Here is a 144,179-nt window from a genome sequence, read left to right on the forward strand (position 1 = left end):
TGTTTACTTAAGTTGCAATAGAAAAAGTCATATTGCAAGGACTAAGGAAAAGTAGTTAAGAATCTCATGGTTAATCATAAGCAAGGCCTCCTTGAAGTATCAAAGCACGTTTGTGATGCTTTCCAACTTAAAACATGGTAAAGGGCATGCAAAAAGCTATTGGCATAAATGTAGCTAAGAATATACGACAGTGAGGCTAAACAAACATTTCTAGAGTTAACTAGCTTTATCATTGGTGTTATGTGGCTGTAATAGTTATGTGAATTTTATGGTTCCTACTATAGAACATGATTAAATGCATTTACTCCTAATTATTAAAAAATTAAAAGCTCAAATATAATTCTTATTTTGACATTCATCTCTTAAACATTGACAATTTATATTCAATCTAAGTGAGCTTACAGTAGCATGGTACTTCTACTGAATATTGACTAGTGTGCAAAGTACAGATCTTGACCAACAAGTGTAGCTTATAAGATCTTAGCACTTACAGAACTTGAACAATAATTGTAATTTACTAGATCTTAGCACTTCTGACAATAAATTATTTTCGGAAATATTTTCTCTAATCACAAGCTGTAAATGTAGGTTTTGTGGCAATAAAGGATCAAGTCCTAACTAATATGTATAACTTCTTAATGTTTTTAAAGTTTTTATCAGGCAAATTTTTGTCCAAAACCTTCTTAATCTGACAATAAATTATTTTCGGAAATATTTTCTCTAATCACAAGCTGTAAATGTAGGTTTTGTGGCAATAAAGGATCAAGTCCTAACTAATATGTATAACTTCTTAATGTTTTTGAAGTTTTTATCAGGCAAATTTTTGTCCAAAACCTTCTTAAACTTCTGCACTCCACACAAATGTCTGGACAAACAAAGTTTCAAACGTTAAATTTAAATCTACAGGCATAGTTCACTTCTACGAAACTCTGTTCTATAAGTTCCAAGAAGGCCTTTCTATAGCAGACTCAAGCTTTTGTGAAGCATGCCTGGTTTTTCAAATCCATGTTTACTAAAGTACTCTAATGGCCATGACAGAACTCAAGTTAATTAACACTCATTACCACAATAAATAAATAAATATACGCCTCACAAATTCACCTAGGATGGTCAAACCCCTACTCTTAAACCTCTCTCTAGCCTTACTCATGCCTGCCACACCCTGAGTGTATTCCACTGGCCTTACTTAACTATTGTGTCTGAACTTTGTGAACATCAAATTTTGTCTTTAAATTGGATGCTAAGCAAAACATTATTAGTTCTATTCCTGCCAAAAAGACCACTGGTAGATGTAACCAATTCGGCCCACAGCTACTTTACATCTTGAATGTTTTTACGGTAATATTGTCTTAAGAGTATTCAGAATATATGACTGAATTTTTGTATAGCTCTCATTCCAATTCAGTACTCTTCTCTTTAATGATTTTACAGGAATACTTCTTGCAGGATTCCTTCAACTCATTGATATGACTTCAAACAAGAATAGTCACGTTCATGAAATGACTTCCTTTGCCCAGACCAGCCCTTCCATTTTTAACGGTCAACATTTTTCAATAGATGCCTCTGGGTCAAATGTAAAGGACAACCTCAACATGGCAGTTTGACCATTATTAATGTTAAGCATTTTCATTTGATCAACATCTTGACAGGATGAATGATTCAACATGGAAATACCCACAAAGATTGCAACTAGAACCTTCATTGGCAGGTCCTGAACCTTAAATTATATATATTACTGGGGCTTATTTGGATGGTACAGAAACTCATCTAACTTTTTTAATTTGCTAAACGGATTCAGAATTGAAGATCTGTATATATTTTTTTATATACAATGTCCTTCAGCATCTGTTTACACTCAAAGTTTAATGAGGCCACACGAAAATCTTTATCATTTGCAGAACATATCTAGGATTCAAATGAAACAAAATGAAGCCAACAAGGCATAACCTAAAGGAACAACACCAATGCAACACAATAACAGGGCATATTTGGCATCTTTCCCCTTTCTTAAAAAAAAAAATCTGGCAATAAAATGTTTTTTTTTTAACTATTTTCCAGTGAACAATGTTACAATACAATTGACCAGTCTTTAAAATGTAAGGAATTTCAAATTATTTTGAAGTGAGAACTCATCCACAGTCATAAATTTTGCTTATTTTTTCTTGGATCCTGATATAGAGATTGAATATTTATGAAGTTATTGATTGGAAATTTCATAAATGTAAAATCCAGTGCACCAAACAAAACTGTGTCCTTAAGATCATTCTGAGTAGGTTTTCATACATAAATGATTAACATTATGACCTTAATAGGAGCTTTCTTATTCTTTTTCTTTGTAATCCAACCAGGCATCAAACTTATCAACTTTGTCGCATTCATATATTTCAAGTAACATCAAACTAATAAACATGCAAAGCAATTTTACTGTGATGTTTATTAAACTGCAATTCCAAGTGGACTTTATTCAATCCACAACTCTAATGACAGCATTCGAATCTGAAAAGAATTTTACAAGACAGACTGAATGTTTTGCCCAGATTTAACATAAATAATAGCACAATCATCTAATTGTACTTCTCCAGGCCATGGTCAAATACAATTTCCACCTGCACAGCATTGGAAAACCACTATGATGATTAGAGATATTTTTATTCAAACCATCAAATCTTCCAAGATACATAAACAGGGAAAGTAAGAAGAAAAAGGTCAGGATACATATACAATTCTTAATTCAAAAAACTGTTATATATGGGAAATATCCTATTATTACGTTTAACATGTCATGCTTGCTGTGTGCCTGTTAATTAAAATAAGCAATGAAGAATTAAATAATTATGTTCCACAATTCTGTTACAGTTTTCACTCATCCATTGTCTTCATTTATAATATTCATGAACGCTCTCTATTGCCACCTTATGCTCGTGCATTGCTATTAATTTGAACATGCAACAATGATTTTTGTATTCTATGGGTATGATGTATCTCCTCAGACAGATATTTTTGACCCCTGATAAAACCTTTGCTACTATTCTCTATTAGTAGGAAATTATCTATATGAACAACATGGCTAATGATCTAGAACGCCATTGCAGGGTATCTTTTAATTGTTGGTACAAGCCTTCAAGACACTCCCCAAACTAGTTATCAACTTATCACCAAAGATGAATACCAAGAACAAAAGAATCATATACTGAACAAAAATCAGAGTAGATCTCATTAACAATGTTTACATAACCAACACGACCCTGGTAAAACCAATACCTGTTTTAGCTTGGAAACATTTGTCACTTTGGTTGTGCTGGGGTCTGTGTTACAGAAGAATGGGGAACCATTTGCATCCCACCAACAAATTTCAACAAATACAAGAAAGTAGAGTCCTACAACAGGAGCTAACACCAATAAAATAACTTTATTACAACAAAAGGTTGAGGTATGCCAAATGGCATTCTAGGTGTCTGTGTGTGTGCACGCACGTGCAGGTGTGTGTGAGACAAAAATAGTGATACTCATAATTGCCAATAAACAAAACATTTAATGCCTCGTAACTTACAAACAAGAAAATACTCATAAATTCATAATTTAATGACTCGTCAAATGTAAGTACACAATGAAAATTGCAATCAACATTCAGTTATCTCCATATTGCTCTTCATAGAGAGCATCAAAATCAACATCTGGGTCAATTTCATTTGAACCACAATCAGCTGCAACGCCACTTCCACTAGTCATATCATATGTAGAAGTTGCCTCATCTATAGAGATCCTGGCAAGTGGTGCAACAAAAGTGTCTAAGTCAGCACCTCAAGAGTTAGACCTCAATCCCTCATCACCCCCTCATAATCAAGTTTGCTACATGACAAGAGATGCAAGTTGGAGTGCACAAAGACCAAATCCTCAACTTCTTTCGCACCTAATCAGCTGTACTTAATTGTGTGGATAAATGAGCGTGTTCCAATTCCTCTCAATTGAAGAACTCAAAACTTATAGACATGTTTAACTTTGGGAAAAATAAGCTATATTCCACTAAGTCTCAAGACAAGGGGATAAGGGAATTGGGGGACGTATCTCAAGGATGGGAAGACCAAGAGTCTAAATTTGGGAATAGCAACTAGTGGGAGTCTATGAGTGGAGACCTCAGTGGGGTTAAGAGGTGCACGCCAATTTTAATAATTTTATCACTAAAGGGCAAAATTTAGTATTTTGGGATAAGGGGATGGGGGGACGTATCTCGAGGATGGGAGGACCAGGGGTCTAAATTTGGGAATAGCAACTAGTGGAAGTATAAGAGTGGAGACCTCAGTGGGGTGAAGAGTGTTGAGACATGGACCAGCTAGGACTCGAACCTAGGACCTTCCATAATGCTACTGGAGTGCTCTACCACTGAGCTACTGGCCCCTCTTGGACCAGTCCATCGTCGGTCCGGGTGTGGCTTATTTCCAACACCAATACCCCCCCTTAAGCCACACCTCTCGTGTGCTTGGGGCTCCTAGCCTGGACCTGGCTCTGATACCATGTTGAGACGTGGACCAGCTAGGACTCGAACCTAGGACCTTCCATAACGCTACTGGAGTGCTCTACCACTGAGCTACTGGCCCCTCTTGGACCAGTCCATCGTCGGTCCGGGTGTGGCTTATTTCCAACACCAACAAAGAGATGCATGCCATTTTCACAATTTTATCACTAAAGGGCAAAATTTGGTATTTTGGCAATTTTTTGTTTATAAAATACTAGAAATATTATACTTTTTATTTGGACAATGCTTGCATCCACTCGGGTTTGCTGGGATACACCCCAGGTTCACCTAGGCTGCACCCTAGGCGCTCTAGGTTCCTTGTGGGCATTTTGTGACGGATCCAAGGGAATCCAAGATGTCTCAGGTAGACCCTAGGTGAACCCCAAGCCATCTGGTCCTACACCAAGCCTCAAATAGGACCCATATGTGTATGGGAGGGTTTTGTAAAACACTACAACATAGCTTTCTTTTAATATCCACGACTTGCATTGCATGCCTTTGCAGAACAAATTAAAACTTACACACTCCTAAGCTCTCCAAACTTGTGGGGAAAAATTGTTTATTAAACTTCCTTGAATGTCTTTAAAACAATAATTTTTAAGTTGAAAACTTTCAAGAAATTGTCACCACTCAATACTCCAAAAGGCTTTTTTGTTGTAACAGTGAATTCATGTCCATTCAGCTCTGTCTGAGTTTTCGAGAGATGATTCACCATACAAAAGATCCAATTTCAAATGGCAGAAGACATAGATATTATAGCTATACCTCCTTGTAGTTTAGTCAGCCCACTGAGCACGAAACCCCATGTTGTTGTGCCCCCAAGAAATATCCATCATCATTGAACAACAATGAGGGAGGCCAGGTGAAAGTCACAGGTAATTGTTAAAAAAAAAATCCCTCTACAAGTACCTTTCAATAGTCACATCCAGTTAAAGGTGTTTCATATCCTCTAAGGAAAAGTGCTAGGCAGAGCAAGAGGGCAACGAGAACAAATACCTTAACACTGACATCATTGAAAAAAAATCCCCAAAAGAAGAAATGTCACATTCAAAACTTGATACAAGTTAACGAATGATTCTTCGGGTTTACCAGAAAAGTAAAACCAAGGGGAAAAGATTTGAAACCTTGTCATCCTCCCAAATCATCATGCAACTAAGGACAAACTTCAAATTTGGCGCCTATGAGGATACTGGCAGAATAAATACTTCTCAAATGGAGCATTTAGCCAAAATGGCATGTGGTGAATCTCTTTCTAGTTAAACGTTCTTTTAAAGCTAAACAAAACAAAATAAAAAGTTAAAACTACAGCAACAAGAATATACCTTAGTAAGATATTGTAAAAAGATAATGACTGCTAGAATTCTACTTTTATAATCAGCTCATGAATTAATTTGCAAGAACCACAATTTTCAAATTTTCATAAGAGAGAGCATCCAGGGACATCAATATAAGTGAAATCCTATGTAAAATGGGACTTTTAGCTCTTTAAAACAACATAATGTATATTATGGTTGGAAAAATGTGCTCATGTTGGGTTACTATTGTGTAAGTTGGGCCATCCATATACATCATGTAAACCTAATAGTTTGCTCCATTTTTGTCGAGTGGTCTTGTTTGAAGAAAAATTGACACTCCAGACAATAAAGGACCAGTAGCTCAGTAATAGAGTAGTCCAGTAGGAAATGGAAGGTCATGGGTTTGAGTCCTTCATGATCCATGGAATTTAACTTAGTATCAAAGTTAGACTAGGAATCCCAAGCACCAAACAGTAGCTTAAACAAAGATACTCAAAAAGCAATCCTCTCTCAACTACAAAGGGCTAGTAGCTCAGTGGTAGAGCAGCCCAGCAACAAATTGGAGGTCCTACATCCAAGCCCTAGCCAAACCATGACATATTTATAGATTGGTCTAAATGTCTAATTTTGACATATTCGTAAACCTGGCAACTTAACATCAAGATATTTTCACACAGTTAACAGCAATGTAGGCATATTGTGTATCACTAGAAAGCTCTTGTAACGCACTTGCAAATGACCCAGTCCCCGATCATAACAGTAAATGTAGTTCCGTTCTTGTATTTCCATAGTGGTCTTAGGGCCACCATTTGGCTTCAATAGGTGTTAATTATATCTCTCCAATAACTAGTCTTGTGGTTGGAAATCTTTTAGAATATTGCAAGTATAAATTTTGTGCTGAGAGGGAGATTTTACATTCCACATTAGCTTGACTTTCAACACATGTTGGTAGGCGGCTGGCTGATATATGTGAGAGGAACACTCATGAAATTGTTATGGAAATGTAACTATTAATTATATATATGTAGCTTACTAAAAAAACAAATAAGAAACAAATATAATACATCCAAATTGATGTTATAAATCAAACATTTTGGGAAGGTAGCAGATTAAAAAATTAGGTACAGTATTAACAGATAGAAACTAATTGGAAGCCTTTCTTAGAAGCACCTATAGTGATTTATTCATGTGCCCAAAGTCTTCTTGTGACCATTTGTGATTCATTAGAGGATAGAAGCAAGATATTAAAGAAAGGCCCTTGGTCTTGAGATATGGTGACTCTATTTCTGAAAAGATGGTATCTAGTGTTTAATTTGTTTATGGAAAATTTCAAGATGTCTCCTATTTTTAAGGATGACTAGTTTCTCTCCAATTTTGGCTTCCTTTGAATTTGAAAAGTCTTAGAGATACTCAAGGGAAATTTATTTCAGTCTCTCCTAATATGCAAAGGCATACTCTTTCCTCGACAAGTCAAGATTAACTTTTCTCATGGCCTTTCTTCTGATATAGGCATAAACATTGGAAAGGAGACATGGAGAGCTGTTAGCCTGTTAGACTATGAAATAAAAGCCTATTGCTATCTTAAGGGAAATTTATTTCAGTCTCTCCTAATATGCAAAGGCATAATCTTTTCTTGACAATAAGAATCTTAGTCAAGATTAACTTTTCTCATGGCCTTCCTTCTGATATAGGCCTAACATTGGAAAGGAGACATGGAGAGCTGTTAGACTATGAAAAAAAGCCTATTGCTATTGGAATTGTTTTAACATAGCTCTTTTAGCTGAGGAATGCATGAACACTAAAAGATTTCCTCGTAGAACAACTTGGTGAAAGAATGATTTTCCCCAACATCAGCTAGTGGATAGCCAATGTTGAATAGTTCTCCTGTTTCTAAACCTAAGAGCCTAGAGGAGTAGCATAGGGATAAAAATATTTGTTTTTCTAACATAGTCGAGAAGCTTACTACGAACAGAGGCAATATTGTGTTGAAATGCAAGGCAAATGAGACAATGGGAACAATATAGAGGTTATCCCAATTATGATGTGATTAAGCCAATCAATTTATAACAATGAAATAATTGGGAAAGAATACGAAAATCAACGAACTCATAGAATGCAAACCATTATAATAGATATATGTGGAGAGATCCTTATGGGAAACAAGTCCACCAAAAAGAGACTCAAATGTGTATTATTCTCAAAACATAAAGTACAATAATACAATCAAATTATCCCTCTGACAGTAAACTGGTTGCATAAGAGTACTTGCAAACTAAGTCACAAGGTTCGAATTCGAATTCAAATGCGACAACCATGAAATTAGGATGAAATTCAACAAGGGACAAATTCGAAAAAAAAAATTCGGATAAAATTCGCCTTATATAATTTTGTTTATTTTTAAATATATGTATACTTCTAATAAATTATCAAAATAGCTTAACATTGCTAAATAGATTTGAAGTCATTATAAAAAGATGGCACATTTGTAAAATATAAACCATAAGAAACATAGGAATTTCAGTAATGCTGGTGATCATATATGATATGCCTAATACAATGTACAGCGGAATCCCTTTTGAACCTGCAGAAGGAAGTGCACTTGACACCTGCATTTCTCTAAGAAAATTTTTACTAGGTGATAGTTCAATGTAGGTTTGCAAGTTATCATTTTCTGTCTGGCCTTTATATAGCCACAGCCAGGGACCATGTTGAATTAAATCTTAGCGTGCAAGAAACCACCCTCTTATTTTAGGAACTTGCCATTTCTTTTATATACAAAAGTGTCATTGTATTGGATTACTTTATTCACATTTGTAGTTTTTGTAAAAGTTATTCTGCCGTCTGCCTACTTTTTAGCAGAATTTTTTTATGGCTGAATTTGAACGATTTTTTTATAATAGTTTGAAATTTGATTAAATTCGAACCCCATCCATGAAAATCGCTGTATTCTGTGACTTAGCTTGCAAACAACCATACAATCCACTATTTCATACCTCCAAAATATAGGAAAACTGAAAAGAAGAAACTATCATGTAGTGTCCAAATTCATGAGCCATGGCAAAAACCCAACGTTCTTATAGTCATGCTCAATAATTTTTAAATACTATGTAACTCCACTTACACCTCTTAAATATCCCTTACGATCACAAATGTCATAGATTTAGTCATAATGGTTAATTTGACTAAGATCCCAATGCTAGGCATTCCATGAGGTCATTGATTGCCCCACCATAGTACCAATATGAAAGATCTTACAACTTGCAAACTTAACCGATTCTTTGTAACCTCCCTATTAAATGCCTTTTACACAATATCCCAAGTATCCACAAGAATAGATAAATTCCCTCCATCACATGGGCATCCAACTTGGCTCCACTAGACATTATTTATCATCTACATAATTAAATTATAATTACATAACTTAGAACTTGCAATGTGAATGGCACACTTAATCCTAACATTCTCCCACTTGACATTTACATTGCAAGACATAACAGGAAATTGAAAAGTAATCAAGTTGTAGAAGAGGCAAGGCCCATGGCCTCTCTATGCCAGCTAACCTTCTGTGTGCCCACAAACTTAGTAAGAGCATCTACAACATTGAAGAAAATATCAACCTTATCTACCATGAATCTTAACACCCTTATCCATCTCGCAAACAAAGTGATACTGAATATCAAAGTACTTCATATAAGCTTGCTACATTGGTTCTTTGCCAAACAAGTGGCTCCCTGACTATTATAATTGATTGTCCAATCCTAAACTGTTTGCATTCAATGCCAATACCTATACACAATCTCTATAACCACACTGCCTATTTACAAGCATGTGCCACAACCATGTACTCAACTACTATAGTAGACAACACAATGATAAGCTTTCACTTGCTCATCCAATTTATCGCTCCTCCAAACATATTGAACACATGGCCACTAGTGGACCTCCTTATTGTCCAAATCACAATTCCAATCTGAATCAACAAATCCCTACAAGCATCTTAACCACGTCATTAGTCCCATGTAAACAAATACAATAATCAAAAATCCCTCACAAAAATCTGAAAACCTTTTTCACATAAATCTAATGTTCTCTACTAGGGTTAGACAAACCTACGAAAAAATCACACTGCTCATCTTAACCACGTCATTAGTCCCATGATAACAAATACAATAATCAAAAATCCCTCGCAAATATCTGAAAACCCTTTTCACATAAGTCCAATGTTCTTTGCTAGGGTTAGACAAACCTACAAAAATCTCCCACTGCTCAAGCAATGTATGGAAATGTACATACCATAGCATACTTTAGGCTTCCTACAACATTAGCATTAGGAACATTCAAAATATCCTCCAAATCACTAGCTAACTTAATAAATTGTTCCAATGATTATTTATTACCAAAAAGTAAATGAATATTAACTAGCTTACAATCATGCATTTGGAACCTCTACAAAAATGGTCTAAACATACAGAAGCATTGCGACCCTCTACAACATAGTTTGAACATACTACTTTAACTAAGCCTAAGCTTTTTACCAACCCAATCCCTACTAATCTCCATAACTAGAATGTACTTGACAACCCCTAAATCCTTAATGTCAAAGGCATCAAACAACTAAGCTTTAAGGTCTTAAATCATCTCCTTGTTGTTTCAAACAAACAAGTCATCAATGTTTAAGACAATGATTAGCAAATGATCAATTAATTTAAAATAAAGACAATGATCACATTCACTAATAACCAAGGGTACAAGGGGATGCATCCCCAGCATTTTTTCCCACATACCCACACTATGAATGTTTTGACTACAAGGGGATGACTCAAGTACATTTCCCAGCCATCCCCAAAAAATTGAAAATTTGCCAAAAATGTTTTTGAGATGGCATGGAGACGGCCAGTCGTCCCCACGCCTTCAATGACGATTTTAAAAAAAAAGGGCCCATATTTTAAAAAATACGACATTCCTTTTATAAGTCACTCATAAGAAATTTGAGTGCTTTCCATTTTCTTTTCAGTGGATGTTTACCATGCTTTCTTTGATTATCTTTATTTTCACTTCTAGAGGCAACTCAAATCTTCCACGATATGAAATAGATATTTTTATAGGGAGGACTTCTTTTGCTCATAGCCTTATCATTTTATGGCAATAGATCTTAATCTGTTATGAATCTAATGATAGTTTTCTATAGTTCCTTTTAGAAAAAAATATACATTTTGAATTTATACCTTCATTTTGAGTTACATATAATTATGTTTTTATCTTTTAATTTTTAGTTTTAAATATTTTATTTTATTTTTTCTAGGTGAGTGAATTTTTCCTCGTGTGAAAAATTGTCTTGAAAAGAAAAATGTTTAGACATTTCAAAATGCATTGGGTTGTACTCAATCAAATTTTTACAAGTAAATTTGGTTTACCCTATGATCATTTTCTTAATTGTAATCATATGCACATTGACAATGAATTATGGAAGCAATTAAATATTAATTTGTTCAACTTTCATGTGAACTGTATTGTTGTGTTTTAAGGATTCTATAATGTATATCAGTATATGTGAATATGATAAATGCCTTATTGATGTTATCATATGAATATTTGAAATTTCCATATATTTTCAAAATTCTTATATAGCCGTCCCCAAAAATAGACTTAAAAAATTCGTCCCCAAAACACTTCCTCCTATCCCGACATCCCCCCATTCCGGAAACTTGATGGAACATAGTTACTAACAAACCCAAGGTCCAATGCAAAAGCATTGAACACTAATACCACATCTATCTTGATTGCTTCAGACCATACAATGACCATTTCAACTTGCAAGCAAAGCTCCCTTTTCCTTTTACCATAAAACTTTTAGGTTGTTTCATTCTAATTTTTTCTTTTAGATTATAGGTAATAGCAAAAGAAAGCAAGAATCTAAGGGAAGTTAGTCTTGCAATGGGAGAGTAATTTCACCTAAGTCCACTCCCTCTACTTGATTTACCCTTTTGCCATCAATCTTGCCTTGTATCTTTCCAATTATCCATTTGCTCCACGTTTTTTCTTTAAAACCAATTGTACATACCATAGCATACATTAGGCTTCCTACAGCATTAGCATAAGGAACATTCAACATATCCTCCAAATCACTAGCTAACTTAGGACATTAAATACAACTGGATCCCATGTCTCACATTTGTCCAAGGCCATCATCTCATCCTACATGCCCTCCATCCAAGACAAGCTCCTTTGAATAAAGAGCTTCCTTCACTAATTTAGGTTCATCATGAGAACAAGATAAAGAAAATACACAACAAAATCTTGGTGAGCTATATCTACCTACTAGGTTCATTGCCCTGTGTGTAGTACCCCTACCCTAGTCTATTTCTAACCTTGGTTTAATCTGGATTAGTTATCGTAATATTATGATTAATGTCAGATGTTGAGTTTATGCATAGCTATTGATGTGGTTTTCTCACTAGTTTTATGCTAGTTGTTTAGTGTTCTTATTTCATGGTATTCATCGAGCTAACGCATTCATTAAGTTATTATATATGTATGCATGTATGATCGTTGGTTGCAGGAGATTTCAGGTACGAAGTCGCATGAGTGCGAGGTTCGTCGTCACCTGGTTTTGCAGGTTTGAGCATACCTTTTTAAGCCTTAGAGTTGGTTTAGGTGGTCGTCAGACCCTAGTCGACCTTAGTCGTGCTCTAGTGAGCATCGTCAGTCGTCGTCGGTAATCCCTTCTTGCTTGGGTTTGCGAGTCGTCTGTTTGGTTGACTTCCTCGGTTTGCGTGTCTGGTGTGTTTGGTTAAATGGATTAAATTTGTTGAGAATTTATGCGTTAGTGCATTGATGATTAATGGATTAATTAATCTGGTTTCCATTAGGCGATTTTCATTGATATTGATTGCTCGTTTTTAAATTGAAAGTAAATCCGATTAAATGTCTGTTTTCGAATATTTAATGCATTTTATATATGCTGTTGAAAAAGGAAAGCTGTGTATTTAATCGCAATGGATTAATTGTATTCTGTGGCTTCTGTTATTGAAAGGATAAATTTAATTGATTGAAGAAATCGATTTTTGAATTAAAGAGCAAGTTAAATTGTTGATTATAATTAAAAAAATATTAAATTTTGTGAATTATTTTGTAAATAAAAGATTTTATTCCAAAAAATGGAATTTTTGGGTCAACTCCTCCATATTACCAAATTTGGGAAATTGGAAGGAGGAACAATTTTGGAGAAGATTTTTGGGGAATGAAAATTGGAGGATTTTGGGAGCTGAAGATTTGGGCTCTCCTTCAGCCATGCCAGGATCGCGAGATCAGGTAGGATTTATCTCTCAATTTTAGTTATTGTGTTTAAATGGATCCTGTTGGCTCAATATGAGTCTGTGTTGAAAGATTGGGTGGGGTTGGGAGAACTTACCATGCTGGAAACCATATTGTAAATCTCTTTATTGGACTGTGTTTTATCATGATGGGGTTTGCTGTGTTAAAAGAGAATTTATATGTTTTTTTTTAATGAACTGTGCGTTCATTTTAGTTCGGACTGTGTTTTTTTATGCAAAATGAAATCATTTATTTATTTTATTAATCGAACTGTGTGTTCGAAGAGGATTTTATGCTTGAAATCGAGCTGGGCGAAAAATTCATTAAACCCGAACTGGGCGTTTGTGTTGGTTTCCGAACTGTGCGTTCAAATGGAATTTAAAACGTTTTTTTTTGTTTTGGGCGGTGCGTGTTTGTTTAAACCCTGTGTTTTGGGGTTGGAGGGCGGGGAGCGGAGCTCCACCCGCTCCTCCCCTCTCCCCCTACGCGTTCCCCCCCTTCTCCACCTTCACCGTCCCCCGGTGGCTCGCGCGTGAGCGTTGCCTGCGGCTCACGGCGGTGGCCGCAGGGGCCGCGGTGGCCACAGGGCGCCGCGGGCCTGCGGGCACCACCGTGAGCGCCGCCGCGTGCTTCCTCTGCGGCTAGGGTTAGGGCACGGCCCGCCCTAGCCTCCAGAATTTAAATGCATTTTTTTTTTTTGTTGTTTAAACGTAATTTATAATCGTTTTGTTATAATGTATTTTGGGTTAGTATTAAAAAAAAAAAGAAAGCATATGATATTTATATCATTTTAATGAGAAGTTGTTTTTTTATGTTAAGTTTAATTAGTTCTTGATTAAGATTAAGGTGGCATTAATCGTGATTGATGTAAACTTGATATTGATTAATTATATAATGGAGTTTATAGGTGAATTAAACATTCAATTTCATTTCATGATTTGTGCACCTCGTCTAATTAAGTTCTACAACTGTTTTTCGCAATTAAATATTGTTGTTTATAATCTTATTGATCTTGGAGTTGTAAATCTAGATCTTACTTTCTAGCTGATTAGGGAAGTTGGCTAATCGAGGTAGTATTGTTTAAAAACGAATGGAATAATATGTTATTGGGATTGAAATACGAAATTGAAGAGGTCGGTTTTAGACCAGTATGTAATGACGTTTTGATTGAGAGATTAAGTACCTTATTTGAGTTGATTAACGGTGGTCTGAGATTTAATAATATGAATTGGTTAAAAACTCTATATGGCTTAAATTGCCTGTTCAATGCTTGAACCTTAGGAGTTAGAAAACCAAGAACAAATTGTCCCTTGATGAGGTAGATAACTGTAAGCTGATTTAGATCTTGTAGAAAACTTGATCGCCTTGTAATGTTTAAATCAATTTGAGAGATATTGTCCTTTCTGATTATTGCTTTGCGAGTTTAATTTTCTGTATTCGCCTATAATTATGAAATGGCATGTTTTATTTGTTTAAATAGGACCCTGTCGTATGAATTGACTTGGTGTACCTGTTTCAGTCCTCGAATGTTGAGTTGACTATGGATTGTGATGTTGATTTAGTTGGTTATATCCTCTTTGTGTGAGTCGAATGATGATTCATGGTTGACCTTAGTTGTCAGGTCTCTAGATTGAGTACCGTCAGTAAGTGATTACCCTTGAGTCGTGTTTGACCAGATGATTGTTCTCCTTCTTGAACTCCGTTCGTCTTACCATGTGTATTCCGTGGTTTGAGTCCGTCTGAGTTAGTCTAGTGTCGTATGGGAAAGTGGCTTTCGATTGGGGGCCGCGCCCAAAGTGGCTGCTGGGTAACCCGTCGAAAGTGAGTCTAATAAGTGATAACCTAAGTAGATTAGAAAATAATCTCTAAATAAGATAATGTGCCTCACACATGGGACGAATGCTATCATAGATTCGGCATGCTGTGAGAAGGCCTGAAATGGCAAACTACCTTCCTTGTCATCACGAGAGGATGTGTGGGTCCACATGAGGCTTGGATGGGCCGGAAGTTCGGATTAGGTTGCCAGGGTTACCAGTGTATGGGCCGGGACCTATGAAGACTTGCCGTGGTATCCATACCAGGTCGTGTGATGACACTTGTCCCTACGTTCGCTAGTGTGTTGTCGTTTTGTCCTGTTTTGAGTACCCTTGTGAGTCGTCCTTTGTCTCTGCCCTTGTGAGAGTCGGTTCCATGTTAGACCTTGGGTGGTGATGGCTCAGTTTATGGATGCTCTTCTGGACCTCTTGTTTTAGCTTTGATTATGTTCAGCTGGATCCTGTTCTCTGTAAGGATCGTTTATGCATTATGGACCGATGTGGTCATCTGTATATTATTTATGTATCGCCTTGATGGCTGGATTGTATGGTGTAACCTTTTGTACTCTTAACCTTATTATTTATCCGAGGGGGTCTTGCAGTTGAGCAGACCCGGAGATGTAGCCCTTTAGGGGTGAACTCCGAGATCATTATGGTGTCATGTGATGTATTCTCTTATGGTTCCTTTATTCAGCTTTTCATGTATGATTAACTTATGTTAGAATGGTTAAGTGGATAAATCGAAATTAACTAGTAATGCTTATTTTCAGTCTATCTTGAATGCCATGTGGATCGAATGCATAATTGCTTGAGATGCGGTTTATCGTAATGCATGTGTGAAATCGTCCTTTTAATGCAATGAATTGGATTATGGAATAATGTAACTTAGAGTAACGAATATTACTCAGTTGTTGTTAGGAATTTAAATATGCTTGGAAAGATATCTTATGTTATGATGAAATCCTAGTGTATTAGATTGTAGATGTATGGTTTGTAATTTTAAATTGAAAAGATTGAATGAAGTTTATGAATGGATCTTAAATGATGAATCTTGCTTGTGATTTATATTTCCATCCTTTGAAAGAAATTATCCTGATTGTGAATTATCTCGTTATTAAGATATTCAGCTTTTGGATTAATTGTGTGTGTAAAGTGTATTGTGAAAATTTAAGTAATCTCGTTGGGAAACTCTTTAGGAGATTGTCGTTAATGTCTTCCGCTATGTTATCTGAATCTTTGGTATCTTGTTGCATCTTATGCGTTGTAACTTTAAAAAAAAAAAGTTTGCACTCTATTCTTGTGTTATGGCTTAATCCCTTCGGGGTTTCCTGGCGGGGCATTACACTGTGGACATGTGCAAGGATGTAGTACAAGGTTTTTCTTATTGTCCCTTTGAATTCTCAAAAACTAAACTTTCTTCTTCCTCTACATCCTCTTATTTAACTCATCGTTCTTCTACCTATGCATCTTACTGCTTCTCAATATTGGTTTAAAAATGGAAGGTTGTCTTTTCACCATCCATTTAGCCTATGAAAAATATATGGACATGTGAGAAGAGAACCTTACAAGAAGAGCAAGCAACAATGGTTTTCTTTTTGCACCCCCATGATATCAAACCAAATCCTTAAAAAACAAGGTCTGAAGTAGACTTATTGTCATCCAAAGAACCTACATAGTTTGGACCTATGTATCCTTGAAAAGAATAAGTTCAAGCTATTTGTAGTCCAAGCCATACTCCACTATGCCACAGATTTATCTAAAAATATATCATGAAACATAAGGTTCCCACACAAGCCTCATAAGATAACTAACAACATAGCTAATATTTTGCCTAGTTCAAGTACCCCAATCAGTTGATAATAAACTGTGCATTCACCTAAAGCAATAGATCATGTTAGGAAATTTGCAATCTTATTTCCATGTGTCAACAAGGGGTTGAAATCTTCTACCCTAAATTTCTTGAGCAATGTCTTAGAATACTTCAAGTCAGAAAGAATAATACAAGAGCCTATGATCTATCATGTTGAACAATCATTTGACATCAATCTTTGTTGCTACAATTATCTACAAAGAACTCCCTATCATGACCAAATGTTGGACATTAAAAGTTAAAATCACAATCTCCCCCCTTGCTATTATGTAAAGATTCGAATCACACAAACTCCTAGTAAATCAATGTCAAAGAAGATGCTCATTCATCTTGATGTACTAGGCTCAAGGAGCTTGCCATAGACCTATTGTGACCTTTTCACACATCGCCCCATTGCTAACGGGGACCCCCTCTTTGCCGGCTTTCTGCGTTGTTAGGTTAGGGTTTTGGCTGCTTAGTGGGCAATTTTGCATTTCCCGTGCCCGAGTCTCGGAGTTTTGATCATGCCTAGTGTCGTCTAGGGTTTTTGAAGTTCTAGGATCAAGTTGCGAAAGTTGATATTTTAATGATCCTAAGTTTTGCTAAGTGTAAACCTTTTTTGAATGTTAACGTGTTTTTAAACGCGCGCATCAGTGATTTTAAAGTGCCAAGGTATTCGCAAACCTTTTGGAGTTGTTTTCTCGCTCCTAAGGTAATATTTAAGTTGGTTTCGCACTTTATCCCAATATTTTCCTAGCGTTTCGTTCATATTTTTGAAAATTAGTCTAAGTCCAGTTAAATTTAAAGTCGTTGAGTGATTTTGAGTGGTTAAAATGATAAAATCCTAAGGGAAATTCATATTCCAAGGGTTAAAGGGTCAAAATCCATGCTAGAGGTGTTTTTCCCCTCACATTCCAGACTACCCAACCCATTCCTCCACTCAAAATCCATACTACACATGGGTTTCCCCTGGAATCCATACTGGCCACTGATTTCCCCCACTGTTTATCCAGACTACCATCGAATTTCCCCTGGGAGTGCTAAAATTTGGCTAAGTGTCAGGATTTATCCAGACTGCCATCGATTTTCCACCAGGAGTGCGGACTGGAGTGCGGACTAAAATGCGAGGATAATTCCATGCCTGGGTCGATTTTCCACCAGGATTTTTGTGACAACTAAGTGAGGATTTTTGTCCGGATTTTTATCCAAACAGGGATCAAATTTCCCCTGAGAGCGTTTGTAAGGATTTTTGCTCGGATTTTCATCCAGACAGGGATCGATTATCCACTGGGAACATTATGTAGAGTTTTTTGTCCGGATTTTTATCCAGACTGAGGTCGAATTTCCACCAAGGAGGTATTTTTCCAAGTTAAGTGAGTTTTGAGTGTGGATTTTTGTCCAGACACATATCGAATTTCCCCTGCGGGATGATTTTTTTTGCAAATTGAGTGCATTTTTGTGTGGATTTTTGTCCAAACTCGCATCGAATTTCCCCTAGGAGGGTTTTTGTGTGCATTTTGATGAAATTGAGCATGGATTTTTGTCCAAGCATGGGTTGAATTTCCCTTATGAAGGTAAATTTTGACACTTAGGTGATTTTTAAAGTGATTTTTCAATCCCAACTTATAGCGATTTTCCCCTGGAGGCTTTATTTTGGATTTAAATTATAATATTTTAATAGATAAGCCCCATTTTAATTTCTTTTAAATAATTATTAATGATTATTTAAAATTTAAAAGCAAATTTAATAACTTGCAATAATCATTAAATGTTTGAACCTTCTAGAAGCAAGTTAGGGTTTCACCAAGCAAGTATTTATACAAGTGTTTTATCCCACATTGCTTGTGTGGTGAAAGTGAAAGATGAAAGCAAGTATATGAGAGGAACTTCAGCATTATTTTATTATTATTTCTGCCAGGTGTCTCCATGAAAGCGATTTTTCTCCAAGATTGGGTGAATTTTTAGCAAGGCGTTTTTGTGAAGTGTGGGATTGAGGATTTATTTTCCTCCATTTTTTCCAGTTTGTTGATCTATTCCTCTTGGCTGCCATTAAAGACCAGTTTCAGATTTTCGATTTTTGCTAAGTTTGGCAATTTTTTCCAAATTTAGCATTTTTTGGTGCAAGTTGGCAATTTCATGATTGGTGACTTGGGCGATTTTTCCTCCACCATTTTTGCTTGCTATTCAAACCTTCATTGCTGCAAATTGCTGCCATTAACAACATTTTTCATAATTTTGAAAATTTTGATTTTTTGCTAAGGCAATTTTTTGTGTTTGGAGTATCCAACCCCAACTTGGGCGATTTTTTCCAGATTGTTGCCATCCTTCATTACTGCAGATCAAGGCTGCCATTGACATCAATTTTTCAGATTTTAAGTTCAGTGCTAGACTTGGGAAAAATTCGATTTTGCTTGGGAGGTGATTTGGTGCCATATTTTGATGATTTTCATGCATGTTTGGTGGCTGCCATCATTTCCAGCCTGCTGATTCGCTTCAGATCTGAGGTTTGCTTCAAATTTTGACCTCCATTAATGACTGCCATTAATTTTCAGACTTAAGTTTTTATTGCCCAGCCAATTTCAACTTAAACATTTAGCATTTGGAGGTGTTTTATAGAGTTTTCTGTGCACTTTTTAGACCATTTTATCGTTGTTGCAGGTCTGAAACTCCATTGTTAGGCGGTTGTCCTCAAAAATTTTCATTTCCAGCCACCTAACCAATTTTGGCGAATTTGCTTGGGGCTGTTTCCTTAGCCATTTTTCATCATTTTCAGGGATTTAAACCACTTTGCAAGGTGCTGGTAAGTCTGAAGCATTCGATTTTCAGACTTGTCCTCAGAAAACTAATTTTTACCAACCATACTTGCATTCCAGAAAATGATTGTTTTCATCAATAAAACTGATTTTTATTGATTTTATGCACATTTTGAAGATTACAACATGTTTTTAAAAAAGTTTGATTTTCAGGTTGTCTTCAGAAATTTCCACCTCCATTGTTGACTGTGGAAGGTGTCTTCAGACATTCATTGTGTGAAAACACAACCTTTCACACCTCTCCTTAGTCATCACTCATCCGGTATACTCCTTTGCATTTTTGCTTGCATATTTTCTAAGCATAAGGAGGTATTCAACGAACTTTATGAAAGGCTTCCATGCCTTAGTGTTGTCACACTTTGAACATAATTGCTAAAATTTACCAAGTGTATGGATTATTTTCCTGACTCCATGCTTTAAATTAACTAAATCTTTAGAGAGTCAGGAATTTTATTACAAGTATTATTTATTTTCCTAAGTCTAACTTCGAGCTTCGTACAGGTGCGATGTCAAAGTCAAGATATAAGGAAAGAAAAGAGTTGCTGAAGACGCTAGAGACTGAATTTTATCCAGAGTTTAAAATTTCATCCAGATGGAAGGAGATCACAGATACAAACATGCATTTCCTGGACTTCGACCAGATGCAGCGTCGGATGTTCGGAGTCAGAGATCAGGTTCCTTCCCCAGCATATGCGAATATTATGAAGAGTGGCATTTTCCATGCCGCTGGGTTTCCACAATCCATACAGTGCAGTGAGTTGATCCTGGAGTGTGCACGATGTTACGATCCGCTCACAAGAATGATTAAGAGTCCCAAGGGCGTTGTCATCGCCTACCTTGCTGAGGATGCCATTGCTGAGGTGTTCGGAATTCCACGCGGAACAGACATGAAGGATGTGACCAAGGAGGATTATGCAGACAAATACACGAAGACGATGGGTGTATGCAAGAGTTTAATTAATAAAGAGTGGATGATTGAGCCTAGGTCTCATCATTCCAAGGCTCCCAAGACACTTATATGCATAGATTTTAAGGAGGAATATAGTGATTTGATATTCCTACTCAATAGAGTGATGGGAATGCCGCAGGGAGCAATATTTGATGGATGGATGTTCTACTTCATTCAGGATTGTCTGAAAGGAACACTAGTGAATTGGTCCAAGATTATAAGTGACAATCTGGATTTCCAGCTGAGGAATGTAGAGCAGTCCAAGTCATTCGCCATGACTTCTTACCTGGTATACCTACTTGCACGATTTGTTTCATACAGAGGATTAATATGCAAAGGTGAAGTCGAGAATGGGCAAGGACAGTTTAAGAGTTATGAATGCTACCCCCAGCTAAGCATGCACAGAATTGAAGACAAGAGAGTGAATGATGCATTCACTATGTACATCACACGGATGTTGCAGGGCGAAATCCACAGAAGATTGTCCAAGGAGGCAATAGAGTTAATAGAGAAATATGGATCGTGGTATATACAATTCCCCACTTTCACATACCTCAGGATTCATGGGTTTCAATTTGAACCCTACAGACTTCCTAGGTATCCTACTGACAGAATGATATTGTTGGAAGTGGTGAGACAGCTTCTAGAGTTTGATGTTATCCAGAGAGAGAAGCACAGGACAGGAATGACATTCCCTATTTCAGTTGGGAAGACGTCAGAGGTTTGCCAATCTGCCATAGTTGCCAGCACTGCAGGTGAGGAGCTTGCATTCTACAAATTTGCTACATACAAGAAAAGAGAAAGATTTGATCTAGACAAGAAGGTCGGAAGGATCAGAGGAGAGCAATTCACTCATAAGATTGACATAGAAGATTATTGGGCTAACCTGATGGACGAACAAGCAGTGAAGAGAAGAATGTGGTCCAGAATGTTAGTGGATTTCATGAGGAAGTGTGGACTTTTTCTCATTCCTGATCAGGTATTAGATGATAGAGATCATACACATCCACAATATGAGAATGAAATGAGGAAGGCAATCCTATTGCCAAATTGGTCAGAGTCAAAAGAGATTGACCTGAATATATTGATGAGAGAGGTCTTGAATTTCTCCCACCTATGGGTGGATATACAGATGAATAAGTTAGTTGACATGGGTGTTCCCTTCACTTATGAAAGGATGAAGCCGGAAGAGTCTACTTCCGAGGATGATCAGAGGACTGTTAGTGATGTCAGGATTCATGCAGACGAGGAGAGTCAAGCTCCCAAGAGAAGGAAGAACACGCCAGGAGAAGTCAAGGCCAGAGAGAAGAAGATTGAGAAGGTGAAGAAGAAACAGAAGACTATCACTCCACTTATCATTCCTTCACCCCCTCCCAGTGTCTCATCAATCGAAGTGATTGAAGTAACAGAACAGAATAAGGAGACTCAGCAGTGTTCCAACACAGTGATACTACCAGAGAATACTCAAGAATTTCATGCCACAGCAACATCTGCACTTCCTGAGGAGAATGATGACCAACCGGGATCCCCTACTGTCCTTTTGGAAGTTAGTTTGGGAAATGATGTATATGATTGGACCAGGAATAATCCTGATGATAATGATGAAGTTATCTCGGCACTGAAAGGACTTGATCGAGAAATATGTCTCGATGATGGTATGGAGATGACCGCTATTCCTGAATGGTTGAAGAAGAGTATGGAGAAAAGTAAACAGATGATAGGGGTACAACCTATTCATGATATTGATGACTACCTAGCTAGGAGTGCTAAGGAGAAGGAGCCCAACAAAGTGGAGATTTTGTCGCACATAGCTAGAGATGAGACAGGATTGCAGATTGCGCAGATTGTTGTTCTTATTGCAGGCGTGACAGCGGACATTGCTACTCCTATGGATTTCCAGATCACTTCAGTCGCCCTTGGCTGTACATCGACAGGGCAGGAATTTCAGGAGATTGGTGACACCTCCAAGCAATCAATGCGAGGTTAAACAGAGCGGTTGCGGAGAATGAAAGATAAAGAGAAGAAAATATTAGACTCGGAGAGTATATTGCAGGGAAAAGGCATGAGAATCCCACCCTTATTTCCCCTATTGCAGTTGACCATGGAGTACATTCACACTGCGAGGTAGCGAGAGGTACACACTCGGAGGTGGAAAAGTGGATTGAAAGTACAAGAAAGCAAGCAAATGATTTCCTTACTCAATTTGTTCATGCATATGATAAGACAACATCACTCGTATTCAGAATCCAGTATTTGGAGGGAGTTTGGAAAGAATTCCGGCCTATTCAAGACAAGACTATTCCATGCCTCCTGGCATTGAAGAAGGTTCCTAATTCCACCTTGGTCAGCGAGAACATTGTGCACAGTGGAGACAAATACGATTTCCATGGCTGGTATTGTGCATTAGCCTTGAAGAAATCAGCTTATGAGAATGCCCAATCCAGTTGTTTGGAGATGGAAGGATTAATTCAAGACATTCAAATGAAGATCCTTGCCTCGATTGAGGAATTATTGGGTGTTGATGTTAGTGATGCTAGTGCTTTACACTTAGCCGAATTAAGAGACGAGATGAAGTTTATGTATTTTTACCAGTTAGACTCTTTGCAAAAGAGTCAGATTGATGACTTGGTCTCTTTGTTGATTCATGTTCATAATTCGCAGAACCTTATGCCAGAATGGGATAACACTTTGAATGCTTGCTCGGATTCACTGGACGTGATTGACTTACAGTAGGATACCTTGCCTAGCATTTCCATGGAGGAGTTAGATTCAGTATTGGCTAGATTCTTGGAGTATGCTAAGAGAGAGAGAGAGATGCAGGGAGGAATCTTCTAGAAGATTCCCTATATGATGACTAGGTATCTTTTCATTGGGCCATATGTTGGCGGCGCCATTTTTGATGTAACCCTAATTAGGGCAATTCTAGGGTTTTGTTGGCATTATCTCAACCGTTGATCTTAGATCAATCTGGGCCATCCATTTTGTAAGAGACTATATATGCCTCCTTGTCTCTCATTTGTAAGGGAGAGTTTTTGTAGAATTGTTGGTATATGCTACAGCTATTTGAATCCTAATCATTGTTTAATTGTTGGTGATTTTGCTCTTCAAATGTTGTATTTGCATTCATGGTTCTCAATTCGTCCAAGTTAGATTAGAATTTAGATTAGAATTTATTTTCATGTATGTTAGATTGAGTGAAAGATTTGTTGAATTCATTTGTGTGGAATCCTTAATCCATACCACTAGCCTCTTGCCGCTGGTAAGTGCGCCTTGTGTGGTCAACTGGAATTTTAAGTAAGCTTAACTTCAACTATTACGCGTCCGTTGACAAGCATCAACTTGGATGTTGTCAACGTTTAATGGTGATAGCCTGAAAATCTTTAAGTATACCTTAGACGATTGCACTAAGCTTGTGTCAATACCTGATTGTGAGACCTTGCCTAGTTTGATTCCATTGAATCCATTCATCATTTCCTACATTCCTAGGTTTCCTAAACCCTATTCTTTTTCCCCTTTTTTTAGTAAGAAGTAAATCCAGAGCCATATTGATAAATCTTAAGTTGTCAGCACACCTATTCCGCATCATTCATGATAATCCAAACATTTTTGTAAGTCCCCAAGTGAAACACAGCAATTCACATCAACCACTGAACTTACCCACTCGTCAAGACCTGACATGTAGAAACCTTTGAATCATTTTAGTTGATCTCATTCTTAGCATCTGAGGTGATTTTGTTCAAGAGAGGGTAAATTACTTTGGTAATTTATTCTGTATTGTTATGTGCATAAAAAACACATCAACAAGACCATAGAGGGATTTCACAAATTTGCACACTTTTTGTTGCTATCTAAGTTCAACATACCACTTGAGTCATATAGCCTTCTTCTTCAAGATCTCCATTGAGAAAGCTACTCTTGATATCCCTCTAATGAACTTGACAACGAAATTGTGTTGCTATTGTCAAATCCATTAGGATAGTATAGATCATTGCGATGGGGGCAAAAGTTTCTTCATAGTCAATGCCTTCTTTCTAAGCATACCCTTACCCACAAATCAAGTTGTGCACTTGTCAAATATTACATCTACTTGTATTTAAACTTGAGGACCCATTTGCATCCTATAGCTTTGTTCCCTAGTGGAAAATCAAGAAGTTCCCAAGAGTTGTTCCTCAGGAGTGCCTAATATTCTACATATGTGGCATCTTTTCAAGGTGGCAACTCAAGAGCTTGCTTCATTGTTTTTGGTTTGGAATTTAAATAATTGTGCACATAAGAGCCAAATTTACTTCCCCATGAGGCTTGCTGTAAGTCTTTGGCCCAAAATCATATTTATTTGCAAATGCATTTGCCTTTACATCCCTCATTGTGGTATTAAACCACTTTGAAATATTTTTGTGCACAACAAATGAAGACAAAGGTGGAGATGGAGGTGGAAACTGATCCATTGGAAACAAAGCTTCTCCTTGTGCTTTTTCACCTAATTCAGCTCCATAGTGAGGATCATCACATTCCTCATGTTCAAGCTCAATAATTCTAGGTGTTTGGTAAATAACAAGTGATGGTGAGGAAGAGGTGATGCATCATTTTTCCTCATCAAAAACATCCTCATTGATGTACTTCTTTGTAGCCAAATCCATAAGCCAATATCCTTTTGGCTCTGAACCATACCCAAGAAAAATGCATTTCAAAGACTTCATCCAGCTTTGATCTTTCCACCTTGGGGATGTGCAGGAAGGTTGTACATCCAAGCACTCTCCGATACAAAATAAATAGCTTCTTACCAACATATGCTTCTTCGAGTGATATTATCAATCACTATCACTTCAACCTAAAATATAGGGACCAGATTTGCATCCTTTAATATGTATCGCACCATTTTCACAATGGTACAATTACACATTTTGGCAACAGCAATTTGTTGGGAGATGTATGCAATAATCAAATATTCTTTGATCTCATTTTGTTGAAGGTAGTTTGGAAACTCCTTACTAGTGAATTCCTGCTCTTGATCTAAGCAAATGGCCTTGAGAAAGTGATCAAATGATTGTTCTGCAAGGATTTGAAATGCTTTGAATTTGTTTTAGAATTGATTTTTGTGAATCAAGCAATAGACCAGCAATTTTTTGAAATAATCATCCATAAAAAGTAGAATGTTAGTGCATGATTATGAATAAGTGTCATGGATTCACACAAATTAGTTGTGATAACCCCTACGGTATCACAAGATGTAAAATCACTTGCGGGAATAAGGATATTGTAAAAGAATAAATTAAAATAAATAATCTAAAGGAAATATATTTAATTTATTTTAAAAAAGGGAATGTTATTTCAATAATTAATATTTCAATGGAAAAGTATTTAAATATATTTTTGATACGTAATATCGAATATATTTAAAAAAGAAATGTATATATTTAAAAGGGAAATTATATATAGTATTTTATATATTTAAAATGAAATGTAATTAATATTTAATATATTAAAAAGAAATAATATATTGTATGAAATGTAATTAACATTAAATATATTAAAAAGAAATAATTGTATTTTATATATTATTATTTAATAACTTAAAAAGGGGAAACAAGGTATGATAAAGGCAATCCCAAACGGGCTGGGTTACCTCCGCACCCCTTCATGCGGAAGGGGCCCGTGGAGGGGCACAACCCCTCATGGGTTATAAAGGGAGGCAGCGGTCAAGGCTTAAAGGAGGAGAAGGTAGGGAGCGGACTGCAAGGAAAAGGAAGAAGGTAATCAGACTTCAAGGTAAGAACTCCTCCCTATATTAAATAATAGGTATAGTATATGAAAGGTTCTTATTACTAGTATTAATAGGTGGTATTAAGGGTAAAGGCTCATTAATATTAGTTAATATTAGTTAATGAACAATGGGTAATGGGTAAGGTCCATTGATAGGTAATGTTAATGGTGGTCTAGTGAATATTTATACACATCTTAATGTATAGTATTCACTAGTCATAAAAATAGGGATAAGATATAATCTTGTAAATTTTGTATACATAAGTTTGCATATTAAGAAGGATTATGAATACAAGGTATTTTAAGAAATATATTGCATATGTAAAGGATGGAAAATCATATTGATATATATATATATATATATTAATTAAAGAATACATTAAGAATTCATGTTAACACAAAGGATAGTTTATGAACTGAAAATGTTATGCAAATATATGGCTTGGTTGACTAAAACTCAACCAAGAAGAGAAGGATCGGGTCAATCCCCTTTGAGGACTTGGATGATGGAGGCATCACCCAAGACAAGGAAAGGCAAGGGTCTTCCTTGGCTGGCTTGGGTGTAAGAGGTTATACCCAAGACAGGACTCAAAGGTCGGGCCGATCCCCTCTGAGGACTTGGATGATGAAGGCATCACCCAAGGCAAGGAAAGGCAAGGGTCTTCCTTGGAGGGCTTGGGTGTAAGAGGTTACACCCAAGACAGGATTCGAATTCATCTTCGATTTCCTGGAGGGCTTGGGACCAAGGGGTTCCAAGAAGGTGAGCCTCACGGCCGCCTAAGGACATACTTACATATGGCATTGTATCCTTTTTTTAGATGAAAATTATGATTATGTTAATTGAGCATTGAAGTTAGATTGCAATTTGGATTACTTATATATGTATATATATGTTTGTTATGTTCTAACAATCTGTTTTGCAGGTTAATGATCTCTAACTAGTAGGGACATTACATTAGTGTATAACAAATCCAAAAGGCCAACAGCTCATCTTTCTACAAGTAAAAGAGTCTATTGTTGCTTCACAAGTTAGTTGAAGCAAAGAACTTTTGTTTTCCTCATGGGGGTACTCCTCACACTATCTCTCCTTTACTCAATGCAAGAAAGCAGCCCAAATTGAGATGACCAAATCTTCTATGCCAAAGAGTAGTGGATGAATTGGTTTTTACTACAAAGGCATTGTCTCCATGAGTGACATCAACCAACTGAAACATTTTTCCAACCCTTGAGGCACGAGCAACATCACCATTGCAAATCTTGCCTCAAATGAGAAAGTTTCACACCATTATGTCAATAACTCAACCTTCAAGTTATGCTCTAGCAATTGACTTATTCATAACAGATTCTTCATGAACCCTAGAACAAATATGCCTTTGTAAGTTGACACTTAAGTCTTGAGTTGTAAAGATATATCCCCCAATACCCTATATTGTCACCAAGTGAAACTTGCCCATATGAAGCTAATGTGCCAAAATCAACATACCAAACAAAACTGTCAAAAGTGGAAGCTTGAGTCTCTACAAAATACAAAAGATTATCTTTATTAGAATCATATGGAAACAACATTCCCATGTCGATTATTGTCCTTTTTCTGCAATCGACTTATTATTGTCCCCTTAAGAATTCTTTTGTGGCTCTTGTTGGATAGATTCACTATTCACAAATGACTCCAATTTTCTCCATTTTGCATTTGCAAACAATGTAATTGACATTACAAATGGAGAATTTGATTTTGATTTTTGGATTCATATCCTCTCTTGAGAGAATCCCGAGCTTCTTTGGAATCTAAAGTTGAGACTCGTTGGAAATACCAAACAAGATTATCAGTTTTACATTATCATTGGATTTATCATAACCATTTTTGCTCGTCTCAAGCTTGTATGAGTCTAGTGATTCGTATTAAAAACACATCCCACAAATCTTCATACTCAAGTTGAGTTTGGACCCTGGTTTTCTTCGTCAAATACTTATCAATTCTCAATAGCGGAATCAAGAAGAATTATTTTCAAAGCATAGGAAGCCATTTTAGAGATGTGAAGGGTCCTTATATCTCTAAATAAAGTTCTCTTATCTCTCCCCAACGATTTACAAGGCTTCTTGCCACACACATTGTTGCAACTATTTTAGATGTTAAATGCAATAATTTGACACAATAGCACTAACCATAAAGTGCAAATTGAAGGCACCATTTATAGCACTGTGATTGTTTCTAAGAAATATAACAAAGAAAAGGCTTGTAATTTTTGAACTTTTTTTAGACACAAAATATTCTCTTATTGACATATTGTATTTTGCTTAAAAATAATATATTTTCATTCAAAAAATAAATAATATAGTGTTGCCTTAATTTTTAACTCTTAACTATTATATACAACAAAATTTATAAGAACATGATCTATTTTTTAAAAGGGCATCTTTCTCTATTCATGAAACATACATCTCTTCACACTTTGTGGTATGTAAAGGCCCACCAATCTACAAATTGTCTAAACAACATCAATGGCAAAAATTTTAGACTATCATATTTCTTTGGTAGACTTGCTCACAATTTTCTCTTTTTTCATTGGCTGCTCTAATACTATATCTGTTGCTTCAATTGTTGTGCAAGGTTTTTTCTTAAATACAGATGCCAACATTGCAATCAACAATTATCCATCTTTTTTCAAAAAAGCAACAAACAAAGAAACTAAATGCCTATGACAATTTTTTATCTTCTTATGAGCAATAGAAAGATATATATCTGGCAAGAGATGGCACAATCTTCTCTGTATTGACACCAACAGTCTCCTCTTTGAAAGATTTTTATCTCCCTAAGCTGTGTTATCTTTCTTTGCTGGAGCCCTAATCTTTCTTTTACAAAACTTCTCTTCTCAACAAGAACTAGTAGTGGGGTTATAAAATCACAAGTGCGAAATTAATGGTTGCTATAATACCATATTCAAAATGAGAAGTAATGAGCAATTTTAATAAGGAGAGACAAACAATATAAATACATATCCACCACTCAACTAATCTATAGTTTATACAATAATAATATTAATATTATTATTGTTTATACTATAAGTTGTTTTATTTCAAAATGACAGTTGTTAATATTCCAACCAAGCCATGCATCATTGCTCACAATTCTAGCAGAAATAATCAAATCGGCAATTTCATAATTGAAGGATTTAACATTAGAGGAATCTTCATAAGGCTTCTTGTTTCTATATTCCTTCTTTACAAGTTCCTATTTACTATAGTTCCATTATTTTATTGTACTCTTACCAAGGGTTTTATATCATCCTTATGACATAAACCTCTCCTTGTCCTCCTTTTCCTTGCCATCTTTTCCACTGGCTCTACACCACACATGTAGTGCCTCCTTGGGACCCTCATCCATAGATTTTCACCTCATTTCTTCATTGATAAAAGTAGCAACAAGAGCATACATATTAGGCTCTGCAATATCACTGCTATTGCATCTATTTGACTCTCCTAGGATTTAGGTAAAAAACATACTTAACATCAATGCTTTCTAGCTAACTCAAAATAAAATTAAATATATTTAAATGCTGAACTACAATGACCTTCCTTCATTTTCAGGAAATACAATTTTCTTTTTAAATAAAGCTTTTTTATCAAACTCTTGTTTAAAAAATCTCACCAATCCTTCTCCATAAGTTGTGAGTTGCATTACATGGGGGCTATGTTGCTATGTTGGACCTTGGTTTGTTTTATTTATGTGGCTATGTTGAGAGATACATTGGCAATTGGACCCTCTTATGATCCCTCTGGGGAACATAGATTGTGTACCTCCCTCCTCGACAAACAATATTCAAAAGTGAACATGTTGACAGAGGAGAAGAGACAAACATGGATTAGGACTGCTATTCAATATTAGCCACTCATTAGTATTATCGTTACATGCCCCATTGGTTCATACTTTCTTAGAGCTATTTATTAGTCTGGGAAACATAAGAATGATGATTTCTAGTTTGTCATTTTGAAGCAGGCCATAGAAGAGGTTGGGTCTTCTAATGTTGTGCAGGTTGTGACAGATTCAGCTTGTGTTTCTAAGTTAGCTGGTTTGATGGTTGTGACATATTTTTTGGACACCATGTTGTGTACATGCTTTGAATAATGCTTTGAAAGACATTGGCAAAATAGATTGGGTGAAGGTAGCAATGGCAGAGACTAGAGACATACAAATGTTTGTATGTAACCATCACATTTCACTTGCACTATTTCAGTCTAATTCAAATAAAAAAATCCTCAAAGCAGTTGAGACTGGATATGCTAGCTATTTTATTTTGTTGGAGAGGATGTTGGAGTTGCAAGATGCTCTACAATCCACGGTGGTTTGTGGAAAGTGGGAAATGTAGGCACAATCAAAGACAAAAAAAGGGAAGGTGGTGAGAGAAAGAGTGCTTAATGACACTTGATGGTCCAATATCAAGTAAGAAAAATTGTTTGAGTTTGTACTTTGTTTTACTTTTTATTTTAAAATTTTAATTTCCATTATTAATAGTGTTAATGTCATAATTTTAATTTTAAAAATTTTAAATGTTGCTTGCTAGTATTTTTCTCTATCATATCACTTATTGTTGGGGCAATCAGGTATGCGGATATCGAACCTCCTAGCCTTGGGGAGATTTTTGAGATTTTTGAAAGCATGCTTGATCAAATGAACCAAGCAATTCATGACAAGGATCGTGGATTGCAATTCTATGAGGAACATAGTAGGCCTATTGTCACAAAGAGGTGGAACACAGTGAACACGGCTGCATATGCTCTTACTCTGAAGTTGTGTGCACCTAGACCTAGCCGAATGCTTTCTTCTAAGGATGATAAGGTGATGGAGGGGCTTATGGCAGCCCTTCGTAAAATGTATAGCATCAAGGAGGCAACCATACTTCGAGATGGGTGACTTCAATTTTCCGATCATCAAGGTCCTACATTAAACAAACCAAAGGCTAGGATGGGCAGGGCCACTATTGCACAAAAAAACCCATTGGATGGTGGAAATTTCGTGGGAAGGACACACCTGAGTTGAAACAACTCACTATTCGTTTACTCTCACGGATTGCTAATTCCTCTGCTACAAAGAGGAATTGGTCCATCTATGGCTTCTTCCACTCTTTTAAGAAAAATAGGCTTACCATAAACGAGCAGAAAAACTAGTTGCATTCTATAGCGCAGACTAATTAGTATCAACAGACTCTAGCAGTACGTTGGGATGTTGATCTTGAAGATGTTAGGCAAATTTATGAGGAGGTGCAGCCAATAATGGTCAGGCTACCATTGGATGATTCACTTCCGGCAGAGAGTGATAGTGACACAGATGGTTCTAAATCTTCAGATGTTGATAGCCCAAATGAGGCTTAGTCTCATAGATTGTTGTATTTTGAAGTTTGAGACTGAGTTACATTAATAGTTAACTTTAATTTTAAAATTTGAATTTGAACAACAAAATGTTTTAATAATTAATAGTTAATATTGATGTTATGAATCTCCTGACTAATTTTATTGTTGTTTATAGTTTATACTACTGTAATACTACTTTATTGAAGTTTATACTGCTGTTGTCGTGATTTATTTACATATTGATATTGTTGTTATCAGTTATTGACATCCCTCTCTCTCTTTTACTCCTAAAAATAACACACCCCCATACCCAAAACACCAGAAAACAAAGGGTGTGTGCAATAGTTTCCTAAAAATAACTGTATCGAAGAGATAGTTGTATTCCACCTTGAGACTTTCTCCATCTTTGTCCAATCTACATCAAACATATCCACAACCTTGTCCTTTTATGTCATAGCTCTCCATTAATCTCTCTCCTCCAAAAGATCATTTTAAGAGATTCTTCACTTTTAGTTTCCACAACTCCTATATAGAACCATTGAACTTTTCAAACTCTGATTGTGATGTGCTTGCCAAGCCTTCCCTAAACACACTCAGATCTACAAAACCACTAAAACAATACTCCCATTACAACCACAAAAAGCCCAACGCTAAAATAAAAATGTCACCATCTACAATCTAGCTGAAGCTCTAATACCAAACGTTGAAATAAAAGATAAATGACAATGTAAATAATGAACAATATTGAGTTTAATCGAATTAAGATGTGATAAAATCAACAAATTTATATCAATGAAATAATAGATAAACAATATAACTAATCAGCAAACTCATTAAATGCAAACCATTACACCAAATATATGTGGAGAAACCCTTGTCAGAAAAAATTTCACCCCAACAAGACCCAAGCTTGTATCATTCTCAAAAGAATAAGAACAATGATACAATCCACTTATCCCTCTAACAATAGACGAGTTGCATAAGAGTACCTACAAAGAACCATACAAGTCACTATCCTATGCCTTTGAAATATGTGAAAATCAGAAACAAGAAACCATCAAATGGTATCCAAAACCATGAGCCTTGGCAAATATCTAGTGCCCCTATAATCATGGTCAAGTATCTTAGAATAGTATGTAACTACTCTTACACACCGTTACTTTTAATAGATTTGGTTATAATAATCAATTTGACAAGGATCCAAATTTTAGGTGCTCCATGGGGGCATTGATGGCTTTGTCATAGCATCAAATATGAAAAAACTTCTTACAACTTACAAATATGCCAAGTATATTGAAGAATAAATAAATCTCCTCCCTCACATAGACGTCCAATTTTGCCCCATTCCACGATGTTTGAAAACTAGACATTAGTTATCGTTTACATATTTATATTACAATTACAAGACTTAGGACTTGCAAGGAGTAAGACACAAGTAGTCCTAACATTAGTGGATGGTAGTTTTAAGGAGAAACAAATGATTCAATCGAATGCTTGTATGAGAAAGGATGGGGTGAATTGAAAAGGCACTACATGGTAAAGGCAAATTGAAGACTAGATGTTCCAACCTCAATCAAGAGGAGATGCACAATTTATTTGCTATGACACTAGCAAATAATGTTGTATGCTTAGAGTTTAAGGAAATGTTTAAGGTGTAACCTTTCTCTTCAAAGGAGGATTTCCCTTTGGATGCAAGAATAGATTTCTATGAAGGAGTTGGTGCCAAAAGTTGCATTGCCAAAAAACGATGGTTGGACCATAGTGGCTATTGAAAAAAAGAATGATATATATGTAAGCTACTTGGATCACAAATGATTTTCTTTGTAAGGAATCTCAAAGGCAATAGAACCCCCACTAAATTAACTTAAGATACAACATGAAAGAGGCATGAAAAGATTTAGAAGTCAAATAAAAATAAATTGGCAAAGAAAATCACTCACACATAACCCACCAATTGCAAAGCTGTGTTTCTATGCATTTGTTTTCTCTCTAAAAATGTTATGTTTTCACTTTAATACAGAAATGGAAGTTTAAAAAGCATTTCTTGATAGGTGAGTATTTTATAATGTAGGATAAATATAACATGGGACAATTGATGTTCAAAACGTTATTTATATTTGTTAAGTTTTTTATACTCACCTTCATAGCAATACAATCAATACTAGCACAGATCTATTTTAATATGGATCAGGTATGTGTCAAGAGGTATCCAAAAGGCTCAAGGATCCAGCCTCACCATCCTTGCACTTTGGTGGCGATACACACCCCATTTTATAGATACCTCTCAGCAAATATCAGATCCATAATAAAATGGATTTGATATAGTAATTCGATGAATTCAAGAACATAAAACTCTACCACAATTATTGTTTGTAACTAGGAAAGGGGGTTCGGATTGCCTAAGGCAACATCCGAACCCCTAAAGGGCTGGCCCCCCCCTTTCCCAAAGTTTAACGTGTAGGGCTGGACCCTTCATGCCAAAGAGGATAGCGTGCCCCTAAACAGGGCCAGCCCTATAATGACACGCCACACTAAAACCTATATTGGCGCCAAACATATTTATCTAATTAAGGCCGACTTGAAGGTTATATGCTCATATAAATAAAGACCATTTGCCAAGATCAATTCACTCGATCATTCATGCAATCAGCGAAATCCATCTGCTCCTTGGTGTGCGAAATTAAGAGGTGAACTAGGTGAACTTATTCAAGGAAGACAAAGCTATTTTGGTGTTCCTAATTTCAGTTAGATGGTGCATTAAAGAGCAGACTTGGTGTGAATTTAGAAGTGCAGACCTGATATGATAAAAGGGCAGATCTGATAAGAGGTTGAAGATCCCAGTTTTGAGTCACATGACTGGAGCTAAGTATTGTATTGTTACAATTCAAGATTGAATACATAATCTGACCTGTGGGTCTTTAGTGCTGGGTTTTTCCTCCTTGGAGGTTTTCCCGGGGTAATTGTGTTGGTCTCTTGTGCACTTGTTTTCTCTCTTTCATTTACTTGCTTATAATTTACTTAATGTTAATCTGAAATTAAATACTGAAAGTCTGATTGCTGGTCTGAGTCACAAAACTAACATGGTATCAGAGCTAAGGTTTTACTAACTTCATATTTCAGTAAGTTATTTGTCGCATCTAGTTGCTATTTGTTTTCAGATTAAAATGTCAGGTATGAGGGCTGAAGATAGATTTGATGGAGCCCTTGACTTTGCTGCTTGGAAAGTCCGTATTCTATTGATTCTTGAAGAGAATGAACTGCTTAAATTTGTAGAAGAAGAAAGGCTGTCCCCTCTCGAAGATGCTGAAGCAGTTCAAGAAAGACTCTCTCAAGGCTAGGAAGATCATAATTGAATCAGTCAAGAATCATCTTGTCACCGTCATATCAAAATTTGCTTCTGCCAGGGAAATGATCAAACACTTGGAAGGGATGTATGAAATCAACAATCTCAGCAGAGCTCTTGCTCTAAGGCAGCAGCTACTTCACATCAAAATGAAAGAAGAAGACTCAATCATGGCCTACTTCATGAAGATCAATGAACTAAAGGATAAGCTAAGTACTCTTGATTGCCAAATTTCAGATAAAGATCTTGTTATGATTGCATTAAATGGTCTACTTGATGAATGGGAACCATTCATTCGTAGCATTGGTGGAAGAGCTGAACGACCCAACTTTGAGCGTCTTCAATTTGATTGCATTGAAGAGGAATCTCGAATTGAGGTAAGAGGAAAACTCAAGAGCTCTCACAAAGATGATAATCATGTTCTCGGAACTAAGTCTAGGAAAGGTGGGCATTGAAAGAAAGAAAAGAGAAGCTAAGATTTTAGATCCTCTTCCTACGATCCAAAGAAGAAGTCAAGAGATTCCTCCCATATTCGTTGTTTCAGATGTGATAAGTATGGTCACTATGCTAGAAATTGTCAGAATGATCCCAAGGAAAGGGAAGCCAATTTAAATGAAGTCCCTGAACAAAATGAGGACTATCTTCTTATCTCTGTTCTATCGAGCAACGTTCCTACGGACAGTGATACTTGGATAATTGACAGTGGAGCCTCCAGACACATCTTAGGTTACCGTGAGCATCTTTTAGATCTAATAGAAAAGGATACCAACCTTCATGTGGTAATCGGTGATGATGCTCGATATTCGGTAAAAGGTTCTGGTACTACTTCCTTAAAACTAGATTCTGGTATTTCCTTACAACTCAGTGATATTCTTTTTGTACCTGGAATTAAAAGAAATCTTATTTCCATTTCTGCTTTAGAAGATAAGGGTTTGCAAATAGCATTTTCTGAAGGGAAAGTACTTGCTTGGTCTAAGAAATCTAGTTTCAAATCTGCTCGTGTTACTGGAAATAGATGTGATAGTTTGTATAAGCTTGTAGCTAACCCAATTCAAACTCTCATTCATGAGGCTCCTGAATCATGCGAGCTATGGCATAGAAGACTTGGACATCTACACTTTCAAGCTCTTCCCACTCTTGGTAAAATGGTTAAAGGTATGCCTAAACTTAGTTTATCTCATTATGATGCTTGTAAAGGTTGTGCCATGGGTAAGAATGTGAAGAGCACATTTCATAAAAGTGATAGTAGGGCTAAAGAAAAGTTAGAGCTTATTCATTCAGATTTATGTGGTCCTATGTCTGTAGCATCTCCTAGCGATTTCCTTATCTTCATAGATGATTTTTCTAGGAAAACATGGATTTACTTTCTTAAGTCTAAAGCGTCTGAAGAAGTCTTAAATAGATTTAAAGAATTCAAAGCCTTGGTTGAAAATACTTCTGGAAAACGAATTAAATGTTTAAGGTCTGACAATGGAGGTTTTTCATGATTTTTGTATTGAGACAAGAATTAAGAGGGAGTTTTGTGTTCCCTACAATCCTCAGCAAAATGGAGTTGTTGAAAGAAAGAACAAGACCATTGTTGAAGCTGCAAGAGCCATGATTCATGATCAAGACCTGCAACCCTTCCTATGGGCGGAGGCATCCAAAACAGCAGTTTACATTCAGAATAGATGTCCTCATCGTGCTCTAAAGAATGTAACCGCTGAAGAAGCCTTTACAGGAATCAAACCTGACATCAGCCACTTAAGGATCTTCGGGAGCCCTATGTATGTTCATGTGCCTAAGGAAAAACGAACCAAATTGGATCCCTCTGGAAAGAAAGGCATCTTAGTAGGATACAGTGAATCTTCCAAAGCCTTCAGGATCTACATTTCAGGTCAAAGGTATGTTGAGGTAAGTAGAGATGTAACTTTTGAAGAAGATATTGCATTCAAAAGATCTAAAGGTTCATTATCTGATAATGATGATATTGTGATTGAAAATCAAGAATCAAATGTTGATACTAACCCTGAGATACAGAAGGAGTTCATTGATCTCCCGGATCAGGAAGTTCGGGATGATTCAGTAGAACCCATGGACTCTACAGATATACCTAAGGATATTGTGGTCAGCAAGAAGAGGCCACTTTGGGTTAGAAACACCATTCAAGATGTTGAAGGATTTGCTGCTCCCAAAGGAACCTTCAAAGATAGCAAGAGACCTCAAAATCATGCCAACTACATTTCTGTAATGTGCAACATCATTGAGTCTCAACCTCACGATGTCGAAGAAGCTATGACTCATCATGCTTGGAAATTAGCCATGGATGAAGAGTATGAGTCTATCATCAAGAATGATGTTTGGGACATTGTACCCAAACCCAAAGGTAAGTATGTTGTTTCCTCTAAATGGTTATTTAAAATTAAACATAATGCTGATGGTAGTATTGAGAAATATAAAGCTAGATTTGTAGCTCGTGGTTTTTCTCAGAAGGAAGGAATAGATTATGAGGAAACATTCGCTCCTATTGCTAGATACACTTCTATTAGATCTATAATAGCTATTGTTGCAGCTAAAGGTTGGGAGTTGCATCAAATGGATGTTAAGACAGCTTTCCTCAATGGTGTTATTGAAGAAGAAGTCTATATCGAGCAACCAGAAGGTTATGTAATCCATAAAAGAGATTCTCATGTTTGCAGGTTGAAGAAAACCTTATATGGGCTCAAACAGGCTCCTCGTGCTTGGTATGAAAGAATTGATAAGTACTTACTAAGCTTAGGATTTCGTAAGAATGATGCTGATGCTAACCTTTACTTGAAAATATGTAATGATGATATGCTAATTCTGGTTTTATATGTGGATGATTTATTTCTCACTAGTGAAAATAAACTGATCATGAGATATAAGAAAGAATTAGCCTCAGAATTTGAAATGAAGGATTTAGGTCTAATGCATTACTTCCTAGGGTTAGAAGTATGGCAAAAACCAAATGAAAAAATTTCTAAGTCAAGGAAAGTACACTATTGATTTTCTGAAAAGATTTAGAATGATGGACTGTAAACCTATGTCTACTCCTATGGAATCTAACTTAAAGAAGTTGAGTGTTTCTGCAGCTAACTCTGATTTTGCAGATCCATCTGAGTACAGGCAGTTGATTGGATCCTTGATGTATCTAGTCAATACTAGACCAGATATCTGTTATGCTGTCAATGCCCTCAGTCAGTTCATGAACTTGCCTAAACTTGTTCACCTGGTTGCAGCCAAGCACATTCTGAGATACTTGCGAGGCACTATTGGTTATGGGCTGAAGTATTCACTTAATACCTCAATCTTCTTGGAAGGCTATTCAGATTCAGATTGGGCAAGAAGTGTCAAGGACAGGAAAAGTACTTTGGGTATCTGCTTCAGCTTGGGTTCTGCAGTAATCTCTTGGGCATGTAGAAAGCAATCTTCGGTAGCATTGAGTACTGTAGAAGCTGAGTACATTGCAGCATCTATTGCATCTAGAGAAGCAGTGTGGCTTCGCAAACTTCTTGTTGGATTATTTGGTCAACCTAGTGGTCCTACCACTATTCATTGTGATAATCAAAGCTATATAAAGATGTCGGTAGATCCTGTGTTCCATGACACGTCCAAGCATGTGGAAACTCATTATCACTTCATTCGGGATATGGTGCAAAGAGGCACCATTCAACTGAAGTATATTAGCACAAATGAACAGGTTGCAGATATTCTTACCAAACCCTTATCCAGAGTGAAGTTTGAATACTTCAGAGACAAAATTGGTATTGTGGAAAATGAAACCCTGGTTGAGAGGGAGTTTCAATCTCAGTGATTCTCTACTGCACAGTTTTGTCCATTCTTCGAATGTGTGCAAGAATGGAAGGTTCCATTCTATGCTTGTGTGCTAGATGGAAAATTGTAATTATGTAAAGACCCACTTGTGTATTACACTTTCTATGCTTGTGTGCTAGAACCATCCTATGCTCGTGTGCTAGGTGGAAGATGTAATTCTATGCTTGTGTGCTAGATCCATTCTATGCTTGTGTGCTAGATGGAACTCTAAAGGTTCAGTTTATGTATTCTCTTCTTCCCTAGTTAAGAGGGAGTATTGTTTGTAACTAGGAAAGGGGGTTCGGATTGCCTAAGGCAACATCCGAACCCCTAAAGGGCTGGGCCCCCCCTTTCCCAAAGTTTAACATGTAGGGTTGGACCCTTCACGCCAGAGGGTAGCGTGCCCCTAAACAGGGCCAGCCCTATAATGACACGCCACACTAAAACCTATATTGGCGCCAAACATATTTATCTAATTAAGGCCGACTTGAAGGTTATATGCTCATATAAATAAAGACCATTTGCCAAGATCAATTCACTCGATCATTCATGCAATCAGCGAAATCCATCTGCTCCTTGGTGTGCGAAATTAAGAGGTGAACTGGGCGAACTTATTCAAGGAAGGCAAAGCTATTTTGGTGTTCCTAATTTCAGTTAGATGGTGCATTAAAGAGCAGACTTGGTGAATTTAGAAGTGCAGACCTGATATGATAAAAAGGGCAGATCCGATAAGAGGTTGAAGATCCCAGATCTGAGTCACATGACTGGAGCTAAGTATTGTATTGTTACAACTCAAGATTAAATACATAATCTGACCTGTGGGTCTTTAGTGCTGGGTTTTTCCTCCTTGGAGGCTTTCCCAGGGTAATTGTGTTGGTCTCTTGTGCACTTGTTTTCTCTCTTTCATTTACTTGCTTATAATTTACTTAATGTTAATCTGAAGTTAAATACTGAAAGTCTGATTGCTGGTCTGAGTCACAAAACTAACAACAATAACAATAGTTACATACCTGCATATGTGTACAAACACATTCACGCACACACACACAGATAGTTAACCTTCAAATTTGAACACAAAATGATAAAAGATGAACACAGAAAATATAATTGTTCAACATTATATAGAATACATGCCTCGAAACATACACAATAAATGTAATAGCAGTTGCATTCAAAAATAATAATATTAGAAATTCGGCTCTGAGCATTTGCATTATTTTTCATAAATATTTGCAATACTCACCAATGCTGACTTCATTCATTATTAGTAATACATTTCAATTTATGAAAGCTCTTCTTAAATAAAGTAAAATAATACAGATTGACAACTTGGGGGCAAAAAAATAAGTATAAAAAATATCACCTCGGGAACGGGCGGATTGCGAGCAAATTTTGAACCTTTAGGAGCCCAGGGAACTGCTCAAAAGACAAGGCTAATAGTCATGGCCTATATTGATATTATATTTTATGAATGTAAAAAAATATGATGAAAGGAACATGTATTCAAAATATACAGAAGTTTAAAGAAATATTTCCATAGAATGAAAAAAAGATATTATGACATTAAAATTGCAAAATGCAAGAATAAGTTTTCCATGAAATAAAGGTGTTTTTATATGTGAAATGTTTTTAGGCAAAATATACAACTTCTGAAGTAGAAATAAATCTTTTTTGAGAGCATATAGAAAGCAGCTGCAAATAAGTTTTGACAAAAGTAATTCTTGAAGCATATCTTATGGGTCAGCCAAAAGACAACCAAGCACGGTACTATAAATACTGGGACAAGGAATCTTCACATGTATTCATTTTTGGTCATCTTCATTAATTCTTTATACTAACACCAAACTTAAATAATGGCGTACTATATTTCTGGGCAGAATTGAAATTAGTAAATACTATTTACATTTACATTATCTATTCTACGTTCTATTTACATTATCTGTTCTATGTACTATGTTTCTATTATTCCACAGTTTCTAAGTCCACTCCAAACAACACTCAACAGTCGACATCATTGAGAATTAGTCCATCCAGGTGAAATCTTGGTGCCATTCTACATATCCACCCAATAGTGCTGTATGCGTGGGAAAATCAAGAGCATACATAAATCATCTCAACCCTCATTAGTTACAGAAAACTGCAGTCTCACATATCAAGTTCTCTATTTTATCAACACCATGTCAATCTTCTCCAGCACTTAATTAATTCATTATTCCAATAATCAACATTCTCTGCTATGTCAACATCATTTTCATTCTTCTCAGGCACTTGTAAGATCCATCAGTCCAAAAGTAATATACCAAGTAGTTTAAATTCTCATATCATAGAAACAGTAAACAGCCTTAACACTTCTAACTCTATGTTTATATAGTCAGCCCTCTGCAGGTAACCCAATCACCTAGCTTTTCATGTGCAGGCTTCCCAATAGTCATGGTCATTTCATATTATGTGGGTCTGCAGTCCAGAAAATAAATTGTGAATTAATTAAGTGCCAAATCAATATTAGATCACCTTTATTTCAGATATACTAATAACTACTTAATGTCACTGTTTGTGATGGTGCAAAATAGGGTCCCACAAAAAATTAGCCTTGAATCTTAGAAGTGCATCTTCTTCTCTAACAACCTTTGACTGGTCTGGTAAGACAAATACTGGTGAGGCATGAAGATGCTCTTGTTCATAAATTAAAATAAGTAATAACTAAGCCAGCGATGCTGTGTTTAAATATAACTTTGTATTTAGTATTTACTTTTAGCCTTGAAACCATTGCTTTTGCATTTAGGTTCAAGATATCTCAGGCACTTAGTTGATATTCTTTACAAATCATATTTAGTTGTCCCCTTGTACTACTTGTCTAAACCAAACACTGGTGCTTTCAGCAAATACAAAATTAAAAGGGCATAAAAGTCCCTCCATTTTAAGTATAGACTTCACTGCAGAAAATTACTTCTACCATGCTGCTTACCTGTTACCTACACCAAATAGTAACCTAAATATCATATTCTACCTTAATTACCCATAACACAGTTTATTCAAATTCTAAAAAAATTAACTTCCAGAAGGCTTGAGTAACATTCAACCAAACAATGAGAGTAAAATGTTGAATAAACCAGAATAATCGTAATGACCACATTTATGCTCACGTCCAAATCTATGGTCATGCATACAAGCATAGGACACAGGAAGAAGAAGCATTGTTCCAAAAGATATGTATGGAAAGACTTAAGGTTTCAACTGTAGGATCCACAAAAGAGTTTCCAAATCTAGTCCTGGCACAGCCACCTCAATGTTATTGTTCATTCTAGCTGATTCTTGGAAACAGTAGCTTCCATAGGGCCTCTTTCCAGCATGCAAGATATGGCTCATTTCTCTGTATATATTTTATTTTGAATAAATACATCACTCACATTACATCTGCAAAGACTAGATTTCTCACTAGTTGTGAACATGCTATCCACCCTAGCCCTTTATTGAAGAAATTTAAAGTCGATTTTTCCTTCCAAACACCACATAATCCAAGTTATTTTGAGAGTACATTTTTACTTTAGTAGAACTAAAGTCAATTTACACAGAGTATATGTAGCATACTAGAAAAGGCAATTTGAAATAGTGCTAAACAGTCATTTTCAAGTCCTAAATCATACACATAAAGCTTTTAACTCAGTTACTAACTTTAGAAAGCCTTCTTGAGCTGTACTGCAGTTATGTTCCAGTAAGCCTAACATCCCCAACCCATGTCACTTGCAATAGTGTGTTAATTTTAGCAATCAGATATAACAGACTGAAAGTAAACTGAAAGTGCAATGAAAAACACAAGACCACAACACACCAATACCCTGGGAAAACCTCCCTCTTGGAGGTGAAAAGCCCAGCCTCAAATCCAAAATGTATAATCTCAAATGTAGGCAATTACAAGGCAATAAAACTTATCTCAGTTTGCTGTTCAGACAGCAAGATAGCTAAATCAGATTTGAAAGGATGCTTCCTTCACCCTTGAATACATAGACAATGTCGTTCGCTGAAATGGAAAAGGTATTTGCAGCCTTGAAGTAACAGACAGCAGATGACACCTTCAATGCCTTCAAGTGATTCGCATGGAGAGAGACTTCAATAAATTCGCATGGATCTTGAACAAATTCACCCCACTATCAGCCTTAATAAATTCGCACAATTGACTTGAACAAGTTCGCACAAGTGAAGGAGAAATCGCTGATTTGGAGAGCAGATTACATTCGCATAAGATGGTGGTGATGAATGACTTGAATGATGTTTGTTATACATCCAACTTTGGGCGCTATCTTGCAAGGTCGGCCTTGCTATGATATTTTATTTATTTACATTTTATTGAGCCACCTTAAATAGGACAGGACTCATAATGATAATTTTGCCTTTATCAAATCATATTGGCTTTATTAAATTACATTGCCCTTTTGGGCCCAGCCCCATAATAGTTTGATTTAACATAGATAAATACATATTGAATTTTAATTGTCCATGACAACATTAAAATTCAAACAATCAGGTATCCGAAATAGCTATTATTTTCAGCATAGTGAGCCTACAATGTATGAGTAAGAAGAAAATGTAATCCTCAGTCATATTATCAGCCATCCTCTAGATTTGATTAAGCAAGCAATACAATACGGAAAATGAACAAAAACAACAAGAAGAAAAGGATGAAAATAGTCAACCTTTGACTACTGCTGCAACATATGATTTGAAACTTTCAGCAATTAGAATACGAAGAAAATGAAATTGATATGGCAAGAAAACATGGTTTGAAAACTTCCAAAAAAATCTGCACAAATAATGATCAAAATATAATTAAGAATGCCTGAAACAGTTTGGCATATATAGATACTAGCAAAATTACCAATATAAGGATCTGGATGGCTCCATCTTATCAATTTTGCTTCTGCAGCCCCAATCATCCTATCAATTGTGTCAATGTCATCCTGCAGAATTTCAAAAAGTTTTTAAGTATTCTGTAGAGTAAATATGCAAGAGCACATCATAGTAAATGGATGAACAATAGTTTTGATCCAGCACAGACCGTCTGAGGTAAAGATATCCACTAAAATCTGTGACATACCCAAGCACAAAGAAATGTTCCAAGATGTTTTTTAAGTCAGAAAACCTAAGCATTTAAAAACCCAGTTCTATAACAAAATGTTCAGTTGATATAATAGTGACTCTCCTATCACTGACAATGGGATTCCACTAACAAGTCAATGCTTTCATTCTTTATTACAAAGTAATGAATAGAATTTGGATAGACCAACTTATTAAACTGTCTTTCAAATGCTTTTTTCAAACGGATTGGTGCATAAAGAGCTATTACATTTTAAATTAATTGAAATCTATTCTGTAACTATAAGATTCTTAACTGTAGTTCACACTGAGAGTTGGTTCCCAAGTGATTCAAAATTTTAGATACAAATATCAAGGGTATTTATTCACAATACTTTTCTGCATAGATAAACAATAATAATATAATTTAATTTGACATTTATCTACATACCTAGATGTTTTAACGTTTAATTTGTCATGCAACAATATTACCAGAAATTTCAACTTCATCAACAACAGCCTTTATGTCCTTCGGCTTGTACCAACTGCCCTCAAGCTCTGGTTCTGTGGATTTGGTTTTTACTGTCTTTCAGGTTTTTGGTGGGGACACCTAGAGTTCATTTTGATGTCATTTTTTGGATTTTTCATAATCACTCTTGAAAATATCTTCTTGTTCTCCTTTTACAATATCCAACGAGGGTGATATGGCCTCACAGTTCTCACAGCAGGACACTGAGAAAGAGCGCACAAACAACATAGAAAACAAATAGATAGCCACCAAACTTAATTTCTTTACATTCCTCATTAGTGAGGATTAAACAGATGTACAAGGATAAGAGTGCTGGTTAGATAGGCCAAACACAAGCAAAATGCACCTTTTTGGTTTATCTTTATGTGAAGATATAAAAAAGGCTCCAGTGAATTAGGTCATGTAGAACTGTAAATGCACCTCAATTGTACAGTTTGCAAACATCTTCACAATAGCTCTTCCTAAAGATATATTCCTTAAGCAAAGTTGCACATGAATACAGATACAAATACAGATACCATTACAGCCATTTTTTAAGATCCCTAATATAAATACAGCTGGATGCGACATTCATAAAAACACACACACATATATTCAACACAATTTTTAAGTTATTAGAGGAGATTTTCATTACTTCAAAAGCAATATAGACATATAATTGCTATATACATAATTATAAGTTGATTTAATAATTTACAATATGCAAAAAACTAGTAGAGTTGCATTGGAAAATAACCTAAAAAAATGGGCCGTGGAAATAGAAAAACATTTCATTTGTCTTCCTCATTTAGTGTAGGTTTTGTTTATACTATAAAAAAAAAAAATTAAAAATTGCATGATTGAAATTTTTTAAAATTAAATTTAGGAAGATTTACATCAAATTTTAAAAAAATCAAATCACATAGTATCTGGCACAGTTGGAAAATCAAGATTTTTTGGGCACGCGTGTTTAGGGTATTCAACATGTATCTACACCATATCAACTACGAGGATATGTGCACCCAAGGAGGAAGAGGCGTATCCAGCTACTTTGTCCTTAAGATTTGTGCTCACATTGGACTCCAAGAGCCTCCATCAATGTGGAGTCAATGCTAAGTAAGGTAACAGCAGCATACTAACAGCCAACCTTCAACGAGGGATGTTAGCATTTGGCCTCTTCTAAGGGGAAGCTATCTCTATGTTCTTATTTGGGTCCAAGTAACCCTACATACTTTGTGCATTGTGTAATCTATATTGGATCTTGTTGGCTCCTTTTATATTCAAAATATAAAGACACCTTTCAACTTTCGGAAAACAGATTACATAATCTTCGTATCTTTTAGAATGTTAATAACATCTTTGCAAATGTTTAACTTAATTTTGAGCTAACAAAAGACTGATAGCTCAGTCAGTAGAGCTTCATCTATATTGTTTACCTCACCAAAACTTTAGCTTCAAGTATTGAAATAACAAAGGAATGGTAGCTCAGTAGAGAAACCAGACTGGAATTTAATAAGTCGTGTTCAAGTCCAAGCCAATTCATTTTGGCAGGACATCAAACACAACTATTCTGAAGCTCATATATAAACTAGCATACCTATCTTTAGAGGAATATAGGTAAAGTACACCGAAAAATATCATATTTGTTCAATATTCCACTTAAAAATTTATTATATTATTAAAATATATTCAATATTAAATTATTATTAAGATATGATTATATTATTATGTTTTAATATATCCTTATTTTTATACTTTTATATTTCCATTGAACTCTTTAAAAAAGTAATAAAACTTTTAGTACCAAATTATTTTTATATATGATTATATTTCTATTAAACTCTTGACCAAAGCAAAAAAAACCTATTAAGACTACATCATCATCATCATTATTATTATTATTTTATTTACATTCGTTTTTATCCTTATCCTTGAAAAAAAAGTGGATTTTATGTAGGGACACTTTCAATCCCCCATAATTAATAATATTAAATTAAGATAATTGCGAAGTTAACTATAGACAGAATTGATTGATAGTCAGAGTGAGTGGTAATTGAAAGGTGGGTGTGAAGATATAATTAGCAAAATTATTTAGTTGAGTAGAGAAAATAAATTAAATTAAATTAAAAATAATAATAAAATGTTTTTTGCTTTTCATGCATTTAAGTGTAACACATCAAATGAAATGCTTCTAGTTTCTATTGACGGATGTTGTTGCATCCATATGTGAGTGATGACAAAAGATATCAAATTTGTTCATTATTCCACTTCAAAAATTTATTATATCATTTTAATGAAATTAATATTAAATTATTATTATATTATAATATTGTAATTAATATTAAATTATTATTAAAAAATGATTATATTATTATGTTTTCATATATTATTAATTTTATATTTCTATTAAACCCTTTATAAAAGTAAAAAAAACTATTATTATTATATTTTTATTTTATATTCCTTTTTATCCTTGATAAAAAAGTGGATTTTATATAGGGACACTTTCAAGCCCCCAAAATGTGTAATATCAGATTGAGATCATTACAAATTAACTAATTGCATGATGGAGATAGACAGAATAGAATTGACTAATTAGTTAAACTCAGTGTGAGTGGCAGTTGAAAGGTGAAATTGAAGATATAATTGGCATTAGATAATTAAAAATTAGTTGATTGAGTGCATGAGAGGAGAAAATAAATAAAATGAAATTAAAAAATAAAATAAAAATGTTTTTTGTTTTTCATGCATTTAATTGTCACCAGCACATCAGATTAAATGCTTCTAGTTTTTATTGATGGACGTTGTTGAGTCCATATTGTTAATGTTAAGAACCAGAAACATAGGACACAGAAATCTGAAACTTAGAAAATCTCACAAGAACAAGATACACAAAATTTATCCTTGGAAAACCCTCCATCTCAGGGTGAAAAACCCAGCCACACAAAAAAAAACTATTTTATTGAATGCACAAATTGTGTACAAAACTTAAGAGATCAAATCCTCACACACAGATGATCTCAGCTGAACATAATAATTATATTAGAAGACTGAAGATGATGCAAGGTCACAGCAGCAAAGCCCTGAGCTTTTCATTGATAATCATCAAATACATCAGAATATCGATCACATTGAACTTCACATCCCTTGGCATATATAACACATAACACGACCCAATATAGCTCACGAAGAAGAAAGATGGAAAGCCAAACACCAAAAGAAGATGTCAGTTACACAATCGACATACACAAAGAGCCAAAGAACTTCAACGGATGAAATCCACAATGGAATTAACGCTGCCAGCACATACACAATACGGAGACGAAATACTTCCAGCTAATTGCCAAACAAGAAATAAGGAACAGCAAAACAGAAAGACAACCATCGGAGAAATAAATAAAATCTCATGAAGCGTACGCAAACATTAACACTCCCTCTTAGCAAAGGAGATATTATTTTCTGATTTTCAAGTCATGGAGTCTCTCAACATGACAAACACAATGGCTACACCCATATGTGTAAAAAGCAATATTGTATCATGAATTCTCTTAACGTGATAGCATCATGGATTCACTCAACATGATGTTCACCATGGCTACTCCCATGAGTGAAATAAAAACAAGCTCTCATCACGGAGTCACTCAACGTGATGTTGTCATGGAGTCTCTCAACATGACATCCACCATGGCTACTCCCAGAGGGTGGAACAAGGGATTTCACCTCAATCTTCTCTAGCAGAAAAGAATGCATTAACAAGGGCTTGCACCTCAAATTTCTCCATCACAAAGAACAATGCATTAACAAAATCTTCATGATGATGTGGCTCCCTGATATCAACCTTCTGACCTCCTCATCCAAGGTTGCCTCTAATGAAATGATAGGCTTCTTCTGAAGTTGGATTTCAGGCTCCCTCTGAAGCTGAAATGTCAAGCTCCCTCTGAAGCTGAAAGGACCACGATCCTGGGACCTAGAACATGTGAAGCCTTCACCTCTTTATTGTCGGTTTCCATTGAGTTAGTCTTGTAGCTAAGTCTTATCTTCTCATAAGACTCCTTCAGCACTATACTTTATATCAGGAATCTTTTGGTATTCATTAAGATCTGCTCAAATACACCACATACTAAGTGTTCTCTCCTTTGAACAAGACAAAGATTGCAGACAATAGCAATGACAACAATGTGATAAGTGATCACAACAAATACAAGCTGATAGCATGCAGACGCCAGATAAGAGCAACGACACACAAAAGCCGTGATTTTGTCCTTCCAAAACAATAAAGTGGACCTCACACGATGCGATACCCTCAGATCAGTCGCATTACAGAGATTTCGTCGTGTTTTACAGGGCTGCTCAAGAAATACGAAATAGGCAGAAATGAAGTAGCAGCTTAGAGAATGGCGTTGTCTTCAGAAAACATAGTCGAATAACACCAAACAATAAACAAGCAACCCTCCCAGAATCCTGAGGCCTCCTGTGAGGGAGACGGCCTTAGACTCGCTCTGATACCATGTTAAAGTTAGAACCAGAAACATAAGACACAGAAATCTGAAACTTAGAAAATCTCACGAGAACAAGATACACAGAATTTATCCTCGGAAAACCCTCGATCTAAGGATGAAAAACCCAGCCACACAAAAAAAATATTTTATTGAATGCACAAATTGTGTACAAAACTTAAGAGATCAAATCCTCACACACAGATGATCTCAGCTTAACATAATAATTATATTAGAGGACTGAAGATGATGCAAGGTCACAACAGCAAAGTCCTGAGCTTTTCATCGATAATCATCAAATACATCAGAATATCGATCACATTGAACTTCACATCCCTTGGCATATATATAACACATAACACGACCCAATATAGCTCACGAAGAAGAAAGACAGAAGGCCAAACACCAAAAGAAGACGTCAGTTACACAACCGACATACACAAAGAGCCAAAGAACTTCAACGGATGAAATCCACGATGGAATAAACGCTGCCAGCACATACACAATACAGAGACGAAATACTTCCAGCTAATTGCCAAACAAGAAATAAGGAACAGAAAAACGGAAAGACAACCATCGGAAAAATAAATAAAATCTCTTGAAGCGTATGCAAACATTAACACATATGTGAGTGTATTACACTTTCAGCGTAATTAATTTGGTTGTATAAAGCTTACAAATAAAAAATTTATCCTTGTGGAAACTTTAACTTGCGTTATTGGAGTAGCAAACAACTAATAGCTCAGGAACTTTTTTTATATTCAAAATATAAAGACACCTTTCAACTTTGGGAATATAGATCACTTTTAGAATGTTAATAACCTCTTTGAAAAGGTTAATTTTGAACTAACAAAGTACTGATAGCTCAGTCAGTAGAGCTTCCCCTTAAATTGTTAACCTTACAAAAACTTTAGCTTCAAATCTCGAAATAACACAGGACAGGTAGCTCAGTAGAGAACCCAGACTAGAATTTCAAAAGTCATGTTTTCAAGTCCAAGCCAATCCATTTTGGCTGGACATCAAACACAACTATTCTGATGCTCATATATAAATTAATTTGGTTGTATAGAGCTTGAGAATACAAATGTTAACCTTGTGGAAAATTTTGCATTATTGGAGCAGCAAAGGACTAATAGCTCGGAAGCTCCTGGATCTAAGTCCTGGCCAGTCAATTTTGGGTAGTTATTAAACACAACTACTTGGAAGCTTGTATAAATTCATGTGGTTGTGCGAAGTGTACAAATTTAAAATGCTGACCTTTATGAAAATTTTAACTTGAAATCTTGAACCAACTAAGGACTAATAATTTAGTTGGTCGCCCACCCAGACAAGTAATTGGGAGTTCCAGGATTCAATACCTAGACACTACATTTTGGCTAGCATTTAAGATAAAAATCAGTAAGCTCAAATATAAAATATTAGCAAGGGATCGAAACAAATTATACAGCTGATCAAAAGTTTGATAAGTGAAAGAGGTAGGAAAGAGTTAAGATGACATTGAATGTTGTGTTTCATTAGCTTCCAGCAGGTTGCCATAAATGCAATATTGATATATTAAGTTCAACAGCCCAAAAGTTACATAATGAACCATTTCACAAGCTTTCCCAGCCATTCATTAGATAGTTTAATGCTTAACATGCATCAGTGATCATCATAAGAGTATTTTCTTGAGAAAGTCAGTATACTAAATTTCAAAAGGAAGAAACAAAATCTCATCAACCATCAAGCTAACATATAATAAACAGAAACAATATAAAGGATATCTTACCACATGCCTGTAAGCCTCAAACTCATCCCTAATCCTTGATGCCTGTATGGGTTAACAGAGGCAAGGTAAACACATCAGAAGAACTGCAAATCAATATCTAGGAACATCATAGTATAACATATATATAAAGTTTTTGTGCTAAAGAAAAAATCAATAAGTTAAATGTAGTAACTGAATTAATCAATTCAACTTAAAAATTTCTTCAGCAACAGCTAACAAGATTATGAAATTAAAATTAGAAAATGAGAACTTGCAAAATAACCTACATCCAATTCCAAATCTTAATGCAAAATATTGGAAAAAACTGAGTGTAAGAGCCCCCAAAATGCAAGATGTCATGAAATATAATTGCGATGAAGAACCTGACAAGAAAACATTTAAGTTGGAACTGGAATCCTAAATGTTAAAATTTAAAACCCATAACCAAAGAGAACTCTTGTCTGGAAAACAGCAAAAACCTATTTGAGAATTAACATACTCTAGACTGAACACATGTTATATTTTGTGTTTATCAAAACCATGTATTAACATTACATGGATGGAAGCATACAGTAGGGACCAAAATTTCCAGTCAGCCATACTAAGAGACTGTTTATTGTCATTGAGTTCAACCGAGTCGAAGGCATTCTTGGCCTTTATTTTACGTTGGATTTCATGTTACAAGCTATACTTCATGATTTTATTTAATATGCTGAAAGCAGATTGGTAAGAAAATCCAGATGTAGAATGTACATCAGATTTACCATCAAATCAATTAGAATGTCTTCTTAAATAATACCTGGCTTTTCTTGTTAAAGCCAAGTTTGATCGGTTCCATAAGCTAGAGATATTCACCCCTTTGCCCATTGAAACACAGGCTCAAATGCTTTTCTTGCTTTAATAAGATGAGTTTTCCTTGTAATTATGTTGTACAGCTGATGTATCGCCATTGCCTCATGGAGTAACATCCCCTAACATTTGATCTATGTCTCCTACTGCCAAAGAACAAAAAACGAAAAGGAGCACAAACTCAAAAAAGAATTGATGGAAAAACATTAACATTGGGAATAGGAATTCCATGATGTAAGCAAAGGATCCTTTTGCATGAACTCTCTGGCACTTGAAAGTAGCCTTAGGAAAATGCTCAGCTAGGGTTTAAACTTATGACAATACACATGCAGTTTATGTAACCAAAATATAGTCCCCAGCCCAACTCCATAATGTCTTTGACATCTATCCTAAGGTTCACCTACAACTTTTGAGTCCATTGAGGCATGGACTATTAACAAGTTGGTGTTGATTGTTTTTGTCATTGATGTCAACGTTTGGCTGTGTATATTTTTTGGTCTCCTTATTGGATCGAAAATGTTTCTAAACTACCAGGTGTACATTTTGGCATTCTTATGAATTTTGGCCTTGTTCTTTCTCTGATGTCAGCAGAAGGTTTTTGAGTTTTTTGTGCGCCATACATTTCCAGTGATACACGTACTAAAATCCATTTCATATATTTGTATGTTTTGGTGAAAATAAAAACGGCAACTCTGTAGTTCTTACGCTTTTTTTTTTAGATTCGCAGAGTCGTTTTCTAATGAATGGTATTTGCTGGATAGAACAAGAATATCAACTGCTTATTGGTCACATGGTGACAAGTGCGTGTAATTTGTTTCCTTCTGAGTGACCATGATGTAAGAAGGGTCGTTTTTATAGCCGCAGGTTTGCAGAGCAGATTTTTTTGTGTGGCAGCTTTATTCATCTATCTCAGTGTATAGTGTTTGTGATGTGGTGCAAGGTTCATTTTTAAAATGGATGTTTTTTTAAAAAGACATAGTAACATATCTTCAGCTAACAAAAAAAAGGCTTTCGATTAACTCTGTGCGTGGCCGCTATTGCCTGTTTTTTTTTGTAACAAAAAAAAACCGTTTTTGTTTGTAACAAAAAAAAACCGTTTTTGAATAATCAAAGAGGATGTAATATGTGGCAGCGTTTTTTTTGGTTCATAGTTTTGGATGTTCAGCACTTTTTTGGAAGTGTAGTGCTAATACCTTTTAGCAGAGCTGAATTTTGATAGAGTTAAAAACGGTTTTCATATCTTGGGTGAGCAGCATTCTGAAGATATAACGGAAAGAAATGGAAACGTATTATGCACTGAAAAAGTCTTTGTTGTATGTTGGAATTGTTCGCCGTTGCGTCAAAAGCTTGAACTATCAACGCTTGATACAAATGTCAGATTTAACCCGATCCACGGGAGGCAGTTAAGCCATATCACCAGTCTCCAAGGAGGTGCTGACCACCAAGTCAACAATCTCCCCCTCAGCACCCACTGAGCCTTCCGCACCCACTGAAGGGAGACTCAAACCCGTGACCCAAGGCTCTAATACCAATTGTTGGAATCGTGCACCGTTGCGTCAAAAGCTCGAACTATCAACGCTCGATACAAACGCCAAATTTAACCCGATCCACGGGAGGCGGTTAAGCCATGTCACGAGTCTCCAAGGAGGTGCTGACCACCAAGTCAACATTGTACATGTCAGTGCTAAAAAGAAAGTCGAAGATATGTATTATGATGTGAAAAAAAAATATGATGAAAGGTGTGGAAGTTTTTTTGAAGTTAGTAATGTATATGCAGCTGTATATTTTTACGAGATTGGTATTCAGGTTGAAAGGATGTTAACCGTCACAAAAGAATGATATAGAGGGTAGCTGGACTGTGATATTATGTTCTGATAGGAATGTATTTGAAGAAATCAGTTTAAAATCTCTAAATACTGTGAGAATTCAAAATGTGTATGAAATTTTTCAGAACTTGGGAGTCTATGATGTAACTGAGGTCGGTGCCTCTGTATTTGGGAGTTAAAGCTTTAAGTTTCTCGAAGTTGGTGCTTTGAGTAGGGATGGTGCCCTTATTTGTAATTCTAAGTTGGTGCTCATTGGGTTGGTGCCCTTCTGTTTTAATGAAAGCTTTTAATGCCATGGTTTTTTACCCGAGAGGGTTTTCCACAAGATGATCTTTGTGCCTTCTTGTTTAAGTTTCAATCTGCTTACTTTATGTGACTTCTTCCATAATTTTGAAATACTGATTCACGCCCTCCCCCCTTCCCCCTGTCAGTTTTTCTAAATAATTTTTCAGTTGGGGCACTTGTCACTTATGACCTTGGTTCAAAACAAGACAATCGTATCCCTCTTGCTAATGTTGCTTTGTGCGAAATAGGGAGAATTTAACTTATCATGATTCAGCTATTTGACGGAGGTATGAAGAGTTGATTAGCTTGTCAAAACAAAAGAATTATTGGATTCTAAAGCAAAAGCCCACCCGCCAATAATTAAAAAGCTTTATGTCAATCCTAGGAAAGGACCTACAGGATGAAAATCCCACCCAAACCATTCCTTGGTTGCTCAAACAAAGAAAAGATCAAGATATTAAGAAAGCATAGTCTCAATAGCAAATCAAGAAAAAATAGTTAAATAAAATTTTGAAAAATGCAAGTTTGGGTAGCATAGTGTTAGGGAAATTTTAACAAATTTGAGGATAGCTAAAAGTAATAACTTGTTTTATTTATGATTCTTCATTTGCATGGCTCCATTCATTGAACTTTTTTATTATTTTGGACTTAAGTTGCCGAATCGAAATTGGAATCAGTATCAAGTAAGTGGGTATGATACGGCGGTATGGCAAAAAATTTAGGGGGTTGGGTACATCAATACAAAAAACATGTAAAAACCATAAATATACATTAAAAAATAAATATATTAATTATAAATTAATATATATACATATTACAAATTAAACATATACACTATAAATTAAAAATAAATATATTGAAAAGTGTTTAATATATAATTTTTTAATTTTGTGTTATTTTTAAATTATAATTTTATTATATAAATATTAATATATAGTCTAATAGACAATATACTAAAATACTATATAATAATCTAAATTTATAACTTATTTATAATATTAATTATTAAATTGTTTTCTCCATGTGGTACGGGAGGTCATGTCGCGTTAGCGTCACCACTTATTTGAAAAAAGTTTACAAGGCACACTATAGTTTGTTGGGGGCCTACTTGATCCCTACTATCTAAAAAAATTATTAAATTATTTTAAATTATATATTAAATATATAATAAATATAAATGAAAATGTATACGGTGAAAAGTGGATAGTGAAAACAACAATATTGAAAGACCAACAAGGATCCAACCACAAAACCCTAGCCTAACAATGAAAGCAATCCACCATACACAAATGAAGATACCTAGGACCATGCAAATAAACAAAATAAAACAAGATATACCATTCACATGTCTAGTAGGGTTTCAATCTCCATTTTTTCCTATCTCCATTGATCTTGTTTGATGTATTTGCTCTCAGATTTTATGTGTGCACAAGAGATCAACAAAGAACGGAAATGTGGTTGATAGCTTGATTGCAAGAAAACTTGATTGCATAAGATCGATTAGGTGATTAGACGATTGGACAATTAGACGATTAAGGTTAATAATGAAGGAGAGTATCCTCTTATATAGAAGACACTTTAGGAAATGGAGGGATAAGATTAAAAGATGAAGAGGATAAATGGACAGCTAGGATTAAAGGGTAGGTAGAGGATATAATTAAATGATAAAGGGGGTAGGTAAGAGAAGAATTAAGAGATGAGTGACATGTGTCATGGGTAGAAAAGGCTAATGAATTAATTAAATAAATAAAGATTTATTTAATTAATAGAGGAAGTGGGATCAATTGAATAAATAAAATATTTATTTAATTTAGGAAAAAGACAATTTAAATAAATAAAAATATTTATTTAAATGAGGAAAGGCTTAGAAGAGGATTAATGAATTAATTAAATAAATAAGAATTTATTTAATTAATAGAAGACTTAGGATAAAATAATTAAATAAAAAAATATATTTATTTAATTAGACAAGACAAATTTAGGTGTCTACAGAAAGTACTCCCTGGATAAAAAAAAAAAAAAAAAAAGATTTCCCTCCTATATTGAGATATTTTATATTATACTAAATTGGAAAAGACCTAAAGATTCATTGATAGGAGTTGCGCTACCGAGAACCATGAAAATGAGAGTGTAGTCCTGAACGAATGAATGAACCACAAGCAAGGCAATACCATGCATCAGAGGGTCGATTGCAAGAGCTAGTTTGAGTGGGTGCCTCCTTTCTATTGTCAAAGAGGGTTGAGTGGATTGAATGAGTTTCCATGAATTCATTGGGTGAGCAACTCTAGCATTGCTTACTGATTTATATGCGATTCCGTTGTTGTTGATTTATAAGCGATATGGCATTGCTTATTCTGAGATAATTAAAATATTATTTAATTCATAGTTTTCATCTAAAGCCCTAACCAATCCACACCGATTCTATATCGACTCTGATTCTGAGATGTTTTGTATCAAAAATCGACCTAATTTTCCAATGTTTTGGTAACACAGATTTTCGAAAGTCACAAATATGTGTGACTGTGTGTGTGCCTGTGTGGCCATGCATGTATGCAATATATCTTGTGTACACAAATACCCATACTCTTTTTCTTGGAAAAAATCCAAGTCCCCATACCCTACCAAGTCTTATGGTACATACGGTACCAACAGATGGAGTACCTAATACATTACTTCATTCTTTTACCATCACATTTACCTTATACCTTAAGATCTAATTGAGGAATAATTAAGCAAACCCATGTTATCTGGAACATCCCCTTGGCCATTGTTAGTGTAAGTATTTAGTACACTTTAGAATATTAAACTCAGTCAGATAGAATACTGATTTATTTTCTACATAAATATCTTTGGCTGTTTCATGCTGGATCTCTTTTCTATTTCTGCAGAATTAGGTGTCATCCTTATCTCCTCTTTTTATTTTCTATTCAATACAACTACAGCACATTCTATTGTTACTACCTGCTGAATGGCATAACTGAAATATGTTCACCGCATATGGACTCTGTCACTTCTTTTATGTGACTATATTTTAAGTTATTAGTTTTTGGCATCAAAGAAATGCCCATTTTTTTCCTAAATTGACTCCCCTGGATGACTCTTCCAAATAGGCCATTTTACACATACCACCAACAAAGTATTCAATCAAATACATTTTAACTTATTTACACATATCAGCAATACAGAATTATACACATAAATGAAAACTATCAAAAAGAAGACAACATACAAGTGAAAGTATGCATACTGAAAGAAAGCCTCTCACTGTAGACAGAAAAATAAATTGTTACTATAAAATCATTGAAATGTAATACAAATCAATAAAGCTTTTGTCTTATTTTATAGCTGGATTAGTAGTGTACTTAAATTAACTTGTGTTCGAGTCACCTGGATGAGGCACTTATGGTCTAAATGACCTACCCATAGCCCAACACTACTATATGTACATAAATGTTGGTTACGGAAAGGGAGCTCTCCAAGATTGTCATATCTCTCAGCAGTGTAGCTTGTGCATTATTTTGATAGGTGAATAGAAAAGCAGGTCTATCTATTTTTAAAAATATGTGAGAGCCATCTTGATAAGTTGAATAGTGTTACCGATTCTAGTGGTAAAACTTTTGGCTATGTTCATTTTATTTAGTTCACAGGTACCTTATGGAGCCTGCATGTATCAGTGAGAATATAAATAGAGAGCAGCACATCTCATCATGTCATATAATTCATTCTAATTCCATTTTGTATATTATTAAGTTGTTTCTTCTCTTTGGTGTGGTGTGTTTTGACGCTACAAAACTGTTTAAATGCTATGACATGATATCATAGCATAGGGTTTAAAATTCCCTAGGTTCTAGTCCCTTGGTAATATGAAATTGGCAGGAATACTGTTGTTACCACATCATATATCGACACACAATTTTTTTCTACAAAGGCTCCTTTTTTATGAAAAAATAAAAAATAAAAATAGAAAGAATCAGCATTTTTCATAAGCAAAGAACACATTATAATTTCTAAATGCAATTCTACCAAAAAAATGAGCAAAGAAGAATTTGTAAAGAATAAATCTATATAGCTCCTCTGGTTTGAATTTTTGTCCATATCGGAGATCTAGGGTTTCTCTAGAGTGTCCTATTCAGGTGCTGTGTGTGTCAGATCCAAATACATTATTGGATTCCTAGCAAAAAAATTCCAAGTCCACATGTATTTATCAAAAAGAATTCATTTAGGCCCTCAAATATGCCACCTCAGTCTTTCCAATATTAGCCCCCTAGAGCTAGCAAGTAGTTGTGGTATGTGACCGAGAAATAGAGGTGCAAGCACTAATAGTCACTGAGGAACAGATTTGACAGTGGAAGGGTTAAGGCCACAGCACAGAAAATATTGAGAATGCCAGTGGTACCTACGGGTGCTAGAACATCACCTGCATTTGAAGGGAATTTCAATCCCAGTGATATCCAATTAGTTTTGCTCAGAATTTCTTGATGAAGTCAGAAATACCAAACCATCAATCAAATCAACAATCTCAGAAAGGTAGTGATTTGGTATACAATGAGTGCCACATGATATATTCTAATTGGGTTATCCTGTCATGGTGGAGAAATTCGAAAAGCTCCTAAAAAAGAGTAAATATGGTTATGTCTGAATATCACTGGCCACATTGTTTGCTGTTTATGCATGTTCAACGAGTCATCAATCCAGTAAACTAAAGCAGTCCAAGTTAGTACATTGTCAGTGAGAGCAGTCCATTCAACATATAGTCAACATCCAGCGAATAAGATTTATGCATGCCAGATGTTGTAATAATGAAGACGAGTTGTGAGCCTGAAAATAGGCAACCAGTCCAAGCAGCTCCACAAAAATTATCAATAACAGCAACAAAGTATTACAGTAGCTCAGAGATAACAATATCAACTAATAACATCTAATGCAAAACCTCTACTGTCCTCGTACAGGCACTCAACCTAAGGAACAAACATTACAAAATATTCACAAGGTTCAATCTCAGAAATTTTAATTACAATCAGGGAAGTAGCCCAGCAACATTAATTCACAGGCATTGTATCCGGCAAACAGCACTTAGAAAATCCAAAAATCAACACACATTCAGCTACAAGCATACAGCCTACCTTGCGAGTCATCCCAAGTCAATCGACCAACACCAATGGTATCTGATTACCTGCCGCTAGAAATGATCAATAGACAACTCACTCCCTAAATCCATCTAGCACAGGGGTGCTGTCAGGAGCACCCTGAAGAGGAGTTAATACCACTGTAACTGCAAACAGAAGATCACACAATCTAAATTTACATTTAGGTCACTGCAAGGAGTAACTCCATGAACTGGGACAAGCGCATGTAGGAGGTATGGTCTGAGAGAGGCTGCTGTTGTTTATTTTGTAACTTAGCTCGAAAAAAATAATGAGCTAAAATAATATAGGGCTGGGCACTTTTCTCCTTTGATAGCGCACCTTACCTTAGCCTTTTTCAAGGCTTAGTTATATGATGGAAAAGGTTCTTTACTAAGCCGACTTTATAATGGAAAATCAAATTTGTTATTGGCGCCAAAAGGTGCCTTATTGGGCCGACCCAATAAGGCACCAACCTCCTATAAATACAACGCACCTGATGTCATTTGATATACACTCCAACCACAAGGCGAAAATACCTCTGCAATACTAGTCTGAATTCTGCCCTCTGCTACTTGCGAATTAAAAGGAGGACAGACCTGGTGCAGATCTGAGCAAGGCTGATTCAATCAGACTTACATGCATTTCCAGATTGATGACTGGTGCGAATACATGTCAGACTAATGAGAACCTATAAAAGACTCATTGATGTTGAAAGGCATGAATGCAGATGGGCTGCAAGCACGAAACCCTTCATCCTTGACGAATCAAATGCTTCAGATTGCTGGCTGATCTAGGCAAGTTGGTGTACAGACCTAGACATCATCATCAAGCTCTAAAAGCTAAGTTTTGTACAGTTACAATTTGAATACAATACATAATCAGATCGGATGATCGTTCTTGCTGGGTTTTTCCTCCAGATGTGGAGGTTTTCCCAGAGTAATTCGTGTTGAGTCTTCTTGTGCATTTACTTTATTGATTTCTTGGTTTAAGTCATCAAATCTAATAATCTGATTTAACAAAATCAACACCTTAATTCTGTTTTCTGTTTTACTGTTAATCTGAGATATTAAAACTCAGCAGCTGCCACTAGCTATTAAGGTAACTACTGGGTAGTAAATACCCATGCTATTCCCAGGATATGCACTAAGGGCACTCATGCCAGCAGTGAACCACTGGAATGCATCTGCCCCCTGTTGTGACCTTTTCACACATCGCCCCATTGCAAATGGGGACCCCCTGTTTTTTTAGGGTTTTGCCTTAGTGTCGCAACTGCTAAGTCCAGCCTTTTTGCAATGAGGAGTTAGAGTTTTTGAGAAGTCATCTAGGTCAAATAGGGAAATCATGCTTGTTGTGACCTAATCACACATCACCCCATCCCAAATAGGGACCCCCTACCTTTTAGGCCCTTTTGGTCATTTGGTTTTGGTTTTTTGTGGGTTTTGGTGGCAGTCTCGTCAGTCTCTCGGCTTTGCGAGTGTTCGAGGGTCGTGTTGGTTTAGACTGCTTTTCGTTTGAGTGATTTTGGTGAAGTCTAGGGCTTGTTTCATCCATTTTAGGGTTTCAGCCTTTAGTCGTAGATTTTAGGGGTTTCAGATTGGGTTTTGGAAAACTAAACATACAACTAGAATCAAGACCCTTCTAGAAACCTCCCAGTAAAATTTGAGCCAAAACGGAGCAACTTTCTATTTTTAGAAAGTTCCTATTTTTTAGGGATTTTACTAAGTCCCGGAATGTCGTCATTTTGCCAAAAATCAAACTTACTATTTTTAGTAATTTCTAATTTTAGTAAGTTTCCATTTATAGTAAGTCATTCATGTTACCTGTTCTAGGGATCCAACACTGATGTTCTGAAAGTTTCTATTTTTGGAAGTTCATTTTTGGCAGGACAATTCAGGCGAAGTGATGAAGGCCAAGCATTCACGACTACTTCTAATTCCGGAAAGTCAGAAAGCAGATAGAGAGAGTCAAAACTGGCTAAGTGTTGAAAGCCCATTCCTGAAAGGGAAAGCCAAAAAATTCATCTAAGTCCATGAGGAATCCAGGACAAGTGAAATTCCTTCACCCATGCCAAATAACGCCCATGAAGAATCCAAGGCGCCAAACTCAGGTGGAGATGGAAGGAGGACAAAATGATGAATTCCTTCCTCAGTGAAGAATAGCGCCCAAAAGTGAAGGAGGGCGCCAAAATGGTATGCTCATGGAGAAGGGATATAAATGTTAAATTCCTCCTTCATGGTGAAAATCCACCCAAAGACAGGTGAGGGCACCAAAATGAAGTCTTCACGAATAGCACGGAAATTGCCAAATTCCTCCTTACCACCAAAAATCCGCCCAAGGTCAAATGGCGCCAATACTCAATTGTCATGGAAGGAGGAAAAAAATTGTGAATTCCTTGGCCATGGTGAAAATCCACCCCACCACTCAGGAGGGCGCCAAATTTGAGGGGTCAAGGAAGGATGCACAACATAGTGGAATTCCTTCTCCAGGTGAAATTACTGCCCTAGTATGATGGTAGGCGCCAAAATGGAGTCTTCAAGGAGAATCAAGGAAGTGATGGATTCCACCATGAATTCCATGCCCAAGCCGGAAAATTGAAGAAATTTGTCTAAGGCATGAAAATCCAAGGGTCAAGAAGGAATGAAAAGCAAAAAAAATCCCCTCGGGAAAATTTAAAATTTTCCATTTTTAGGCCCTAAATCTTATCAGAATCTAGAATTTTTTATGGATTTGGAATCATGAGAAATCTCTTTATCTAATGGACCCGGCTCCTCAATTTTAGGAGGATCCCTAAAAAATAGGGGACGTTGAAGAAGCATGGAAAATTCCCTCCGAAGCAAGAAAAATCAAGCTAGGATGGAGAATCAAGCGAATCTTGAAGAATCTTTCAATTTCCCTCCGAAATTTGAAAGAATGGAAAGTTAATGAGTTGGCAAAGGGAATATTCTAAGTATGACGCATAATTTAATGCATTAAGTGAAACTTCCAAATTCTAACTCACAAGGGAAGTTTCTTTCGCATGGTGCAGTGATTGGGAAAGTATGACGCATAATAAATTCGGTTTCCAAATTAATGCCTCCTAACTTAGCAGTACGATTTGAAGAATTCTATATAAGCATGGAGAGGCATTTCATTTCTCACGTGCAGGATTTGAGAAAGAAAAATTGGAGTGAAGAGACGTCATACTTAGTCGATTTTTTCATCATTTCCAAGGTGCTTTTCGGGATGGAAGAATCAAGCAAGACGGCTACCCTCACCAGGCAAGCATTGATCAAGGCAGAGATGAAAGGCTTCCTTCCTAGTTCCCAGATGAATTCCAAATGGAAGGAAAACAGCGATACAAATTTGGGCACATTCAATCTGGCTGCCTTCAAGATCAGAATGTTCGAGACGGCAGGACATAGTTCATCACCAACAGCTGACAAATTTGTCAAGAGTGAAATTGTTGCGGCAGCTGATTTTCCTCCTGCTATTCAGTGTCCAGATCTGATTCTGGAGTGTGCAAAGCATTATAATCTGAAGCGGAACACAATTTCAACATCAAATGGCAGGCTGTTGGTGACATTGACTCCGGAGTCAATTTGTGAAGCTTTCGGAATTCCTTCACACCATTCCATGACGTACAGGACTAGCAGCGGGGCTAAAGCAATATATGATGCAGGTCCCGCCAGGTGTGCTGACTTGATCAATAAACTGTGGTTGCTGAAGCCTAGGCCACATGTCTCCAAAATGCCAAAGACTCTCACTATCTTTGAGTTCAAACAGGAATATGTGGACCTGATAAAGATGCTGAGCAGAGTAATGGGATGTTCACATTCCATGAACTTTGAAACGTGGGTGTTCTTCTATATAGGCGAGACCATGAATGCAAACGAGCTAGTTGACTAGGCCAGATTGATTAGTCATTACTTGCACGAACAGCTGAAGAACTAAAAAGAAAGAAAGTCCCAGTCCTTCTCCATGAGCTCCTACGTAATCTATATGCTTGCGCGAAGGGGAGGATTTGATGGTCTGCCAGCAAGCGGAATCATGGGTTACGGACCAGCACATGTGAAAGTGCATGAGTGTTATCCCCAGCTGCATCTTCACAATGTTAGTTCTTACAGGCTGGCAAATGATACCTTCACTATGTACTTGACGCAGCTTATGCAAAAACAATTGCACATAAGGGTGTCGCCGCAAGCGAGGGCCCTGGTCCAGAAGTATGGAGCCACATTCTTATAGTTTCCTAAATTCACCTACATCAGGACGCAGGTATTTTCATTCCAGTCATACAAGTTGCCCAGGTATCCATCAAACAAGCTCATACTACTAGAACTCATGAGGCAGTTAACAACCTATGATCAATTACAGCAGAAGAAGAAGAAGAAGAAGCAGTCTATTGAATTCCTAGTTGTCCTAGGTGACTTCGTGGAAATGTGCCCAATTTTGGAAGCAGTTGAGAGTGCAGCGGAGGAGTTGGCATTCTATCGCCTGCCATTTTATACATCCAGGGCTCAGTACGATCCTTACCGCCAAATCAGTTGCTGGCGTGAAATTCATACACAAATTTCACTTAGAAGATTATTGGGCAGGTGTCGAGGATGACCTTGAAGTCTGGAGGAAAATGTATTCCAGACTGCCCCTTGACACCATCAGAATAAGTGAAATTTACCAGGTGCTGGATCAGGTGAAAAAGGATTCGGATTTAATGCAACCTGAGTTTGAGAAAGTGAAAGATCAGCCCATTCAGTTGCCAGACTGGTCGGAGCCCAAAATTGATGATTTGAATGTCCTGGCTAGACCGGTGCTGAAATTCACTAGGCACTGGGTTGATCGGCAAATAAGGAAGTTGGCGGAAGGAAATGTTCATTTGACATCAACTAATGGGAAGTCTAGATTCCCCTAGTGAAACAACAGAAGGATCTTCACTGGCCTAGGCAGAAGGAGAAGTCCGGATTGATAAAGGGAAAAGTGCCCCAAAGAGACCAAGAATGGTAAGGAAGAAAGATATCCAGCAGGAAGTTCCATAGGAAGTTCAACAAGAGGTGCGATAGGAAGAACCTCCGCAAAAGAGAGCAAGGGTAGAAAGGGTGCAGTCATCAGCAAGTTCTTCTAGTGTACATGAGGTAGAGATGTTTGCACATCCAGCAGATCCACCTCCAAGTAATACTCCAGCACCAGATATATTCAGCTTTAGTGCTTCACACAGACCCACTCAGCCAAGAAGTCAAAGACAAGAAAGTTCTCCACACCAAGAAGAGACTCGTCAGGATAGCTTCGTGGAGGCCATCCTTGGCGAAATGGAAGAAGAATCACAGGAGCAAGAGCACATGGAAATCCATAGTCGCTCTATTCCCGCTCCAGATTGGTTGATAGGAAGCCTGAGGAAGGAACCAAAAAAGGAAATTGATCCAGCTCGGGAATTAGAAGAGTTGTTAAAGAGGATGGATCAGCCAGCAGAAAGGAAGGCTCCCCGAAAATTTTCTAAAGTTGTGAGGGATGAGTCTGGATCCCGAACCCTGCACATTGTTGAGCCTGCAATGGATAAGGACGGGAATGAAATCGAGCAGGAAGATTATGTTATCAAACAGGTTCATCTTGGTCCTGCTTCCACAGGACAAGTAATTGGAGACTTCGAAGAATCTTCCTTAGCCATGAAGGAAAAGATACTGAAGTCAAAAGCGAAGTGTAAGAGGCTGAGGGAAGAAAATAGAGCTCTATGCGAGTACATCGGAAGTTTTAAAAGGCCACTCAGGGAGGCAAGTCCTTCATTCATTCCTCCTTCTTCCCTTCCTAAGGAAGTTGTTGATGATGCGGAGGTAATTAAAGCAATGGCACAGAATTCCAGGGAATGGATAGAAGATGCTTACACTAAAGCAAGAAAATTCATCGAGGACTTGGCTCAGCTTCATTCAAAGTTCGTAGCCCTCCTAAACAGATTGGAGACAGCAGAAGGATTGTGGGAAGATGTTCACATATACCAAGACTTAACCATTCCGCGGCTCGGGGCTCTGACAAAGATTCCAAGGCAAATTCTAATTGATGGGAAAGTAATTCAAGAGAACGAGGTTTATGACTTTCCCCAGTGGTTTTGCGTCGTTTGCTCAGGAAAGAACACCTTTGATAAATTCAGCGTGGAGTCTTTAACTTTGAAGGACTCGATCAAAAAGGTGCAGAAGGAAATCATCAATGCAATTGAAGCACTATTCGCAAGGAAGCTCAATGATAGTGGAGTAACAGTGAACTCCCTGAAATCTCAATTACGTGAGTTCTTCGTAGGTTCATTCCCTAAGGAACATTTTGCAAATGTTTCTTCATTTTCCAGTATAATGAAGAAGAGACGGGAAATCATGATGGGATGGGAAAGCTTCTTTTCCAAGAGCGAGGAAGAAATTGCCTTGATGGAATTCGATATTGAAAATGTGCCAAGTGTCTCCATCGGAGAGCTGGAAGCCATCATCAGTAAATTCATTGCATATGCAATAAATGAACGGGATAATGGTCGTCCATTCTTGGACGAGAATCTTTTGGCTGAATAGTGGCGGCATATTTACTGCTGGAATATTTTTGACTTAGTGGTGGTCCGGTCAATGCATGTTGAATGCATGAGGAATCTTCTTGCATGCAGCCGCCTTATTAATGATTCTATGACAGATTCTCTACGCATGTAGCTATCGCATGGGGAATGATGGGCATTTATTTCTTGCATGGGAATGTTTATTGTATTTTGGGCATGTTTGATGTAATGGGGTGCATTTAATGCATTGATGGATGCCATTTTGGGGCTTTTAGAATAATTGTACATGGGCTTAGTGGGCATTAATGGCTGATTCCCACCTTGCTGCATCTTGAGTGGGGAATCTTTAGGGTTTGCATGTAGTCAATGCCAGGAGCCTATATAAAGGGGTGACCCCCCTCATTTGAAAAGGAGAGATTATTGTCTGAGATTGTTGCTAAGGATTGTTGAAGTAGCCAACTTAATACATTGTTCAATTTTGATGGTTTATTCTTGTTCTATTTTAGCAATCTTGTAATGTCCTCACTCTGAAACAAAATTAATGAACAAATAAATTATAATATAATTTATTATTAAATTGAACTTAGTATTAATATAATAATGGAATAGCATAATTATAATATATAAATGAATGATATAATCAAATCTTATATAATAATAATATAATAAACAAGATACATATTAGTGATGATCAATAATAAATCTTATTAATGACTAATAAGATTTATATTTCATATTTATTAAGTATTAATATTATTAATGTATTTCATATCTTAAATATTAATATTTCATATTTTAAATATTTATATTATTTATTAATATCTCATATTTCATTTATTATTAAAGTGAATAACTATAAAAGGCAGCGCTTGGTATAAAAGGCAGCGCTTAGTATCAAGACTTAATGATAGATGCATATAGAATGAATAGAATACTGATCAAACATTAAACAATATTTGATTAACAAACCGAAAATATAAATCAGTATTTTAACAGCCACAAGTTGACTATTCAACAGCCACAATTTGCTATATAAACAAATCAGTTAATTGTGAAGTGGCACGAGTTTAGGAAGAAACTAGTCTCTTGGAAAATCACGTACTAAGTCATGCACAGCAAGGTAATAAAATACGATTAGTCAGTAGCAAATCTGATATTAAAGGTTGTGGTTATAGTTAGTAATGACTTTCTAAATAAGTGCGATTAAGAATAAACGGAGAGTTGCATTTGTATGAAGAGATACATTCCTTCAAAGGATTCTTGCTGTTTGAATAAGTATAAGATATCATCTGTGATAAAGGAGGAAGGGGGGGAATTGTTTTCAGGCACAGCACCATTATTTACATACCACCAAGGAACGAAAAGACACGGTAGTTAATTACCATCACTATAGGTGACAAGAAGAAGACCAACAGCATAAGTATATAGTTATATTAGACACAGAAGCAAGATATTTCATAGGTTACAGACATATCAGAAACAGCAGGAAGGTATTACACAGTATACGGTCATTGCATAACTCCTACCCTAATATCAATACATAGAAAAGATACTACACCATATCAATTTGGTAAGGATTATAGATATTACAAATTTTGAACATCATATCCACTGTACCGAATAAAGTTGCAGAGTATATATATTTTGTTCCAAATGTCAATTACGTCAAGTTAAGAAATAGATATATTCATATAGCGGATTGTGACTTATAATTCTTATTATAAGTGGTATTTACTATTATCTATTTCAAGGTTGGTATCAATTACTAAAAAAAAGTAATCACGTGTGAATAAAGTGTTAGTTAATTGCCTCCACTCCCTAAGAAATTAAATAGGGGACATTACAAATCTGCATGGTCTTGCTCTCTTCAGTTTGAATAGATTTTGCTTTATGTTATTAGACGGACTGGATTTGATAGGGTTGCTTGTTGCAAAATTCGTGCTCATACTTTTGGTGTGCAGCTGATTGTTGCATAATGTGCAAAGTTAGCCTGAGCCCCCCATTATTCGTGTATGTTTCACTTTGATTATCATTAGAGATTGTTCGATTTGATGGTTTCTATTGATGATTTGAAAATCTTTAACACACCCTTTGAAGATTGCACCGCCTTTGTGTAGTTGTGCATTGCTGGCGAAGCGAAGCATGGTTGGATTTTGCATAAGTAATCTCGTCTCCCTGTTCATAGGATTAGATTAGCTTTAGCTTAGTTCTCTCTACCCTATTCTCATTTACTTTCAGCATATTTTGAAAATCCAAAAATCCAAAAAAATAGGGCTTTCATTGCAAATCATTCACATAGAAATCCTTGAACTTGCATGAGTTTGTTATTCTCTTCAAGTGAATACGTAAGCCCCCTTGGGTTAACAGCAAACCCATCAATCAATTGAGTCACGTCCACGCATTGAAGGAACCTTGGAGTTAGCCATTTGAACTTTTTGTGCAATCTTAGCCTACGGACTAATTTTGATCAAGAGAGAGTAAGGTGACCGTTGGTAACTTTATTCTGTGTTCGACGTTGTCATAAAAAACACGTCAACAATGCTCAGAATTGTGTCTGGACATTGTCAAGGTGCTCAGAAGGCCCGAAGGATGAAGATCGCAATTGCTTAGGGTCAATTCTGACACCTTCCTATTTTTAAGGAATTCTGCATTTTTGCTTTTTTTTTACTTTTTCTGCTTTTTTTATTTTTTGGCACTTTGGGACCAATCCGAGAAGTAGCTTTTTGGCCTATTTTTTGCTTTTTTGCTTTTTTTTTTCTGCTTTTTGAAAGTAGACCTAGGATTGGGTCCCACAAGTCATGGGGATAGTGTTCATGTCTTCAGAATCAAAAATTTGTATCTCCAAGTCTAAAAAGCAGGGTAAAATCTCCAGGCTAGGGTTTTGTTCCAGATATTTCAGATAGGCAACATGGCAGATCAAACATGAAGATGGCGATGGGAGCAAGTTTGGAGGATGGCAGATCAACTGCCAAGTCCGCCCAAGGGGAGATGGCAAATCAATTGCCAAGTCCGCCCAAGGGGACTGTCCGATCAACTGCCAAGTCCGCCTTGGACTGTCCGATCAACTCCAAAGTCCACCCAAGGGGAGATGTCCAATCAACTGCCAAGTCTGCCTTGGACTATCCGATCAACTGCCAAGTCCGCCTTGGCCTGTCTAATCAACTACCAAGTCCGCCTTGGACTATCCAAAGAGCCTGCCAAAATTCTCGCTCAAGGTTTGGACATGTCCAATCAACTGTGAAGTCTGCCCAGCCAAGTTGCACAACGTCCGACACAAGTTCAAGTCTGCCAAAGAAAAAATAATTCAGAAAATTGGCTAAGTGTTGATACCTTAGGGAGAAAAAATTCAGAAAATTGGCTAGGTGTTGATACCTTGGAGAATAAAATTTCAAAATTTGGTTAAGTGTCAAGGAAATTCCCTAAGCAAGAAGCAAATCCGCCCAAGGAAGATGAAGGAAAATTTGGCTAAAGTGTTGGTGGATTGAGAGAAAAGTTGAAAATGTCCAATCTATGATGAATTTCGCTCAAGAAATGGCCAATCCAAAGTCTGCCCAGCTATGTAAGAAAGTGGCAAGGCATCTGCAAAGTCCGCCCCAAGCTTGGCAAAGCTATGATAAAGTAGAAAGATGTCCAAACACTTGTCAAGTCCGCCCTACCCAAGGAGAAAGAGTAAGGTTGGATGGCGAGACAAGCCTAGAGTCCCCCCAGCTAAGGAAGGTATCCAAATATTCATGAGGTTCGCCTATGGTTGGAAGACTATTGTAATATCCCTATGTAAATATTAATATTTCCTACCTTATTAATTTATTTCTTATATAACCAATTTCCATTTTTTATATTTAATAAATCAATTTAGTGTCTAAATATTAATTTAATAACTTAATTTAATGTCTAAATATTTAATAAATTAATTTAATGACTAAATATTAATTTATAATCAATAATACCCTAAACCCCAAAGCATGATCGATTCATGAAAGAAGTATTAAAGAATACAGCAGTGCGTTAAAAGTAGTTATTAGATAAGCATCGAATTAGTAAGTGAAAGGACATGGTCCATGTGCTGACAAATGTGCACTTCCAAAAGGTGCGATTTGACTTTAAATACTCTCCAAATGGTGCGATTCCTAAAGGAAAAAAGAATATAGTCTTCCTTACAAAAGGGTACAATTTGCATTAGAGATTATATTATTATTATGACTAACAACAAACAATCAACAAAGAGAAAGATACGTCTCTTCAATCTGAAAAGGCATATATCTTAGAAGGATATAAATAAAGATTAGAAATGGAGTTTGAAGGCATGGAAGGAAAATACAAGGAAAAGGCTGAGAATCGTGTCACAGAAAATTAAAATTACAATTTGAGATTTGAGATCTGCTTGCCAAGGAATATAACCTGGTAAAAGGGAACAGTCTGGTACGTTGGCTGATCCATATCATATGATGCTCTCATTAGGTATATATGTTGTCTATTTTAAGCAATATAAACAGTAATATAAGTCAGAAATATCTGACATGTAATGCAAACTAATATATAAAATAATTAAGATAAACAGTTTAACAGTCTTCTAAATCAGAAAAATTTAATAATGAAAATCAGAAAGAATATATATATATAACAATAATAGATCGTAAATCAGACAGAATTTTTAAATAAACATTAAAGAGAACATGATATACAATTCATTCTTGCTATTACTGTCAGTATTTAAGGAGATGGGAATGAGATGTTCCAAAGAGGGGCAGTCTAAATCCAAGTAATAGGTTAAGTCCCAAGATAGGGTAGGGATCAGCGTCCCGTAAACTTTGAGGTCATAGTCCCAAGATAGGGTAAGGGCTTGGATCTGTAAACTTCGAGGGAACCTATTGTAGTCGGTCTCTAAGCGCTTTGGTAACACACATATCCTCCTTCCTTAAAACTGAAGTAGTAACAAAGGTTGGTAATTGCATTAAGAGTTATGGAAGACTACCTTTATTATCTAATATGGTTGATGAACAATTTACTTATTAATAATAGATAAATTAATTGAACTATGGATAGCACAGATTTGATTCATGTAAAAACAGATTTGTCTCCTAATCAATTTAGTTTAAGTCATAAGTATATTGAAATAGATTAATTATGTTAATCAGGTAGGGGACATTACAATTTACAACTATGAAGTTTGGCATAGATACAAAGATGATCAAGTTCGCCAAAGAGAAGGAAAAGATGGCTTGAAGAGGTTAAAGTCTGCCCAGCACCTAGAGAAGGTGGCCAATCAACCTACACATGACTAGACATCTACAAAGTTCATCTAGGGGAAATTGAAGGTAGCAAGGTAAAATGGCACAAAGTTAGTGTGTCCAAACATGTGCAAAGTCCGCCATAACTAGAGAATGATGACAAGATGACCAATTTGGCCTCGCAAGAGACCAAATTCGCCATGAAAGAGGAAAATGGCTAGAGGAACAAACAAATTGGACAAGAAGCATGAGATCCACCATTGAAAGATCAATCAAGATTGAAAGGGTTGGAAAATAAAGCTCGAAACCTAAAATATTTTTATATTTTTTCCAACACTTAGAATTATTTTCAAAGGGAATAAATTCAACACTTAAAGAAATTTTCAACACATAAAAAATTTTGAACACACATGAATTTCTAATGAGTCTTTGCCAGCACATTCAGCTACCCAAGGAAGGAAAGAAATTTCCAAAGTCCGAGCCAAGTGTTGGAATTTGCCTAGAGAAAATAAAATAAAAAAATGGCTTTGTGGAATTTTTCCACAACAAAAGAGTCAAATTTTGACAGTGTTGGAAAGAAAACAGGAAGAAAGAAGAAGAATAAAGAGGAAAAGTAAAGAGGAAATCAATAAAATCCTTGTCTGAGGGTGGAGTTTGTACTACTTAGCACAAGCCAAATTCAAAATTGAGGGCAAATCCACAGGGAAAGTTCATTCGAGCATAGAGATGGCCAAAATCTCGGCTAGGCGTTGGAAGGTTCATATGAAGATATCACAAAATAAAATTGAATAGCCAAAATTTGGCTAAGTATGGGAAAAACTTCACAGAGAAAATTCCAAATTCCTCCATTGTGGCATAGCCACAGGGGAGTTCTTCTCCAAATTCAAGGCACATGGAAGAATTTCAAGGCATCAAGAACAGAAAGTCTTCAGACTTGGCAAAAATATAAAAAGAAATTCCAGACTTCTTGGAGGATTTCATCTACAATCCCAAACCTATTGAAGCAATCAGGGCAACTTCTTGAAGGATTTCATCTCCTGAAGAATTAAAGACAAGCTCCCAATCAGAATCAGATGGTGGCAAAAAGAGTATTCCAAACAAATTTCCATACTTAGTCAATTTCTCAACACAAATTGGAGAATTCAAGGAGGACAGTCAACAATCAGATTGTTCCAAGTTAACAAGTTCAGGTTCAATGAACCTGACTTATCCAGAAGCTTCTAGAAGGCACACTTCACAATGCAACAACCTTCTATTTTATTATTGGTTTATATTTAGCAAGAAGGACAAGTGTCCTCAAACGTAATTTTCTCATTGGTCGAGGGGTAGCTAGTTGTAGCAAACCCTAATTAGGTTTTATTTTGTAATCTTGACCGTTGATTTGAAATCAATCCTGGCCATTGAATTGTAATTGGGGAGCCTATAAATTGAGCTCGACCTTCATTTGTAAATCATGGGAGCATGTTGCAAAACATGTTGAGATAAGTAAATTGTTGTTTATGACTGCCAAAGTAATAAGTAATGCATTGTTCAAATTGATGGTGATTACTGTTGTCATTTTATGACACCCTTGGTCCATCAATGAGAACCGATCAGAGATATGTTCGATGGACCAGCGCTACCCCAGTTGATCAAGGAGAGAAGAATCATGAAGTGTGAAGTGTTGCCTTGTCCAAAGGAAGTTCCTCCCTTGGCCTTTTCTTCTTCCCTAGAACTCCGGAACCCCGAGGTTCCGAAGTTTTTTCCTTAGCCTTTTAAAGTTCTCCGGAACCCCAAGGTTCTGAAGTTCTTTCTCTTTCCCTTCTCTCGCTTTTCCTTCTCCGAAACTCCGGAACCCCGAGGTTCCGAAGTTCCTTCCCTTTGCTGCCTCCCCTTACTTTTCCTGGAACTCCGGAACCCCAAGCTTCCGAAGTTCCTCTCCTTCTCTCCCTTTCTTTTCTTCTCTCCTGGAACTCCGGAACCCCGAGGTTCCAAGGTTCCTTTCTTTTTCCCTTCCCCGGAACTCTGGAACACCAAGGTTCCGAAGTTCCTTTGCGCAGTTCCCCGGAACTCCGAAACCCCGAGGTTCCGAAGTTCCCTCCCCTTCTCTCCGGAACCCCGAGGTTCCGAAGTTCCCTCCTAGCCCTTCTTCCTTCTTTTCTTCGGAACTCCGAAACCCCGAGGTTCCAAAGTTATCTTCCTCGCTTCCCCTTCTTCTTTCCGGAACTCCGAAACCCCGAGGTTCCAAAGTTATCTTCCTCGCTTCCCCTTCTTCTTTCCGGAACTCCGAAACCCCGAGGTTCCGAAGTTCCTTTTCTTCTCTTCCTCTCTCTATCCCGGAACTCCGAAACCCCGAGGTTCCGAAGTTCTTTCCTTAGCCTTCTGAAGTTCTCCGGAACCCCAAGGTTCCGAAGTTCCTTGCTCCTTCCCTTGTCTTCCTCACTTCGAGAGTCCGAGCTTCCAAAGTCTCCAGACTTCCTTCCGACTGGCGACACTTCCGAATGGCGTGATCAACACTCAAGGCTTTAAATGCTCCGACAGCTTTTGTGACTTATGCACTTTCTTTTGAGGAGCCACAGGGGTGCATTTAATGTTTTTGGCAAGATTTCCATCAGGAGAGGTACGGGGCCATGCTTGTTGCAGTGACTTATGTCATGTCTGCATACTCTGACTTTGGAAGGTCAGTCAATCCACCTTCTCAGGATTGCCCTTTGTGGGTATGGCTAGGTTGCTTGCATGTACAAGTCAAGTGCATGTACTTGTCAAGTGCATGCACTTCCAGACTAAAATGCAAGGGTCGTGATCACCCTTGTAACCATTTTTCTATATAAAGGTTGTTAAGCCTCATTGTAAAGGGTTCTCTCCCTACTAGCTTCAACTATTCCATGCTCTCCCACTTCTCTTGTATTTATCTTGCATTTATGCAACTGTAAGTTTGGCCATTGGCCTTATAATTAATTGAAAATCACCATTCTTGCCTTCTTTCAACCTATGTATGTTGTGTATGTTTTCTTACTTTCATTATAGGTGTATGTCTTGAGGCTTTTCTCTCCATATATGTTGTGTTAACTTGTTTTCTAAGTGTGACTTGTGCGAATCCTTCTCCCCTCTTAACACTTAGCAAATTCTAACCTCCATACATGCATTGAAGTCACTCATGCAACTGAATTTTGTGCATCTCCTGGGTGTTTCAGTTAATTCTTTGTGTCATCTCGATGGGGAGAGGAACAATCTCTTCTTGGTGCATCACCTCCTTCTATTTCAAGCATTCTCTCTTCCCTTTTACCTCTGCAAATTGTTAAGATAGGCTTAGGAATTAGTTTTAAAGTGTTGAGTTGGTTCAACACCTGCACCTAATTGAAGAAGGAAGCTGGCCTTCTCCAGAGATTCAACCCCTTGTGCAAGGTCCCACACTTCGGGGTTGTTTCCATGTTTCACAAGTTTGTTGAGTTGATAGCTTAGCAAGGGTGCAAGCTTTTGTGATAACAATTACTTCTCTTATTTTGGAGTTTGCATGGTTCTTATCCCTCATCATTGTTTAGATTTTATTTCATGTATGTTAAACGAATGCAAGATCTGATAAGTATTGATTTATGGTGAATCTTTCGCTCATACTTTTGATGAATAGATGGTTTTTGTTCATTATGTAAAGATAGTCTGAGCTCACTTTGTGGATGCTTAACTTCTATTTGGATGAATATTGTTCGATTTGATGGTAGTTATTCATGACGTGAAAATCATAAGCACATCCCTTGAAGATTGCACCCACTTTGTTTAGTTGTCCTAGCGTGGCGACGCAAAGTGTTGTTATTGTGTTCACCTAATCAATACCATCTCTTGAAATCTTAGGAATAGATTAGAACCTGTTAACCCTTATCTCCTTTTCAATTTTCTTAAAGTCCATGATTCAAAACCCAAACGATGGATCTTCATTGTGAATTGAAAAAGCCAAGCGTAAGTCCCCCTTGTATTTCAGCATACATAAACAAGGTAGCTATCCAACACAAAGTCGCCCGTTCGCACATATAAACCTTGGAGTCATCGTGTGGTTTTTCTCGCAATCTTGGCACACGTAGTGATTTTGTTCAAGAGAGGGTAGAGTATCCTTGGATATTTTATTCTAATGTTCGGTAAATGATAAAACGTGAACCAACAGGGCACATAATTTTATCTTACCACTTGGTTGTTTTTGCAAGAGCTTGAGTCTATATAAGCAAGCACAAATTTAGTGGTTAAGGTTGCTTGGTCAATGAGTTGTAATAGTATTGAGTCAGTCTAAGGAGTGCACATGTGAAGCATGGCATGTGATGTGTGGTCTAATGCTTGGACACATGGAGAATGCATTGGAGAGGCTTGATGTTTCAGAAGTATTCACTGTAGCTCTTTAAGTGCTTTGTGTTGTTTTATTGCTAAATAATAAGATGGAGTATGGATGCTTCTGGAGGCTAAGTTCCCTCTTGAGAATTTTCCCAAGGTATATAATGTGTTATCTTGTGGTTTGGCTATTTAATATATGCATAATGGATATTCTACAATCTCGTATGCATGTTTTTCTCTCATGATTTATGAAGGAAATGGAATAAATGAACTAGGTATTGATGCATTATTTCTCAACAAGTGGTATCAAAGCTTCCATGGTTATGGGAGGTGTAAGCTCCCAAGATTTGGGTTATAACCCTAACTTGAGTGGATCAGGTGCAAAGTTGAAGCCATCGCTATGCATGATATTTGAAGACTCCATGCTTCCCTTGCGAAAGATTATATTGTTCGTTGCTTCGATAATCATTTATTTGAGTGAAGCAATATAGTTAGCATCAATCTATTCACTCATACTCTACAGTTTATGATTTGATGAAGGATGGATTCTGAGTCAAACCACCCAGATTTATACTTGGGCCAAACTGATGACAGCAGTGATGTTTTAGAAAGATGGAAGACCTTACTGCATAAATTTTGCTAACACTGTAAACACTACTAATCTTTGAGTAATATATTTATGTTAAATATTATTTGAAACTTTGAAAATTCAAAAGTGCCAACAACACAATGTTTAGGTAATAATACTGAGCATGAAGCATCATATCCCAGTTAACCATGAAGGCAGTGCATATGAAATGTAACTTCAACAGCAGACATTGGCATGGAATTGTAAAACAATTGAAAGGCTAATAAATGAATCATATGGATGTTTTTTGTCAACTTTTATTGGATGCAGCACAGATTTTTACCATGGTCATGCTTGACTCATCACCTAACTGTACTCTGAACTGTATCTAAGTACAGATATATACCTGGGCCATATCCCGTAATGAGGCATATCCAAGTAATATAGCATACATATTAGTCATAGGGATGATAGCATCCACAATTAAGGGAAGGTTAACATCGCTTAATCATATCTAGCCCTCATAAGCAAATGAACCGTACAAACCAATTATCTTACTGTTGACTAATATTCCACAAACAGTGCTTATAATCTAAAAGTTTAACATAATGCATCAAAAAACTTATTGAAGGATGACCATGGATTTATCCTTCATGGATCTTGACCAAAAAAAGGGGAATCGCCATGAATTGCCTAAACTCGGCGAGTCCGAGTCCGAGCCATGCTCGCCGAGTCTCTGGGACTCGGACTCGGACTCGTCCGACTCTGGGGAGCAAGCTCGCCAGACTCGCCGAGTTGGCGAGTTTGGCTCAAACTCTCCAAACTCAGCAAGTCTCGAGCCCCAAACTCGGCTACTGCCTAGGTTAAGTAAAAATTTAAAATGACAAAAAAAAAACATTTTAAATTTTTTTTTTAAAATGAATGGTCTCGTCTTTGTTCAATACAACCTCCGCCTGAGAATGAGAAAAATTAGGGTTACAACATGTCAGCCAATAGAAAAATAACACCCGACGCCTTTATTAAATAATAAGTTTTTTTGGCCTCACGGGGCGCTGCCCCTCGACCCCGCCTTGTATCGCGACAGGGAGCGCGCAAGGGGCGCTGCCCCTTGACCCCGCAAGGGACGATGCCCCTTGACCCCACCTTGGGGGTCCCCTTGACCCCACCTTGGGGGTGCTGCCCCCAAACCCCCGTCGAAAAATATGGGGGGAAACTGCGTCGATAGAAGTAGGGAAAATTTAACCTCCGAGTCTGACGCTAATTGGATCGACCAGGTAGATATAGAGGCTGAGACTGTAGCCATGGCAGAGGAGGAGCAGAGAGCATGAGCACAGACAGGAGATTCAGAGGCAGATAATGACACGGATGTTCCTGATGTTGGTGAGTATGGCATGGTGTCACGAGGAGCGGCTATGGCTGTCGAATCATCCAAGACCTACCTTAGACGCCTTCGCAGGGGGCCGGGGCCGGAGGGTGCTGCCGTGCAGGCTCCTCTGAGCCATAGGCTTGAAGTTGTATTTACCTTTGGTATTTGTATGAAACATTTGATGATGATCATACGATGACATGGATTTTTTATTCCATGAGTTTTGTAATATTGTATACATTTGACAATATTTATATATCTATGTTTGTTATTTCCTTCAGCTACAATTTGCGTTTATGCTTATGTGATTGATGTATACTTGTGTATGTAATCAAATGAGCCGAGTTTGATGATGTTATTGTGTCTTTAAGGTGTATTCAATTAAGGGTGCCTGAAACAAGTTTTAAATCTTTAAAAATCTCTAAATTTCTTGAGTTTTTCACTTTCTCGAGTCCAGCCAAGTCTGACTCCGAGTCCCGAGTCCGAGTCCGAGTCCCGTTTCTTTGATCTTGACCCATCATTTTAAATAACCGGCATCTTATATTACAATTCAATTGGACCCCTAACCTGCTTGAAATTGCAGAGCTCTTAATCTAGCATTTTCATATTATGATGCATATTTCTGGAATCAACTGTTGTCTTATTTTTTATTTTCATACAGATTGAAGATGAGTCATATGGATGACAGGATCCACAATTAAGGGAAGGTTAACATCGGTTAATAATATCTAGCCCTCGTATTCAAATGAACTGAACAAACCAATTATCTTAGTGTTGACTAAAGTTCCACCAACAGTGCTTAGAATATAAAAGTTTTACATAATGCATCAAATAATTTATTGAAGGGTGACCGTAGATTTATCCTTCATGGATCTTGACCCAGCATTTTAAATAACTGACATCTTATGCTACCATTTAATTGGACCCCTAACCTGCTTGAAATTTTAGAGCTCTTAATCTACTCAAAAATTGATAGTCCGATCATTAGATATCGTTGATCACAACAATGCAGCTAGAAATCGTGCAAGTACTAGTTCGACGCAACTTCAACTAATAAAATTATCTTTTGTCGTCGCAGCTCAGCTAAAGGTTACCCTGCTAAAAGAATTTAATCTGGTACCGAAGCTTCGCGAAGAAAAGTTAAACAACATTTTTTTAAAGAATAAGATTGATTCAATTTTAATTAATGTAAACTTGTCACGCTAGGGTTTTTTTACAACGATTGCCCTCCATCCGAAGCGAGTAAACAAGATACACATTTTAATCTTTCCAATCACACAGTGCACGCAAACATTCCCAATCAAAACTAATCGCTTAATCATTTCAAGACTATTAACAACAACGATGCAAATCTCAAGTTTTCGCAAATTTCCCATTATTTAAAAAAATTTTAAAATGTGTAGTATACCAAAGAATTAGGGCATTGTTATTTCTTACATCCTCATAAAAGAGCGGTCTGCGAATAACCCAGCTGAGCGCATTTTTCAGACATTGGCGGTACAAAATGCGGACGCGCTCTTGCTGCGCCGCTCGCCGGGCTGCGTATCCTGCCTCTGTCAAACTCATTTTTCCCCCACAGAAACAAATATAGGAAATGTTAAAATGCAACGAAAAACCAGTTTTACAAAAATGAATTAGCCTCCGGTTCTGTGGGCTAAGCGTTGAGATGCAAGAAAACAACAGAGTTCAAAAAATCTGAATAAGCCTTCGGTTCCATGTGTTATGGGAGTAATACGTAATGGTCATATTAAGTTGTATAAGGTAGTTTTCAAAAGTTACGCAAATGTTTTTCTCATCTTGGTCTAAATAATTCCTAAGGCATTAGTGAAAGGTTTTACAAATTCATATTGTTAAGACTGGTTGTTTGAGAAGGTCATTGATGGTTTCAAAAGGTCTTTAAGTGTGAAATGGTCAAGAAAAACAAAAGAAATAAATTTTGTATTGTTTTTTAAAGTCATGTCTCATGAAGAAGGGGAGAAGTTTTGTTTTTAAAAAGTCAATTTTTTTTTGGAGGTTTTTAGGATTTGTGGTTGGTTAATGAATGAGTCTTTTTCATTTCAAGGCATGAAGGCTTTTTGTTGTATGCATGCATGGACACGTTGAAGGACGATTTAGTAAGGAAAAAAAGTGATTACATGGGATCTGCCAAATGGACTATTAGCTTTGAAAATTCTAAGTAGGGTTTATAGTAGATCAAGGACGTATTTTTCTTTTGGTCAAGTTTGCTTTACAATCAACATTGTTATGCTTGCTCTACTCTTAGTATCACTTGGGGTTGTTGAGAAGAGCTTGTGATATTATACTTTCATAGTGGAGGTTGCTTGGTATTTAGGTGTTAACAAAGAAGGAATGAACCCTCATAAAGCATGTGCATACATCTTATCCATACTCACGAGTGAATAAGATCGAGGATTTTCATGAGGGATGTTGTCAAGTAAGGGCCTAGATTTTATGATCTTTCAATTGTTAACGTTGGAAGGGTTACAAGTCCTATACTTGAGGTCCAAAAGGGTTTGTCAAACCCTTGATAATCTTTGTATGAAACCTATGGTAATAATGAACAATGGCTTGTTGAGATCTCGAGAAGTTGTCAAAACCCTATCAACCTTGGTATTGTCAATGCATAAAAACCCTATCAAGCCTTGTGATTGTTAAGCTTGGGATGATACAATATGAAATCTCCCTATTATGTTTAAAATTGAAAGTCTTTGTGAATTAAAATTAGTCATTTATATCACTTTGTAGTCCTAATTATGAGAGAGGTGTGTTGTTTTAGTTTTGATCTACTTAACAATTTTTTTTGTAGTTACAAGTCACCACATATTGCTACCAAATAAACATCGTAGACAAAGTATAATGAGGGATCATCAAAATCCAAAGGGATATCACAAACTCTTAGCAGATCCATTGAATACTTGAACATGGGACAAAGCAGTTAATAGGGTTGAAAGATAGTTTCAAAGACACTGTCTTTAGACCTACCATGACAAGGATGAAAGAGAACAGAAATGTGGATGGGTAGGGGTAGTTCATGAACTTAGGTTAATGCGGGAAAGGACATATAAGACTCATGCCAAAGCAAAAAAAAATTATATGCGCAGTCCCAACAATTAACTATCATGACAGATGGCAAATAACTAAGGGCAATTACAAATTGGTGAATGACAAGTTGTAAAGGTTAATAAGGACCATTAAAATTAATCTATCATGAAGACAAGATTTTAAATGGCATGAAGGTAGTCATAAATGTTGTGAAGGGAATCTAAATGAAACAAAGAGAGGGGCATGGGGTTAAATCAAAATCAAAATCTTTAAAAGGTGAGAGAATGTGAAAGAGACCTAAAGGATAAATTGTGGCAATGTAAGAGCAGTTTAGATATGTATTTTGATCAATTAGAGGTCCTTGGAAATGTGACTTTGAGTAGCAAGGTTTATCAAGAGGGTTTAAATCATGACAGTGAGAAAAGAAGATGGATAGTGTTGTTGAAGAGAAAATGGTGAGGTGTATAAAATAGATGTAATGATAGTCAATACAAAATTAATAATGTATGAGGAAGATACTTAGTAGGACAGTATTGTTATGACATTGGGCATCAAATGATAGTCAAAATAAATATGGAATTGCATTGAATATAGAAAGTATGATAATGATTGTCCATGTCCTACCATTCATGGCATGGAGTTGATAGAGACAATTACGAACAGTAATGGGAACAAGCTTTCATTACATAAGACAATCATAGTCCGACCATGCAAAGAATGACGTAAACAATCATATATCCCTAGAATTTTCATTAAATATATAGGTAGAGGAGAATTTAGTGAATCCAAAAGATAGGTTATAGTGTTGGGAGAGAAGGCATAGTATAAGGAGAGTGGTTAACAAGGAGATAGTAGAAAATTCTCTTTGTCATGACCTTTTGAGGGTTATCCTTAAGCATTGTCCAAAATCTAGATACAAGTGAGCAAAGGGATAAGAAGTGACAAGTAAAAATGGTGTTAGCCCTTTGAATCTCATCAAGCCCATCAAAACATTCATGATTGTAAAACATTTTTTAGTGACAATTAACAAATAGGACATTGCCCTATACGTATGTCTTCACAAATATATCAAAACCAAGAAAAGATAGTGACGATCCTTGTGGTTTGTTAGAAAGACTCAAGAGGACAAACATGCATTGGAGCGATTCACTAACAACAAACAAGGTTGTCATTCTTCATAATTAGTTGAAAAAAGAACCGTGACAAGTATAAGACTATTCATGATGTAGGTTAGATATATGAAGGAAAATAAATGTTAGTATCTCAAGGATCTTACAAAGACACCATAACAATTAATAAAGGCAAAAGATAGTCCAACATTGTCAAGAGTCGAAGCATGGTCAATGAGGTGTAGATTTCCTAGATATTAGGATAGTGGGCATCAAAAAGTTTACATCTATAAGTGATTAAAGAAAATAAGTTTAAGGGCAATGTTATATGTAAAGGCATGGATCTTGCATGACCATGTGTTAGTAAAAAGCCTTGCAGGAGATACAAGTCAATATCCTTGGAAATGTTTATAGATAATCAACAGTGAGCCATGATAGTTATCTTTATATGTTACTAGGAATTTGATGATAGTAAACATGTATCATAGTGACAGAGGTTTCTTATAAAGGTAGTTTGTGCAACAAGCCAAGGAGATATGATAGTATTGTTCATTGTGAATAAAGATAGGGACCTGAGAGGACTAAGCTTAGGACAGTCTTAAAGGTGAATGAAAGGAAATATTGTTTGACAAAACAAAGGTGAGTGTGATTGTCTTACAGTAGTGTAGGATCGCATGACAGTTGAGATAGACCATAATATTCATAGACCCATACAAGAAAAAATTTCAACCAAGTATCCAGTATAAGAGATGTGGGACAAAGTGTCTGGTTAGGAGACATAAAGAAATCTTGAAGATGCATTAAAAAAATATTAAGGAATACCTTATCCTACATCCTCCAAAGAGTCCCAATCACTTGAACTCCTCAAAATATGACTCCTATATGTTTGCAAGGTAGTTTGAAAATAATAAGGAGCAAATGGAGAAGATCAATATTAGTTTGGGGTAGTTATGGTTCAATAATTGGCAAGTATATAGGAGTCCATCTAGTAGCATGTAGGGGGGAAAGAGGTTTAAAAGTTTAGCACTCCTTAACGGTGTCACCTTGTAAACTTTTTATGGAGTCAAACAAAACAAAGAAATTTCTCAATGCTCAAGCGGAGGTTGATCAAGAAACCTAGTCAAAAAAGTGTCATTCAATGGTGCTAATTCATGTCCTATATACTCTCCCATTTTGGGATAGAGTAAAAGGGTGCCTAAGGCTATTTTTTCTTTAGTTCTTATTAGTTTTTTATAAGTATTGTAACTCAAAGATACTTATTTTTGGTTTTTGTGTCATGATATAACTCAAACATAATCATGTATAGAAAATAATATTGTAACTTCAATTTTCAAGAAATACAAGCCACTATTATACTCGAGTATTGTAGTTTTTAAGAACCTTTTTGTAATAAAATAAAACAATTTTGCTTTCAAATGTTTGTTTTATTGTGTGTAACTAAATGATTGATGCATTTTTCTATGTTTTATATGAAAATTATTAAATATATCTCATTCCAACACCTATGTATAGAAAATGCATATCTTGTGTAGGTTATAGGTTGTGTTACCATGTCAAACAACCACTAGTTGTGAAATAACATTCTAGATTTCCTTCTTAAATTGTGAACACTCAAACTTTCTTATGAATTATTGATGCATGAGTATGAAAAAAAACCCAAATTGTGTGAACCAACATTTTCATTAAACAATAACATGTCAGAATAGCAATACAAGCTCCAAAGGTTTTAGTGTATCACCTCCATGGGTTCTAGATTTAAGTTTAATATCATTTCTCTTCCATTTTTTTCAACAAGTAACAATAGTATTAGTTAGTCTAGATGACACATAGAAGGAACCAAATATATCTAGAGATTCATCCTAATCTATAGGAATCACATAGGCCCCAAGATGTTTTTATGCTATCAATCCACAAAAGCCAAACTATCTATCTCTCTAGGGTGCACCCGATATCGATGAACTTTTAGCACAACTAATGTGACAATTTGAACAATTATAGTTCATAACTTATCTTTTCATTGCTGATAAATATCATACATATCAATATGTTTTACCTTTGGAGGAAAAATTTCACACACCTAGTGAATCTAAGTTTGAATCTATTACTTCAAGTAGTTCAAGTGTTGGTGTATAGATAAGTTACAAAAAGAGAAAGCTTGATTTGTTGCCATTTGAAACCATTCTTGAGTAGATTTCTAGCTATTTGAATGATTTAACATGTCAAAATTCTATGGGTATATGTCTTATTCCCCTCCATTTCATGAGAATGTTGTTCATATACCCTCCTACCAGTCATACCAAACTAAAAATGATGTTGGTTTGATCCAAAATTACTGTCATAGAAAGATACTATTATGCTCGTCATGTTTTCCACCCACCTATCCCCACCCACCTGACAACTGCACAACCTCGAGAAGCTCTTTTTAGGCCTAACCAACATGTGTGTTCTTCTATTCAACCTCTGAGATGCAAACAAAAGCCTAAAAGATATTTTGTGAGAGATTTAAGAACAATTGGAGGCTACTAGAAGAGAGAAATATTATAATTTATAGGAGTTAGCTTACCAATATCACCAACACTAGTAAGAGATGGGGACACAAAGCAGACAATATGAGAAATTTCTTGTAAAATATATTATTTCTAAGGAAGAGAGGATGAAACTATTGCTTGCTCGGGCACATAGGTGAGAAACCCAATTAGCCTCTTGCATTCCTAGTTCTAGACAAGAACCTCTTACAACAATAGATCAACCTATGAAAGAGGAAGTTTCTAAGTTCAAGGTTCCAAAATTTGAGCAATATAGGCATACTAAATCTTCAAGTAAGTCTCCCAAGTTTGAAATTCCAATTTTTAGAAGTGATCTTCCTTTGCAAGAAGTTGTGTTTATGCAAACTCAACCTTTTATTCCTCAAGAACAACCCCTCAAGAGCTTACTCATTTTTTAAAGACTAAAAAAAAACCTTTGAGATTCCCTTCTAAATCAGTTTTTTTATCCTACCAATATTTATTTATGTAAAGGTGGGCCCATTGTTTGATAAGATAATTGGTTTAATGAGCAAAAATTGTCTAGGTGTTTAATTTAGAAAACCAAATTTTTGATATTGATGAACTTGCACATGATATGAGAATTGAAAAATTAGCCTTGCTATGAGGAGATAACGAGCATAATCACTTAGAATAGCGAGTTACTAAGCAAGAAAGAAGTGGTAAAAATGAAGAGTCTACAATTTGAACTTTCCAATGCCAACGCCTATAGAACATTTGAAGCAGCAAGGAGGCACATGCAATTTTGAAAAGGTGTTGGTCTATGCAAAAGAAAATAAGGACAACCTTATTTTGAAGAATGAAGAGATTTATACGTGTGAAAGGAGAAATCGCACATTATATGAAGACCTTTCCTTAAATATCATAGAAGATTTCTATCCAAATATTAATGTCAAATCAACACCTCCCAAATCAAAAAATTCCAAGCAACTTGAAAAAAGGAGAAAGTAGCAATGTTTCCACTTGAGCCACATAAATCAAATCATCCCAATCAACAAGGTGATAGATAAATAGCCCATAAACAAGAGACCAACAATGATGGTTTCAAATTTACCCTTTTACAACGATGTCCCATCAAACATATAGCTGGGATGGAGGCCAATAAGATACCATAGGGCATGCTTGCACCCAAGTATCGTGCTAGAATAAAAAGGGACCCAATTCAATACCTATACACTCCAAAATAGTAACATGCACCACCAACATGGATGGGTCAGTAAGTTTTTTTACACCCCTCAAGAATCATTTTAGTATTTGATTGAGTATCTACTTGTGCTTCACCTCTTCTTAGTTGTTCATGAGCATATGAAATATCCAAAGTTAATCATGAAAGGATGTTATTTTGCAAAATTGGTCAACATTTTTTTAGTAGTATCATTGTTGGTGAGTATAGGTTAGGATAATTTTCTCTGAGTTAAAAAAGTATTGATGCATATTGTTTTAGTTTATCCCTTTCCTCCATGTGTCGATGCACAAGTAGTTAGATTTTTTTTTGAGTCGTCTTTAGGTTTTTTTTTTTGCATCTTTCATATGTTGGTAATTCGGAAGGTGAGAGTGACTATTCACCAAGTTTAGAGTCTTTTCAAACAAGTGTTCCTATGTTTCTATTTGGCTCCTATGCTCAGTGGATATGAAAGGCTATTGGTCTTAGATGCTTGGCAGGAAACCATCCCAAAAAGATCACCAAAGGTGTTGATGTTTTTGTCATCTTAGTCTAGTTCCTAAGGAGTTAGTGAAAGGTTTTATAAATTTATATTGTTAAATTAGTTGATTTAAAATGTATTAAGTTATGTTTTAAAAATATAAGTAATCTACCAGTCACTGAGTCTGGGGCACCCAAAAGTGAAAATGTTAAGCAAAATAAAAAATAAATTAATCATGTTTCCTAAATCCATGTCTCGTGAACAAGGATAGAAGTTTTGTGTTAAAAAGGCCAATTTTTTTGTTTTGTGGCTAGATAATGAATGAGGCTTTCTCATTTGAATAAATGGAGACTCTTTGTTGTTTGCATGAATGTACACATTATAGAAGATGATAATAGGTTTGGCAAGCTACAATTAATAAGGAGGGGTTCTATGAGTTTGTGACAAATCATACCCATGTGTTCAAAGGTGTAGAATCATAAATTGTACACCTTTATTAGTGTGTCCAATTTCATACTCTCTTGGCACTTATTTTAGTATTTACCTTTCCTTTATTCATCATGGGACCTTCATTGTAATTAATTATTATTTAAATTAATATTATGTCTCTTATTCCACCTTATTACATCATCACACACTTACTTGGACTCTTAATTTTAGGTGTGCCCTTTATTTCTCCAATATCCTGATTTATCCTTAATCCTCATCTTTCAAAACACATTTTGTATATCTATACATTATTGTTTAAGATACCGAGCTAGAATCGGCATTAAAACCTCGTTATCTTTAATTCCCCAAAATTAAAAAAAATATTGCCAGGACCAGGGTGACCTACCACCATGGTCCCGTACTTTTTTCCCCAAATTTTGGGGGGATAATTTGGCGATATTATCTAATTTAAGTTCTACTCTATGCAAATTAATCACAAATCTAAGTTGGCACAAAGGTGATTTATTTAATGAAATCCTTATATAAGTCATCCTTCTCAATTCATTTTAAACATTACATCTTATGCTAACATGATAATCCAATTTAGGAGAAATTCTTCTTCCTCGAGAGCACACCAGATTCAAGGAGGAACAAACTACATCAAGGCATCTTCATATTATGTTTCAATTATTATTTCATGATGAATTTTATGTGATTTATCATGTTATTGCATCAACACATGGAGGACTTACCCAAATAACATTACATCACCTATTGAAGCTATAATCATCTAAATTCATGTATTTCAATTTCAAATCTAGACTTGCCCTCAAAAGGCAAGCTTTTCCAATTCAATTTCTATTTCAATTAGGGTTAATTACAAACCCAAGGTTTCACCTAAGTTAAATCCCTATCCACAACCCTCTATTTCCCCTTGTATGTAGCAACAAGTACTCAATGGAGCTAGGAAGACTAGAATAACACTAGGACCCAAAAATTAAGCATCCAACCAAACTTCATCAAAAAGTGTCTGGACTAGGGCACTGGAGCGCCATGCTCTAGGACTAGGGCACTTTGGCACCATGTGGTCCTTCCAGAAAAGGTCCAAATTTCATAAGTGACTTCTAGACTGCTTTAGGTTGCAAATTCTCCGACAGTAGCTCAACCTCAGAAGACTAAGGCGTTTTGGCACCCTGGTCTAATCAGATTAGCATCAGATACCAGTCATAGGTGCATAGTCAAGTTCCCTATCCATTTATGTACCTATCGTGAAGTTTTTGTTTCACTATCAATTAGTATAGTCAATCTAGGTTGCTTGTTCATGCATGTACCTCCTTACCCTACATTTGATATTTAATTTAAATCCTTTGCATTATATTTTCAACTCAAACAAAAGGAGAATAGAATCCAATTTGCATTCAACCCTCTTTCTAATAGAATTGAGGTTGGATCTATTGAGTTCAACCTCCTTTTAATATGATGCATATGAAAGTTAGGTCATTTCATAGTTTAGAAAGCATAACTTGTGAGGTCCTAATTTTCTATCTATTACAAAAGGCTTCCAAGGTGCAATTTCAACATGGTTTCATGGAAATTAATAGGTACACACTTGTAGGTGTCAATGATAGATGATTTTTCCTTCATCATATTCCTATCCTTAAGGTGTTTATTGATCATGCAATACCTTAAGGGGTTAAAGCCATAGAAACCTCATTGATACTTGTAGACACTTAAATTTGATTAATTAATTTAATCGAATGTAATCCTTTGACCGCATGTATTAATTAAATAATTAATATTATTTAATTAATTATTATTTTCCCCTTCCGATTAATTAATTAATGCTCCATGTGAAACATATAATCAATTAATCCCTTTTGTCTTTTCTTCTATTAAAGAAGATGAGTATTTTATTTATCTTATTCAATTCACATTCCTATTTTCTTCCAAACCCTTTTTATTTGAATTTAAATAATTTAACTAATTTAATTGGAGCACATGGCTCCTAATCCTAAACTCCCATCTGGCCTAACCCACCACCTAACCCAAGGGTTATAACCAACAACTATCCTCTCAACCAACCTTATCCAAATCATGTGCACATTCCTTGTTTTAACAAATTTGCAAAAGAATCATTTTGTTTGGGTGTTTCTCTCCCAAACCGACATGTGGCTTACCTTCCACTTATCATTTCTTGCCATGACACTTTCCCTCTTAGAGGATGCTTGTCACTCCCTACATTGACACGTCTTCAATTGAGATAAGTGTCGTCTTCTCAAGCCTCCTCTCATCTCCATCAATTATTATTTAAGCTCTCTATTTTCCTTCATTATCCATCCACTTTCATGTTATTGTAATGTCATAATGCCATTTTAATTTCTCACATCCACTCACTTTTACATCCATTTTAGTTTAATTTTTGCATATCCAACCATCATGGAGCATTTTCAAGCATCTTTGGAGGTGTAGCATTGAGCACGCATTCAAATCGAAGGACAATCAAATCAAGGAAATTGGGTTTGCATTTTTATTGTTTTATGTTTTGCAGAATTTGATTTCCTTTCTAACATCTTAATCATGAGTGTAGGCTTGATAATTTTGTGGTTTTTGGGTTGTCAATATTTTTATTTTGCACTATTTACTACTCACAATACCACCTTCAAAGCTCATTCTTTGTAATCATTTCTTAATGCGATGCTTGCATTTGCTTACCAATGCATATAGAGACATAAGAACTTTTCAACTATTAGAAAGGATGTGTTGGAACCCTAGCTTGTTGTGTATGCATAAAAGTAATAATTTTGAATGTTATGAAAGGTGTTATATATAAAGGACAATTAATGGCATCAAAGAGGTTAAAAAGAGAAGGCTAAGACAATGATGCTTTCATAGAGGGTATGAAAGGTTCACCATTTACCACTAGGGAGAGATCCATGTGACAAAGAGAAAGTTAAAAGAGTTTTATATCAGGCTTGTGTGGGGATAACAGATGATTATGCATGTTTCATTGAGCCTAAGAGTTTAAAAAATGTACCAAATGATGTTCACAATAGTGGATAATCCATTAGTGAAAGGTTATATGTCTCACTAAACCCTCATTCTATGTAATCAGTTTTCTAGAGTTTACTAAGTTTTGTATCAATCAATTGGATGATTTGGTAAGGACAAAAAGTGGTTATATGAGATCTACCAAATGGATTGTTATGAAAAAATTTAGTAGGGTTCAAAGTATATCAAGGTCATATTTTTCTTTTGATCAACTTTTCTTAAATATAGTTGATAATGGCTTGTTGAGGTGTTGTCAAAACCCTATCAACCTTGCTACAGTCAATACATTAAAACTCTATCAAGCCTTGTGACTATTAAGATTGAGATGATACAATATTAAGTCTCCCTATATTATTTAAAACTAAAAATATTGGTTAAATAAAATCATTTATATCACTTTGTAGTCCTAATGATATGAGAGAGGTGTGCTATTTCAACTTTGATATGCTTAACTAGATTTGTTGTAGTTACAAGCTACCACGCATTGCTACCAAGTAAACACCATAAATTGAGTTTCACGAGGGATCAAGAGCCAATGGAAATGATAAACTTAAAAAATATCCATTGAATACTCAAACAAAGGAAATATTAATCAACAATATTGAAAGACAATTTTGAAGACGATAAGTTTGTAAACCTACCATGACAAGAATGAAAAATGAGAGAAATGTTGATGAATGAGGGAAATTTATGAAAGGTTAATGTATTAGAGGACACATAAGACTTGTGCCTGAGAAAAAAAAATCCAAAGTCCCAACAATTGATAGTTTGACATATGGCAAATAATTGAGGGATAAAATTGGTGAACATACAAGTTTAAAGGACAATAAGGACTATAGAAGCTATTATGTGATGAATATAGATTTAGAAAGGGTATGAAGGTAGTAACAATGTTGTGAATGGTATCGAAGTGAAACAAATCAGAGAATGTGGGCTTAAATGATAAATAAATGCTTTGAAAGGTGAAATAATATGAAATAGACCTAAAGGATAGTTGGTGACAATGTAAAGGCAATAAAGAGGCATTTTGATGCACCATAATCATTAGAAATGTGATTTTGAGTGTCTGGGTTTGTGAAGAGGGTTTAAATTGAGACAATGAGAAGAGAAGATGGGCAATATTGTTGAAGAGAAGACAATTAGGGGCATAAGAGACATGTTATGACGATGAATACAAAATTGAGAATGTATGAGGAAGATACTTAGTAGGATAGTCGTGTTATGGATTTGGACATCAAATGACAATACAAATAAACATTGTACATAATGTAATGAAGTTAGAAAGGAAGATAATGACCATCCATGTCCTACCATTCACGACACAATATTAATAGGGATAATTATAGACTATATTTTATGGGGACAACTATTTCATTACATAAGACAAGATCATGGCTCTAACCTTGCAAAAAATGACATAACAATCATATACCCCAAGAAGAGCCATTTAATACTCAAGTAGAGGATAGCTAAGTGCATCCAAAAGGTAGGGTAAAATGTTAGGAAAAAAGGCAAAGTATAAAGAGAGTGGTCTACAAAGAGAAAGTGGACGGTCTTACCTTTGAGAGATCATCAAGCATTATTCAAAATATAGATGCAAGTGAGCAAAGAGATAGTTTTGCCAAGAAAAAATATTGTCGTACATTAGAATCTCATCAAGCCCATCATAACATTCATGATAGTGTAGAAGACAGTTTGGTGATAGCCACAATAGGATAGTGCTCTACAGGTCTATCTTGATAAATAGGTCAAAGTCAAGAAAAACCAATGATAGTCATTGTGGCTTGTTATAAATACTAGAGAGGACAAACATGCATGGTGGCAGTTTACTAACATCAAACAAGACAATAAATTTTGACAATTAGTTCAAAAAACAACCATAACTAGTCTAGGACCAATCATGATATAGGTTAGAGATGTGAAGGATAATAAATGTTAGTATCTCAAGAGCTTGCAAAGGCACTGCAAAACTTAATAAAGGTAAATGATAATTTAATATTGTTAGAAGTTGAAGCATGGTCAATGAGGTGTAGATTTCCCAAATATTAGAATAGTGGACATGAATAAGTTTACACTTGTAAGTGATTAAAGAAAAGAAGTTTAGGGCAAATGTTATATGTAGAAACATGGACCTTGAATCATAATGAGTTAGTAAAAAATATTGAATGATATATGAGTCAATATCCTTGGAAATGTCTATATAGATAATCAACAATCAATACATGACAATGATATTTATATGTTGCTAGGAATTTGATGATAGTAAACATGTATGGCAATGATAAAGGTTATTGATAAAGACAGTTTGTGTAATTACCCAAGGAGATATAATAGTATATTGTGAATTGTGAATTGAAGATAGAGACCTAAGAGGACCAAGTCTATAATTGTCTTAGAGGCAAACCAAAGAAAAGATCATTTGACTAGACAAAACAAAGCATGGTATTCTTAGAGGAGTGAAACACTCTATGATAGTGGAGACGCAATTCATAACATTCATAGTCCCATACAAGAAAGATTGTCAACCAAGTATCCAATATAAGAGATGCACGATAGAGTGTTTTCTTAGGAGACATGAAGGAATCTTGAAGATGTATTAGAAACCTATTAAGGAAAACCTTATCCTATTCCCTCGAAGGAGTTCCAATCACTTCAATCTACTTAGAACAAATGTTATATACATTTGCAATGTAATTTTAATTCACTAAGGGGTATATGGAGGAGAATAATGTTTATTTAGGGTAATTATGACATAAATTTTAATAGTTGGGAAGTTTATAGGATTCCTTCCAATAGCATGTAGGGAAAAAATAGGTTTAAAGGTTAGCACTCCTTTCAAAAAATACCTTGGAAGCTTTCTATGGAGTCAAACAAGGGGAAGCAATTTCCCAACACTCAAGTGAAGGTTGGTCAAGAAAGATAGTCAAAGAAAGTGTCATTTATTGGTCGCAATTCATGTCCAACATTCTCTCCCACAATGGGGTAGTGAAAAAGATGCCTAGGGTAATTCTTTATTTAGTTATTGTTAGTTGAAACCAAGCATTGTAGCTCAAAGGGAGTTCAAAGTGGTTTATGTTGAGTATTACAACTCAAACACAATCATGTATTGAAAACAACATTGTAACTTTAATTTTCAAGAAACACTAGACATCCTTAGACTAGCACTATAGTTTGTAAGGATCTTTTAATGAATAAAATCAAGAAATTTTGCCTACAAAGGTTTTTTTATTGTGTTCAACTGATATTGATGCATTTTTTGTGATTTATATGAAAATTATTAAATATATGGCTCATTTGAGAATGTATATGTAGAAAATACATGCCTTTTGTAGGATATATGCTATGTTGTTATGTCAAACAACCACTAGGTATGAAATGTTTTTAATTTTCCTTCTAAAACTATGACCACTCAATCCTTCTTATAAAATGTATGTAATGAACCAACCTCATCATAAACATTTTTTTTTTTATCAAAATAGCATTAAAACTTCCAAAAACATTTGTGTATCACCTCCATAGGTTCTAGATTCAAGTTTATGTCTTTTCCCATTTTTTCAACAAATATTAGTAGTATCAGTTAATCTAGGTGATACATCGAGGGAACCAAACCCTCTTTAGAGATTCATTTTGATTCATAGGAAATTCATAGGCCTCAAGATGTTTCCATGTTAGTGATTGAGGAGAGAGTCTATATCACTCTCTCTAAGGTGCACTCGCTATTGATAACAACCTCATAATGTTCAAGGTGTTTGTATGCATTGAATAATGTACATTATGGTGTATTTTTTAATGTAATCTAGTAAATAACCTCATTCTAGAATATTCTAATCATCACTCACCTTTTACATGTACTCATTTATAACCCTTGATCAAACTCATAGGTGAAAAATTTACTAGTTCCCTTTGCATGTCAAAATCTAACCCTTGAATTTTAATTTTGAATTTCTTAATTTGGGTGCATGTTTCTTCCCTTACTGGTCATTATGAGCCAACTAAAATGGAACTTATTTTAAATTACATGCCAAGGTGGTTTATTTAAGGACTAATCCTAACTGATTTTTCTCTTCTAGAATTATCATGGAGTACTCATATGAAAGCATCATTAGAGCATCCTAATTGCAACATCAACTTGTATCATTGTTGATAATTGATATTTATTCTAACATGATTTAATTGACATGCCTAGAGATTGGACCAAAAGAGAATAAATATTTACCCACCAAGATCCTAAAAAGAGTCTCTAAACATCAGCCTTCAAACACAAGTATAACAATTTGAGACACATTTATTATAATAATCAATTTTGACTAGTCAATTTCTACATGTCTAGATTAAGTTGTGCATGCAAAATGAGTTATGTAGATGCAAAGATCACTTTTGTGGCAATAGAGACAAAAAAAAATAGTAAACGACATTCATTATAGATTTTTGTCTAACAAGGTCCTTAATTCATAGAACATTCAAACTTAAAATAATTTACAAAAATATTCCAACTTCGAGATTTAAACAAAGTAATTTTTTTTTTAATCTCAATTATGCATTAATTATATTGTCTATTATATCATCACTTGTAATGTCCCCTATTTAGTTCATTCCTATTATTGAGTGATTAGCCTATCATTTTGACCCTCGTAGGATATAATTATGGATAGAGGGTCTTCTGAGGGAGGGGCTTGGTTAATGGGGGTTCTCGTCTTCTCTAGAATTCAGTATGTTCTAGTTTGGTCTTCACTTGGTTAAGATTGGACTTCATTTGGGCTCAGTTTCATATACTTACTATTTGTAGTAAGTCAAAGTTACATAGAGAGGGACCCTTTCTATTTTTAGTAAGGCAGTTGCACGTACAAAGGATAAAATGGTCAACTTCTGGGTGCAGACGAAATAGAGAAATAATGTTTATTTGGGGAGTTAGGATTATTTAATTATTAATAAAGTGAAAACTCTATTAATTTAATTAATTATAATAAGGCATTTAATGTTATATTATAAAGTTATTAATATTTCATAAAGAAGGGGTCAATGTATCATTAAAAAGGGGCCAATTGATTATTTAAGTGACGTGCCTAGGCGAAGGGGGTGAAGTTAAGTTATAATGCCAACATTAAAAAAGTTTAATGAGCTAAAAAAGTGTTTTTTTGGAGAAATTCTACCCCCTCTTGGAGAGATATAAATCTACATTTAAGAAGCCAATAAACTCATTCTTGAGCATTTGTTTTGATGAAATTGGCTGAGAGAAGGAAGCCAAGGGTTTCATTCTTTGAGCCATTGGAGAATGGTACATTCTTTAGTGTTGCAACCATTTGAGTTGGTGAAATATCCATTGATTTGGGTGTCCAGGGGGAGCTTCATTTAGAGATTCCATTTGTGCAAATTGGTGAGTAAAGACAAAGATTATTTGAGGGTTCCAAGATTATATGTTTGCAAATCCGAAGATTGTGGAAGATTAAGAGTTAATCATTTGCAAATCAAAATTTATGTTTGGCTGCTACAGTGGCGTGAACAGTAAATGCTACAGTAAAATGCTACAATAGTTTGGCAATTTGGTGAAATCTACACAAGGGTTTCACACCTGATTGAAGAAATTGCATGAGTTAATGTTGCCAGTTCTTCATCGATTGGGGAGGCTTCATAATCAGGTTCTTTCATAATTCACTTCATGCATTGTAGTGTTTTTCTGAGCAATGAATTGTTATATCAGACCTTACAGAGGCTGCTATAGATGATCATTTTATATCAAACTTGTGTAACATTGTGAAATCATTGTAAGGCCAATAGTCGTGGCTGCTCATATCAATACTATCATTGTAATTGAATTGCATCTCAATAATGGAGGGATGGGTTGCATAGTAACTGTTTGATGTAATGTTCATATTGATATGTTTCAAGTTGCATTCCAGTTTACACACCAAGTGTTTGTCATAATTCCCAGTTGTTGTAGGTGCACGTTGGTTAACTAGAATGCATGGAAAGTATTTCACAAAATGTCAACTAACTACATATGATGTTTGTATGTATTATTAGTTGGCAAATTTATTCTTGATTCATTGCATTGCATTCATATGTTCAAAGAAGCCAAAAACTAAGGAAAGTTGCATAACACGCAAGTTATTCAGTCCGAAAACTAGAACAACAGGTTATCAGACAATTGTTTGTTAATATTCCCTACACTTTCAGTCATTTAACAACAGGGGATATTACATCACTTATTAATCCCAACTTTAAATATCTAGTTATTAATCCCAACTCTAAATATGTGGCTGTTAATATTGTTTAAATACAATTTTCCTAGCTAAATTATAGTGGAAGCATTTATTTTTACTATACAAATCAGTGACTTATCCTTCTTACACCTCTCATACCCAAATGATTTTTTTTCATTTTGTGTCACAATTCAAGGAAAAACAATGTCCTTTATTCAATCACAAGTCATGTTTCAAACGTTGTCTAATCATTTATGTTCTTTTTATCATCTCACGTAGGTATATTTATAAAAAAAAAAAAAAGCTTTCCAACACATTTAGAAAAGTGAAGAACAACATTTGGACAATACAAAAGTGAAGAAACTTCACCAATGCATGAAAATTTGTTCATTTGTTAGGTGACACATCCCTAATGAAGGAGGAACATAAGAATGTTTCGAGTAAAAAAAAATTACGCTATATTTTAAGACCCACATCTAACAAGAGGAAAACATAAAATTCAAATAAATAAAAATTGTCTCAATAGGATAGCACATGTTTTTTTATAGAAAGTAAATAGCTGGATAGGCCAACACCTATATTGATAAAAAGAGATTTTTACATCTGCCATAGGTGTCTATATATTGTTTCCTCCATCAAAAAGGTTGGGTTAGCTCCAACACCAAAATAGAGTAAACAATAAAGGCTAATAATTGGCACCTATCCTGAAAGCCTGCTCTGCCCAGGGGTACAAAATTTGGGCGCTAAGACATTCATCCCAACACCATTATACTACTACTATATTGACTAAACCATGAACAAAAACATATTAAAAACCCATGATATTGACAGAGAAACAAAAAAACCCTAAGTAGAGAAACACCATCACTCTCTTTTCGAGGGGCTTGTGATACTCTCATATACCCTTTGAGAAGTAAGGTCTTGCGCTACAATTGGGCAGTCTCTTCTGCAGTCCACATGAGCCTCCCTAGTTGCCATTTCCTCCACTAGCCTCATGTCATTCAGAATCCATAGTTCCCTTCTTCCAAGCCCCCAGACATTCCCTTATACAATAACATCATTTTCGTCCACCCCGATATCTCACCTGCCCTGCAGACCTTCCTCCCTCACATACTTACCCAAATCATACCCTTTCGGCCTTGCTAGACTATCTGTCACAAACAATATGAAAGACAAATTTCTATTCCTCTTCGCATGACCTTGACTGTATTTCTCCCACTCCATAGTTTGAACAACGCATAACTTCCTCACCTCCCTCCCAGCATCTCGAGCCATGTAATATTGATGGGCCAACAAATGTGATTCTGGTATCAATATTGTCCAGAACCGCATCAATTTCCCCCAAAAAGGAACTTCAAAAGATCATCTGGCAAATCTTATTCATTCTGGGTTTGCAAACTCCCAACTGAATGCATGTTGCTAGAAACATAGCCGAAATGATCGTGTTCACCCTGTACTTGTGTGTCGCCCTCAAAAACTTTGTGCCCAAAACCTTCCTAACCGCATGCAAAGTTAGAGGGTGTTTTGATTCCAGAACCATTAGGAGATGCTTCTTCGTAATCTCCCTGATGCTCTGCAAAAAGGATTAGAAAATCTGTTTGATGGCAACACACACAAGAGCACAAGAAACAAACATTAGTGTTAGCAACAAAAGATTATCCTAAACAGGCATATCAAGAGAGATATTAAGCATGAAATAGAAAGCATATAAACATAAAATGAAATAGCTAATCAAGATGCTCATAGTTGCTCCTCCCTTGTTCCTCTCCTCTCCAAGTCCCAAATGAGTGTAGCTCTCAGCAGCTTTTTGCACTATGGATGCTTATGGAGGATTGAGATTTAATACTAAGCTTCAAATATGAAATGAAAAGCTAAATACTATGCTAGAGTAGATAGTGATGCTATGAAAAAGCTCTATGCTAATGCCAGTATAACAACAATACTCTAAAATGCTTCTCCTTTTGCTTGAGGAGAAGGGTTCTATTTATAGAAGAAATAGGGAAATGAAGGGTTAAGATTGAGCAATCTTAACAAGGGTTAGGATTGAAAGTTGGGGATTCATGTGCACAATTGGCACCAATAAAATGGTGACAAGTGTCAACATAGGATTGGGTTGAGAGAAGAGGTTGGAGGCATTAAAGGCCTGAGAAGACCTCATGGTTATCTAGAAGGTAAGGGTCAAGTCTAAATTAAGATTACCCACTGGATTAAGAGTTAATCCAAGGATAAACCTTTGTGCAAATGTTTAAGAGATAATCATGGTCAAAGCATTAATGGCCTGATGAGACCTTTGGGTTGGGTAGAGGTTGAGTCAAAACAAATGTTTTAACCATGTGGGAGGGTTTGAGGTAACCATTAATGGTTATTGGAGACTTTGGGGATTAAGTGGTTGAAGGTTGGAAGCCTTCAATGGTTTTCAAAGACTTTGAGCCATTTAGTGGTTGAAGGTTGGAAGCTTTCAAAGGTTATCCAAGACTTTGAGCCATTTAGTGGTTGAAGGTTGGAAGCTTTCAAAGGTTATCCAAGACTTTGAGGGTTAATTTGTTGAACACACAAAGCATTAATTGCTTTTCAAAGACTTTGGAGTCTTTGAGAAGTGACTCCAATTTGCTTAGGAATGTGACAATATTTAAGGGATGGATTTAGGCTAATTAGGAAGGGTTTAGAAGAATCTAGAAGGGGTTTAGGCATACAAGTGGATTTTGTAGGAAAATGCAAGTGGGAGAAATTTTGGTATTTTCAATTAAAATAAAATCATTTATTTCAATTAAATGGTGTAAGTTGCATTTGGATAAATATTCAAATAAATATTAATTTATTTAAATGAGAAAAATGAAGATAAAGCATTAAAATGCTTGAAGACTTTGAGGGAAACCATTAAAGGCTTGAAGACTTTAAGGAAAACCATTAAAGTCTTAAGAAGATTATAGAAGGAAGCCATCAAGTTTGAAGACTTTAAAGCCATCAAGTTTGACTACTTTAAGGGAAACCATTAAAGGTTTCAAGTGGGTGAGGATAAATAGGATTTTAAATAAATAATTTATTTAAAATAGTTGTGCAACTTGCTTTTGTAGGAAAATGCAAGTGGTTGGAGGATAAAGGTGATTTTAAATAAATTATTTATTTAAAATAATTGTGCAACTTGCTTTTGTAGGAAAATACAAGTGGGTGGAGGATAAAGGTGATTTAAATAAATGATTTATTTATTTAAATGTGAGAGGTGGGATTTTGGGGGTTTTAAATAAATATTAATTTATTTAAATGTGAGAGAAGATTTAATTAAATAAATATGATTTATTTATTTAATTAATGGTCTGAATTTGGTTAAGTGAATTAAATCAAATAAATTGAATAATTTATTTAATTAATAGGAGAATAGGGTTAAGATGAATTAATTAAATATTAATTTAATTAATTATTAATTGATGGTTAAATAATCAAATAAATACTAAGTATTCATTTAATTAAGTGGACAAATTTATGTGACTACACTCCCAAAGAAAGATCATTTGTTGCTTGGTTGATTCTAGAATAACAGGGGTATCCATGGCTACGACTTCCAAATTACTCAAAAGTTGGTAACTATGAAATGACATTGCCTCCATACTTGCCAAATATATAACTCCCACCTCCAAAAAAGGTTGTGAATCAGAGTGATTGCCTATCATAATGAGATCATCCCCCAACCTGTACTTTAATTAAATCCTAAGAGAGGCCTTTACTGTGATAATTCCTTACTTATGACATGGAGGCTTAAACCGTTTCCATCTAGCAGTCGTACCGATTCCAATACAAACCGAACATTTAGTTGATTTTATGAAGTGATTAGTTCGTCACTTGGTTAAAGGTTTGAACATGACACTTGTATATTATGTTCTCCCTTGTCACATCCACACATGCCAGCCTCCTTAGAAATTGTCCCATTGAATTACCTCTCGTACCCGTGATCTTTCCCACATCCAACTATTATCATATCCAAATCATTGTTCAAAATGGAGAGAATTGATGATTGTTTTATACTCTACCAATTGCTTGGTGAGGTCATCTACCAGCCCGTTGCCCTCTCGATAAATGACATATTTTAAATTCTTCAAAACTTTTCAGCGCTTTTGTGATTGGAGTAAGCCATATCTCAAGCTACCAACTCACCACCCATTGATTCCTGATTGCATTGATTGTTAAAAGAGAATCACCTTCTAGGTAGATTTTTCTAGCCCCTGGTCTCCTACCAAGCTCAACCCCTTTCAAGGTTGCTCTGAATTCTACTATGTTGTTTGTGGTCTTCCCAATGTATTCAGCCTATTTTCTGACGATGTGACCTTGGTCATCTCTAGCTATACAGGTAGTACCTGCATGTCCTGGATTACCCAAGGAAGTTCTATCAAAGTTTATCAAAATCTATCCCTTCTCTAAAGCTTTCCAACATATAGATTTGCCTTTATCTGAAACATCTGATTGAGCCAAATCATATCTCGTAGGAACCATCAAGCCTAATAATTTCTTCATCAGTTCATTGTCTCGATTTGTAAAAAAATTATAAATTCTTATACGTCTTTTCCCCACTTCATTTACCAACTCCACAATTGTTGCTTCCATTTTTTACACAAGAATTTTCCTAGGCATGGCCTGGTCCCTCAAGACCCTTTTGTTCCTCTCCTTCCAGAGCTCCCATATCAATGTGGAAGGGAGAACATAACAAATGCTATTGAACATTCCTTTAGGCATCAATTTTGGCCAAGAGATGAACCACTCTTTGATGCTCTGAGGCTCCACATCTTGGAGGTCCAGTTTTCTCATAAATAATTTCCAACAAAATTGTGCATATGGGCAGGCCCAAAGAAGGTGATCTATAGATTCCACATTGTTCTTGCACAACAGGCATCTTCTAGGTCCACAAATTCCAATTTTGGCAAGTATATCCCGAGTCATAATTCTTCCCTGGATGGCTAGTTAGGAGAATACACCAGCTTTGGAAGGGACATCTTTGCCCCAAAGGGGTTTGATTGGCCATTGACCGTCCTCCAAAGTTGCTTCTTTATGCCTATATCCAAGTTTCACATTGTATTCCCGATCCTTTGAAGCACACCACCTAATTCTATCATTATCCTGAGAGACTGTAATGGATCTATCTTTGAGGATGTTGGCTAGAGAGTCTTTTTTATTTTGGGGGGCATCAATGATATATCTATTGAAAGGTTTATCTTTTGATTCAAAAGGAGACATCTCCTCATAGAGGGGATTGTTGAAAACAACCATGTTACTAGATTTAGTGGAAGAGTGGATAGGAATGTATCCTTGAGAGGAATCATTCGACTTATCTTTCTCATCACACCTAAATGGCATAGTAACAAGGTTTATGAGTTTTTGGTAAAATGAAGGTTTGGCATCCTTAGGGTTCAAAAACTCATCTAAAGCTTCATCTAATTCATCTTGGCTATACTCATAATAATCATCGAAAGCATGAACATTTTGCAAATAAAAATCTGACATTTTGAAAAGATTACACAAAACTTAAACACCCAATGCAAAGAAACACACTCTTTTTTTTTCTTTTTCTTTTTAATGAAAATGAAATGAAAACACACTAAATCTAGATCTAGATCTAACAAATGCAATGCAAGAGGAAGCAATGATAGATTCACGTCGGGTTCACCAAAATGTGTGGGGGAAAAAGCGAGACTAGGTTAACATGCCCTAATCCTACCTTTTGACACACATTACGGAATACGAAAGAGCCTAGAGATATCGCACAATTGGCTACTTCTTTTTGTGAAAGAGAGAGCCATGGGATATCTATTAGGATTTCTATTCCCTTGTTGAAATTGTAAGATCAAGTAATGCAAGTTCAAACCCTAATCCCAAAATGCAAGTATGAACTAATAACAAGATTGCAGAATTGAGATTAAACAATGAACAGCTGTAAATACAAGGATGAAATAAGAATGCAGATGTGTACCCGGAGTCAAAATCGGACTGAAAATGTTCGGGACGGGGGCGCGGGCGCCACTGTCCTGAAAACTGCACCGGAAACTGCTGTTCTGCACTCTGGAACACTGTCGGAAAGCTGTCTGCAAACTGTCTGTCCGGAGGACCAGGGCACCCAGCGCCTCTGTCCCAGGGACCAGGGCGCCCAGCGCCCCTGTCCCAGTCTTCTGCTCTGCAATTTGATACAGAGTGTTGTCTCGACCTTCTCTCTCCGGATCTGTATCCTGCGGCGTCGTCTGAATCCCGAAACCTGCAGTGATATCTGGAAAAGGGTGTATGGGCGGCTATATAGGGTTTTGCCTTAGTCAAACCCCTGCTTCAGTGATTTCCACCTCCACGAATAGCCAAGTTGTTTTGTAAAATGTATTGTGTGTGCAGACCTAGTGTGTGTGCAAGGTCCTAAAATGCAAGAAAGCAAACTAGAGTAACCTAGAAAGTAAACCCTAATTGCTTGTAAATGATAACGTAAATGCTCTAAATCAAGATGCAAAGTGATCTAAAGCATGAATAAATGATGTATTGAAGCTTATGTAAAGACATGAAAACAACATGAAATCATACCCAACCCTCAAGGGAGGAGTACAAGCCAATCTTCAGTCGGTAATCTCCTATTGTTCTTCAATGTCTTCCAAGCCCTAAGTGGATGAATGAATTTGATAGATACTTGATAGAAAGATGTTGTAAGATGTTGAAGTCTTCAAAGATCTGCCCTTTCGCTGCATATGAAGTTCCTGAAAACCAAAATTCGGATCCCTCCAAATGAAGAAAGAGAGCTCTTATGTAGGAAACCCTAGATCGTAAACTCGTATTTTGGCCGACCTAGAGATTGAATATCCCGCCAATTTCTTGGGGTTAAGCTTTATTTTATGATTGGATCGCGCTCCTAAAATTTCGGGAAAAATGTCCGGGACCATGTGCACTCCGGGCGCCACGGTCCTGACAACTTTTCACCAAATTTTCAGGGCCGTCGGATATGATGATTTTAGAGAGAATCCCGAAGTTACAGCTGATTTCGAGATGTTTTGACCCCCGAAATTAAGCCCCCAAGCTCGAAATAGGACTTAATTAGGGTTTTTGATTGAGTGATGTATTGGAGGAATAAAATGCGAAGGGCGCGCTTTAGTGAAAGGGCCCAACTTTATGATGTAGAGAATGATGAAATAGGACCTTAGACCTAATTAATTTGATTAATTAAGTGCTAAAGGAGAAATGCAATGCAGAATGTAAAATGCACTAAGGCGGGTGCTAAACTAGGTGTGAAATTGTACCACCCTAACGAGTGCGTACAATTTACGACGCTACAGAGGCATTAACAATAGGATTACGAATTGCAGTTCAATGGAAGATCCAGGAACTTCGTGTTTTTGGAGACTCCCAACTTGTTATCCGTCAAGCAACTGATGATTACCAAACAAAAGATGAAAAATTACTGCCTTATAAACAAATGGTGGATAATCTGAAACAACACTTTACAAAGATAGACTTTGAGTAGATACCAAGAGAGCAGAATCGCGCCGCAGATGCCATGGCTACAATTGCTTCACTAATTGATCTACCTCAAAATGAGACCTGCTATGAGTTCTTCGTAGACAACCTGTTGGTTCCTTCATATGAGATAATGCCTACTGAAATGATATGCGTTGTCGGTCCCGAATCCTAGTTATATGGTTCCATATTCATATATCTTCGCGACAATACCTTACCTCCTGATCTATCAAACAACCAACGCCGCACTTTCATTCGCCAATCCTCTTGATACGTCATTCTAGCTGATATCCTATACCGACGAGGTCTAGATGACACTCTTCTTAGATGTCTAGAAAGCGACGAAGCTCAGATTGCGTTACGTGAAGTGCATGAAGGGATATGTGGTCCACATGCTAGTGGTCCTACCTTGGCCAAGAAACTCATTAGGACTAGATATTACTGGCCCAATATGGAAAAAGACTCATATCAGTTTGTCAAGAAATGTAAGCAATGTCAAATTCATGGAGACCTCATACATGCGCCGGCACAAGAACTACAACCACTTGCGTCTCCTTGGCCCTTTTGTCAGTGGGGACTCGATCTCATAGGCAAGATTCACCCTCCTTTTTCCAATGGTCATAAATTCATTATCACTGCCACAGAGTATTTTACAAAATGGATTGAAGTCGTGCCTCTCACACAAGTCACTGGAAAACAAATTGCTACTTTCATCCTTAACTATATCATTTGCCGATATGGTATTCCTAAGTCCATTATTACTGATAACGGGCATCCCTTCAAAAATCAGGATGTTCGTGAACTCCGTGACCGCTTCCATATTTCCCATCGCTTCTCCACACCATATTACCCCCAAGGTAATGGCCAAGCTGAGGCGTCTAATAAAACAATTCTTAAAATCCTCAAAAAGACAGTCGACGACGCTGGCCGTAACTGGCATATCCAACTCAATCCAGCACTTTGGGCCTATCGCACAAGTGTCCGCACACCTACAGGAGCTACACCATATTCACTTGTCTATGGCGCTGAAGCCATCTTGCCTATTGAGGTCGAGTTACCTTCTTTACGGGTCTCTTTGCAAAACATCATCACTGATGAAGACTACAGGGTCTCTCGCTTACAAGAACTAGAACTGTTGGATGAACGGAGACAAATTGCTTTTAATCATCTCAAGGCTTACCAACAACGAATGAGTCGCAGCTACAATCACAAAGTCAAGCCTCGCACATTTGAGGTAGGTGACTTAGTCCTCAGAGAAAACCCCAAGAATCAGCAAGACAGAGAGAAGAAGGGCAAGTTTGAACCAAACTGGCTTGGTCCTTACATTATTACAGCAGTATATGGCTCTGGGGCATATCAGCTCTCAACTACAGAAGGTGAACCTTTGGAGGATCCTATCAACAGCATGCACCTTCGCCGGTTTTACACATAGCTCTTCGGAATATCCTAATTCAAAAATACAAAAAAAAATCAAAAAAATTCAAAAATACAAAAAAAATTATAAAACAAAAAAAATCGTTACTTGGTGAAAACCTGGCAAACAGGCGCCTTGTGACACAAAAAAAATTGAAAAACCGAAAAAAGTAAAGAGAAATAATTTCGTCCAACGGTGAAAACCACTTCGGTGGCGCCCTGGGCAAGTACCATGGTGAAAATTGGGTTCCCAGCGCCATGCGTCGAGACATTGCTCCTCCCTCCTTCAGGATTCTCTTTCATCCTTCACTTTGCACACACTCACAACCTATTCATCCATAATAAACTTACCCATTCCCATCATGGCTTGTTATTAATCTACCTAAGATTGGTTAGCCATTCATAATAAACCTCCCTTTCCATCCATAATAAATCAGATCCTATCTGTGGCTAAGGCAAATCCCATGTCTAGTGATGGGTGTGGAACTGAGAACATCACATGTTTCGAGGAGTACAATTTCTTCCAGCTTCCTTCAGTCTGTCTGCGCACAATCCGCAATAAAGCAGCATCTGCATCACAGATCCACAATAAAGTTTCATCTTCTCCACAATAAAGTATCAGTTTCATGGATTCAGTCAGTTTCAGACGAGACACAGCAGCAACAATGGGCTTCAACAAATTAAATCTTTCGACAGACTCAAACAACATTATGGTTCAGTGTTAATCTATCCCTTTTGTGAAAGTGAACATTGTGACCACAATTAAATAAGACTTATACAAGTGACAAGAGACACTAAACTTGAGGACTACAGTGCATGTTGGTGTCAAGTCTTGGTTTTCTTTTGATTTCATCTTTTTGGTGACATGTCTTTTAGCTTTTCCAGGATGTCTCTGACTAGAGATTCTATCTCCAGGATGTCTTTGACTAGAAAGGCGAGGATGGGGTATCGTCACCTATTTGCATTTACTGTCTGTGGATTGTCTCATAGTAATGCTATGACTTGTCCAAGGATATGAGGACACTGTGAGTCTAGTATGAACTGGGGCATTCCTTGTTTGTGACTGTCTTATCTCCATGCAAACAGGTACAATGACTTTCTGGGTCGAACATATGCCTCGATGGTCATAACCTATTTTGTCATAATAAAGCTCAATGATGATAACGCACAAGAAGCTATTTCACGTTCATATCTTCTATCTTCCATCCCCCTTTCTTGGTTGACTTCCATCGTCTTTCTTGAGTCCACGTAGCCTGCTATCACATGACTGAGTATAATGACATACCAAAAATATTTGCATTTCATATAGTTACACCTACATTACCACATATAAGCATTTCATACATACGTATAGATATCACAACTGCAGCACATCCTGCATACAACACATGTTAGCACATCTTACATTTTTAATCATTTGCATTATCATATTCATCTGCATTACATACATTCACATTTGCATCATACATCACATATAAAACATAAAAGAATAAAAATATTGCATTGCATCATGTACATATTTGCATCCATATCATAAGCATCCATATCATAAAACATACATTATAAGAAGCATCTCATCACATAGGTACACATGCATATAGCTGCCGCAAAAAATGAATCATCTCTCATATATATAATCAAAAATGTCATGATACAATGATGTCAAAAAAAATCATATGGCTACAATCACCCGCAGGTGTCTACAATACAAAAAATGGTACAAATACTGATACAAGGGAGCCCTCTGTGGCTATAATGAACTCCCTCCCTCGGAGCCGCCTGGCCTCGACGGAATCTGAGCCCTAGAAGGACCCGCTCCAGGATCACCCTGCCTGTCTGGTGGTGGTGGAGGACCCATGACCCCACCACTAGATGCCTGTCTCCTCCGGCTCCCTCTCGTAGCCGTCGCTATCTGTGATGGTCTATGGAAGCTCCTCACCCGCTGATCTGCTGGCACGACACCATAATACAGGTCCCTCCAGTAGGCGATCTCGTCTCCGGCTTGCAGCACATATGCGTAGCCTGCTCCTGCATCCTCTGTCGCCTGCCTCCCTGCTCTCAGCGTTGTCTCAGCCTCAGTATAGCGCTGGATAGCCTGATCCCTCTCTCGCTCAGTGTCCCTGAGCCTCGTCCTGAGTCGGTCTCTCTCCCTCTCCAACTCCTGGATCTCGTATGCCTGGCCCTGGCAGATCTCCCTCAGCTCTAGCAGCTCATCCTCCTCTAGGTCCCCACCCTCTGCCTCTTCCTGTGGCTCTCCCTCTGTGGGTGCCTGCCCCTGTACCCCTCCATGTACCTGTACTGGTGCCTGAACGGGTACCTATCTCGGTACATGCCTAGGTCCCTGTACCTGTCTCTGTCCCGGTGCCTGTACTGGCACCTGTCCCTGCATTTGTCCCTGTCTCTGTCCTGGTGCCTGTACTGGCACCTATCCCTGCATTTGTCCCTATCTCTGTCCCTATACTCTAGGACCCTGTGCTGCTGGTACCTGCAGGGGCAATCCACCGCGACCCCTCACCACCTGGGCCTGTCCCTCCTGTCCCCCATCCCTCTGAGGTGCCACCCTCCTCTCCCCAACTACTCCCCAACTACTCCCCTCCACCTCCGTCGGCCTCTGCCTCCATCACCCCCACCATCATCATCATCATCATCTCCTCCTACCTCTCCCTCCAGTAGCTCCCCTGGATCTGTTAGTCGAGGGAATGGATGCTCTGCCCAGTAAGCTGTATACTCTACATCCATACCTGCATCCTCAATCTCTGGCCACATATCCCAGGGTAGGGGCATCATCTCTGCTAGCTGTGTGATGGCCTGATCATATGATAATAATGGCCCGAACTGCGCCTGATCCCTCACTGTGCGGGCATACATACCCGAGCCTCGTGGCATCCTCTGGATCCTGCCAAACTGTCTACCAACCCTATCCACCAACTGTCTCTCCAGTATGTAAGGCGTCCACCCAATCAAATATCTACTCCTGAAGGTGTAAGGCAGCTCCACTGCGTCATCCTCCCACTCCTCGCACCCGAGGTACAACCTCCAGATGACTACATCAATGTCATCTATCACACGCCTCCAGTGCTCTAACCTGCCAATCCGAGGCTGTGAAGTAATCATATCATAAAGATGCACAAAGCTCCGCCCTTGACCTCTGCCCCTGAAGTGTATCGACCGTGTGATAGGAAGATGCTCGTATGCCCACACCTGTAGCAGTGTCACTCCACAACCCAGTCCCACTGATCCATGGTAGACGAACTGGTGAAGCTCATAATACAGATGTGCCAAGACACATGGACCCCATGCATACCTGGTGTGCTCAGTCACCAATATCTCCAGTGCTCCTCCCCAGCCCACTGCCAACCCCCGTGTCGCCTTGTCCGGACACAGGAACCCACTGATGGCTCCTCTGATCACAGCTGGCAAGGCTAACCCTGTCGCAGTCATGGTATCCCATGCCACGTGCCCTGCTCTCATCTCTAGCCCGGGATCCTGGAACACCCGTCTCAAAGCCTCCCTGTCTCTGTCACGATCGTATGGGATCAGCTCTCCATCGATCGGTATATGTAATATCCTGTAGACATCCTCGAGGGTCACTGTCATCTCTCCCATCGGCAAATGAAATGTGCATGTCTCGGAGTGCCATCTCTCCGCCAGTGCAGTCAGCAAACCCATGTTTGCCCGAAACTCAGGCACATATAATACGTGTCTCAATCCCATCTCCTCAATGGCAGCTCTGTCCTCAAACGATAACTCTGGTCGCAACCTCTGTGTGGACGGGAATCTCTCCCGTGACTCTAGCATAGGCAGATACTCCTGCAGTCAAACAAATCAATCATGTCAGTTATCGTGGCATTCACTGTTCATCACAAAATGCTACTTGCTATCTAAATGCATATGGTTATCTATCCTAGTGACACTCACTGTTCATCACAAAGTGTTGCTATCTATCCTAGTAGTGCTCCCTGTTCATCACAAAGTGCTGCTCATCCTTTGGGTACTCCCTGTTCATCACAAAGTGCCTTGATCTATCCTAGTCTTCCTAGAGGACCTACTTGAGTGTATCCTCTCAGCAGCTTATCCAATCGACAGCGTATGTTCATCACAGAACTGCCGATTTGACCTAGAAGACTAAAAACTTGCATTTTCTGACATAAACGCGCTTTAAACTCACAAACGCGCCTCTTGACTGCACAAGCGCGCTTACACAATGCAGACGTGCCTTTTTTACATAAACGTGCCTAAATTACTCACAGATGCGACTTTGGAACATAAACGCCCCTACAGGACATAAACGCGCCCGCATCAAGCACAAACGCGGTTCCAGACGTAAACGCGCCTGGAACTGACACAGACGCGCCTGGCGGACACAGACGCGCTTGGCACCGACACAGACGCGGTTGCACGTTTTTGCACTTTTTTGTGCCCTATTCCTAAGCGCATTTATTTCTAAACTACCATGCATTAATGACAAAATTGAAATGCGTCAAAGTACGAGAAAGTTTGGTGGTACTCACCAGCTCTCCTGCCTCTGCTGGCCTCTGAAATCGGCGAACGCGGTCGAATCTGTGTACGAAAGCCATCGCTGCTGACTGCTGCTGCTCTTTTTCTCGCTCTGCACTGTGATCTCGTGAGGGTGTAGATGACAATGAGGATGTCTTTTGCCCGTGGTCTATCTTATAGCCTACCCTAGCCCTTGCCTTCATTTCCCGAGTCAGTATTCTTCATCCTGTGACTTTGTCACTTTATTCGGTCAGTAAATTCTAGCCTTTCTTTCTTATCGAGAGATTGTCTGCAATCTTTTCAGACATTTTCATCCAATCTCTCGAGGGGGCATATCATTCCCATTCTGGGGCAACTCTGTATCAGTTCATCTTATCTTCTTTGAAACAACGCGACAAGCCGCATTGTCTCAAAGAGGGGCAAAATGTAGACACCCAAAATTGTCATGTTTAAATTAAATAAATATTTTGTTTATTTAATTATCTAAGCCTAATTCTTCTATTAATTAAATAAATCTTTATTTATTTAATTAATTCATTTATCCTCTTCTAGCCTTATTTCTCATTTAAATAAATACATTTATTTATTTAAATTATTCTTTTCCTAAATTAAATAAATATTTTTATTTATTTAATTATCATACTTCTTCTATTAATTAAATAAATCCTTATTTATTTAATTAATTCATTAACCTTTTCTACACATGACACATGTCATTCATCTCTTAATTCCTACACTACCTACCCCTTTCATTATTTTGGTATTTCTTTTACCTACCCTCTAATCCTAGCCGACCTCTCTTTTTACACCTCTCAATCTTAACCCTCCATTTCATATTGTGTCTTCTATTTAAGAAGATGCTTTCTTCGTTGTCAAACCCTAATCACTCATGCTAATGATCTTTCATGCAACTTGCTACACTATGATCCTACTTGCAACCACATTCCGTTATTTGTTGAGCTCTTGTGCATATAAAATCTGAGAGCAAATATATCAAGCAAGATCAATGGAGATAGGAAGAATGGAGATCAAAACCCTATTGGACATGTGATGGTATAATCTTTGTGATTTCATTTGATTTGCATTGTCTTAAGTAATCTTCATATGTTATGGTGGATCTTTGTTGATTGTTAGGCTAGGGTTTAGTGGTTGGATTCATTTAGCCTTTCAATATTGTTATTATTGTTATCCATTTTCACCATAAACATTTATCTTTATATCCTAAGAAATGTGTCTTTGGAGTAACCTCTGGGAAGCTCCTAGGATTCATTGTGTCCAAAAGAGGAATCGAAGCCGATCCAGCAAAAGTCAAGGCTATCTTGGACATGCCGCCACCAAGAAATATCAGTCAACTTCGATCCTTACAAGGCAAACTCCAGTCCATCCGAAGATTCATAGCACAACTGGCGGATAAGTGCAATCCTTTTCAACACTTGCTACATAAAAACATCAAATTCAAATGGGATGATAACTGTCAGCAAACTTTCCAGACGCTCAAAGATTATCTTCTAAATCCGCCAGTTTTGATGCCACCAATTCCAGATCAGCCTTTGTTACTATACATATCAGCTACTCCAACAGCACTGGGGGCACTCCTAGCACAACAAATAGCTGACGGCAAGGAAAAAGCAGTATACTATATCAGTCGCACATTGGTGGGATATGAGCTAAACTACACACCAATCGAGCATGCATGTCTCGCTGTGGTCTTTGCTTCACAGAAATTACGACATTATATGCTTACTCACAAGACTAAGTTGATTGCAAGAATTGATCCATTAAAATACCTTCTCAACAAAGCTACACTTACTGGGCGACTGGCCAAGTGGGTAATGATATTGAGTGAATTCGACATCGAGTATGTGGATAGAAAAGCAATAAAAGGACAAGCCATCGCAGATTAATTAGCAAATGCTCCCATGATAGATGATGTTCCTTTAAATTCAGAATTTCCAGATGAATCCATTTTAACAGTGTCACGTGCAAAGCCATGGCAACTGTACTTCGATGGCTCATACATACAGCATGGGGCAGGAGCTGGCATCCTCTTTATAACTCCTCAAGGTGATTCTATACCAAAATCATACCGCTTATCATTTCCTTACACTAACAATATAGCGGAATATGAGGCATTAACAACAGGATTACGAATTGCAGTTCAATGGAAGATCCAGGAACTTCGTGTTTTTGGAGACTCCCAACTTGTTATCCGTCAAGCAACTGATGATTACCAAACAAAAGATGAAAAATTACTGCCTTATAAACAAATGGTGGATAATCTGAAACAACACTTTACAAAGATAGACTTTGAGCAGATACCAAGAGAGCAGAATCGCACCGCAGATGCCATGGCTACAATTGCTTCACTAATTGATCTACCTCAAAATGAGACCTGCTATGAGTTCTTCGTAGTCAACCTGTTGGTTCCTTCATATGAGATAATGCCTACTGAAATGATATGCGTTGTCGGTCCCGAATCCCAGTTATATGGTTCCATATTCACATATCTTCGCGACAATACCTTACCTCCTGATCTATCAAACAACCAACGCCGCACTTTCATTCGCCAATCCTCTCGATACGTCATTCTAGCTGATATCCTATACCGACGAGGTCTAGATGGCACTCTTCTTAGATGTCTAGAAAGCGACGAAGCTCAGATTGCGTTACGTGAAGTGCATGAAGGGATATGTGGTCCACATGCTAGTGGTCCTACCTTGGCCAAGAAACTCATTAGGACTAAATATTACTGGCCCAATATGGAAAAAGACTCATATCAGTTTGTCAAGAAATGTAAGCAATGTCAAATTCATGGAGACCTCATACATGCGTCGGCACAAGAACTACAACCACTTGCGTCTCCTTGGCCCTTTTGTCAGTGGGGACTCGATCTCATAGGCAAGATTCACCCTCCTTCTTCCAATGGTCATAAATTCATTATCACTGCCACAGAGTATTTTACAAAATGGATTGAAGGCGTGCCTCTCACACAAGTCACTGGAAAACAAATTGCTACTTTCATCCTTAACTATATCATTTGCCGATATGGTATTCCTAAGTCCATTATTACTGATAACGGGCATCCCTTCAAAAATCAGGATGTTCGTGAACTCTGTGACCGCTTCCATATTTCCCATCGCTTCTCCACACCATATTACCCCCAAGGTAATGGCCAAGCTGAGGCGTCTAATAAAACAATTCTTAAAATCCTCAAAAAGACAGTCGACGACGCTAGTCGTAACTGGCATATCCAACTCAATCCAGCACTTTGGGCCTATCGCACAAGTGTCCGCACACCTACAGGAGCTACACCATATTCACTTGTCTATGGCGCTGAAGCCATCTTGCCTATTGAGGTCGAGTTACCTTCTTTACGGGTCTCTTTGCAAAACATCATCACTGATGAAGACTACAGGGTCTCTCGCTTACAAGAACTAGAACTGTTGGATGAACGGAGACAAATTGCTTTTAATCATCTCAAGGCTTACCAACAACGAATGAGTCGCAGCTACAATCACAAAGTCAAGCCTCGCACATTTGAGGTAGGTGACTTAGTCCTCAGAGAAAACCCTAAGAATCAGCAAGACCGAGAGAAGAAGGGCAAGTTTGAACCAAACTGGCTTGGTCCTTACATTATTACAGCAGTATATGGCTCTGGGGCATATCAGCTCTCAACTACAGAAGGTGAACCTTTGGAGGATCCTATCAACAGCATGCACCTTCGCCGGTTTTACACATAGCTCTTCGGAATATCCTAATTCAAAAATACAAAAAAAAATCATAAAAATTCAAAAATACAAAAAAAATTATAAAACAAAAAAAATCGTTACTTGGTGAAAACTTGGCAAACAGGCGCCTTGTGACACAAAAAAATTTGAAAAACCGAAAAAAGTAAAGAGAAATAATTTCGTCCAACGGTGAAAACCACTTCGGTGGCGCCCTAGGCAAGTACCATGGTGAAAACTGGGTTCCCAGCGCCATGCGTCGAGACATTGCTCCTCCCTCCTTCAGGATTCTCTTTCATCCTTCACTTTGCACACACTCACAACCTATTCATCCATAATAAACTTACCCATTCCCATCATGGCTTGTTATTAATCTACCTAAGATTGGTTAGCCATTCATAATAAACCTCCCTTTCCATCCATAATAAATCAGATCCTATCTGTGGCTAAGGCAAATCCTACATCTAGTGATGGGTGTGGAACTGAGAACATCACATGTTTCGAGGAGTACAGTTTCTTCCAGCTTCCTTCAGTCTGTCCGCGCACAATCCGCAATAAAGTAGCATCTGCATCACAGATCCACAATAAAGTTTCATCTTCTCCACAATAAAGTATCAGTTTCATGGATTCAGTCAGTTTCAGACGAGACACAGCAGCAACAATGGGCTTCAACAAATCAAATCTTTTGACAGACTCAAACAACATTATGGTTCAGTGTTAATCTATCCCTTTTGTGAAAGTGAACATTGTGACCACAATAAAATAAGACTTATACAAGTGACAAGAGACACTAAACTTGAGAACTACAGTGGGTGTTGGTGTCAAGTCTTGGTTTTCTTTTGATTTTATCTTTCTGGTGACATGTCTTTTAGCTTTTCCAGGATGTCTTTGACTAGAGATTCTATCTCCAGGATGTCTTTGACTAGAAAGGCGAGGATGGGGTATCATCACCTATTTGTATTTTCTGTCTGTGGATTGTCTCTTAGTAATGCTATGACTTGTCCAAGGATATGAGGACACTGTGAGTCTAGTATGAACTGGGGCATTCCTTGTTTGTGACTGTCTTATCTCCATGCAAACAGGTACAATGACTTTCTGGGTCGAACATATGCCTCGATTGTCATAACCTATTTTTCCATAATAAAGCTCAATGATGATAGCGCACAAGAAGCTCTTTCACGTTCATATCTTCTGTCTTCCATCCCCCTTTCTTGGTTGACTTCCATCGTCTTTCTTGAGTCCACGTAGCCTGCTATCACATGACTGAGTATAATGACATACCAAAAACATTTGCATTTCCTGTAGCTGCACCTACATTACCACATATAAGCATTTCATACATACATATAGATATCACAATTACATCACATCCTGCACACAACACCTGTTAGCACAATTTACATTTGCATTATCATATTCATCTGCATTACTTACATTCACATTTGCATCATGCATACACATATAAAACATAAACGAACAAAAAATAAATAAAAAATATTGCATTGCATCATATACATATTTGCATCCATATCATAAGCATCACATAAGAACATCTCATCACATAGGTACACATGCATATAGCTGCCGCAAAGATGAATCATCTCATATATATATATAAAGTGTCATGATACAATGATGTCAAAATCATATGGCTACAATCACCCGCAGGTGTCTACATCATTATACAAAATGGTACAAAACTGATACAGAGGAACTCACTAATCACTCCAGCCAACACTATTAGTAGTGCTAATCCTATCCATGTCATGGTATCCCATGCCACGTGTCCCGCCCTCATCTCCAGTCTTGGATCCTAGAACACTCGTCTAAGGGCATCCCTATCTCCATCTCGATCGTACGAAATCAGCTCCCCATCAATCGGCACCCGCATAATCCTATATACATCCTCCAGGGTGACTGTCATCTCACCCATCGGCAGATGAAACGTGCACGTCTCAGAGTGCCATCTCTCAGCAAGCGTAGTTAGCAAACCCATGTTTGCCCGAAACGCAGGCACGTACAGCACATGTCTCAAACCCATCTCCTCGATGGCAGCTCTATCCTGAAAAGACAACTCCGGTCGCAACCTCTGTGTGGACGGGAATCTCTCCCGTGACTCTAGCATAGGCAAATACTCCTGCAGTCAAGCAAATCAATCATGTCAGTCATGGTAGCATTCCCTGTTCATCATAAAATGCTACTCGCTATCTAAATGCATATGGTTATCTATTCTAGTGACACTCACTGTTCATCACAAAGTGTTGCTATCTATCCTAGTAGTGCTCCCTGTTCATCACAAAGTACTACGTGTGTGACATTCCCTATTCATCACAAAGTGTTACTCACATTTTGCACTCCTTGTTCATCACAAAGTGCTGCTCATACTTTGGGTACTCCCTGTTCATCACAAAGTACTCTATCTTGGTGCTCCCTGTTCATCACAAAGTGCCTTGATCTATCCTAGTCTTCCTAGAGGACCTGCTTGAGTGTATCCTCTCAGCAGCTTATCCAATCGACAGCGTATGTTCATCACAGAACTGCCGATTTGACCTAGAGGACCAAAACCTTGCATTTTCAGACACAAACGCGTTTCTAACTCACAAACGTTCCTATAGACTGCACAAGCACGCCTGAACAACACAGACGCGCCTGATCGACATAAACGTGCCTACATTTGTCACAAACGCGACTTTGGCACACAAACGCCCCTTCAGGACACAGACGCGCCCGTATTAGACACAAACGTGGTTCCAGACGCAAACGCGCCTGGCACCGACACAGACGCGCCTGGCGGACACAGACGCGCCTGACACCGATGCAGACGCGGTTGCATGTTTTTGCACTTTTTTTGTGCCCTATTCCTAAGTGCATTTATTGCTAACTAGCATGCATTAATGACAAAATTGAATGCGTCAAAGTACGAGGAGGTTTTGTGGTACTTACCGGCTCTCCTGCCTCTGCTGGTCTCTGAAATCGGCAAACGCGGTCGAATCTGTGTACGAAAGCCATCGCTGCTGCTCTTTTTCTCGCTCTGCACTGTGATCTCGTGAAGGTGTAGATGACAATGAGGATGTCTTTTGCCCGTGGTCTATCTTATAGCCTACCCTAGCCCTCGCCTTCATTTCCCGAGTCAGTCTTCATTATCCCGTGACTTTGTCACTTTATCCGACCATTCCATTCTAGCCTTTCTTTCTTATCGAGAGATTGTCTGCAATCTTTCCAGACTTTTTCATCCAATCTCTCGAGGGGGCATATCATTCCCATCTTGGGGCAACTCTGTATCAGTTCATCTTATCTTCTTTGAAACAACGCGACAAGCCGCATTGTCTCAAAGAGGGGCAAAATGTAGACACCTAAAATTGTCCGGTCTAATTAAATAAATATTTTATTTATTTAATTATTTAAGCCTAATTCTTCTATTAATTAAATAAATCCTTATTTATTTAATTAATTTATTTATCCTCTTCTAGCCTTATCTTTTGGACACAATGAATCCTAGGAGCTTCCCGGAGGTTACTCCAAAGACACATTTATCTATCTTTGAGGATGTTGGCTAGAGAGTCTTTTTTATTTTGGGGGGCATCAATGATATCTAAGGATTTCCAACACCATTTATCAATTCCATCAATCTTGACTACTTCTTTTAAATTGCGTACCTTAGTTCCCCAAACCTTGGAAGTTGTTGCTTTGATCTCCTTCAAGCTTTGATATGCCCCTAATTTTTTGTGTCCATCCCATGAGTCATCCCAAAAGGATGTCGATTGGTCATTATGAACTTCCCAAGTGATGTACTTTGACACTATGTCCTTGCTTTCGCATATGAAGTTCTAAATGGCCGAGCCTTTTGGAGGGTTTCTCATTCTTAGAATGTTGATGGGGTCATCAGAGTCTAGATACTTTCTTCTTAAAATTCTCACCCACTTCATATTTGATTTGGTCATGATCCAAAAAAAGCTTAGCCCCAAGAGCCAAATTCATGATTTTGAGTTGTCGAATCCTATAACCTCCAACACTCCATGGTTTGCATACCTTTTCCCAAAAAAGAAGGGGTTGTTTCCAATCATCCTGAGGAATGGTCTTGTTGGTTCCCAAATCAATAGATCCCCAAATCTTAAGGATTTGGCCACATTCCTATCAACAGGTTCAAGGCTGGACTTGGCCAACGAACAAGATTCAGTCATTGAGACTGCAATCTTCTGCACTTTTGGCTCTGCAAGACCAAGGTGGGTAGACCTTAACAGTGCCTAATGATTTTCAGACCTACTTATTGGTTATGAATGTTATATAAAGAAGATATCTCAATGAAAATATACAAAGGAAAGGAAGATAAACCTTCATCTTTGGCTACAACCTTAGTTTATACCTTATGTGCTTGCATTGAGATTGGATATCTAAGCTAAAACTATTCTTATTGCGGAAATATAAAAGGTGAAATAAGAATGGTTATGAGATCTTAACTTGACCAGTGCCTATCTAAGGTAAACAAAGTCCAATCCACAAAATATCAACACTTGGAATGAAACATGTTCATTAAACACATAAATATATTATGACTTGCACAATTTGTTTTGAAAACCACAACAAAATGACCAATATTTTCTATCAAACAGACATTGCAGTAGTTCAGAAAATAGAATTTAACTCTTTCTTTGAAAGATACCCACATTCAAGTACACATTCCTACTAGAGGAAGACAAACTCATACATCGTTGACATAAAATTTCATACAACACATGGACAAGGAATATAAGGCAATCAGAAAATGATCTTCATTTCATTGATAAAAAAAATAAAATATCAATTTACATTTCAAGTGGACATTTTCAGTAAGGAAATGTTCACCCTTCTCTATATTAATTTTGGCCTATTACATACAACTCCACAAAAAATTTCAGAAGCAGAACCAAAACCTCGTCACAATGGCCCTAAATTCCCTTTTATCACACTAAGGGAACAAACAAGCTTCAGGCCAATTGTGACATCTGTTCAAAACCCTAACTACTACATTTACAAAAAAGCTATCAAGTAGCTCAAAAAATCTTCCTTGCGAGTAAATCTTCAAAGCTCGTTATTGCATCTATCTACCAGGATGTCAAGTGGAGCCTAGAGCCGCACCTTTGATAAAATTTGTCAGATGATATGCTTCGCACTTGCACTGACTGCACTAACGATCGGGATCTCAAAGTTGAATCTGATACACCTTCGTTGGTAGGAAGTAGTTGGGCATTTATACCAGCTTGCCTAAAATACCAACCTGCAGGGGAGAAACATAAAGGAGAATACCAAAAAGAGATATCAATCTCACCTGATCCTCTTCTTCAGGCACATCTTCTTCCAGAGAGCAATATTTTTTATGTCAAATATCTACATAATTTCTCAGCCATGCAAAATCTCTAAAACTCTGCAGTTTATTCATTGCCTCTCTAACTCTTAGAGAGGGCATAGTTACAGTCTCCAATGCAAATTTATGGTAAAGAAAATCAACATCAAAGATTTTGTCAATAATCATATGATAAGCATTGTCCTGGTTGGGCTCGTTGGCTAATGCATCCAAAACCTTATCAACTATAACTGTAAAATCCTCTCTCCACCTGGTGAGATCTTTGATCTGTCCTTCATCTGTCAAAGTCGGGGGAATGTCCCACTTCTGTAGGCCTCTAAATGATCTGATCTTCTCTGTCAGAGCCTTCTTTTCTTCTTCCACGTATGGGAATTCTTTAATCAACAAATTGAAGTTATTCCACGTGGTCCCCACAACTTGGGGTGCCTTTGGGTCATTTTTAATTGCTAAAAGAATTTATTTAAATTTTTGACCCTTATGAAACCAAGCATTTCTAATTGGTTGAAAAAATGAAATAATGTCACCAACTTGATTGCATAACTGTGATACTAAAGAATAAGAGGCATGGACCTCATCCAAGCGGCCTAGGACCTTGTTTCAAACCTATGATATCATTGATTTTCTTATGTCCAAATAATTTTTCTTGACCTCTTATTTCACCTTTTGTAATTCTCCTTTCATTTTTTTGAGCTCCTCAGACCTAGGACCAAGTGTAGATGTTGAGTCACACTGAAGCAAGTCATTTTTTAAATTTGCATCTCAATGAAGAGCATTCTATGATCAGAACTCAGAGCCACATGCAAGGCCTTGAGCTTCTCATATTGTTGCTTTTATTTTTCCTCAATGACCAACTTAGCAAAATGAGCAGCATGCATGGACACGGTGGCTTCTTTTGATGCAGTTGTATCAGCAAGAGTTCTTATTACTACATCACCTGTTTTGTGCTCTATCCCCCTCAAAATCACATGCTTATCTGTGTTGGGAGCCTTAGACCATACAACAAATGTTGTTATGCTTGGTTTGACCCCTGACCTATGCTCTCCAAATTCTTGTGCATATATGGGGTCTTCATGTCTCATTTTTTGATCAAGAACAAAAATCTTCTCAAGGTCCCATCCTAGTACCAAGAGAATGCCACTCTTCTTAACTAGTTCACTTCCTTCCTTAGGAGTTCATTTAATGCCATCTTTATCAAAATTTATGATTTATTCTTCAGATAAGTCTTTGAGCTTTTTCCTTGACCAAAAAATTTTAAATTCATCAGAATTTACAAAATTATCATCAAACAAGAAAATTTTAGAGGCAATTACCCTGTCATCTATAACTTCAGCTTCAGGGATCATACTTGGGATTATTGCCCTGTCTAAATCAATTAATACCTCTACATCTTCATCTTCTTTGAGGGCATCATGAGGAGGGGAAGGTGGTGTCACACTAGTGTCAATTTCTTCTATTATAATGTTAGCAAAGTCAAAGACCTTTGCTTTCCTTTTCTCTACATTCTTTGTTTCTTTGGGGGTTGGTTGCCCTACACTCCTCGAGATCCTTGTTGGGACGTACCCTATGAAGACTCACCCTTCAAAGTGTTTTCCCCTCATACCTTACAAAGAGGTCATATACGAGCATTTCTTCCTCTACCCTACTAGGCTGCTTGGCCTATCTCTAGGCCAACTCATTTTCAATTATTTCATCAAAATTTATGACTTTGTAAGATATCCTACCAAATTCATTATGGATGTTAGAAAAAAACCCCTGAAACTCAGGGTCTTCTTCTTTCCTCTCTCTTTCCAATTTACTCAAATAATTTCATTTCTTCCTCCTTTGCAGGGCCTGAGAGGGGTATGGATTTCTACTCAAATCTTCCCTCTCATCAAAATGGTGATTAAAACCCCTTATCCTCAATTTACTTGTTCTAACATCATTTATATAGCCTTCGGGGTCATAGTGCCTTGCTTGACCCACCTTGAGTCTATAATTATTAACAAGGAATTCTTGCACTTTGTCAAGGGTATCACACCCTACACTGAACTCATTATATTTTATCATTTGGGGTAGATGTTGCCCCTTCTTTTCTATTCTTATTTGTTCTTTCTCTGACCATAGCATTTCCCAAACAAATTCAATGAATGCCAACCTAGGTGTGACTGTAATGGGCAACATGTGAGGAGCTTGGTTGCATCCATAGACCCTTATTAATGTACAATTGGAGTAAAATAAGAAATCCCCAAAATTATGGGTGAAGGCACCCTCAGGATACTCTACATTCTCATCTCTGGCACTCTTGACCCTTAAAACCTATACTATATCCTTTGGGAGCCTGGTTAACTTGACTCCCATCATCATCAAAATTCTCATGACAAAGCAATCAAAGAATCCACAGTAATCTGAATATTTGGACCCCTTGTCCCATGTTTGGGTCCATCTTTGCACTATCCAGCTCTTATGTGTGTTTGACTCAAAAAGGTTAACCTTCAAGGAATCCTCCCATCCAATCCTATTTTGATAAAGAATTAAGTGGCACAATAATGAATAATGCTTGAATTTCAAACCTTCCTTAAGGTTCCTTGCATTGATTAAGCCTTCATGTAACTTTTCTTGAATAATATTAGCAAAATCATATAATTCATTTGTATTTGCATGTTGTATTTTTATTGCCATCATCATGAAGTTAACTAGCATCACTGTTAATCCATAGTCTTCTCCCAAAATCTGACAGAGAGCATAGTAGGTTTTTGTGAAGTAATCTTCAAAAAGGGTGAGGTCAAGAGGCTCCACTTCTGACTTCACAAGGTAACTCCTTCCACCTTTGTACAATTTTTTTCAAAAAATGAGGCATGACCTTTTTCTTATAAAAATCCCTCTTGGAATAGTACTCCTTCTTTAGTCTCTCCCTGTTTATACTTTTAAGAGCACTTTTATCTAAATTAAAACATTCTACTATAGCATCCTTATATATATCAACTAATACATGGTCATTCGCCCTCTTAACTGTCATGCTCTGATAATGATAGTGTTTGGCCAATTCCCTAATCAACATTGGCTCCACAAATACATTAGAGACCACTAGTTTCCCTAGATTTAGCCTCTGTGGGTTTTGAAACCGATATGGACTTATTTTTGTTACCATAGAAATAATAAAATATATTCCATCCCCTGTCATGGGTATGGGCATCTCTGCATCTAGACTCATGATCATTAAATGCAGCCTTCATGCCTTCTTGCATGGTTGAGCCATGGAACAATTCAAGGAGGTCTTAGTGGAGACTCCTTCCTTCCCTCTTCTTTCTCTATTCCATGTCTTCAATTTTCTCCTCTATCTCCTTTGCAATTTCCTCAACAGTAATTGAGGGAGCTAATGGAATAGAGGCTTCTGCAAATTGCGTTGGTTGAGCAGGAGCTTTCTCCCCTTCTACAAAAGTTTGTTTTGTCTTCTCAGAAGCCTAGGTTGTGGCTTTCTTTGCGAGGGCTTTACTCTCTTTAGGCTCTGAGGCATCTCCTTGTGGGTTTTTCTCTTCAATAGGTGGATTTTAGGCAGATGAGGCCTCTGCAGATGGTTCTTGAACAATGGGCTTTGCAGCTAGATTTCTCCTCTTTTGAGTGGGTTTCCTGGTTTTTGGAGGAGGGTTAGGGTCATCCGACAATTCTTGTTCAATTGAAAGCACAATTGTCTTGGTTAACCTCTTTGTTTTGGGTCTAGGATGGTTCTCCTTAGGAGTATCACTTGGTTGAGCTTCAAAGACAACACTAGCAACAACATGAGGGGTAGGGTTGGCAGCAAACACATTTACAATTTCTTGTATGGGGTGAACTGTGGCGAGCGAGATAGCATGGGTGATTTCAGAGATGAAAGAGCTTGTCCTTGCGGGTTGTACCTTTGCAGCATATGAGGTGGGAGTGCTTTCAGAGGAGGATGCCATTTTTTCAATGCTTTGAAGTGGGAAAAAATGCACAATTTAAAAAAAACATAATCCTCCCCGCAACTAGGGCAATTATCACAATTTTTATCCTAAAACCCTCGTCAACAACAAAAAAACTTACAAAATTGAAATGTATGATTTAGCTAGCCACTTATTGGTTTTAGGGCATAATTTGGTCTCTTAGAATGCAATGGTTTGCTCTTTGATCGCCTTGAAATAGCTCTGGTTTATGTTTGAATGTTGTGTGATTGCAAATGTCTTCAAATTTCTCTTTTATGGTGCATACATTAATCACCATTAATTCCTACGTGCATGGCGTCCTAGGTTGGTGGTTCCGAAGTTTGAATTCAACCGTTAATTGCACAGACGGATGGTTGAGATCACCCCTTGATTGTCCTTTGAGTGGTGACATGGTGGGTAACAAATCGTCTTCGACCACCTTTGAAAAATCTAAAATTTCAAAGCTTCAATATCTCTCGTGCAGGATATTGGGGAGAACTACATTCCTTCTTTTTCATCACCCTGTGTCACACCTCTGAACTGGATTGCTCTCTGGTGGGGAAAATCCTTCTCATCATCTCCATACATTGCATTTTCCTACGATGTGTGTATTTTCTTCTTCAAAAGAATTAATTGTTCTTTATTATTCATACCATGCTCTATTGTTGCGGGATAGAAGGGACAACTATCCCTCTCTATCCCTCTTACCTCGTGTCACACATGACAAGCTTCATTAACCCTTGTGGAGTAGAATTTGTTTACCTTTTCTATGTTCCTGCTAACTCGCAGGTTGCTTCGTTTAGCTTGAATTACTTTGCTTTTATTTCCTTGTCTTCATCGTTGCAGGATGGCAGGGAGTACTCAACTAATTAGCTATCCATTCCCCGCATCACATCTCTTATTCACATTTGGACCTCGCGGGATATGGACCTCCTTTGGCTGTCTTTGTTCCTGTTGTCCCACATGGGTATTACTCTTTTACTATTGCTTGCGAAGGGATCCCTACTGTTGATCTTCCTTGCTGCGGGATAGCAAGGAGAACTAACTAAACTGACACCCCTTCCCCGCATCGCCTGTTTTCTTCATCCTCGATCCTCGTGAGGTATAAAATTTCATCAATCACCATTGTTCCCTCTAGCCTGCATGGGCATCACACTTTAGTGAAGAACCTATTGGCATTACTCCTTGAAGATACTGTGGGATGGTAGGGAGAACACATTTATTCAATCATCTCCCTCCCTACATCACCCTTCGTTGATACCTTTCATTTGTTTGGCATAGAAGGATCGCTGGCACCTCACTCTTCTCGCTACCATGCATGGGGCTCTTGCATTATCCTTCTTCATTCCTAGCAAAAAATTATTAACAGTCATGCGGGATGGCAAGAACTATCTGATTTCCTTCGACGCTTAGCTTGCAACACTTATTATTTCCTTCATGCACCCCTGCGGGGTAAAAATGACTTCACCTTTTCTTGGAGTCATGCAGGGTAGTGGGGACACTTGTTCCTCACTTATATGCTTAGCCCACAATGTCAATGAATACAACCCATGAGCTCTGGGGGGCAAAGTTTTCAACACAATTTCTTAGTTCCCGTTGTCTCACATAGTGACCCGATCATTCTTACAACTGCATCAAGATGACACCATGCGGGGTAAATATTTGCACCTCTTCCAACTAATTTCTTATCCCACATGGGCAATTTTTCAAATATGAAGGTCGCATGAGGGAAGTGATAGTTCTGATACTAATTGTAAAGTACTGATGCCAATAGCTAACAAGATGAGAGGGGGGGGTGAATCATGCAAACTTAAACTTCCATGAAATCAACAAATTCAACCTCGATAACATATACTTCAGCAATGTAACCAAAAACTGATAAACATGCAAACACATAAACATATAATCATCATAACACATATAACACCAGATTTAATGTGGAAACCCAAATAGGGAAAAACCACTGTGGGATTTCGGACCCACTAAGAAATATACTCTTCTAGAGTATGCTCGGTTAAAAGAAAATACTGTTAAAGATTACAAACACATTGCTAGATGTGACCCGGTTAAGGGATTTCCCTCGGATTTGTTAGGATCTTAACTTTGTTAGAAGTGACCTTGTTAAAGGATTTCAAACACTCATTCAGAATGTTACCTTGCTCGAGGGTTTACAAATAAGACTGTTAAGTCCACTCGGTTAAGAGATTTTTTGTTACTTACAAAATAATAGTAATAAACTATATCTGCAACTTCACATCTAAAATGCTAAAGCAGATTCTTATTTGCTCAAAACTTCTTAGTCATAGGACTTATCTTGTCCCTTTTTTGTGCTCTATACTCTGTTAATCAAACAGGTCTTCAAGCTTCTGTGCTCGGTAATCACTATGTAGCATCCCTGTGCTTACACTTTGCCCGCATACATTGTTCATCATTGATTTCTTATTTATAAACAATTCTAACCGCTTAATCTCCTTGATCACATTTCCCATGATCAATTGTAGCCATCAGATCTTCAATCTTGACTAGGTTCAATGCATCCTTCGATCTGAAAATGTTTTACCTTGCCTCGGGACTTGCAGTCCTTCCTTGGAACTTGTACAAGGTTATTGCGGTTCAATCTGTGTTGTAGATCTTCCTGCCAATTTTTCATTGCCATAGATTTTTAACAAACTTCATGCATGGCATTCCAATCATTTATACATCTCCAGCTCATCATTGTCCTTCATTAAATAATGCTTTTATTCATCCAATGCGCTCTGTCATAACTCGATTGCAACTCGGTAAATACTAAACTTTACTCGGTAGACATTCCGCCTTCATTAACCGATAGCGATAACCTTAGGGTTTACTGACCAGGTTTCTTGGGGTTTTACCGACTAGGTTCTTTGCTCGGTGACAAAGTATAGTATTAACCTTACAATCAAAAACATTTGTAGGATATCAAAAACAATCTAAACATCATGATCTCATCATTGTCTAACTTGGTAATAGTTGCCCATTGAATAACTTATTTCTCCCCTTATTCATCACATTCTTTTTGTGTCACTTACTGACCACTTAATACTCATCAAATCAATCTCCTCAAGATATGGCAACATCATATTGAATTAGAAAATCAATTTCTTGACATCAATGACAAAATATTGTTATAAAGATAGTTATCATCCTTCTTCAGTTATATCAATAATCTCTCTTTCTACTGAAAATGCCAACAATCTCCCCCTTTGGCATTGATGGTAAAACCAATTTTTAAATGGTAGTACCAACAAGATATTCAAATTGATTCGGATTCAGATTGCTATAAGACTTCTCCTGTTATCCTTGAGCTGTAGTCTTCTTTCTAAAATCTTCTCCCTTTAGTAATCTTCTCCCCCTGTCATTAGTCTTCTGTTATCTTCTTTTAGGGCTTTATCATTCAGTCAACCATTTAGTCTTCTCCCCCTTTGACAACAATGCCAAAAAGTAAAAGAACTAAATCATGATTTCTTCCTTTGTGAAGTGATTTGCCTCACTGTGTATCTTGTCTCTAATTCCTGTTTTCCGCACAACTTTAGAAAACCTTCTAAAGTGCATAAATCAACATCAATCCACACATAATATTCTGTAGATTCATTGAATTGATGCTTTCACCGAACTCAGTTAGTGAGTAGAAGATAGGGGTAGGACCCCTAACTTGCTTCTGAGATACTCAAAAGTGTCCCTTGGCTGTGGCTTTGTGAAGATGTCTACTATTTTTTCCTTTGTGCTAACATACTCCAACACCACTTTCTTCTCCTGAACTTCTTCCCTGAGATAATGATACTTTATAGATATATGCTTTGTCTTAGAGTGCATTACCGGGTTCTTTGAAATGTTAATGGCACTAGTATTATCACAAAATATAGTTACTGGCTCGGTAACTTTCTCATTTATACCTTCCAACAGTTGTTTGATCCATGCTATATTTGTGCAATTCAATGCTGCAACAACATATTCGGCTTCTGCTGTTGACTGTGAAATACATCCTTGTTTCTTGCTAAGCCAGCTTACTAGTCTTTCTCCTAAAAAGAAAGCTCCACCACTTGTGCTTTTCCTATCATCAATGTTGCCTGCCCAATCAGCATTAGTATAAACTTTTAAATCAAAATTATTTCCCTTTACATATACTAAGCCATAATCTTCAGTGCCTCTCAGGTATCTGAAAATTCTCTTGATTGCTGTCATATGGGTTTCCTTGGGATATGCAGAAAATCTTGCAACAATACCTACTGCATGTGCTATATCCAGTCTACTGTGCACAACATATTGCAACTTCCCAAGCATAGATTGGTAAAGTGTCTCATCAACAAATGTAGATTCATCATTCTTTGAGAGTTTACAGTTAGTAGTCATAGGAGTACTTACTGGTTTAGAATCCTCCATTCCAAATTTATTCAATATTTCCTTTATGTACTTGGATTGAGTAATGAAAATCTCATCTTTCATTTGTAATATTTGTAAACCTATAAAATATTTTATCTCACTGATTAATGACATCTCAAATTCTTTGCTTATTTCATTTCCAAAGTTCTTGCATAAGGAGTCATTTCCACAAAAAATAATATCATCAACAAATATGGCTGAGATTAGTATACCATTGTCCTCATCATTCTTCATGTACATGTTACTGTTTTCACTAGTCCTTATAAAACCAATCTTAATCAAATAAGAGTGCAGTCTCTCATACCATACTCTAGGTGCTTGTTTCAAACCATATAAAGCTTTGTTTAGTTTACATACCTGATCTTTACTCTTGTCTTCAACAAATCCTTCAGGTTGTTCAATGTAAACTTCTTCTTCTAGTATACCATTCAAAAATGCAGATTTAACATCCATTTGATATACCTTGATATTTTTGAAAGCATCATATGCCAACAATGTTCTTACTCCCTCAAGTCTAGCCACAGGTGCAAAGGTTTCACCATAATCTATTCCTTCTTCTTGAGCATAACCTTTGCAAACTAGTCTAGCTTTATTTTGAATGACCTCACCTTTTTCATTTAGCTTGTTTCTGAAAATCCACTTTGTATCGATTACATTTTTGTCCTTCGGTCTTGGAGTCAGTGTCCATGTGTCATTCTTCTTGATTTGATCAATCTCTTTTGTCATAGCATTTACCCAATATTCACTGTTAAATGCCTCTTTTACTATTCTCGGTTCAAATTCAGATATCAGACATGTGTTCTGTCTCAGTTTATTCCTTGTCATCACTGGATCATCCTTATCTCCTAAAATCTGACTTGATGCATGATGTATTCTGACATATTTGGCTAATATAGGCTCAGTAGGTTTTGTATGATCTTCTTCGTCACTCGGTAACTGGACATTTCTTCATTTTCTTCAGCAGCTTTCTCGGTAGGACTTCTCGGTTGCACATAAACAAATTCCTCATAATCTTCTAGTCCTTTAGAATTTCCTTCATCATTTCTTTCTGCAAACTCGTCAATTTTTACATTTGCACTTTCTACTATTTTGTTAGATGATTTGATCAGACATTTAAATGCTTTACTTCTAGAAGAATAACCTAGAAATGTTCCTTCCTCACTTTTCTGATCAAACTTTCCATTTCTATCATCTTTGTGAACATATCATCTACTTCCAAAGATTTTAAAATAACTTACATTAGGTTTCTTGTCATACCAGATCTCATATGGTGTCTTCATAGTCCCTTTCTTCAGTTGAACTCGGTTCAGGGAGTAAACTGCAATGCTGATTGCTTCTCTCCAAAATGTTTGAGGTACCCTTTTTTCTATCATCAGGGTTCTGGCACAATCTACAATTGATCTGTTTCTTCTCTCGGCTATCCCATTTTGCTGAGGTGTTCTCGGTGTAGACACTTGCCTTTTTATACCATGATCATTGCAGAATAAGTTAAATTCATCAGAAGTGAACTCTCCTCCTCTATTAGATCTAAGACATTTCAGTTGTCTTCCTGTTTCATTTTCAACTCTTGCCTTGTACCATTTGAACATTTCAAAAGCTTCTGATTTCTCTTTTAAAAACATAACTGACATCATCCTTGAGTAATCATCCACAAATAATATGAAATATTTATCACCATAATAGCTTTGAACTTTCATAGGGCCACAAAGATCATTATGTACTGGATCTAAAATTCCTTTAGAAGTGTAGGACTTATTTGTAAAGCTTGATCTTGTCATCTTTCCCATCTGGCATCCTCAGCACATAGCATTCTTAGGTTTTTCTAGACTCGGTAGACCTCTTACTCGGTGCTTCTTACTTATTTTGATCAAATTATCAAAATTTACATGACAAAACCTTTTATGCCATAACCAGGTGTCATCTATCTTTGCATAAAGACACTTGTTCCGAGTTGAGTCAAGATGAAATGTATTACCTTTTGTTTGTGTCCCGGTAGCAGCTAGCTTTCCATGCTTGTCATGAACTTTGACAATTCCTTTCTGAAATTCTATTCGGTATCCTGTATTGTTTAGTTGTGCTACACTCAACAAATTGTATTTCAAACCTTCAACCCAGTATACATCATCACATTTAGCATTGTCAATAAGTGTTATAGATCATTTACCTTTCACCGAATATGGTGCATCATTACCAAATCTTACATAGCCTCCATCATAGTCTTCTAATTTAACAAACTTGTGTTTATCACTTGTGATGTGATGTGAACATCCACTGTCTATGATCCAAGAATTGTTGTTATGTATGTGAGATACTAAGGCTTTTTCTTCATAGCTTTCTTCATCAGATCCATCTTTAATGGCCACATAAACAACTTCCTCAATATTAGTTTCATCAGATTTGTCATCGTGGGATTCTTCATCAACTATTAAGCATGTCTTTTTATCTCTCCTTCTGGAGTCTCGGTGTCCTCTGTATTGGTTGTCTTTCTGCCTGTCTTCTCGATATTCTCTCTTTTCACTAGATTCTTTGTCAGGACAGTTAGAAGCCATATGTCCTATTTTATCACAATTGAAACATTTTAAAGGTAGTTTCCCTTTATACTTACCTTTTCCTCTCGGTAACCTTATTGCTAATAATATTTCAAACTCTTCTTGCTTCTTGATTTCCTCATATAGTTTGTGCACTTTTTTCATGTTCTTGCGAAATCTTTCACTTGCTCCACTGTGATTCCCTTCAGAGTACTTACTCATTCTATCATTGTAATCATCAGATTCACCAATATGAAAAGAACTGAATGCAGATTTTACTTTATTTACCGAAGACTCACTGTTATCAAAATTACTTAACTCAAATGCATGTAGCTTACCAATAGTAGCATCCAAAGAAACTGGCATGTTAGGTACAAACCTCAATTCATTGATTGCAGAGACTCGAATAGCATAAGTTGGTAGAAGGGTTCTCAACAACTTACTTGTTACATCCTTTTCTTCAACAGTTCCACCTTCTCCTTTAATTTGATTGACAATCTCCTTTAATCTTGTATTGTATTGGGTTATGTTCTCACCTTCATTCATTCTCATGGATTCAAGTTGTCCTCTTAGACTATCTACTTTTGCTCTTTGAACATGTTCATCACCGCCATATACAGATGTGAGCTTTGTCCACGTTGTTTTTGCACCATTGTAGCCTTCTAGATCATTAAACTCTGAGTCAGTTAATGCAGATGTTATTTCAATCATAGCTTGAGTATGTTCTTGTTTTGCCTTTATCTCTTCCAAGGTCATTGGATTAGTGCTCGGTGCAATGTAATCATTCTCCAGATAATATGTTGCATATTCTCCAATTCCTGATAAATGCAGCTTCATCCTTTTCTGCCATGTGGAGAAACTTGACTTGTTCAGCTTTGGTGCATCTCTTTTATACATCTTCAGATCTTTGCCTCAAGTACCTTTAAACTTTTCTTCCGGAGTCCAAAGCTCTGATACCAATTGATAGTTCTGATACTAATTGTAAAGTACTAATGCCAATAGCTAACAAGATGAGAGGGGGGGGGGGGGGTGAATCATGCAAACTTAAACTTCCATGAAATCAACAGATTCAACCTCGGTAACATATACTTCAGCAATGTAACCAAAAACTACTAAACATGCAAACACATAAACATATAATCATCATAACACATATAACACCAGATTTAACATGGAAACCCAAATAGGGAAAAACCACTGTGGGATTTCGGACTCACTAAGAAATATACTCTTCTAGAGTATGCTTGGTTAAAAGCAAATCCTGTTAAAGATTACAAACACATTGCTAGATGTGACCTGGTTAAGGGATTTCCCTCGGATATGTTAGGATCTTCACTTTGTTTGAAGTGACCTTGTTAAAGGTGTATATGGTGAAAATGGATAACAATAATGATAATATTGAAAGGCTAAATGAATTCAACCACAAAACCCTAGCCTAACAACAACAAAGATCCACCATAACATATGAAGATTACCTAAGACAATGCAAATCAAATGAAATCACAAAGATTATACCATCACATGTCCAATAGGGTTTGGATCTCCATTCTTCCTATCTCCATTGATCTTGCTTGATATATTTGCTCTTAGATTTTATGTGCACAAGAGCTCAACAAAAAACGGAATGTGGTTGCAAGTAGGATCGCATATGCCAAGTAGTCAATTGATCAAGTAATTAGAATGATTGATTAGCCAGGGTTTGATAATGAAGGAAGCATCTCCCTATATAGAAGACACTATATGAAATGGAGGGATAAGATTGAGAGGTGTAAAAGGAGGTTGGCTATGATTAGAGGGTAGGTAAAGGAAATAATAAAATAATGAAAGGGGTAGGTAGTGTATGAATTAAGAGATGAATGACATGTGTCATGGGTAGAAAAGGTTAATGAATTAATTAAATAAATAAAGATTTATTTAATTAATAGAGGAAGTGGGATCAATTAAATAAATAAGATATTTATTTAATTTAGGAAAAGGATAATTTAAATAAATAAAGATTTATTTAATTAATAGAAGAATTAAGCTTAGATAATTAAATAAATAAAATATTTATTTAATTAGACTGGACAATTTTGGGTGTCTACAAAAGGATTTCAAACACTCAATCATAATGTTACCTTGCTAGAAGGTTTACAAATAAGATTGTTAAGTCCACTCGGTTAAGAGATTTTATGTTACTTACAAAATAACAGTAATAAACTATATTTGCAACTTCACATCTAAAATGCTAAAGCAGATTCTTATTTGCTCAAAACTTCTTAGTCATAGGACTTATCTTGTCCCTCTATTGGGCTCTATACTTTGTTAATCAAATAGGTCTTCAAGCTTCTGTGCTCGGTAATTACTATGTAGCATCCTTGTGCTTACACTTTGCTCGTATACATTGTTCATCATTGGTTCCCCTTGCCTTAAACCCCTACTAGTGTTAAAATATCCATTGGTCATTCCATTGATAAGGATGGAGAACTTCGGAGATTCAATACATCCTCTAACCCATTCAATCCAAGGGCGACCAAATCCAAATCTAGATAAGAGATCTAGCAAAAAATTTCTATCTACCAAATCATATGCTTTTAGAATATCCAATTTGATGGCCATGATGGGATTCCTAAGCTTCCTGGCTATGTGAATTGCTTCATGAGCAATAATGATTCCCTCTGTGATAGACCTACCTAGAGCAAAACCACTCTGTTCCATTGAAATGCTCTTATCCAACACCTTCTATAGTCTATTTGCCATTACTTTGGTGATTATCTTATAGCAAGTATTACATAAAGAAATCAGATGAAAATCACCCATACCTATAGCTTCTTTCTTCTTGGGAATGAGGGCTAAGAAGGTATGATTGATGGCTCCCAAATTTATTTATTTATTTTTATTTTTTTCAGAATTCCTCTGTAGCCTTGAGCAGATCATTATGATCTCCCAAAAGGTTTGATAGAAACAAGTCAGAAATCCATTTGGCCCAGAGGTCTTATTAGGGGCTAGTTAGAATGTAGCCTTTCTGATTTCCTCCAGAGTGATAGGATTATATATCTCCCCATTCTCTTCATTTGAAATGATGTTGGGAATCTGATTGAGAAAATCGTTCCTAATAGCTCTTTGATTTACACACCGGTTATCCCAATTTAGGAGGTTATGAAAATATCCAACTACTTCTCGATTGATATCATCTTTGGAACAAATCATAGTCCCATCTTCTTTGATCAGTTCTAAGATTCTATTTTGGTTTCAGTTTGTAATTGCAGAGTTGTGGAAGAGTTTTGTGTTTTTGTCCCCTTCCTTGAGCCATAACTCTCGCGACTTTTGTCTCGAAAATTGTTCCTCCTTGGCCAAGATTTATGCTTGTTCCACTTTGAGCTTTTGCTCCAATTTAAACTCTTCATCTCTCATACCATGAGCTATGACAACATCATTCAGAGCACTCAATTCATTTTCAATCCTTTGGCTTTCTATGAAAATGTTCTTGAAATGTACCATGTTCCACTCTTTGAGTTTGGCTTTAATATATGAGAGTTTCTTATGGAAAATAAACATCTTGGAGTGATTTTCAATTCTACATTCCTACCATCACTGAGTCAAGGAATCCAAGAGGGATGGATCCATGATCCACATCTTTTCAAACCTGAAAGGGGATCCACCAAAATATATGTCTGAAGCAAAGACCAGTTGGATTGGGAAATGATCTGATCCACTCAAAGGAATATTTGAAGACTCCACCAAACCTGGGACCATTGACCAATCACCGAAGAGGAAATTTTTTTTAAACTTTTCTACAATGCAAATAAAACCCTACCTTTTGTTGGTCCAGGTATAGTTGCCATTACTTGCCACTATTTCCCTTAGATGATTAGAATAAACAAATTCCTAGAAATCTTGTTGGATTCGATTCTTCACCATTGAGCCTCCCATTTTCTCTGAACAATTAAGCGTCACATTAAAATCCTCCTGAATAATAATCTTCTCATCCTTGTCAAAGATGAGTTTCTTGGATAATTCTCGTCATAACTCCCTCTTGGCGGGTGTGGCAATGGGTTCATACACATTGATCACCTTCAAGCACTGATTATCCTAAAATGCTTGAAAAGATACCATCACCCAATTATTGTGGGCCTCCACAATAAAGCATCGGGCCTTTGTAAGATTCCAAAGAAACCCAATTCCACCTGAAGCCCCCAAAGATTCTACAAAAGCACCCTCCCACTGCCTCCAAAACTTCATCTTACTCTCCGACTCCACCTTACTCCATTTGGTTTCCTGTACCATCACTAAATCCACCTTACTAGACTCCATTTGGCATTTTAAGCCCCTAGCATTCCAACTTATGATCCTCATGGTTCCTCAGGAAGGGGTAACTCCTTCCCGTTTCTAAGAATTGTTTGGACAATTTTAGCATGCCCTTTTGCACATCCAACCATTGTCAATTTGGATTTGTTGGACAAGCGGCCCCTCTACCTGTTTGATTTGATTTTGGGAGTTTTCAAAGAGGACTGGATTTTCTCTATACCCCTCTCCTCCAATATTCCAAACTAAAACTCTTCAAAGCTATCATCCATGTTTGATTATGAGTTAAGCTCACCTTATACTTTCACATTTGCTAAAGGAATGCTAGGGCCCTACCTCTCCATTTCCCTTGGAACAAAGTTCACTAAGTCTCTATAGTTCAATTTTCTCTCAATGTGCTAAAATATCATCTCCTCAAAATGTACATCTTGATTTGGCAATGGTATTTCTGATAAGCCAGGGAACTCTGGTCCATCCAAATCAATATGGGGGGATCCAGTCACCTCATGAACAACTTTTGCCTTCTCTAAGACAGTTTCCCCTTCACCTACTGTTTGTGCAATGGGCCCCTCAATGTTATGGGTACCCTTTGTGTCTTCGGGAGAATTGACACCGGGTATCTTTGGGCCTCCATCCTCCACCTCCAAATTCCCAACCTCCTCGGTTACCTTCTCTAGCCAAATTAAATCTATCAGTTCTTTCTCCATATCAGAGAGTGGATCCCTGCACAAGTTTTTCTTTGAGATGTCGAAAAAGGATTCATCAAATTTGTGAAGAGAGCTAATAGAGACCTTGGAATGACAACTGTATGAGGTATGGGATAGCGACTTGCATTACAGACACAAAATAAGCTTATCCTTCCTATCAATCACTAGGGTACAGTTGCCAATGTCCGACATCAGTCCAATTTCTGATGGGATCTTCGCATCTTTTGTTACACTCATGTGAATCCTGAAATAGATTCTCATATTTTGATCTTCTAAAAGATTATCAAGATAGAGGAACTTACCAAGTTTACTGTTGATACTTCTTAAAATCCCATCCCTTAGAACTCCGATGGCAAGTTGTATAAATGAAACCATACCGAGGTTTGAAGGACAACTTCTTCCCTAGGGTTAAATCCCAGTTTCCAGTCAAAGAGATGCATCTGGGCCCCTTCCATGAAAAGAGGGGCAAAATTAAGGGCCTTTTGTTTATCTTCCAAGGAGGCAAAGGAGATCAGATAAAAACCATTTTCAACTGGCTTAATCGATATGCTCTCTCCCAATTGCTCCTTACACCAATTACTGATTACCTCACGACTCTTCCATCTAACCCCCCCCCCCCCAACTTAATGAAAAAGCCCACCTTTTTCCAAGAAATCTTTGTCTTCCTTCACTACTTCATCTATAATAGATATTGACCAAGTGTGATTCAAATAATTCTTACCAATTTTTAGCTTCTTGCTTGGATGAGGATTAGATCCATTGAAATTTGTATCTGTGTTATGCTCAGGTCAGCTATTTGAAGGTCCTTCTTTGAAGTGGTCAGATCTCTAATTACGTACTGCATCCGCCTCTGATATCGATATTTTCCTGAACCACCCATTCTTACCTCTCTAAAAACCCTTAGTTTTCCATTCCTACAAATTTAAGGGCCAATTTCTAATAGGATGTTTGGAGCAGTGAGCTCCAAATCGATTCTTATTTCTGAGTCCAAGGAGGTTCGTTGAATTTCCAGTTCGTTGCTTGAAAACACTTTCTGGATCCTAAAAATCTAGGTACTCTAGGGGGTAACACTTGTCATCCATTCCTAGTCTGGTAGAGAGTGTCCACCCAACGCCCATTTATTGCGGCCTATATTGCCCCTGTTAATCTGAGGGAGGAGTCGACTGCCTCCTAGCTTCCAGGGTTGATCTGTGACCTAAATTGTCATATACCTGCTACCCATTGTTGACTCCTTCCATGTTTGCCTCCATCAGAATTACTTGGTCTGTCTCATCACTCCATGATGGCGGCTTCAGATGATCGCTCCTTCCTCCTGTATGTCAATCCTGGTACTGACTTCACCTAGCCTGGATCTCCTCCCAAGCACCCAAAGTGCCTACACGACTCCCACCATGTAGACATTCACCTTTGCCTCTTGCGCTCGCCATCCTCCCAGCAATAGGATAGCACATGTTAATGTAAAGGAACCAAAAAAAAAAAATCTTAAGTGTTGACAAGGGGAGAGGACCTAATAGAAATGACCCTAATGGATTTGAAAAATGTTGCTCCACTTCCTAGAATCAAATCTAACTCATAAGGTTAGGGTTGTCATCATGCAAGTGAAATTGACTCATTAGTAAATTGTGCAACCTTAATGGCTAATTCTACGAGAGTGGGTTAGATCTCATACATTTCAAACTTGACTTAAAGTCAAGAGGGTATTCCTAGGGGTACACTATAGCAAGAATTGATATCACATAAAATGAACAATTATACACATGGACAACCAAACTCAACTTGATGTCTTGGTTCCAAAGACTATCACCGAACATAGAACAATTGTTTGTCATAACACCTCTATATAGTTGATACCAACATACAGTCATAACCCACACAAGATGAATGCATTTAAGTCTCACCAAAGATAGATACCTATTTATATCATTGTGTTATAAATATACAAAATAAAACTACTTCCATACTACTCATTTATTTGTTTTGATTTGAAGATTTGATATTGACTAGGGTTTTGGTTTAGTACACAAACTTCCACGGCACAAATTTGATTTTAGTCTACAACCATTAATAGAGTCTTCAATATCTTTTCAATCCAAGAACCCTTGTCATTATTCAAGCACCATTTTTTTGGTGTAAGTCGATAAGATGCCAAATTCAACACACAACAAAAATAAAAATTAATTACCATTGACAACAACAAAACCATCCTTAAGTTCTCAATAATGATGACATTTTATTGTGTCTCAAAAATTTTCTCCTCCTCCTAATATAAAACCCCACTCATAAGTTCATGATTGTTGTCATGCAAGTGAAATCAACCCATCAATAAATTGTAGAGTGTTAATGGCTAACTCTATGAGAGTGAGTTAGATTTCCTACATTTGAATATCAATTTAGACTCACAATGGTATTCCTTAGGTTATATCATAGCATGTTTTTTTTATAGTAAATTTAGGTAAAGTTTTATTAATTATAATATCAAAAAATACATCAGGTTATCATCAGGCCAATTCCTTCAAATTGAAAATCAAAGCCATCACAGTCAACTTCTACCCTATCCACCATTATATCCATAGGGTGGTATACAAAAAATTGCAACTATCTTGTATGGAATAAAAAATATCATGAAACCACATTTGTTTCATCATGTACGGACTCAAAACTAACACGATAAACACCTGTTCTAACCACCTTTGTATCTGCAATCTAATATATAGTTTTTTGTCAAAGACTCTTATAGTTATTTCCATAATTATGTGAGAAATATAAATAAAAAAATCAGTAGCAGACCAAGTCTCCATTCACTTAGCCACCTTCATAGCATTCACAATTCAAACATTGAAACAAAAAAGAACCATGTCACCTGTCAATATCGCCTTGACTAAAAAATTCATTTGGCTTTGAATCCACCCCTTGCTTTTTGGTGCCCTTTGCCCGCACAAGGCGATCCTATTTGTGCTTGGTCTCATTCTTCTTTTGACCCCTTTTTCTCCTACTTCGACTCTTCTTCTCCCCATCACACTCTAGATTCCCTCTATTTGAGATAGTCTTTGATAGCACCCAACCCAATTTGTGTGGACAACCTACTCACTTCTTTGTCCCTCGAGGTGCTCCAAATGAAGAATAGATGTAAAGGAGGAATGGAATCCCCCTACATGTAGCCAATCACCTCATGGGGCCACAAAACCCTCCCTTGGCCTCACAATTGCTATGAGAGAACCCAAACCCCAACACCACTCCTCCCACACACTAGTTCATTAACTAGTGTGTCTTTTCCTTGGTGCCTAGCTCGAGGCACCAAGCCAAAATCAGAGAGGCAATATCCTCATTTGTTCGATATTGGTACCCCACCTTTAAAAATTCATTGCCTATGACAATGGATACTTTGTGTAGAAGGGTGAGGTCATCTATTGTAAAGACGTGTTTGAGTCTTTCCTCAAAGATTTTACCACAAAAAGCCGCCATTGGTTTCAAAGTTTACAGGGAAAAAATTGCTTGCATCTTCTTCGTTTCCCTTGCTCTACACTGCAGAATGCAACATTGAGAATGGAATGATTTATCTCTCCTCGATGTGGCTAAAGACTTACATCACTCATTAATGTTATGAGAATTAAATGAATTCATTATCCTCAGTTCTACTTAGCTTGCTTTTCATGCTTACCATGACTCGACAAGGTTAATTATCGATGGAGGGAAATTAATTCTCCATGCCCTGTAATAAGTTTTCCACTAACTTGGAATAATTATCCACCTCCACAATTTCCTCATGTTTTACATTAGAAATTTTAAAATTTTAAAATGTCATAATCAATTTTTTTGTGACTTTCAATAGTTTATCTACCTTCCAATTCTTTATCCCTCCTTTAATCAATGCATTTGTAATGATTTGCGAGTCTCCTTCCAAATGGAGCTTTAAGATTAATTTATTTGTCAACTTGACTACAAGGAAAGCCACTTTGGCTTCCACTTCATTGTTTGGGCCTGTTTTGAGCCTTTGCATACTCCATGTCAATATGTTACCTTGCCAATCCCTAGCAACACAACCTGCACCGAATGGACTCGAGTTTCATATTGAGGTGCCATCAAAATTGATCTTTATCCATCCAACAATTGGAGCAACCCACTTCGGTGATATATCCATACTACTAGATGGATTAACTCATTTTGGCCCATTAACAGGCCATACCATAACATGTACCGATATCGCATAAAATTAATAATTACAAACATGGACAACCAAACCCAACTTGTTATCTTCGTCCCAAAGATTATCATTGAATCGAGAACAATTGGATGCCTCAAAACAACTATCACTAATACCAACATACAATTATAACCCACACAAGTTGAATGCATTCAAGGCTCACTGAAGATAGATTCCCATTTATATCACTAGGTTATAAATGCAGACAAACTACATCTACTCCTATAACATTGATGATTTATGTGTTCTAACTTGAAGGTGTGATGTTGATTAGGGTTCTATATTGGCTCCTATCTATTGGGAAACAAACTCATAATCCATTAATTGGAAAAAAAAGATAGATACAATAATAACAAAGAGTCTTGTTGTCTCACTTTCCCATGATTGTGAAGTTGACATGACAAAACATACTTAGTGATCTCAAATGGAGCTACATATACTCATGTGAAAGATGAAAGAAATTACTACAAAGCTTCTAGTATTTGCATAATATTGTTAAATTTTTCTCATCCATGGTTGAACTCGTGCCAAAAAAATATGCTAAAGAAGAATCCCTAACTATGATTATTAATTGTTCAAAAGATATGCATATTGCACTAAAGACACCTTGGCACACAACACACATTCATTTGTCAATTATTATTGAATCCACATATTTGTAATCCAAAAAGTGAGTAATACTTAGCATCAATGGTTACCTTGCAACTACCTAGGCATTTGAAGAGCCACACCTTGCCCAACCTCACTAAAAATTGACGCATAATCACCTCTTAACAATAGCCAAACATAACCCTAAAATATTTTACTATTTATATATAAAATCAACACAGTTGAGATCTTCTCCCACCTAACACGGGAATACACAAATGAGGATGATCTATAATTAATTTTGGTAGTTTTGTTAGATATCATGAATGTTAAGAGTAATTAGAGAATAATGAATGCATGTATAACCATCAACATGTTCCTCCTCTATTTATTTAAAACAAATAGAATAAAAACTTGTCTTGCATCATTCAAACTTCTCCTTCACTCATTTATCTATGATTTAGCCACTTTTATCTCCTTTTATTTGTTGCTATCCATTGTGTGTCATGCATTTTCTTTGGTTGATGCCTAGAAAGAGTTGGTATTAAAAATCTACCCCTAATAAAAGAAAAAAAATCATTAGGGTTGAGCCTCATGATTGCCTCATGAAGCACACCACATGTTGAACCACAACCATAAACTAAGCTAAAATGTCAATGAGATAAAAAGACAATCAAAATAAATTCTACAACTTAGGATCTTGACAAAGACCTAGACATGGGTTTTAGAGGGACAACAAAAAGCAATGATGGTCCATTTCGAATTTCTTAGATCAATTATTAATGAAGGATCATACACCAAGCACATGAAAGGAAGGGGCTCGAGCAAAAGAATGACATATATTGAGCCTCAACCAGCCGTTCTTACCCTTTTTTCTTTTTTTTTAAACACTAGAAGATTTTTTAGTTATGCTTAAAATTTGACAAAAAAGTATCCATTTTTACAAGTCGCATCAATGAAACAACCAATAATATGTTGACACATAAGATGACCAATGATATATGTCTTAATGCAAATGTTCCCTTTTTTTGGTGATTTTTTTGGATAACTTAGCAAAGACATAGCTTATTTAGTTACATTATGATACTTAAAGCCTCAAAATAGCTTTAAATTCTTAACTCACTTTTAGAGGTCTGCTAATTTTTTTTTTATAGAAAATCAAGTTACCATGTAAAAGCTTTACAACCAAAACATTGGGGTTAACAACTATTAGATCCTCTCCCCCAGGAGTGTAGTGTGTACCATGTGATGGAATTACAAAAATTTTAAGAGGATAAAAATTGTGTTGTTTTATATTAATGTGCCTACATGAGAGAACAAGTTTCAAAGTTTGAAGTGGTGAAAGCTTCATACTAGTGTGCACTATATTTCAGGTGAGCAATATTTATTAAGGTGAAAATATAATAGTATCGTGAAGTGTGCATTATGATAAAAAGTCACGTGGTTTTCGCTAAATAAAATATTGTAACAAGTGACATGACAAGAAAGCTCCATGGTGAAGATGTAATGCCACTTTTCTCTAGATTATAAAATTAGATAGAATTTAGTATATAATAAAATTTTGTATGTTAGAGGATTTATTATTATTAGTATCTAAGTTTTAAGATTAAAACGTATCTATAATTTAGAAATGTACAAACATAATTGTATATCACATTATAAATCAAGAATTTAGCACTTTAAAATCATCGTCATTAATATACTAAATTACATCCAACGATATGAATATTGTCAAAAGGTAATAATACATCTTGAAGAGGGGAAAACAAATTAGAAGGTCAAATGATCAAAACATAATGAAATAAACATGAAAATGCTAAAATATCGTAAAGAGACCATTTCACCTTGCTATTTTACCTTCTCCTTCGGATTGAGCTTGATGAAGTGAAGGCGCTCCTTGATGATGCTCCACTTGATGTGCTCCTTTGATTGCTTGATGTGGAATGCTCTCCAAATGCTCAACAAGATAAGTGGATGGATTATTGGATTGTTGGATTTGAGTGATGGATTATGAATTTGATAGATTTGAGAGAGGATTTAGAAGAGGATGAGAGGAGAATAGAGCAGCATGAGGATTCATGAGAAGTGGATCTCATTTGTGAGGAGAATAAACTCCAATTTATAGATTGGAGGAGGCCAATGAAGGGCCAAGATTGATTTGATTATGAAGGGTTGAGATTGATTTTGGATAGAAGGCATGGATCAAGGGTGCCTTGGGAAAATAAATAGGAATATAAAATTCCTTTGGAAAAAGGGGGGAGAAATTTGAATTTCAAACTTGAGGAATTAAATATTCCAAAATAAGGATGCATTGAGGGATTCAAAGAAATTTGAATTTCTTTGAGAGGCTCAATGTTGATGTGACATGAGTGGGAATTAAAAAAATGGAGAATAATGATAAGCATGATTATGAGAGATTTTAGAAGAATTAATTAGGCTAAGTGGGATTAGGAAAAGTGATTTGTAGGGATCACATGACTAGGTTAATTAATTACAATTAATTAACTAAGTGGGTTTTAAAGGAAATAATTATTGGAGGGGACTTTAGAAGAATAGGGGAAATTAATTTATTTGATAAATTAATTATTGGACTATAGTGACAGGATTAATTAAATTAGATTTAATTGATTCTGAGAGGAATAAGGATAACATAATTAAAGTCAATTAATTATGTTGATAGGCTTAAATTAATTAAATATTAATTTTAGGTGTCTACATTTTGCCCCTCTTTGATATAGCATCGCGAAATGATGTTATATCAAAGAAGAATAAAACATAGTGGAAGAAAAGGATAAGGACTAGTAGCATGATGCCCCAGTCATGGGATAAGGAAGAATTATAAGGAGGAAGGATGACGAGGAAGCAGTGGTATGCCCCCTCGAGAGAACATGCGGGTTCGAAGAACACGAGTGTGCTCTCGAAAGGAATTAGAAGAATAAGCGATGAAAGGATGAAGATAATAAAAGAGGGAAGTAGGATGAGTTAGACTGTTGTGAATGAAATGAGACAAAGAAATGATAAATGGATTGGATTTCTTGTTGAGCAAGTACAAAGAGAAACCCTAGATTTGATATTGCCACGGATAGTCTACACCATTGATTATAAGAATCGGGATGATATGAAAATCCGAGGCGTGGACTGGTGCTCAGTCAAACAGGAATGCCTGGCACACAATCATGCAAGTGTTGATAAACACTAATGCAGGGTTGTCGATTCATACAAGGAAGACCTTCAAACACACCATGCCATGAAAACTATGCCCCATTATACACGAGCCAAGACATACCAAGATATATGATGATCAAGTTAGTCTTGACCAAGTATAGTCCTGGGACACAAGATGAAAAACAAAGTGAAAATCTCAAGCATGCAAACAACATGCACATGACCAACTGATATCTCTTGCCAAGAGTAGGACATGGATTTGGATAAACTATCGAACTAGGGAAGGATACATCCTAATGGGTAGGGTGATGGATTGATTAATGGATGACAAAAGACAAGCTGGATGTGCAAGATCTACAGGTGAGAGGATTGTTTCTTTTGATTTGATTAGCTTAGTATGGATGGGTGCTTGGATTAGGCACAAGTTAGTGCAAGCTCAGGTAGATGGGAAAGCTCAGTTTGATGGATTGGACAGGATTGGAAGAAGGATACATGATTAGATAGGATGAAAGGGGGGATGGATGGTTGAATAGGATTGGATTGGGGATGAGATTATTGATTAAATTGGAAGAGATGGAGAATATGAGTGAATGAGATAGGTTTGGATTAGAAATTGGATAGGATGGGGTGGATTGGTGGATAGGATTTGATTGAATGGAACCAATGACAAGGGATAACCAAGGATTGGTAAAGGGATGGATGGAAGGAAGGAGTTATTGTTTGGATAGGAGATATGTGGATGGAGTGGATGGATATGGATAAGATATGGAGGAATAAAGGATGGAGAGTAGGGTGATGGAGACCCAAGGACCGTGTTGCAAAGGAGGGCAATGCCCTACACTAGAGGTAGTTGAATTAAGGATGCAAGGATGGTGGATAAATATGTATGAGGTGGGAGGATAATGTGTAATGGATATGGATGGTAGAGGATTAAGGCGATTAAGGCTTGAATGCTCCAAAGCATGCATGCATGATTGTTTTGCCTCTTATATGATCAAGATGAAATATAAGAATGGAGGATTTATTTTGATAGAATGAGGGATATGAGATGGAGGATATGGATAGGATAGTCAAGATCAAAGATAGGATAGGAGAATGGACTTAGATATGATGTTGGATGGGAGGATTATGTGGATGAAGCTCGCCCCCAAGTGTAGAGTGCAAGGGGATGAGGGGATTACACATGACACTTGTTTGCCAAGTTTTCATCATGGTACTTACCCAAGGCACCACAAGAAGTGGTTTTCACCATTCGATGAAATGATTTTTCTTTACTTTTTTTTCTGTTTTGATTTTTGCATTTTTCTTGATTTTTTGAATTTTTGGAATAGTTTGGATGGAGAAGGATAAGGATGAGTGGATATGGAAGATAGTGGACACGTGAAGGAGGAAGGGAGGACTCAAGCATCTAGTTCCATAGATGGTATCCCTTGGTATTTCTTTGAAATAGAGGTATGCTCATAGATGTTGGTAATAATAATTGGGGAGATGAAATGGATAGGGGATGGAAGATAAGGATTTGGAAAGGATTGGACTAATGGAATGGGATTGTGAGAAATGGATGATGGATAATGGATGGGGTTTTGAAGAATTTGTGGAAGATCAACATTGGCACATACCTTGAAGGGTGTTGGAGTAGTGGAGGAGAGGATTTTGGATTATATGTAGATTTTGGGAAATGAGAACCCAAAATAGAGGAAGGGAGTGATGGAGTTGGGATGGTAGATTTTGGGACATAAGGACCCAAAATGGATTTTGAAGATGGAGGAGTTTTAGATGGAGGATTGGGAGACTTATGAATAGATGGTGCTTTTGGATTAACAAGTTTGGATGCCAATTTTGATTTTTCTTTGGGATGCATTGCTTCTTTGGGAATCCACATAGTTTTTGATTTTTTCTTTTGGGGCCTTTATGGCCTTTTTTATTTTTCTTTCTTTCAGATCACATTTTTCTTTTGAGTATGTCGTTTTGAGGGGACATGTTGATCCTTAGATTTTTGTGGATTTTGAGATTTATGCTTTTTAGATTAGGCATCCAAATTACTTCCAATAGCAACGGGATGGGTGCATAAGGATGAAGGATTGATGGATTTTATGGATGGGATGGTGGAAAGAGAGTGTTGGGAGGCATCCAAGGATGTGTGCCTTTGTTGATCTTACTTAAGGATTATTTGAGGTGATGGAGTGGTGGATGGAGAGATGTAAGGACCCAATATGGATGGAAGAGATGGAGGATTGAGCATCGGAACATAGGGGCCCAAAATGGATGGAAGGAATGAAGGGTTTATCTTTGGAACATAGGGTCCCAAAATGGATACGGAAGATGAGGGATAACGGGATTTTGATTTGTATGAGGGAAATTTGGATTTAGGAGGAATAGAGGATGTACCAATATCTTGAGCATTATCTTGAGGACCCTTATTATTTTGGAAACAAGATACGAGTCCATTTTGAGGGGGATGAGATGTGGATGGAAGATTAGGATCTTTAGATGGATTGGGATCATGACATGGAGATGAAGGGGTAATTTGATCTTGACTAGGGAGGGTGTAATGAGATGGAGTGGGAGGTCTGATTGGATCATGAGATGGAAGAGGATCATGCAATGATAGAGGAATCATATGATCATGAGAGGAAGTGGAGGGGATAGGATCATTAGATGGAGTGGAGGGAGATGCATCATGAGATGGAGTGGAGGGAGATGTATCATGAGATGGAGTGGAGGGATATGTATCATGAGATGGAGAGGTTTCTATGCTAGCATGCTTTGGAACAAGCTTTTGGCATGTTTGGAGTTGTGGGGATTGTGTGATGGAGGAAGATATGAAAGCTTTGATGTGAGTAGATGGAGAAATGGGGGTATCATCAAGTGTGGGGGATTGGGATTTGTTTTGAGGTGGAGGTGATTGGGGTGGATGGAGGACTTGAGGAGACTTGGCCACTTTGCTTTGAGGTGAGGATTTTGTCTCCTTTGCTAGCATGTCTTGGATAAGATTATGAATGATGGATTTGGAGGATGTGCACAATATGGATTTTGGAGGATTAGGATTAGATGGAGAATTGGGATTAGATGGGGGATTGGGATTGGGATTGGGTGGAGGATTAGGATAATGGATTGGGAATTAGGATTAATGTTTAGAGGACTATGGATTGAAGGATTTGGATGGGGAGTAGAGGTAATGAATGCATTGTAGAAGGATGGGGATTGGGATGTAGATGGGGGGGAGAGATGGAGGTATGATTATTTGATTAGAGGAGT

General features: G+C 36.9%; 1 protein-coding gene and 1 non-coding gene across 3 annotated transcripts; both read right to left on the minus strand.

The window, feature by feature from the left end:
• Positions 1-2,353: 2,353 nt before the first annotated feature.
• On the minus strand, positions 2,354-78,402 carry LOC131044580 (NADH dehydrogenase [ubiquinone] 1 beta subcomplex subunit 9). 2 transcript variants are annotated; one of them, XM_057977935.2, is made up of 5 exons: positions 78,108-78,397; positions 50,652-50,693; positions 43,683-43,764; positions 40,173-40,225; positions 2,354-2,606 (listed from the first exon to the last, which is right to left on the minus strand). In XM_057977935.2, exons 1-5 carry the CDS (start codon positions 78,234-78,236, stop codon positions 2,565-2,567), a joined length of 348 nt encoding a protein of 115 aa, XP_057833918.1. In that variant the 5' UTR covers positions 78,237-78,397; the 3' UTR covers positions 2,354-2,564. The 2 variants fall into 2 exon arrangements, with proteins under 2 accessions (XP_057833918.1, XP_059067257.1); XM_059211274.1 differs by lacking the exon at positions 2,354-2,606 and adding an exon at positions 9,385-9,794 and having other exon boundaries at positions 78,108-78,402.
• On the minus strand, positions 4,323-4,395 carry TRNAA-AGC (transfer RNA alanine (anticodon AGC)). Its single transcript has one exon. It is a non-coding gene; the product is annotated as a tRNA-Ala (tRNA).
• Positions 78,403-144,179: the final 65,777 nt, after the last annotated feature.

This window comes from Cryptomeria japonica, chromosome 9 (assembly GCF_030272615.1).
Source record: "Cryptomeria japonica chromosome 9, Sugi_1.0, whole genome shotgun sequence".
NCBI classification, from domain to species: domain Eukaryota; kingdom Viridiplantae; phylum Streptophyta; class Pinopsida; order Cupressales; family Cupressaceae; genus Cryptomeria; species Cryptomeria japonica.

Bases quoted from the DNA above. Each gene is read 5' to 3' on its own strand.
- LOC131044580 (XM_059211274.1), bottom strand. From the start codon at position 78,236: ATGAGTTTGACAGAGGCAGGATACGCAGCCCGGCGAGCGGCGCAGCAA. The intron at 50,694-78,107 runs GTAAGAAATAAC...TAACCCATACAG, and splicing joins GACCGCTCTTTTATGAGGAT to GCATCAAGGATTAGGGATGA. The intron at 43,765-50,651 runs GTAAGATATCCT...GAAATTCTGCAG, and splicing joins TTGAGGCTTACAGGCATGTG to GATGACATTGACACAATTGA.